The sequence below is a fragment of the Peromyscus eremicus genome, chromosome 3 (genome assembly GCF_949786415.1).
Source record: "Peromyscus eremicus chromosome 3, PerEre_H2_v1, whole genome shotgun sequence".
Classification (NCBI taxonomy): domain Eukaryota; kingdom Metazoa; phylum Chordata; class Mammalia; order Rodentia; family Cricetidae; genus Peromyscus; species Peromyscus eremicus.
The window spans coordinates 63968528-64112706 of NC_081418.1; the positions used below are offsets into that span (position 1 = coordinate 63968528).

Sequence of the window (144179 nt, forward strand, 5' to 3'; positions counted from 1 at the left end):
TGAGTTCCAGGACAGCCTGGTCTACAGAGTGAGTTCCAGGACAGCCAGGACTACATTAAAACAAAAACAAAAACAAAACAACTGTTTCAAAGCAAAAACAAAAAACAAAACAAACAAAAAGAGTTGAATATTATCTTAATTCACTCATCTACTGATGGACATTTAATTTTTCCCCATAGCTTGTAAAATGCTGTGATGAACATGGGAGTGCAGGTATTTCTTTTTCTTTTCAAAAAGATTTGAGCAAAAAGATTGAGCAGAAGTAGGGTGAAGCTATATATACTTTCAAAGCCCACCTCTAGTGATATGCTTCCTCCGCCGAAGCCCCCACCTCCTAGAACTCCTCAGACAGTGCTACCAACTGGGTGACAGCTGGTGTTAGTCAGCCAGTTTAACACAGACACACATACAGGCAAAACATTCAAGTGTTCAAATTTCTGGTCGTTCAAATCACCCAGTCTCATAGACTTCCATACATCATAAAATCTGAGGCTTTAGTGTAGCACAAATCCTAATTAGTCTTAATAATAAAAACCCATGCTGGTTGGTGGTGGCGCATGCCTTTAATCCCAGCACTTGGGAGGCAGAGGCAGGCAGGCAGATCTCTGTGAGTTTGAAGCCAGCCTGGTCTACAAAGTGAGTTCCAGGACAGCAAGGACTGAACAAAGAAACCCTGTCTTGAAAAAAACAAAACAAACAAACAAACAAAAAACCAGCCTGGAGCCAGATATTGAGGTAAATGCTGAAAGATCAGAGAAGCAGAGTAGCAAGCCACTAGAGAGTTCTTACCTCTACAACTCCCTAGACTGAAAAAGAATGAGCTCCTGTCCACTCCCACTTTATAGTCCTCTCTCTACCCAGCCATATCACTTCCTGTCTCTGCCTCCCTAGTGCTGGGATTAAAGGCCTGAGATCCCAAGTGCTGGGATCAAAGGTGTGTGCTGTTACGCCCAGATCTCAGGGACCCCCAAAAGACTACCACAGAGACTGAATCCAGCATGTAAAAGCAAAGAACCTTTATTTTCAAGCTCTGAGCTTGGTGCCTCTGTCTGGTGCAGTGATGAGAGCAGACAGCTCTCTGAATCCAGGGGGGTAGAGTTTTTATCACAGCAGTGGTTGGGGTGAGGGGATTTCCAGGGTTCAGGACCTCAATTGGCTGACAATTGTCTAGGGGTATCTGTAAAACAGAAATAGATGTGTGTAAGACTCAAGGACATCTTGCTATCTTATCTAACCTTATCTAATGGTTGGAATGTTTGGGATGTCGTGTACTTTCCCTTGGATGTAGGCCCTCCCTGGGTGGGATCAGTTTCTGGCTTTTCCTGGGTCTGGGTGTTGCCTGTCAGTACAGTAAGCCTGTCACAGAAGTTGTGCCTGGGCCTCTAAGCCTGTCATGGCAGCTGTGTGGTCAAGCTGTTTGGGGGGCTCCCCTACATGTGCCACCACTGCCTGGCTCTGTTTCAATTTTAGATTGAATCAATCTTGTATAGCCCAGGGTGGCCTTGAACTCACAGAGATTAGTCTGCCTCTTCCTCCCGAGCGCTGGGATTAAAGGTGTGTGCCACTGCCTGGCCTCTCTGGCTAACTAGTGGCTTAGCTCTGCACTCTGATCTTCAGGCAAGCTTTATTTGTTAGATCACAAACAAAACATCACCACACTTTAGCTCTGTGATAGGCCCCTTTTTTATTTTATTTTGTTTTGAAACAAGGTCTCTCTGTAACCCCGGCTGTCTTAGAATTCGCTATGTAGACTGTAGACGAATTTCTAAACAGTCTTATTAAATAAGAAACACAGAGCCAAATACAGGGGTAATAACCAAAGAGATCAGAGAAATAGCAAATAGCCACGACTAGCCTTAGCTTATTACTACTTAGTAGCTTCCGCAGAGAGAGCTTCTTCCTGTCTAACCTGCACTTTTATTGTCTTTCTGTTCTGCCTTCTTATTGGCTCTAAGCCCAGCCACATCTCTTCCTCATCACTACCTGTCTATACAGACCTCCAGGTCTCTGTGGTTGGTACTGGGATTAAAGGCATGTGTCACCATGCTTGGCTGTGTCCTTGATTACACAGAGACTCTGCCTGCCATGTGATCGGCATAAGGGTATGGGCTACCACTGCCTGACATCTGTTTATGGCTCGCTATGTGACCTTTGGTCTCCAGGCAAACTTTATTTATTAACATACAAATAAAATACCACATTTCAGCACAAATAAAATATCGTCACAGTAGACCAGACTGGCCTCAAACTTACTGAGTGCTGGGATTAAAGGTGTGCACCACTATACCCGGTTTGTGATAGGTCCCTTATCTAGCATGTATCAGGCCCTAAATTCAATTCTCAGAACTGAAAAACAAAAAGTCTACAATAGTTTAAAATGTGTTGTTTAAAGTGGGCTGAGAGAAACGCACTAGAGTCTGTATTGGCAGATAAGGAACCTACACCAGCCACAGGAAAGAAGGTGTTGCTTTAGAAATCAGCCTACAGGAGGATCAGGGGTGAGAGTGAAGGGAGAGTCAGCTGCAGAGATCCGGAGCAGGAACAGTGGGTTCAGGTCCTCATGAGGAAGCAGCTGGGCCTGCTGTGAGGCTACACCGACCAAGGGGGACTGAGCCAAGCTGAAACCCCAGGGATAATTGTTAGTTCTCTGCCTGTTGGTCTTTGACCCACACACCAGGAGTCAGATCAGCAGAACTGTGCCATCACAGCTGGGTGTCCGCCACGTTATAGGGCCCAGGTAAGGGGGTTTATACTCCTTCTGTAGTCTGGCATGCTGGGTAAGTTCTTAGGCCTGGTTTCTCTGATATGACTTTAAATCACCCATGTGCTCCTACAGTCTCAATGCACCCCTATAAATTTTCTACTCCCAGGAATAATTCATTTATTAGTCTGTGATCCATGGGAGGTGTCAGGCAGATGGTGGTGTTTGTACATTCACCCAGACCACGCTCATCCTCCACCCTCAATCTAGAGTCCAAAGCTGTTTGTAAAAAGGCAAGGCACATCTGAAAAACAAAACAAAAAACACTTTTACACAATATGGAGTAACTTAGAGGAGGGCACAACCTGATCTCAGGAAAGTGATTATGTGATGGATACTGGTAAAGGTCATCCCTGACATCTGAAATCCAGAGACCCGGCGGAACAGGTGGTGTGATTCAGCCTGGGCCAGAGGCTGGGGCTGATACAGCCCCCATACCCATGAATCTGGAGCTCCAAGATGTGGATGACAGGATGACAGGAAATGGCTTCCTGGCTTGAGAACTAACAGGATCTGCCCTCCCTCACCCCTTTGTCAGACCTGCAGTAACTAGAGGATGCCGGACCACAGAAATGAGCAGATCTTTAATCAGTCCTGTTCAAATGCTAATCTCTCCTGGAAACGCCCTCACAGACACAATTGAAAATAATGTTTTACCAGCCATCTGGACATCCCTTAGCTTCCGGACGCATAAAAAGAACCATCCCCGTAGTCTACACACACACCACCTGCCATGCAGGATAGTTGTTATTATTTTAGGCTGCATTTAAAATCTGCTATTTTGAGTCAATTATACACATCCGCAGCAAATTGCAAGAATACTGCTTGCTGCATAACCAGAGAAGCTGAGTAGGATGAGTTTGTAATCTCAATTCTGGGAAGGAAGAGTGAGGAGGCAGTCAGTCTAGTTCTAGCTAGTGGGAGATCCCCGTCTCAAAAGACAAGGTCCAGGTGCCTGAGGAACAACAGTCAAGCTTGTCCTAGATGCATGCACACACACACACACACACACACACACACACACACACACACACACCCCACATTCACACCTGTGCACATATGTGTAACACGAAAATGTTACAGATGTGTTGGGAATCCTGCATCTAGTTTCTAACTGTGATTATGTTTTAAATCAGCATGGCCCAATATCCAAGTCAGGGTGACATTGTGTTTATATATATAGTTATTGGCTGTTTTCTGTACAGTTGGTGTATAAACTTCTCATGCTGTGGTTCCTGAATCCTCAGTGGAACTCTGAAAGCATGGATAGTACTGAACCTTATACATAGTGTTTTCCTCACACATACTTGATAGGCTTGCACCTTTTCCCTTGAAGGAGGCACTTGACAACCTCACAAGTGTTAGAATTCCTAGCCACTCCCCCAGTTACATGACCAAGCGGGTGCTGGCAAGATGCTTAGTCATGCCAGGGCCTTACGTTCTACGTCCGCTGTGTGGCCACTTAATTTGCATGCAGTGTAATCATGTAATCTATGTGCATGCGTGGCATAGATACATAAGCCCATATTCGCATGTGTGTGTGGGGGCCTATAAAAGAGGGTTCCACCTATTTCTTCTCTCTCTCTTCCTGCATTGTCATTCCATAGGCCTATGTACACCCCCTCTCTATTCCCTCAACAAACTCTTATATGGGCTTTGTTGTACCTCTTGGCTGTTCTTGAATGGTAAACAGCACCACTTAATGAATAACATTGCACTGCTTAATAAATAACAACATGTCAGTGGAGACCCTGACAGCAAAAGTAGCTATCACAGTTAGTTAATCTTTCATTCTATTGAGCATGATAAATTTAATTCAATAGTTATATACATTTTGATTGGCTTTGAAAATTATAAATTTATAAACTCAAGTTCCATTTGCTTTTGGGATACCATCTTACAAGGACTCCAATAAGGCTCATTAAGGAAGGGAATGGCTCAGTTGCCTTTAGCCTACTGGCTATGGGTGGGTTAGGACTTCTGTTGGTCTTTTATGTGTCGAACACACAGATTGCAAGCCCAGAGCCACTTTGAGATCTTTGGCAGCAGTTAACTCTGCAGCTCACACACCATCGAGCCTGTAAAATAATGAGTATTCAGAGATGGATAATGCCTGGGGGGCACTCACCAACCTAAGACAGAGCACCTTTGTGGCCTGGGCAGGCGTCTCCATGACAGGTAAGGTGGCCTGCTGACGTCCCACGCAACCTAAGTCAGAAGCTCATTTTTTAGTAAAAGGGGGACCTGTAGGGCCCTGGCCCCCATTTTGGGTAACTGTTGCCTTGCTTGCTGACTTTGACCTTGATATCCTACCTATGCTAATTCCCTGCCGGGTTCCACCCTCCTGAATGTTTAAGAAAATTTTCTTGTCTGTGTATCCTGCATAATGGGCGTTAACAGCTTAGATGCAAGATTGTAAAACATCATTAGTGAACTTCTGGAACTTCTGCCCTCTGGGGTTCTCCCATTGTGCTGTAAGCCTGTATTTAAGACCTCCTCCCTCCTTCAATAATCGGCATTCGGCATTAAAAAGAAAAAGAAAAAAGAAAAGAAAGAAAACAGGCTGAGCAAGCCAGTAAACAGCACCCCTCTGTGACCTCTGCAGCAGTCTCCAGGTTCCTGCCCTGTTTGAGTTCCTGTCCTGACTTCCTTCAATGATGGACTATGATACAGAAGTGCATTAAATTTCCTCATATTATGTGAAAAAAAAATAAGAAGAAGAGAAAAATAAATAAATAACAAGAAGCACTAAGATACTATGAAAACCGATAATGAAGGTGATTACTAAGTGTCTAATGGGAGGATAGCAAACACAATGTGTATATCAGATGAGGGCATCATTCAGGTTATAAGAGGAACAGCAGGATTTCACCCCATTACTTAGATGAGTGCACAATTTTAAAACTTGTGAGTTGTTTGTATCTGGAATTTTCCATTTAATATTTTCGAATCATAACTGACTGTAGGTAGCTGATATGACAGACAAGGCGAGCTGTCTGTGTTTAGTGTATCCCACTTATTATTTTGAACATAACCCCCATGATATCACCACCACAACTAAGATAACAACACATGCAATGCCTCCCCCTAATAGTTGTGTGTCACCCAAGTAGACTTGGGTCACCTTGTCACATATGCATTTTTGTGCAACCACTATCACATCCAAAGACTTTCCTGCCACCAGAGACCATTGAGTTCTCTTCTGCCCTGTTCCCAACTCTCACACTGTGGCTCTGTTCTAAGTGGAATCTCACAGTACCGGTGTGACCTTTGGGGACTGGTGTTTTTTGGTCAGTGTGACATCCTGTCCTCAAGGGCCATCCAAGGTGTTATCCAATAGTTACTTTTTTTTTTTTTCTTGGCGTTTTGGTTGTTTCCAGATTCGGGCAATTACAAAGCTGCTGTGAGTGTCATTTTCCTGTGTGGTTTAAGTCGTAGCCCTCCTTATTCTTGAACAAATGTGTAAGAGAGCAGTCGCTGAGTCATATGGTGAGAGTGCGTGTTTAAATTGTTATTAGAGAAATTGCCAAAGCATTTTTGCAGGCAGTTCTGCATTCATTCTGCATTCTCAAGAGAATGAGAGGCCTGTTTCCATGGCCTCCTCACGGCATGTGGTGGTGTGACTCTTCATCTGGTTAATAGCAGCATGTATCTATAGGATTTTGACCTACCTCTTCCTGTGGGCTTTTAGTCATTACATATTTATTCAAACAATATTTGGGGCCCTGCTACTTAGCGCTGTTGCCAGTACAGCAACTAAGCTTGAGGCTGGCAAGATGGTTTAGTGAGAAACGTGCTTGTCATCATGCCTGATGACTGAACTCAGTCAACCTCTTAAATCCTCACGGTAGAAGTAGAGAGCAGACTCTTGCAAGTTGTCCAGTTGTCCTTTGACTTTCACATATGTACACACACACACACACACACACACACACACACACACACACACACACGGAGTGAGTGGGTAAAGAAAATGGAGCTGGTGAAATGATTCAGCAGGTGTAACAGTTAACTTAAAAGTTAACTTTTAAGATTCATGCTACAAGCAGGTGAAAGGTAAAGGCTACTTGCTACCAAGAGTGACGACCTGAGTTTGATCCCTGGTATCCATATGGTGGAAGGGGAGAATCCACATGGACAAGTTGTGCTCTGACCTCCACAGGCACATCATGGCACGTGCCTGCCTCTGCCCCCCACGGACACTAAATTCATAAAAGTATAATACTTTATTTTTTAATTAAAAAAGGGGGCTTGCCTGTCATGCTGTGCACATCTTTAATCCTAGCACTCGGGAAGCAGTGGAAGGAGAATCTCTGTGAGTTCTAGGCTAGCCAGGGCTGTACAGTGAGGCCTTATTTCAAAAACAAAAACAAAAAATAAAAATAAACTAGACTAGAGGCTCATCAGATAAGAGCACTTGTTGCAGAGAACCTGGCTTCAGTTCCCAGCACCCACATGGTAACCCAGCTTCAGGAGATCCAATGCCCTCTTCTGGTACTAGGCACACATGTGGTGCAGACACACATACAGGCAAAATACTCATAACATAACTAAGTCTTTTGAAGAAAAAAACAAAAACCAAAAAGATAATGTTCTCAATCATGTGCGCATGGTATATACATTATATGATATATATATGTATGTGTATATTCTATATATTTATGTCATGTATACACAATACACATACATTTGTATGCACACAGAACATATGCTATATGATATACATACTATGCATGTACAAGACATGTATGTGGATATGATATATATCTCATCTATGCTGTGGCATGTATTTATATACTTGTTTATCAAACTTATGTATATGCATATTGTTTTATGCTAATGCATGTATATATACATATGCACATATATATGCATGTGTACATGATATATATTTATGGTGCTTTGTATGATGTATGTGTATATTTTATATTGTATATGGTGTAGATTCATCTGTATTGCTTTGTGTATAGTTATGTTTGTGTATAGTCTATGGTGTTTTTATACATGTGCATGCATATATTATACACTCATGTATGTAAGTGTATGGATATATGTGAGGGTATATTTGTGTGTTATGTAAGTATCTATGATGGCTTATATGCATTTATGTATATTAGATATTCATATATATAGCATGGTATATATATATTGTGATGGTGAATATTTGTGTTATCTGTATGAGACTATGATATCTTAAACATGTGTACGTGTATATTAGCTATAAATTCATGCATATGTGGTGTGGTATAACTTATGTGTGTTGGTGTACATTTATGTGTATCTGGATGTGCCTGGTGTACATTTATGTGTCTGGTGTATGTTCACAAATACTTTTGTTCTTATGTCATATATTATTCGTCTCTGTCTGGGTCATGGTGCAGATTCTCTGCATTAGTATCCTGCTCCCGCACACCTAGCTTAAGAGCGGGTGCGGCCTCCTCCGCGGGGCTCTCAGTCTCCAGGAACGTGCGCGACCCCGTCGTTGTCGCTTGAGGGGCTCGGCCGGCGACGTGACGCACGTACGGAAGGGTGGTGCGCCCCCGCGGAGCCGCGCACGCAAGCAAGCCCAGAGGCTGCTGGGAAGAGCGCCGCGCTACCGATGGCCAGCGCCGGCGCTCGCGCTCGCGGGGGCTGCCGGGAAGAGCGCCGCACTGTCGATGACCGGGCCGCGCACGTTCACAAGGCCGCGCGCGCAGTGCGGGCGGTCACCATCTTGGTTCCGACGGCAGCGCGGTGCAGGCGCGAGTCGGGGCGCCCCTCGCTCGGCGGCGGCGCGCCGTGGATGAAGCAGCGCGGACAGGCCAGCCTCCAGCGTCGCCGCGCTCGCGCCCGCGGGCAGGGCGGAGAGCGCAGAGTCGCAGGCGGGGCGGCGCGGGACAGCGAGGCCGCGACCCTGCCGGGCCCCGCCCAGCCCGCCGGGCCCGCCCCCGGCCGCTCCGCCGCCTGCCGGGCCGCGCAGATGGGATAGGCGGCGAAGATGTTCAGCTTCGAAGGCGACTTCAAGACGAGGCCCAAGGTGTCTCTCGGTGGCGCGAGCAAGAAGGTGAGGCGGGGCGGCCCGAGGTGTTAACCGAACCCGGGCCTGAGGCGAACGCCGGCCTGTCAGCACCCGGGTGGTGTGTGCTCGGCAGGCCGCTGCGGAGCGAGCTCGGGCTGGGCGGTGCTGGGGCGCAGTCCTGACCGGGCTGTGAGGAGGCTCCTGAGAGCGCTGTCGAGCCGCGGAGAGAGCGACAGGGTCATTCATCGTGACCTCGCCGCGCCCGTCCAGGGGCCGCAGTTTTGACCTGGAAATACACGTGCACCGGCAGTCTCCGGTCGGGGCGTTACACGGTTAGCTCTCCAGCTGTGCGAGACAGGTCCCCCCCACCTCCGTCCTTTCAGTAAGAACTCTTACTTGACATACTCGCTCATCACAAGCTTAGAGGGTCCTGTCCCCCAGAACAGCCTCGGCAAGAGTCCCTCGTGCCTGTGCAGTGGACGGGGGCAGGTAGGACAAGGTCTTCGTAGCCAGCGCCTCGCTTTAGCCTGTCCCACTCAGGGCATTACAGAGTTGGGCCTGCCTCAGACCTGGGGCCCGGCCGCATCTGGACGTTCCCCCGGTGAAGGTGGAATGACACTTCTGGCATTCTGGGCAGTCTGAAGGAGGAGGGCAGCCAGCCCTGATGCTCTAGGTCGAGTCCAGAATCCAGAATCCAGACAGGACCCCTAGAGTTCAGTTAAGAGGACTTTTTTTTTTTTAAGCAAGTTTTTAAAGTTTTATTTAAAAAACACTTTTATGGCCGGGCGGTGGTAGTGCACGCCTTTAATCCCAGTGCCCGGGAGGCAGAGATAAATGGATCTCTGTGAGTTTGAGGCCAGCCTGGTCTACAGAACGAGTTCCAGGACAGGCTCCAAAGCTACAGAGAAACCCAGCCTCCCCCCCCCCCAAAAAAAAACCCTCATTTTTTATGTTTGCTGGCATGTATGTATGTGCACCACATGCTTGTTTAGTTCCAGCAGAGGTCAGAAGAGGGTTTCGGATCCTCTGGAACTGGAGTTAAGGACAATTGTGAGCTGCCATGTGGGTACTAGAACTGAATTCAGGTCCTCTGTGAGAGCAGTAAGTGATTTTAACTGCTCAGTCATCTCCTCAGCCCCTTAATGTAAATTCTTTTCAATATTTATTATTATTATTATTGTGTATGAGTAGTGTGCTGGACCATTGCTGCAGCTCAAAGGATTTTTATGTGGATACACCCATATGTAAATGATCACCCCCTATTTCTCATAAAGAATATTCCTGGCATTCCTATCCATAGTTGTTCTTACCGAAGGTGACTGCTTTTCTGACTTCTGTTAACCACAGGTCAGTTTTAACTGTTGAATTTGGTGCAGGTGAGGTCAAATGAAGTGGTGCAGCTTGATCAGCCTTGCTTCTTCAGCTATGTATTGTTTTTGATAGATCCTCTCATCCCACTGTGTCCCCCCCCATTGGTCCAGGACAACACAGTTAACCCATGCTGGTTTTCATGGGTGCTTGTTGCATGTGTCTTGGTGAATGTTGCTAGTGAGCTGGGTCATACCTTACACGTGTTTTCTGCTGGTGTTCATTGCCTGTTTGTTTCCCTAGCTGCTGTGCCCACTACCCTGCAGCCAGCAGAGTCATAGGGCACCAGTGGCTCACATTCTTGCCAACATACGGTATGAGAGTCTTTGGAATTTTCACCATTCTGGTGGGTGTACTTTTTTCATGTTAAAATTTTATTTGAAATCTTCCCCTTCTTGAGCTTAGTGGAAAATTGGAATTTTTTTAATTGAATAGGTCTTTTCCTTTTTTAAAAATTAAATGAATATTTTTATGCTTATTATCTGTAAAGGGTTTTATGTTGGAAAAGTCCAAGACTTGATGAGTTTATAATAGTTTTGTTGGGAAGATAAGACTTATACCTTGAAAAGTTAAAGAATGGTATACTAATGACTGGTTTTTTATTTCCCTCAGGCTGATACAGAAATGCAGAATTGGTTGGCTTGGTCTAGAAAGGTGGGAAGAAGTAGGAGGGGTTTGAAGGAGGTGTGTGCTGGATTCCACTGCTTCAATTCTGCCATCTACTTATATTTTGTTACATTTGAGACAGGGCGTCACACTGTAACCCTGGCTGGCCCGGGACTCACTGTGTAGTCCAGCCTCAAGCTTATGTACAATCCTCCTGCCTCTGCCTTCCAAGTGCTGAAATCACAGACAGGAATGTAGCAACACTCTCAGCTACAAGTCAGTGTTTCTGAAATCAGGATACATCCTGATGGCACAGTTGATTTGGCAGGTGTGTGTGTGTGTGTGTGTGTAAGACTATCTTAGCAGTCATTTGATTGCAAGTACACTGAAACTAAGTGCAGAAAAGCAAGCAAACAAAACAACCCATGCGAGGCATGATGATATTTCATAGAATGTACAAGTCAAAAACTGGCCAGTTCCCATGCTGCCAGTACCACGGTAGTTTAGCTCAGCCATTCTCCTTGAGCTGCATTCTTGACTCTGTATATAGGTTCTGTTCATTTATTTCATTCTATCCAGCCAGTGGCCATGTATGACTTCCTGGTTGAGTGTCTTGATCTCCATTCCTGAATCTCTGGAGAGGAAATCTGCTTGGCTGGGTCATGGTTTCCATTTGTGAGCTGAGTCCCAACTTCTGAGGAATGAGGAGATGGAGTCTTTCAGCACAGATTATTCTAGGTGTGTGCTCAAGCTAGGAGAAGACTACAGAACAGGGCTTGAGAAATGAATGCTGAAGTTCCTGTGGGGTTCAGGCATGTGTGCCCAGAGGAATCTGGGTAGACATGCATGTATGGGGGATGTCTGAACTGGTGGTTTAGTTGCTGACTCAAATTTGAGACAGGAAGGAATACAGATGCACCTTGGGGAATCTAGGGAGACTGATGTCTGGGGTGTGGGTTTATAAGAGGGAGGAGTGGGCCAGAGGTGCTGAATGCTGAATGGGTGCTTCCAGATAACATAATCTAGATTTAGAACTGGAAAACTTTGGTGACTGGAGAGTGTGCCCTTAGGGTAACAGGAGCTGAAGTCCAGACTTGCAGTTTGGTGAGAGATGGAGGGAAGGGTGCATTGCCTCTCTATAAAAGACCACAAGATTGGATGACAGGAAAAAAGAATTTGAAGTCTAAGGAAGGTTTGGGTGATAGGGCAATTTGACCAAGTTTTACAGAATGAGACAAAGCAAGGAGAGGAGAGAGAGGGCATAAAAATACAGGGAAAAGCCTGGATAAACCAGATGTATCTAGTTGGGAACTACTTTCCGTTTGAAAATGAGGATAAGCCGGGCAGTGGTGGCGCATGCCTTTAATCCCAGCACTCGGGAGGCAGAGCCAGGTGGATCTCTGTAAGTACGAGGCCAGCCTGGTTTACAGAGTGAGTTCCAGAAAATGCACAAAGCTACACAGAGAAAGCATATCTCGAAAAACCAAAAAAGAGAAAAAAAGAAAATGAGGATAGATGTGGATTTAGAAAAGTAGATGGGAGGAATGACTTTAACATTATCTTTGCAAGTTTCCATAGCTACTTAATCTAATAGTGGTAGTAAAATTATAATCACTTCAATGTTTGTTTGTTGCTTTATCCTTCAGAGCAGCTTTAGGCTACAGTGGAGCAGTCGTAGTGTACCTATGTGTTGATGAATTCTTTTCCTGTGTAGTATTGTCAACTGAAGTCCATAGTGCTCTGCACTGTGCATCTTGATTCTGACAATGACTACTATGATAACCTAACGCTAACCCTGTATCATACAGAATAGTTCCCATTGCCTTCGAACCCCATTGTTCTCTGTATAGCCACTGCCCTCCCCCTCCGTACTCCTAGCAACTGCTGATCTTTTCCTGTCTATAGTGTTGCCTTTTCCAGAATGTCAGTGTTGGAATCGTATTAAAAAAAACCACAGCCTTTCAGAATGACTTCTTTCACTTTTATATGCGTTTTAGGGTTCCTCCATATCTTTTCATGCCTTGCCTGCTATTTTATTTTAATTTTTAAATTATATTTATTTTATCTGTATGCGCATTTGTGTGGGCTTATGAGCACCATAGAACTCCTATGGAGGTCAGAGGGCATCTTGTTGAAATCAGTCCTTTCCTTCCACATGTAGGTCCCAGAGATCAAACTCAGGGTGTTAGGTTCAGCAGCAAGTACCTTTACCCATGAGCCGTCCCACCAGCCTGCATTTTATTTTGTATTAATTAATAGTTTTATACACATATATAAAGTATATATATTTTAAGAGTGGTTTAAGTTTTATAGAAAAATGAGTGGGAACATAAAGTTCTCAAATATCCCTTCTCACTTTTTACTATTTACTACGGTTTTTTGTTTCTGTCATTGGTATTAAACATTTTCTATGGTTTGACTTTTGCATATTGTCTGGGTTTTTTTGTTTGTTTTGTTTTTGTTTTTGTTGGTTGGTTGGTTTTTGTTTTCTTTTGCCCCTGAGACAAGGTTTCTCTGTGTCATTTTGGTTCCTGTCCTGGATCTTGCTCTGTAGACCGTGCTGGCCTCGAACTCACAGAGATCCGCTTGGCTCTGCCTCCCGAGTGCTGGGTTTAAAGGCATGTGCCACCACTGCCTGGCTTGTTTGTTTTGTTTTTAAGACGAGTTCTCCTTATGTAGCCCAGGCTCGCCTAAAACTTGCAGCAGTTCTTTTAAGCTTCTCATGTAAGCCACCACACCTGGCCCTGCAAATCGACTTCTTGCCCTTAGCAATCTGCTTGTCTTTTGTAGCTTGATAACTCTTCTCCTATTTAATATTTCATGATATATACCAGTTTGTCTTACTCAGCTGTATTGAACAACTCATGATTGCTTCCAAATTCTGGGCAATTATGAATAAAGCCACTATAAACATTTGTGTATATATAAGTTTTGAATTGGGGCAAATACCAATGAGTACCCTTTTTATTCTTACTGTTTTTCTGCAGTGTTGGGAACTAAACCCAGAGCCTTGTGCATGGTAGACTGTTCGACTGAACCGTATCTCCAGCCCCTGGTGTTTTGAAACAGCTTCTCGATATATAGCTCAGGCTGGCCTGGAACTCCTGATTACTCTGTGCTGGAATTATAAGCAAGTGCTAGGATTGTAAGTGCACTAAGTGTGCATCACCACACCTGGATGCCTGTATGGTTTTTGTTGTTGTTGTTGTTGTTGTCATTGTCCGGAGGCAGAGGCAGGCGGATCTCTGTGAGTTCTAGGCCAGTCTGGTCTGCAGAGTAAGTTCCAGGACAGCCAGGGCTGTTATACAGAGAAACCCTGTCTCGAAAAACAAAACAAACAAATGAACAAAAAAAAACCCTAAAATTGTATTTTGGTTTTGGTTTGTTTTGTTGTTTGTTTGTTCAAGTGTATATATTCTGAACTTTAAGTCTTTGTCAGATATTTCTTCCTGTTCTGTAAGGTATTGCCTCTTTTTGTTGATGGTTTCTTTTGCTGTACAGCATTGTTTTTATTTTATTTTAAAAATTTGTTTATTTATTTTGGGTGTATGTGTGGGGTTGTGCAGCAATATCCTAAATAAAATATTTCTGTTCTAGAGGGAGGGTCAGTAAGACATGAAAAATAAACAACTCACAACTCTCTGAACCTTGTTAAGATTCACAAGATCCCTTCCTGTTTATATAAACAGTAAGAAGACTTTCTAACTTGTTGAGTGGTCAACATGTCCTGCAGAAAGCTCCAGGGATGCTACTTTTGTGAGGGTCTATAATGGGATGAGGTTTTTAGTGATACAGCTGTCTTTGAGCTGTCCATATTCTACAAAGAATCAAGTAAACTAATTGGTTCATCAAGTTAGACTTTGGTGGAATTGTTTCTTTGGTCTGTTGTTGGTGCCCAGTCTGCAGTGAATAGACGTTTGTTCAGTCTCTCTAGGAAAAGTCACACAACAGAGTGTGTATTTAGGGGAATTGTTGTGTATACCATGGTGGATATGTGGAAATCAGAAGAGATCTACCTTAGTTTGAGGCAGGGTCTCTCTTGTTTCTGCTACTGGGCTGTGTATTCCAGCCCCCTTGTTTAGTTTTACATAATCTTGTTTGTCCACTCTTTTTGGTTTTTCGAGACAGGGTTTCTCTGTGTAGCTTTGTGCCTTTCCTGGAACTCGCTTTGTTGACCAGGCTGGCCTCGAACTCACAGAGATCTGCCTGCCTCTGCCTCCTGAGTGCTGGGATTAAAGGCGTGCTCCACCACCGCCCGGCATTGTCCACTATTTTTTTTTTTTAAAGACCTTTAAAAATTGTATGTGTTTAAGTGTTTTCCTGCATGTATGTTGTATGTGCGTTATGTGTGTGCTTCGTGCCTATGGAGGTTAGAAGACTTCAGATCCGATAGCACTGGAGTTATGCATGGCTGGGAAACAAGAAGGTGCTGAGAATGAGAACCAAACCTGGGTCCTCTTTGAGAACTTCCGAGTGCTTCCCCCCCCTTTCTTTTTTAATTTTTTCAAGACAAGGTTTCTCTGTAGTCCTGGCTGTCCTGGAACCCACTCTGTAGACCAGGCTGGCCTTAAACTTAGAGGGATCACCTGTCAAGAACAAGTGCTCTTAAGCACTGAGTATCTTTCCAGCCCCAGTATCCTTTCTTGTAAGGACTATTGTCTTTTTATATTTTTTATTTTTATTAATTTTATTACGTTTATGTTGTGCCTGCATGCATGTTTGTGCATACGTGCATGCTTAGTACCTGCAGAGCCAGAAGAGGGCATTGGATCTCCTAGTATTGGGGGAGCTTCAGGGCATTTTCTTTGGAGGTTGCTTGCTTCTGTTTCCTTGTATATTGCACTAGACAACTGTTGCCCTCAGTTGTCCCTTCTGCTGGATGCTCTCTTTCATTGACTCTTCTGTGAAGCAGAGCTGTTAGTATCCTATAGAGGAAGCAATTAAGAGTAATTAAGCAGAACCTGCTATAAACTGGTCTGCTCTCAGTCCACTCTGGGACAGTACTGTGCAGCTTCCTTGCTGTGAGCACTGCTGTGCCTGTGGTTGGATGTTCAGGACATGAGAAAGGAACGTTTGGCTCTAAATCTGTCTGAATATGATTTCCTTAAGTCTGGAAAATAACTTGGTGCCTGTGTCATTTATGTGTTGTGGAACTATTTATTACAAAGGATGAAACTGTCAAAAGTACCCTGGGAACTGGTCTGTGGCTTAGTTGTGTGCTTTTTTTGTTTGTTTGAGACAGTCTTACTATGTAACCCTGGCTGATCTGGAACTTCTTACTTACCAGGCCTGCCTCTGTCTCCCTCTCAAGTGCTGGATCTGAAGACCTAAATTGCCATGCCTGGCATGACAATATAAATTTTACATTTGACTTTATTTTATGTGACTGCATGATTCACTTGTATATGTCTGTTTACCACATGTGTGCATGGGGCCAAGAAAAGAATGTCAGATCTCCTGAAACTGGAGTTACAGATTATTGTGAGATGTGTGGGTGCTGAGAATTGAACCAGGGTCCTCTGGAAGAGTAACCAGTATTCTTAACCACTGAGCCTTTTCTCTAGTCCCTGAAACTGTAATTCTTGATAATGAGGAAGTGAGCTTTCCTTGTTTTAATTAAACATTTCCAGGGCTAAGGAGATAGCTCAGGTAGTGGTAGGTAAAGTACCTGCTGTACAAGTTTGAAAACCTGAGTTTGGATCCTCAGAACCAATGTTAAAATGGCATGTGGTGGTATATGTGCGGAGAACATGGACCTATGACTGTAAGGCGCTTAGCAATTGGGATATCCACATGAGATTTGTCTTTTGAATATTCTCAGTCTATTCATACAAACATTTCTTGTAATATCATGCTAATATAAAAGTTAAACAGACATCAAGTGGGGACAGTTGTTTGGGTAGAAATGCTGCTGCAGGGTCCCACTGGGGAATCTTTTCTGGTGAGAGGGCTTCAGAAACTTGCAGACTGGATGCATGTCCTCTGAAAATCCTCCAGCTGTAGCAAGCTGGGAGGGTGGCACTGGTAGAAGTCGTGTGTGGGCCCGGCCTCAGTGCCAGAAGCTCAGTGGTCACTGAGGCTAGGGCCACTCACAGAGTCTCAAGTCCTCTTGCTGATAGGTATCAGTACAGAGGCTAGAAAAGGCCAGAGACCATTACCAAGCCACACAAAGTGACTTTAAAGTTAGGTTCCTTACAGCATGCCTATAACTAACCCTAATAATGGGGGGAGAAGGGACAGATGAATCCACAGGACTTGCTGGCTAGCCAGTCTATCAAAGCAGGAAGCTCTGTGTTCAGTGAGAGGCCCTGCCTCAAACAAACAAACAAAAACAAAAAACAAAAAAAAGATAGTGGTAGAGGAAGGTACCCAAAGTTGATCTGGCCTCTACATGTGCATGCACAGGAGGGTACATTTGCATGCATGTTCACAAATACAATATATACACATTTCCAATTTCTAGTCAGTAGTCTTCAAAGTGTGTGCATATTGTGGTATTTTTCAGGAATTCAGAGGACATCTTTTGGAAAGTGGTTCTGTTGGAAAGATAATAACAATTGAAGAGAGTAGTGAAGGCTAGGTATGGTGGTGCATGACAGCACTTGGTAGGTAGAGGCAAGACTATTTCTGTGAGTTAAAATAATAAATAGAGGTGGATCTCTGTGAGCTTAAGGCTAGCTTGCTCTACAGAGTGAGTTCCAGGACAGCCAGAGTTACACAGAGAAACTTTGTCTCGGTTTAAAAAAAAAAAAACAAACAATAAATAAGTTCAATTAAAAAATTAAAAAGTAAGAAAATAACTAGTTTACATGGGCAATAATTCAAACAGTGGGAAATAAAATAGTCTGCTTATCTTTTTATTCTATCCTCCCCTCCTCTCCCAGCTATTTATTTTAGATTTGACTTCTAGACTTTCCACAGCCTCCCAGTGTTGTACTCTGTGTGTTTAATCATGTAGGTATCCACATCCCTTTTTTACAACAGTCTGAAGCTCCTTGAGCCGCTCTGCTGTCTCTTCCACCTAATCCAACTGGGAAAGGCAAGGCAGGCAGGTCCACTGCATTCTTCTGAGTGGCTCTGGGACTCGCTGCAGTGAATGTTCCCACTGCTGATGGTTTAAATGGCCGTTAAAGTTGCTTTCAAGATTAATTAGTTTAGGTTCGTTCGTGTGTGTGTGTGTGTGTGTGTGTGTGTGTGTGTGTGTGTTTTAATTATTGACTCGTCAAACTTGCTGTGTATAAACCCAGATTGTCTGAAATTTGTAGTCACCCTCCTGTCACTGCTTTTTAAATGCTGACATTATAGGCATGTACTACCATACCTGGCAGAATTTTTCATCTTCTCTCTAATTCAAATTGTTATTTGAGGGATATTCTTGTGATTGTCATTACTGTCTGTAGACTAAAATCCTTGAAGTGAAACTTCTAAGTACAAGGCTTTGGATTGAATAGGTGTTTCTAAGTTATCTCTGAAGAAGTTATGTCAGTGTATAAAAGAACCTGTTCTTCCTATCTGCCCTGCACATTGCATTAGTTAACTTTATATGATCCCAAACACATGTTAGAAATAAGTTCAGGATCGAAAAGAAAGAGACCGCTAGGCTGGACAGATGGCTCAGAGGTTAAGAGGTCCTGAGTTCAATTCATTACAACCATCCATAATGAGATCTGGTGCCCTCTTCTGGTGTGCAGATATACATACACATAACACTGTATACGTGATAAATAAATAAATCTTAAAAAAAGAGACAGACTTTACTCCTGCTCTCTGGGAGAGCAAACATACACCAAGACAGGGAGTACATTTGGTTTTTATAGTAAAGAAGGTGGTGACTGTGCCTTTTCCCAGTTGGCTAAAGTCCGACCTCACTATCTTGTTCAGTTGGCTAGTCTGAAAAGAACTGGTGCATAGGAAATGGAGGAAGGGGGAAAGGAGTCATTTCTCCTAGGAGAAAAGGATCACTGCTCCAGGCCATCAGATTCCTAGAATGGAGCAGTGGGCCTTTGAATAAACAGGTTTTACTGGATGGGGAGGATTTTACTGGATGGGGAAGCAGTGGAGACAAAAAGATCGTAATTCCTTGTTCTACACACAAGTTTTATAGTATTAGAAAAGACCCATATTTGATATTTCTTACACATATAAGTTAAAAATCCTTATTTCTTTATAATTTTTCACTTTTTTTCTTAAAATAAGTGAAGTTGAAGTTCTTATGCTTAAGATTTTCGATGGGTCATGGTGGCACACACCTTATTAATCCCAGCACTCGGGAGGCAGAGGCAGGTGCATCTCTGAGATTGGTGCCAGCCTGGTCTACAGAGCGAGTTCCAGGACAGCCAGGGCTGTTACATAGAGAAGCACTGTCCCAAAAAACAACAACAACAAAAGATTTACTTTCTGTTTGGTGTATATACTTTTTGCTGATTTCTCTCTTTGGTTATTGCTTTTCATGTTATTTCTCAGCGAGTCATGTTTGTGCTGTTACAAATACTTGTTCCTATTTTGTCACTTGTCTTGAATTTTGGTTATGGTTTGCTTTGTGAAAAATCTGAATTCTGTGATCAGATTTACCATTCAAAGCTAAGCTTTGCAGCTGTTTCAGAGAATGTTATCCTCCATATTGAGATTTTTAACATTCAGTAGCAGTGGTTTGGTGATGCAGCCACAGGATGGAGCTGCATAGCCCATGTTACTTTTTGGATTCTGATTGGAATTTCTGTCTGCCATGTTTCAGGCTGGTTCATTTTCAGCAACATGGTGAAATTGCACTTTTACTAGTATGAGTCATATTAGAAATTAGGGTCATGCCTGTGCTTTTCATTCCCATAGACTGCTGAAACTGATACTAGTTAGATATTACAGGAAAATAGATCTTTTTAAAGTTTGAAGGTGAAGATAGTTATGTAAACACTAGGATGGTTGTGTATCTCTATCACATTTCTGACTGGAGGCATCTTTTAGTCTTTGTTGTAAACTTTCCATCTACAAGAAAAAACACAAGTCAACAAGTAGATTGAGCTTTTTGAGTGTTTTGGGTTTTTGTGTGTGTGTGTGTGTGTGTGGTGAATGATAGAATGAACTTGTCCTATTATGTACCCCAATTCCAGGGGAGGCCACCTTCATAGGTTTTATTCTGCAGCCATTTTAAAACCTCTATTGGATCCTGCTGAGCTGTAAAGGTTATGGCTGCAAAATTGCTAAGTGGGTAGCCTGCTGCCTAAGTTAGGATTGGAAGTGATGACTAGTGACAAAGCAAATAAGATTGCCGGTGAGATTCCTCTGATGACACAGTTGCCGTCTATGTGATAGACAAGACCAGACTGTGGAGCCACTGTTCTTCAATGCAGACAGTTGATCTGTTCTCTGGGAAGGAGCAGCCTGTGATAAGCTGGATCAGTGGCTCCTTTACTGAATAACCACAGCTGTGAAGACTTTTCTAATCCCTAAACTAGAGGAAGTCCTTTTCAGTCTATTGATGACGCATGACCAGAGCATTCTGTGTGTTGGCTAAACTAGAGGGCATGGTCTGGTTTGCTCCAGTACTAGAAGCTATCCAAAACCAAATTGGCTTCCTTCTATAGGCAGCATTCCTGATCTTGATGTGCAGGAACATTTTAAATTATAACAATGTTAGTGCATGCATGGAGTGTCCACTCTGGTTAAATGCAGTTGACAGCTCCAGACTTGTGAGGACAGGCACCTGCTTCTCTCTCACACTGGAAGCTGTCAGAGCGCTTCTTTGTCCAGGAAGATGCCAGATTTCTGGAGTGTAGGGTTTGTCTGATTTGTTTTTTGTTTGTTTGGGGGTTTGTTTTAGTTTTATTCCTAATCCTTCGTCTGTCTCCAAAGTGCTAGTATTACAGTTCTTTATTTAAAAAAAAAAAAAAATCATTTCAGAGCTGGAGTGGGAAGAAACAGCTTAGTTGGTAAAGTGCTTCTCATGTAAGAATGAGGGTCTGAATGTAATCCTCAGTCATGGTAGCAATGAATGAACTTGCATTCCTAGTGCTGGGGAGGTAGACCTGCTGGCCAGACAGTTTAACCAAATCAAGGGGCTCCAGGTCCTAGTGGGAGACCTTTAACCTACAGAGGCAGATAGAATACTGTGAATTCAAGGCTACCCTGGTCTATATAGTGAGACCCTGTCTCAAAACAAAACAAGGAAACAAAAAAAAAAAAAAAAAAAAAAAAACCCAAGGTGGACAGCTCGTGTAGAATGACACTTTATACAACCCTTAAAAGTTAAATTTAAAAATTGCCCGGCTGTGATGGTGCATGCCTTTTATGCCAGCACTTGGGAGGCAGAGGCAGGTCAGTCTTAGAGTTCAAAGCCAGGCTTGTCTATAGAGTGAGTTCCAGGGCAGCCAGGGATACACAGAGAAGCCTTGTCTTGAAACCCTCCTCCCCCAATAATAATAATTTTAAAATTATTTTGCAAAATGTGGTGATGTGTACCTTTGATCCCAGCACTCAGGAGGCAGAAGCAGGTGAATCTCTGTGAGTTGGAGGTCAGCCAGGGCTACATAGAGGGAACCCCTGCTTCAAAAAGCCAATAAAAATAAATAGATAAATAAATAAATATCTAAGTTGCTTTTGGTAGTACTAGAGTTTGAACTGGAGGCTTCATACAGACTAGGAAGGCACTAAGATATATCTCTCCAGCTGCCCTCATCAAACCTTTTTTTTTTTTTTTTTTTTTTAAAGATCTCACTAAGTTACCCAGGCTGCTCTTGAACTCACCCTCCTAAATAGCTGGGATTATGGGCCTTTGGTTTAAAATGTAATTTTAAAGGTAATGTATTTTGTTCATGTGTTTATTACAAGTGTTGTACGTTTTCCACCATAGAGATGTAAGATCTTTTCTTCAAATAAATGCATATGCTTGGTTTTTGGTAAGAATATAAGAATAGTCACATTGTGTCCTCTGTTCTAAGCTGGAGTTGATGGCCTCTGAGGTTTTATTTCTGTAATGTTTCTCTGACTCCTGGGTTGGTATTTACAAGGTTTCTTTGTGGGAGGCCTGCTCCCACTTTTTACAGGGTTCCTATGAAGAGGAGAGAGGAATAAGGAATTTGTAGATAGAAAGATAGCGGAGATGAGACAGACAGAAACACAGGATAGTTTTGGGAGGACCTGGATCAAAATCCACCGGCCCCTTCTGTTCTTTCAAAAGGGGTTTTTATAACAATGCCAAGGGGCAGGGCAAAAAACCTCCCCCTTGCTAGATCAAAGCATACCTCACAGCCCAAGTGCAGACCCTTACACACATGGTACCCATGCACATGATCAATCCATCTCCTTATGCAGCCCTACTGGGTAAAGCAAGCTCAGATCTAACTAGGAAATCTCTGTAGGCCCCCACATTTCTTCATTGTGATTTGCCATCTTTCCCTTGGTAATTATGAATATCATGAGATTGAGGCCAGGGAAACCCTTGTTCTTAAGCTTTGGGTCACTGGTATTAGCATGCTTTAGTGGGTCTTAGCTCTAGCAGTTACTGCCTGGTGCTTAAGACTGTTTATTGATTAGTTGTAGTGAGGATGAGATTGGTTTGTTTGGTTTGTTTTTGTTTTTGTTTTTGTTTTGAGACATGGTTTATCTGTGTAACCCTGGATGTCCTAGAACTTGCTCTGTAGACCAGGCTGGCTTCAAACTCACAGAGATCCATCTGCCTCTGCCTCCCTGAGTGTTGGGATTAAAGGTGTGTGCCATCACTGCCTGGCAAGGATGAGATTTTTTTTTTCCCCTGTATTTATTCAGTTATTTGTGTAAGTATGGAGTCATGGAGATAGACCTGGTCCTATGAATTAAAACATAATAACTATCATTATTGTGTAATGTCACTTGAATCATGAGAGAATGTTGGAAACCAAAGCAGGTAGACAGGGTCAAGACATAAATTCAAGACAGGAACTGTTATGAATGAGTGTTGGGGGGGGGCAATTAAGTGCTTGTGGGATGCTGAGTGGGCTTTGGGAGCAGGTAAAGTCCATTAGTAGAAAGCTTATATAGTTAATGTTGTACCTGTGTTAGTTTCCTGTTGATAGTCTGGTTGTGTAGGGAAGTGGAGAAGGAATATACAGACAAGGGAAGCTCAATTTGAAAAAGGACAATTTTTGATAGCTTTTGTAGCTTTTCTTTGTCTAAGGAATTGAAAAAGCCAATTTCGAGAACAACTTTTAGTGACAATGGGGAATCCTTTAATAAGTTTAAAGCAAATTGTGTGTCCTTTGGACATAATGTTAGATAAAGGCTTTTATTTGAAGTTATCCATGACGACACTGTAGGTTTTCTTTAGCTTTGCATATTGGTGGAGAAGCTCAGTTCTATATGTGTTTCATGTCACTGTATATGCTGATTTCACAGTACTCATTTGTATATGTGATTCTTCATGTGTCAGAAAAAGCTGGGAGTGTTAACTTTAAGTAGATCTTTGAGAATCCCTTTTGGGCCAAAAGATTCTGTAATCTTTGTATGATAATGTTTTCAGGCCTGAAATTATAATCCTAATCTTGTCTCTTTGGATTTAGGAAGAAAAGGCTTCTCTTTTACATCGGACTCAGGAAGAAAGACGGAAGAGAGAGGTAATGGTTTTGACTTGTCTATAGATTACTCTTTACAAATTTTTTTCTGCAGCCTTTTTTTTTTTTTTAAAGCTTTGCTTTACAAGTGCATGTATGTATGTTATGTGTGTTTAACAGTTTTGGATTGTGTTAAATTTTATAGTAAGCTTTTCATTCTGGAACCACTGTAGGAAAAGATAAGATAGACTTAAAGGTTGAGTTATAGCTGGAGAGGAATGTGGGGTTTTAGTTGCCTTTTTTGCTTATATGTACAGTGTTTGTATTTCTCCATATAAGAAGAAAACTCAACTTTAAGGTATTTGTCTTAGCTGCTTATGAAAAAGATAAAAGAAGCTAATGCCATCTTGTTCCTTTTTTTTTTTTTTTTTTTTTTGGTTTTCGAGACAGGGTTTCTCTGTGTAGCTTTGCGCCTTTCCTGGAACTAACTCACTTGGTAGCCCAGGCTGGCCTCGAACTCACAGAGATCCGCCTGGCTCTGCCTCCTGAGTGCTGGGATTAAAGGCGTGCGCCACCACCGCCTGGCCCCCCCTTTTTTTTTTTTTTTTTTTTTTTTTTTTTTTTTTTTAAGATTTATTTATTTATTATGTATACAGTGTTCTGTCTGCACATATCCCTGCAGGCCAGAAGAGGGCACCAGATCTCATTACAGATGGTTGTGAGCCACCATGTGGTTGCTGGGAATTGAACTCAGGACCTTTGGAAGAGCAGTCAGTGCTCTTAACCTCTGAGCCATCTCTCCAGCCCTCCTTTTTTTTTTTTTTTTAAATGCCTGTTTCCTGCCAGCCTAGCTATGCCAGACTGGTTTCAAACTCCATTTTCCTGCCTCCTGGATCGCTAGAATTGCAGTTGTGTGCTATTATATCTGGCTTTGATGTTACACCTTTTGGGGATAGTTACTTAAAACAATTTTGGTGGTTTTATCGTAACATGAGGCCCGCTTTTCTAGATAAGAATTTTGGGTCTTGTTATTTTACTTGTTTGTTTGCTTATTATTTATTTATTTATTTATTTATTTATTTATTTATTTGAGACAGGGTTTCTCTGTGTAGTTTTGATGCCTGTACTGGATCTCACTCTGTAGACCAGGTTGGCCTCAAACTCACAGAGATCTGCCTGACTCTGCCTCCCGAGTGCTGGGATCAAAGGCGTGCGCCACCACTACCCATTTGTTTGTTTATTATTTGTTTTTTTGAAACAGGGTCTCTCTATGTAGTCCTAGCATGGGTCTTGTTATTTCTGTGTAGCCCTGGCTGTCCTGGAACTTGCTGTGTATACCAGGCTGGCCTCAAATTCCTAGGTCCACCTGTCTACACCACTGCCCTGGGTCTTTGTAGAGGCCCACAAAGGTTTCCTAGTGAGATCTGAGCTTGCTTCACCCATCAGGGCTGCATTAGAGGATTGCTTGATCATGTGTATGGTTACTAGGTGATTGGAAGGGTTTGCACTTGACTGTGCTAGGGGGAGGTCTTTGCTCCACTCCTTGACATTCCTATAAAAAAGCCCTTTAGCAGAGACAGAAGGGGCTGGTGGATAATGATCCAGGCCCTCCTGAGGCTATCCTGTGTTTCTGTCTGTCTCTCTCCCCTCTATATTTCTATCTAAATCTCTTATCCCTCAATCCTCAAGAGTACCTTGGGGAAAAATGCGGGAGCTGGTCTCCCGCAGATCTTGTTATTTCAACAACTCATTGCTGTATTTAATAGATGTCTGGGAGCTTGTGGTTTTGTCAGGTACTGTTGTGCTGGCTGGAGATACAGATGGTAAACAAGACAGATAAGGACCCTGCTCTATGGTGGTTACTCATGGGTAACAGCCAAGGACTAAGATGGTATTGAGAGCTGTTAAGACAGGAGAATCATGGCTACTCACTGAGGAGGCTGAGATAGATGGGCACTGGAGGTAGGTTCCTAAGAAAAAGGCAGAGTGGGTGATACTGAAGGTCTAGAGGAGGCTGCTGTTCAGGATCTCCTGCCTGGGGAATGGTGCCACCACATGGAATGGGTCTTTTTACATCTACACAACATACCCACAGACCAACCTGATCTACATAATTCATCATTAAGATTCTTCCCGGGTGATTCTAGTTGTGTCAAGTTGACAGTTAAAATTAACTAACACATGAACTAACATCATTTTTGGTTAACTAAATTACTAGAACTGATTCAGCTTACAATTTTAGGGAAATTCCTAGCATTTTTAAAAGATAAAGCCTTTCTGTATGCATTCCTAGTAAGGGGACATAACAATAGCAGAAACTAATTTCCAGCCTCATCCCTGTTGACATTTCTGGCTAGGACATTCAGTTATGAGGACTGCCATCACAGCAGCATTTCTTCCCTCCAGTTAGGACAGATCACAGGTTACACAGGTAAAGTAGCCCTCAGTTGAGATTCAAATGCTCTGTAAGGAAAGGTGTTTACTTGTTGGTGTTCTCCACTGTCTGAGGAAGTTCTGTAGTGTGTCTTTTTCTCTGTGTTTATTCTTTCATATATCTATGATGGGATTATAAAATGGTTGTAACCATTTTAGAAAACCTGGTTACAAAAATGTCAATTTACTCCTAGGTTTATAGTCAAGGAATGCAAGCTCCTTCAAAAAAGGTGGACATAAATTTTTATAGCAGGATTATTCATAATAGCCCACAGTGGAAACAGGGCTACTGTTTCCTACAGAGGACCCAATTGCTGACCAGCTGATGTACAGATAAACAGAATATGAGATACATATATGGTGAAATTTTATTTGGCCATAAAAGGGAATGATGGACTAACACGTGCTACAGTGTGTATGAACCTTGAAAACACCATGCCAAGTGAAAAAGGCCAGAGAGAAGACTATAGATTGAGTGATTCCATTGTATTAGCTGCTCAGGCTAGGAAAATACATTGAGAAAAGTGTATGAGTAATGGCTTGGAGGTCCGGGCAAGGAATGAGGGGTGCCCCTTAAAATAGGTAAGGGGTTTCTTTTTGGGAATGATAAAATACTCTCAAATAAGATGATGGCACATGTCTTTAATCCCAGCACTCAGAAGGCAGAGGCTGGAAGATCTCTTGAGTTCAAGGCCAGCCTGGTCTACAGAGTTTCAGAACAGCCAGGGCTACACAGAGAAACCTGTCTCAAAAAAACCAACCCCCCCCCAAAAAAAAATAGTGATAATGGCTACATAACCCTCAGCACATTAGAAATATGTTCAGTGATGGGATTGGAATGATGGCTCAGCATCCAAGAACACATAGTACTCTTGCAGAGGACCCAAGTTCAATTCCAGTAGCCATGTTGGGCAACTTACAACCACTTGTAACCACAACTCCAAGGGATCCAATGCTTCTGGCCTCCAGGGGGCACCTGCACTCACATGCATATACCCACACACAGGCACAGACAGTAACTTAAAGTAGTAAAAATGCTGGGAGTGGTGACACACATCTTTAATCCTAGCACTTGGGAAGCAAAGGCAGGGTGATCTCTATGAGTTTGAGGACATAAAGAGACCCTGTCTCAAAAAACAAAAACAACAAAAGTAATAATAAAATGAATTATTATAAACAAAAATAGTAATAAAAATGAATCATTAAAATATATGTTCAAGCCGGGCGGGGGTGGCGCACGCCTTTAATCCCAGCACTCGGGAGGCAGAGCCAGGCGGATCTCTGTGAGTTCGAGGCCAGCCTGGGCTACCAAGTGAGTTAGTTCCAGGAAAGGCGCAAAGCTACACAGAGAAACCCTGTCTCGAAAAACCAAAAAAAAAAAAAAAAAAAAAAAAATGTTCAGAGAGTAGTACATTTAAAAGAATGAATTATATGGTTTTTGGATCATATAGCTAATTACAAAAAAAAAAAAAACTTTACTAAATGTCATTTTCACCAGTTCTAACCAATTGTTACTTCTTTCCTTCCTCCATTCAGGAAGAAAGGCGAAGATTGAAAAACGCAATAATAATCCAGTCATTTATTCGAGGCTATAGAGACAGAAAACAACAAGTAAGTTTGTTCTTAAAACTGAGAGGTGGGCACCTGTGGCCCAGCCTGACAACCTGAATTCATTCTCCACAACTCACGTGGTAGGAAACAACCAGCTGCTTCAACCTCCACATAACATGTCATCACAAGCATAACCACACGTATACATAAAATCAATAAATATAATATAAAAATTAAGACAAATGAACCAGGGCTGGAGAGATGGCCCAGAGGTTAAGAGCACTGGCTGCTCTTCCAGAGGTCCTGAGTTCAGTTTCAGCAACCACATAGTGGCTCACATCCATCTATAATGAGATCTAGTGTCCTCTTCTGGCATGCAGGGATACATGCAGGCAGAACACTGCATACTTAATAAACAAATACTTTTTTTTTTTCTTCGAGACAGGGTTTCTCTGTGTAGCTTTTGGAGCTTGTCCTGGAACTCATTTTGTAGAACAGGCTGGCCTCGAACTCACAGAGATTCACCTGCTTCTGCCCTCCGAGTGCTGGGATTAAAGGTGTGTGCCACCACTGCCCCGGCAAATTTTTAAAAGAAGTAAAACATACAAATGTATGCAACCATACCCTTAAGAAAAAAAAAAAGAAAAGAAAAATGAACCAGGTGTGGTGCACACCTCTAGTCTAAGCATTGAAGAGGCAAAGGCAGGCAGATCTCTGTGAGTTCAAGGCTATCCTGGCATACACAGTGAGTTCCAGGACAGCCAGGGCTATGTAGAGACCCTGTCTCAAAACAACAACAGATGAACAAACAAAAAAAGAAGAAAAAACAGGATTTATTTGAAGAATAAGAAAAAACTGAGAAGGAAATAGAAGGCTGTATGAGAAGTTAATTTAGATATAGTATTGTTTGTATAAGTAGCATCTGTCCAGTCGGATCTCTGTGAGTTTGAGGCCAGCCTGGTCTACAGAGCAAGTTCCAGAACTTAGGCAGAGAAACCCTGTCTCGAAAAACAACAACAGAAAAAACTAACCAAACAAACAAAAATGTAGCATCTGTCTTGTATGAATTTTGCATGCCAACTTTATAAAATGTAGTGTTAATAAATAGTATTTTTCCTAATAAATAATTGTATTTATTTTACTTGAAGATTTATGAATAGGTGATTTTTTGGGAAATTTTAAGTAAGACAACTGGTAATTACAGAGAAGAAAGGAGTGGGTGGTCCTGTTAGTAGACATTTTAGATTTCCTCTGCATCCCAAGTTAGGAAATTTTGTTTCTGGATTATTTTTTATTTTATTTTATTTTTTTTTATTTTAGAATATCACTGTCTTCAATTTCATACACACATATAATGTATGGTGATTACATTCCACTTTTTTTTTTTTTTTTTGGAGTTGAGGACCGAACCCAGGGCTTTGCGCTTGCTAGGCAAGTGCTGTACCACTGAGCTAAATCCCTAACCCTCCACCTTATTTTTTTAAATGAACATAATATTTACAATTGTAACCATTTTTAAGTTCACAATTCAGTGGCATGAATTACATTTAAGATATTAATTACGCCCCCACCCCGCTGAGGGAATTCCCCTTGACCCCCACCCCCGGGGCTTGTATATAGATTATAAATATATAAGGGGGAAGGGGTGGATGGGGAGGGGTTGTGGGTCTGGAGCCTCACTTCCCCTCTTCTCTTCCCCTGGTCCCCTATCCCTGGGGCTGTTTGTTAAAAAAGAATAAAAGAATTTAAAAAAAAAAAAAAAGATATTAATTACACTCATGATATTCATTAATTACACTCATGATATTAATTACATTTGTGATATTCATTGATTACATTCACAGTATTCATTCAATAACTATATTTATGATATTCATTAATTACATTGATTTATTACATTCATGATATTATGTCCTGATACTACTGTCTATTTGTGGGGCTTTTCTATCACACAAAACAGAAATTCTGTACTTACGAAATCATTGGTCTATATTCCTTTCTTCTCCATCTTGAGATAACTTGAGTCTAATCTTTCTGTCTCTATGAATTTGTATATTCTGTATATTTCATGTAATGCAATTCTATAGTATTTGTCCTTTTTTTTAATGTAAAGACATTTTATGTACAACTGCAGGAGAAATAATATACAGATAGCTTGAACATAAAAATAGATTATAATTAAAAAGTCCAGGGTTATTTGAAACTGGAAAATATTTTCTCTGTAGAAAATAGTAAAAATGATAACATTTCCCAATAAGCCCTTTTAAGCCAAATAATAGCTGAATTATACATATAAATATTGATTAAATTCTGGGATACAGAAGAAACCTATCTTCATCTGTTCAGAGAGCTATGTTTTACTTAAGTTGTGTAAGTGAGATTCCTATTCATCTTCCCCTTCACTGTTTGATTTATGGCAGACATTTTTCTATAGGCTAATCCATAATCTAAAAAGATTTTAGCCTCCCCTCCTGGAAGTACAGCCAGCATATCCTTTCATCAGCTTGATATGGTACAAATGCTTATCCTAATAGTGGGATTTTTTTTTTTTTTAAATCTTTAACTGATTGTCCAGTAACTATTTCTTAGTTGTTGATCACCATACCTATAAAACACTCAGTGCTTATTTCCATCATGAAAACTATGGGGCAGTATGTTGATACATGGCTTCCTGTACTTACAGTATTCCATCCAAAGAAGTGCATTTGACCGATATGCCGACTCAGCTCAGCCTGGTGGCACCTTCTGCCTTGCTGATGGTCCCAACCTTACCCTCTTGGTAAGGCAGCTTCTATTCTTTTACAAACAGAGTGAAGACTCCAAACGTTTGGTGAGTATAGACACATTTTCACTTAGCTTTGTTTACCTATTTTTCTATCTCCTTTTTTGGGGGGATGTGTGTGAAAGTGGTATGTGTCTGATCAGGAAGCCAGATAACCCCTCCTCCCCTTTTATTTTAAAGTCCAGGTGACCTCTGTGTTAATGTATTTTACTTTTAAAAGTCAATGTACAAGCCGGGCAGTGGTGGTGCATGTCTTTAATCCCAGCACTCGGGAGGCAGAGCCAGGCAGATCTCTGTGAGTTCTAGGCCAGCCTGGTCTATAGAGCGAGACCCAGGACACACCAAAACTACACAGAGAAACTCTGTCTCAAAAAACCAAAAAAAAGAAAGTCAGTGTACATTTTTAATTGATATTTATTCTTTTCTTTAGTTTTTTGAGACAGGGTTTCTCTGTGTAACCATCATGGCTGTCCTGGAACTCACTTTGTAGACAGACAAGGCTGGCCTTGGCCTTGAATTCACAGAAATCTGCCTACCTTTGCCTCCACAGCCCAGAGCTGGGATTAAAGGCGTATATACACATAAAATAAATAAATAAAATGGGTTGGGGGGGCACAATAGTACACCGTTCTGGACTTTGCTTCTGGGCAGCTGTTTGGAATCCTGTCTGAAGTCCAGAAGAGAAATAAAAGGCACAGTAGCAGGCATCTAACTTTTCCTCTCAACAGACTGGACTTGACTTAGGGCTCCCTATTCCTGGATATGGAAAAATTACCAAGGAGCAGAAAACATGTAGGTGTTGTGAGTGTGTCTCCAGAGCTCCTTGGTGTATGAGAGCTCATTTGTGATCTGGTTCTAAAGAGGCATGCACAGATGTGCTTCAGAAGCTGGACCTTGGGGTGAAGTGGAGGCTTTGACCCCAGCCCCAGGCACATGCAAAGCAAATAGTTCATGTGCAGATTGTGAAATCCTAAGTAGAGCAAAATGTCAGCAAACACAGTTCATACAAGAAAAGAGTTTAGGGACTGGAGAGATAGCTCAGTGATTAAGAACACTGGCTGCTCTTCCAGAGAACCTAGGTTCAATTCCCAGCACCCACATGGCGGCTCACAATGGTCTGTAACTCCAGTTCCAGGGGACCTGACACACATGGCAAAACACCAATGCACATAAAATAAAAATATAAACTTTTTTAAAAAACCTGCAATTTAAAAAAAAAAAGTGAGTTTAAACCAGATGTGATGGTGAATGCCTATGATCCCAACACTAGGGATTGTGACAAGTTCTGACTAACTGAGCTACAACTGAGACTCCTTATCAAAAATAAATAAATAAGGAAGTTCAGAAGAGATCGTGAATATTTTTAATTTGGTAACAAAAGTGCAAGAAGTTTTCCTGTGGTAAAAGTCAACTAATTAGTTCCTCAATTCCCACTTAGAAACAAGCAAGATGCCACCTTGTATAATTTTTTAGTGGTACTAAATTCAGAGTTAATGTTTACATCTACCCTTACCCCTTTATCTATCTATCCCTCTCCCTCTCCCTCTCCCTCTCCCTCTCCCTCTCCCTCTCCCTCTCCCTCTCCCTCTCCCTCTCCCTGTCTCTCGGCATGCTCCCAAGATAGGGTTTGTAGCTCTGGCTGTCCTGGAACTTGGTCTGTGGACTAGACTAGGCTGGCCTATGTCTGAGATCCACCTGCCTCTGCCTCCCAAGCACTGAGATTAAAGGTATACACCACAACTGCAGCACAACTATATTTCTTACTATGACTTTAATATGGTCCTCTGTCAAGACAATAATATGCTATGACTGCATTTTTTTCCTGTATGTAGCTTACTTTTAACTTTTCTTAAGTTAATACTTGCCTCACTTTTTAATTGATTTTCTTTGAATCTCTTAATCTCTTCCGTCTGGCAACAGTTGTATGCTCCATTCTTAGTACAACTTTTCATAAGACTTGGGCTATTCCTGTCTTCATGCTATTCTTCCTAGCACTTTCTAGGCCTGCTGTTATCCTGGGAAAGCCTTTGTTTTGCTTTTCCTGATTTCTCTGTCTTTCTACTCTTCTTGGGGTTTTTTTGTTTGTTTGTTTTGCTTTGTTTTGGTTTTTATGTTACTGATATTCATTCACCCCTGGTTGACTCTTAAGATATGTAAGGACAATATGGGGCTCTGAATTGGTAGAGTACTTACCTAGAATGTGTGAGACCATCCTGTCTTAGGATTTCTGTTGTTCTGATGAAACATCTTGGGAGGAAAGAATTTATTTCAATTATACTTCCATATCACAGTTTATCATTAAATGAAGTCAAGTCAGGCATTCAAACAAGGCAGGAACCTGGAGGCAGGAAATGATGCAGAGGCCATGAAGAGGTGCTGCTAATTGGCTTGCTCTTTATGATTTGCTCACCCTGCTTTCTTATAGAACCCAGGACTACCAGCCCAGGGATGACCCTACCCACAATGGTCTGGGCCATCCCACATCAATCACTAATTAAGGAAATGCCCTATAGGCTTACCTGCAGGATCTTTTGGGGGCATTTTCTCAATTGAGGTTCCGTCTCAGATTACTAGCATAAAAACTAGCCAGTACTACAGAAACAAACACAAACAAAAAAGCAAAATAATATTAAATACTCATGTGCCTTTAGTAAATAAATATTAAGCAAAACAGATGTTTAATTAGTGCAGTTTTTTAGATAGTAATGGTGTATCTGTCACTTGTCAAAATCAGGGTATGGCAAAATGGCTTAGCAGGTTAAAGGTACTTGTGCCCAAGCCTGATGACCTGAGTTGGATTCTTAGGACCAACATCTAGTAGAGGGAAAGAACTGACTCCTGCGGGTCATTCTAAACTGTATTGTATACACATGCCATGGTATATACTCACATACATACAACACATAAATAAAAATTAAAGGAAAGAATTTTAGAAAAGATTGCCAAATGAAGAACAGAAACTAGTTCAGAAAGTGTTGAAGATAGTATAGTAGTCTTACTTTAAGATTTTTAAATTCACTTCAAATACTTGGTTAATAAAGTAAAACTTTATTCTTGGAGTTCCTACAACTGTCCTCTAACTTTTTATCATGTATAGTTTTTGTATGTCTTATTTTTGTTAATAGGAGCCACAAAATTTAAGATAAGCCCTGTGTCAGGTAGTATAAAAAATTTATATCATGTTCCCATGAAAATGGACAGTGTGGCCCCAGATCAGAGCAATCTTCTACTTTCAGACAGTTTTAAATAGGCCTTATGATCTGAAAGCAGAATATGAGTCTATTTCATAAAAATATAGTGGAGAAAATAGAAGAGAGTTCTTGTTAGGTATTGAAGAGTCAATTCAGAATCAGCCACATACATACTGTTTACAGCCAAGCCTTGTGAACACAAAGGACGGACTCTGACATTCCACTTTACTAAACTCACAGGCCAATCATCATTGTGTCCAAAAGAGTGGACTCTGACCAGCCCAGTTATGTGATTGTCCTTGGCCTGGGAGCCACGTGATTGCCTTCCTGTGGGGAGTGTGTGAGAGAAATTTCTCTTTAGTAAATCTCTGTGTGTAACATAAAAACAAAAACAACAACAGAAAACCCTTAAATGGTGCATGGAGTTAGGGAAAAGAAACAGAAAGAAAGGATGCTGAAGGAGACTGCACACCTGAACACAAGAAGGGCAAAGAGTTGTTCATGCAACTTGAGGGTGGTGCTCTATTTTCCTGTGTGGTATTCTGGTATATTGCTTCCTTTTGCTTATGAATTATTGTTTCAAGTAGAATGAGCTTTATGTATTCTTTGTTTAGAGACTAATGTAGTAATGTAAATTAACATTGATGTTATTAAGATGGAGAATACAAGTCTTGTTAAGAAAATCCTGACTTAAAATCCTTACTCTTTATCAAGTTTTGATTAAAGTGTGGAAACCATGTAAAGACATTTTTAGTATTACCTAAATAAGCGAGCAAATTTTATGGATTAAACATTGTATTTTTATGTTTCACTCTTAACAGATATGGCTGTATCAGAACTTAATTAAACACAGCTCTCTGTTTGTCAAGCAGTTGGATGGATCAGAGAGACTGACATGTTTATTTCAAATAAAGAGGTTGATGAGCCTCTGTTGCAGGTAAGTTTTTGTCATAGTTGAAAACTTAGAAAATGTGTGAGATATCTTTAGGTGCTAAGTGATTTGGGAAGCAGCTTTGTTTTGTTTTATTGGTTTACTGATTTTTTTTTTTTTAAATGTGTATGGATGTTTTGTGTAGTTGCCTGTTTTTGCTCTTTTGGGGGACCTGCCACCCAGCAAATAAATCACACGGAGGCTTATTACTACTTATAAATGCCTGGCCTTAGCTTGGCATGTTTCTTGCCAACTTGCCTTAAATTATCCCATCTACCTTTTGCCTCTGAGCTTTTACCTTTCTTTTACTTCTGTATACCTTACTTTTACTCTTCCTCCACGGCTGGCTGTGTACTAGGTGGCTGGCCCCTAGCATCCTCATCTCCTTGTTCTCTTGCTTTTGTTTTCTTTCTCCCAGATTTCTCCTTCTGTTTATTCTCTCTGCCTGCCAGCCTCATCTATCTTTTCTCCTGCCCTCTTTTGGCCATTCAGTGCTTTATTAGACCATCAGGTGTTTTAGACAGGCAAAGTAACACAGCTTCAGAGAGTTAAACAAATGCATCATAAACAAAAGTAACACATCTTAAAATAATATTCTGCAGTTTTGCTATGTATATGTCTATGTACCATATAGAGACTAGAAAAGGGTGTGAGATCCCCTGGACCTGGATTTACAGAGGTGAACCACTTTATGGTACTTGGAACTGAACCCCAGTACTCTGGAAGAGCATCCAGCACTCTTAACCACTGAGCCATCTCTCCAGCCCTATGGTTTTCTGGGGGTTTTGGTGTTTTGGGGTTTTTTTTTGTTTTGTTTTTGTTTGTTTGTTTGTTTTTAAGATAGGATCTTGTTTTTCAGCCCATACTGGCCTTGAATCAAAAGCAGTCTTCCCTGCTTTGGCCTCTCAAGAGCTGTAGTAAAATATAGATACCTTTATAGGAAGACATAGATGTTAGTAAGTACTGGGGGGATTAAAAAGGAAAAGAGAGGATATGAGGTACCTAGTGGGGAGGTCTTTGTGATGAGATCAGTTAGAGGTGGGGATGGTTCTTGATGTGCTAGGTCAGAATCAGCCTGTAGGGGAGAGCCAATGCATCTTGGCTTTGTATGAGCAAGTAGGGAGCCAAAGGAAAGTTTTGTTCAGGGTCACACAGCCTGAATTTTCTCCTAAAAATTTCAACCTAAAAGAATAAAAAAATGATGCCCCAAGTGCTCATTGCCTACCATCTTGAGTCAGCAGTTCCTTTTTGTTTGCCTGTTTGTTTGTTTGTTTGTTTGTGACTATGTAGACCAGGCTGTCCTTGGGATTAACTAAGGTGTACACCACCACACCCAGCATGGAGTCTGTACTTACTGAATGTTTTGCTGAGCCATTGTAATTTCTTTCTCATAGTGGCACTCTACTTCCCAGATACTTCCACATCCAGTTCTAGAAAGAAGAGTCCTTCTACAAACCCCAATATCATGATCAGTCTGAAAATAATTTGAGATTGATGTTGCCTGAACGCAGGGAGGCCAGGCACCTGGGTTGACAGGCCCATTTGTAACAGCTGCTTTCACTCAGCAATAGGCATTGGGTGAAATGCTCAGTCCCTTCTCAGGTTCCTGAGTTATCATCACAGACGGAATCTGTGATTACATAATACCATTGATAACTGTATCCAGACCTGCACCCTCCAACACGTTCCTCCAGGTTATGCTTCAGAAATATGTTGGAAATGACTGGAGAGTAGTGATAGCTGAATCTGATGGGTATGGGCTACAGGATATAGCCAGAACAGGCAGTAGTGAAGCCTGGGGCTCTGATGAAGGTGAGTTCAAGATACATGTGAATTTTCAGTGGAGCTGTTTGAAGTGAAGGGTTTTAGAGACTATGGGAACATCAAACTGGATAGGACTCGATGGATTGGATTGTGTGAAAGGTAAAAGACTGGTCTTTTGGGGACTGCTGAAAAGAGCAGAAGGAGCCAGCTGATTGAAACTGAAGTGGAGAGGAGGGATAGGTCAAAATGAGTACTTTCATCTGAGCCTCAATGAGGTTAAAGCCCAATTCTCAGATGAGTATGAGTCAGGTCTTCATGTTTTAATGTAAGGCTGGTTGATGCTATAGTCAACTCAAATATGCTTTCTGTTCCTGAATGAAACCTTTGCTTTGTGCAGCCTATTTAGTTCTTGGTGGGAGCCATGGCTCTGTTCTCAGGCATCTGCCAAGTAAAGAAGCAGCCTGTATGAGCTGGGCAAGATGCTCAGGAGCCTGTTTGGAGCTATTTCAGTTGTTCATTTTTCCTTCAGCAGTACCCTTGGCCTGATGCAGCAGTGCAATGTGGAGTGGCAGAAGTAGCCACAGAGAGAAATGATGAGTAACAGATTAAGGGTAGTAGTTGGGAAAAAAAATCATACTTGGTCTTTTGAGGAGTTAGCCTTGATGGTACAGAAGGAAGAATTGGCGAATTAAGAAAAAGGAATATTACCATGCATGACATATATCCTTGGAAAGGTGAAAAGGCAGTTTATCCATACTGTCAAGAGGCAAACAGTGAGAAATAGGCAACAGTTGTGAGCCCAACTTTGAAAACAAAACCTCTCTCTGAGTTGGATCAGCACACACTTGAAAGTACTATCAGTATTAGTTAGAGAAATAGAAATCCATGTTGTGATACATACTCATAGACTCAGAGTTGCTGAATTCTAATGCTTCCTACCCAGTGCTAGGATGTGGTGCGGTGGGGACTCCCTCTCACAGTGTCTGTGGGAACCTGGTGGCTTCACGTGCAATTTAGACCCATTTGAGATCCAGTAGTTCTGTACGTAGAAAATACCCTGGGGTTGGGGATTTAGCTCAGTGGTAGAGCGCTTGCTAAGGCCCTGGGTTTGGTCCTCAGCTCTGAAAAAGAAAAAAGAAAAGAAAATACCCAAAAGAGATGAGGCATAGTATATACACTGGAGCTTATCCTTAAACACCAGTGCCAGCCTCCCTCTGAGACACAATTTCCCAACCCCAGATAGAACATTTTCACATGGGAGACAATAGTAGCAGGAGGGGAGGCTTCAGTCAAGATAGTGCAGAACCAAAGAGAACATGCTGTAGTCAGTACTGTTGGGAACCTGCAGATCTGAACAGACCCGATGTCACTGGTTGCAGAGACACTTTTTCTAGAAAGCCTTACCCAGATGAAAAAATGCAGCCTCTCTTGCAACAATCCATGAGTTATGATTTTCTGTCACTGTTTGCAATCTTTGGTCCTCCGCTGTCTCTCCCTCTGAGATTGTATATTTTTCATGTCTACCTGATAAAAGGATACTGTTAACACATAATAAAAGACTCAGGAAGTCTGAACATTGTTGCTTGAGCCCTGCCTGTTTTCAGAGACCCTGGCAGTGATGCAGTGGCTCACGTGCTCATCACAGGAACTGGAGAAGTCAGGGAAACTGGCAGCCCTGGCTTTTTAATAAGTGTGTGAATTTGTTTTTCCAGGTTGCTGCAAAACTGTAGTGATGACAGTTTGAATGTTGCACTTCCAATGCGAATGCTTGAGGTGTTTTCATCTGAGAATACGTACTTGCCTGTTTTACAAGATTCCAGCTATGTGGTGTCAGTGATTGAACAAGTTTTGCACTACATGGTTCATAATGGTAAGTGGCCGGGACAGACCTGTGGAGGTGGGCATTGTTGTAGAGGCATGCATTGGCTTGTGTGCTATTGAGGGGGATGGTACTGCTCTGAACAACACACTGTGATCTTCAGAATAGAAGCTGTGTGTGCCTTCTGGGAGAGTGATAGCAGCCACTGAGTCTAGTGTTGTTACTAGCCTCTGGAAATGCAGAAGCCTTTTCACTGTCTGTACTTATTATTCTTTGTTTTATAAAAAACAAGTTCCTCTGGTTAATCATAAAAGGAGCTGGTTTGAGGCCAGGCGTGGTGGCGCATTCCTTTAATCCCAGCACTTGGGAGGCAGAGGCAGCTGGATTTCTGTGAGTTTAAGGCCAGCCTGGTCTACAAAGAGTTCCAAGACAACCAGAGTTATTAGAGAAACCCTGTCTCGGGGGGGAAAAAGAAAAAAGAAAAAAAAAAAAAAAACGAAAAACAAGAAAAGGAGCTGGTTGTTGGTTGTTCTTGAAAGTCATAAGTTAAAGAGCTTGCTTGTTTTATTGAAGTATTAACCTATATAAATTAACTCTAGCTGATATAGGTTAAAGCCACAAAAATTAATGTCTCATGCATTTTCACTGTTTGTAGAGCTTATTAAGTGTAAAAAACTTAAAACTTCATTTGTTAAAAATCTCAGAAAAGTACTGACTTAGTTAAAATCACAGTGAAATTTACAGAGTTTGATCTTCTAAGAAATAGATTCATGATGGCAGTGAACTTGAGTGAACTGGTGTACTGTATATACCCAATTCAGGCTAAGCATTTGATAAATATTTTATTTTTCTCGTTTTCTAAAACTGTTAGGAAGATAATCATGAGCTGTGCCTTCTTTGAACTGTTTCTAAAAATAAAAAATGATTGAAAATCTTCCATCAAAATTGCTGCTTCTGTTGTCTGCAGTGGCACAGCTGTTTTTCACTTGTTTTAATGAATTATTTCGTGGCATTACTGTTGTATGTATAACCTGTCTTCAAGTCACTGAGTCCAGGTTGTAGTCTTTAAGTATGTTGTTTTCTCTAAAAGAAAATCGGAAGCCCCTACAGACAAGCAAGTCATGGTTAGGCTAGCAAAGTGAGACAGGAGACATTCCCTCCATCAGAGCAAACTGCCACCAGCAGCCACTGGGTAGCATGAAGGTCTTGAGGATAACAACTACTGTCGACTGAAGCATATGAATGTGTCTGGACCCATGAATTCATTGTAACACTAAGGGAGCCCACAACATTAATTCCATACTGAGGTATTTGGGAGAGGGATCAGAAGGTCACATTTTGGACCTTACTGGGATTATGGGACTAGGAGTTAAGCATGTTGATTAAATAAAATTAATAATACCAGACAGTTGGCAACTTGATTACTTAGTAGCTATTTGTGATATTAAGAAGTATTAATTCACTTTTAGCTATGATAATGGTCCTCTTAAAATATTTAATCTTGCCAGTATGTGGTGGAGCACGCCTGTAATCCCAGCACTCAGAGGCAGAGGCAGGCAGAACTCTTGAGTTCAAGGCTAACCTGGTCTACAAATCGAGTTCCAGGCCAGTCAGAGCTGTTACACAAAGAAACCCTGTCTTGAAAAAAAAAAATTAATCTTTATCTTTTCATGATATACTGAAGTAATTATGTCTTAGGTTTGCTTCTGAATGAGTGGGTAGCAGTGGGTCAAGACTGGCATAGTAGGCATTGTTGATGCTAGCTAAGCACTGGATGTGTGAGTCTATGTGCTCTTCAGGTCTTAGCCAAATGAATGTAGCCGGATGTCATGGCTCACCTGCTACCATAGCTCTTGGGAGACTGAGGAAGAAAGATTGCTGTGAGTTTGGTGCCAGACTGAACTATAGAGTGAGACTCTCTTCTTCCCCTTTCCACCCATATAGCTTTATAAAGACGTTTAAAAATCGATGATGGCAGGTGAGATAGCTCAGTGACTAAGGGCACTTTCTGCCGAAACTTGATGATCTGAGTTCAATTCCTGGGTTCATCAAGGTAGAAGAAGAGAACAGATTCCTCCAAGTTGTCCTCTGAAAGTTCCCAAAATAAATGTATTTTTAAAAATTTTAAAGTATTTCTCCATTGTAGTAAAAAAGGGCACTAAATATAAATGTATTTCCCCCCTTTTTTTAGGGTACTATAGATCTCTCTACTTGTTGATTAATAGCAAGCTTCCATCAAGTATTGAATATTCCGATTTATCGCGAGTTCCTATAGCAAAAATTTTGCTGGAGAATGTCCTAAAACCATTGCACTTTACGTACAGCTCCTGTCCTGAAGGTGCAAGGTGGGTGAGTGGAGACTGGGCAGTCACATGTTTTCTGTATTAGTATGTCATGGTTCACAGGGAAGTGTGCAGTGTACTTTTCTCTGTCTTGCCTGTGCCTAACATAAATCTGTAATTCTGATGATCTGGCTATTTATTTCCTGCTCTTTAGTACCCATCTTGAAAAAAATTATCTTAATAGAAAAGATAAAAATCAAATTCTAGTCTCTACTTTAGAATATAAATTATTTACTTAAGAGGACATTTGGGGAAGTGATTTTAATCTGTGATTTGATGGGTAGGATGTTTTGATTCTCTTTAAATTCCTTTTCCTTTCCAGACATCAAGTTTTCTCAGCCTTCACAGAGGAGTTTCTGGCAGCACCTTTTACTGATCAAATTTTTCATTTCGTCATTCCGGCGTTAGCAGATGCACAAACCGTGTTTCCTTATGAGCCCTTTCTGAATGCATTATTGTTACTAGAGAGTCGAAGTTCAAAACGGAGTAGCGGAGTGCCATGGCTCTTCTATTTTGTTTTAACTGTTGGCGAGAACTATTTGGGTATGAAATGCAAGATGTATTTTTCCTAACTCCTGTATAGGTAGCTGGGCAGATGAGTCAGGAGAAGATTGCAGTGACATTTTAGCATGAATTTCACAAATTGTTAGAAATCTGGAAATCCAGCTGTTTTCCTAGTCTACATGCTACATCTTGGACCTTGATGCAAGATCTGGGCTTCCCCCAACCCTCAGCACTTTAGTTCTCATACTGGCTGCTTGAAGAGAAGGTCAGACCCCACAAGTCAGGCTTAGTCCCATGAACCTGCCTGCACTTCGGACCCCGTTGCACAAAATGTAGTGTTGCCTTTGCTTCTGACCAAGTAATAAAAATTGGGGTTACTGCAACCCCTTCCTTGAACCTCATAGTTTACTAGAGTCTGAGAATCATGTTGACTATTGGATTATAATGGTTACAACTGAGCAACCAATAAACTGGTCAAGGTCTGTGGGGAGGGTATGGGGCTTAAACATTTATCTGGTATGTTCAGGGGCTCAGAACCTTGTTTCAGTTTCAGTAGCCCTTCTCCTGATTGCTTCTTCTTAGAAGCTGGGATTGGGCTTAAAATTAAAACTCTAGCCTGCTTATCACTTTACCTGTCTAGGTATTAGCATACCTTTAGGCTGTTTAAGCCTTCAGTAACCTCTAGCAAGAACTCAGTGGGTGTGGCCAGAAGGGGCTTACAGGAGTGACTGACCTTGCTGGTGCTCTGGTCTTAGGTTCCCTGAGACAAAAACCAAATACATTGCATAATGTGTGGCAGTTTGAATTTAATTAAAACAGTAAGGCCCGTTCAGAAGTACCTCTCTGGAAGAAGAAAGTGATGCCCAAGTGTCTGAAGAAACTCTTAGTAACTCATGTGCTGATTGTCTCTCAAAGGAGCACTCTCTGAGGATGGCCTGCTGATTTATCTACGAGTGCTCCAAACCTTCCTCTCTCAGCTACCTGCTTCACCCACCGGTACAGGCCGTCCTGATTCCACCAGTGACTCTGAGGATGATAATGAGGAGACTGACCAGCCTACCAGTCCTGTAAGCCACTATACTAGAAGTATTCTTCTAGCTTCTCACCTTCAGTTCTACAGCCAGGGGAGCAGGCAGCTCTGTTAAGATAAACTGGTCAGTCTTGTCTGTATGCCCTTATTTAAAGTAATCCCAACCCCAGAATCAACTTGATGTCTCAAGTTGCCAATAGAAATGAAAGAAGTAAATGCTGCGCCTATGGCTCAAGCAGCTTTCTCAGCATTGCGTGAGCACTATCAGCTTCCTCTGAGAGAGGCTGGGGAAGTAAGTTGTGTACAGTCTGTTTCCTAGCTATGCTAAAATGTGGTATAGGCTTTGTTATAGAAAGCTCTTCCTTCCTGAGAGCAGAGCTGATTTAGGAACAGAGGCATGTATTAGCCCCCTGCCTGACGATGTTTGGTTACTGCTTCCATCTATAGAAAATATTGCTCCACTTGCAGTCATCCCCCTCCCATTGTTCATAATTGTTTTAGGGGATCTCTTACACAGTTTTGTGTTTTAATCCTCTTTTCTTTCTTCTACCTTGGAGATGATTCTTTGGGGTGAGAACTAATTATCCAGTTAAAAATAAGCCAAGAACTACACATTTCTGGGCCAGATCTTTTGTTCTGACTCCCCCCACCCCATCCCCTACATGTGCATGGGTTGTTTTGCCTGCATGTCTATCTGTATACCACATGCATGCAGCTCCTTCAGAGGTCAGAAGAGGTTGTACATCCCCTCGGGACTAGAGCTATTTGTGAGCCACCATGTGGGTATTGGTGATTGAACCCAGGTCCTCTGAAAGAGCAACTTGTGCTCTTAACAACTGAGCCATCTCTCCTCCAGTCCCCCTTTTCAGATTTTTTAAAGACAGGATCTTATGTGGCTCTAGCTGACCTAGAACACTATTTAGCCCAAGTTGACCTTGCACTTACAGTCATTCTCGTGCCTCTGCCTGCTAAGTGCTAGGATGACAGGTGGGGACCACCACACATAACTCTTTTTGGTGGGGGGCGGGGGGCGGGGCGAGACAAGGTTTCACTGTATAACCCTGGTTGGCTCCAGACTCATAGAGATCTCTGATTCTGCCTTCTGAGTGCTGGGAACTCTGTGAATTCGAGGCCACCCTGGTTTGTAGAGCGAGATTCAGGACAGGCACCAAAACTACACAGAGAAACTCTGTCTCGACAAACCAAAAGAAAAAAGAAAAAAACCCAAAAAAATAGAACCAGTTCTAGGACAGCCAGAGTTACACAGAAAAACTCTGTCTCAAGAAAAAAAAAAAAAAAAAGACATGATGGCAGTGGAACTGAGGATGTAGTTTAGTGGTAGACTACTCTCTTGTCTAGCATGCTTCAGGCCCTGGGTTTCATTCCTAGTGTCCCCTCTTTGGGGGGGGGGGAGGGGACCCACCCTGGAGTAGGGATATATATGATATCTTTTTACTGAGGGGATAACTTGTCACTAATCGTGTTTATATTACTACCTTTTCTCTTCCTCTGATAATTAAGTAGAACTTAATTTGACTGTAGGAGACCTTTCTAAGGTCAAAGTTGATCTATAAGCCAGGTGTCATGGCTCACTACTAAAATAATGGGAAACTGAGGCAGGAGGATCTTAAACTTGAGCTCAAGACCACCTTGAGCTACCTATTGAGTTTGAGAGCAGCATGAACTATATAGGAAGACTATGTCACAAACCCTCCCCACCAAAAACATTCACCCTCAACTCTTTTTGACTTTTAGATTGCAAAATTATGTGTATCAAAAACAGCAGGATTAGCAAAATGTTCTCAAGGTTTAAGTTTAATGGCTGGAATTTAAGGCTTTTACTCTAAGAGAGTGTTAGATTTGGTAAATTACTATAAATTGAATATTCAGGTTTTCAGATAGTTGGCAGTACTGTCACAGATACTCATTTACACACACACACACATTTTCATGTACATACATCAGAAAAAAGCATATATCTTCACTTAATACTCTAAATTAGTAAACCACATGGCATAGGTTTTATTCAGTAAATTAAACCTAGAGAAAACACCAAATTTATTATGTATTTTACATATCCTTTGAATTTTTTTTGTTGTCTCATAATCTAAAGTAGAAGTGTCATGAGATAATAGTCTCATTGGGTTTGGTGTCTTAGTACAACTAAGAACAATGATACATGGAATGAATTTTTCTTAAGATATAAATGCTAAAATAAATGCTGTAGGTAAAACCTGAGCATTCATAGTTGCTGTGTTACTGTGGAGAACAAAGTGGAATGCCTGATGGTGACTGTGTTACTCTAAGAGTTAGATTACTTCAATGGGTATGTTAGAAACGCTATTGGGAGGTAATGAGACGTGGTTCGTTGTTAGGGAAGGCTTGTGTTTCCTCTTCAGAAAGATGTAAAGTGATTGCACTCCACTCACTCAAACTCATTTCTCTGTTGTATTTAGGAAGATGGCAGGGTCTCAGCCCCATACATAACCGAAGAATGTCTGAGAAAGCTGGATACGAAGCAGCAGACCAACACCCTGTTGAACCTGGTGTGGAGGGACTCAGCCAGTGAGGAGGTCTTCACGAGGATGGCTTCCATCTGCCACACACTGATGGTGCAGCACCGTATGATGGTGCCCAAAGTCAGGCAGGTCTCTTGGGGTCGGTGTGCACAAGGTGGGGGAGTGTGCCATCTCCCTGTGAATCATGGAGTGTGAACTGTGACCTGTTTGTCTGTTTTCTGATAAAAGAGGATAAGGGATACTGGATTCACCAAACCATTTCTAAAAATGAGAGTCTGTTTTCCTTTTTGAAACCATTTATTATTATGTATCCTTCCTGGCCCTGAGTGTGGTATAATAACAGATTCGTTCAGCTAGCTTTGCTTATGAGTGTCTTGCATATGAGTGTCTTGCATATGAATGTTTAGGCCTCAACATCCATTTTTAAAATTTTGACTCATAGCTAGTGCCAGTAAGCTGAATTTCTTTTTAGGTTTTCTTCATGGTGCCTTTTGTTTTGTTTTGTTTTGTTTGTTTGTTTGTTTTTGGGTTTTTTTTGGGGGGGGGGGTTTTGAGACAGGGTTTCTCTGTGTAGCTCTTGGTGCCTGTACTGGATCTCACTCTGTAGACCAGGCCAGCCTTGAACTCACAGAGATTCTCCTGGCTCTGCCTCCCGAGTGCTGGGATTAAAGGTGTGTACCACCGCCGCCCGGCTCATGGTGCCTTTTAGTTATGTTACCTGTAGTCAGTAAAAAGGAAGGAAGGAAGGAAGAAAGAGAAATGTAAGCCATGAAAGAAAGCCACCTTTTAACCGGGTGGTGGTGCACACCTTTATTCCCAGCACTTGGGAGGCAGAGGCAGATGGATCTGTAATTGTAGTCAGCACAAAGGAATGAATGAATGAATGAATGAATGAATGAGAGAGAGAGAGAGAGAGAACAAATAAACAAACAGATAGATAGATAAATGAAAATGTAAGCTATGAAAAAACTTTCAACGGGGCGATGGTGGTGCACACCTTTAATCCCAGCACTTGGGAGGCAGATATCTTAAGTTTGAGGCCAGCCTGGCCAAGTTCCAGTACAGCCAAGGCTACAGAGAGGAACCCTGTCTCAAAAACAGGAAGGAAGGAATGAAGGAATGGAGGAAACAAACTAACTTTTGGGACAAAACAAAATGTGCAAGTTTTTAAATGCAACCTGTCACCTGGGCTCTCTGCTCTAGTGAGCCATTCACTCCTTGTAGTCAGTTGCAGTAGAGCAGGTGTGAGACCTGAAGGCTCTTCACCTTGATGGGACACATGATCTATAATAGGATTCCCTTGCTTTGGATGATAAGTTTTGGACATATGAGCATTGCTGCCTTGCTTGTGCTGATTCCAAAGGTGTTTAAAGAATAAAGCAACTTTCTGTGTTGGCTTAATTTTATGAGTACAGCCCTGTTCCCTCTCAGAGCAACTTATCCAGGATTTTTATTTATGTTCTAAATATAGTAGGTTTTAAAATTTAGGCTGGGTTTTTTTTTTTGTTTTTTTTGTTTTCAGCTCATGAAACAGCAAATGGACTTAAGGCTTTAACTGCTTTCAGTCTGTTTTTGGAGTATTTTCTATTTTCAGAGCTGAGATTGGTGGGTTTAGTTTCTCTTTAGCGTTGGCTGTCAGAATTATAAAGGGTGTGGTAGTAATTTTTATACGATAGAGATTTCTGAGAAAAGCATGGGTGTGCAGAAAAGAGACAGAGAACTCTGTATGCAAGGATACAGTTCTGCATAAAATTGGAGAAAAGGATGATAGTGTATTATTCTGTGGTTGTATAAAGAAAAATTGGTTGCATCTACAAAAACTCAAAAAAGTATTAGCTAGCTGGATGTTCCAGAGATGGTGAGAACTCCTTTAACTGCTGTTTTATGTTGAGTTTGCCATCAAGTCACCTAATATCATCTGATTAAATTATAAACGTGGCAGAAGTACCGTTGTGTCCAGAGATCTGAAGTTGGGAGGGAGTATCAGCAGAAACATGAGGTGCTCCAGCCTTCCATTTCTAGCAGCACTGAGTGGATCTGTGCAAGTTTGCAGATATGCTGCACTGTTGGCCTTTGACTATCACTGCCTACCCAGTCTGCATAGCTGCTTCTCTTGATATATCCAGATGGCCAACCAGGGCCCCCATTAGCTCACTCCCAGGTTCGCCTGCCTTACTCAACAAACTGTACCATTTTTGATGGGCCTTGTTAGTGTATATGTCTTGAGGAGATATATAGGAAGTATCTGTCTGCTGCTGAATCAGGCTAGTGCTCATAAACTAGAAAACTACTCTAACCAGGCTAACTTGATGAGTAAATGAGCTGATTAGGGAAGGCCTACACAGCTGTGGACAGCATTCAGGCAGCTATGTTCACTAGTTACAAGCCCAACCCATGCTCGTTTATAGAGCCCGGCCTTTAAGTAGCACCTACCAGAGGGCAGAAACAAACCAGATTTAGAAGAGCTACATGCTGTTATGAGGTTATCCTTATTCTTAGTAAGTTCATTAAAGGTCTCAGTGTCTAGCATTGGGAGGTTTGTTTTTATTCTGCTGCAGTCTGGCTCATAGTCTCAGTGTGTGAAACAACTGAACAGTGGCCTCCTGCAAAGCAGCATTGCTTTTACTGGAACTCACAAGACTGTTCCCCCTATGTTGTCCTGACCTCTTTTATGGGCTCTCTTTCATAGAGAACTATATTTTCGTTCTTTTTGGTGGTGGCTGGTGGTAGTTTGTTTTTTTAAATACTTGTGGGTTTCTCTTGCTTAGTTTCCCTCATGGGTTCTTTTTTTCTGTCTCTGTTTTTACTAAACTTCACTTCTTTTTCATTTTCTTTCTTTCTTTCTTTTTTTTTTTTTTTTTTTTTTTTTGGTTTTTTGAGACAGGGTTTCTCTGTGTAGCTTTGCGCCTTTCCTGACTCACTCTGTAGCCCAGGCTGGCCTCGAACTCACAAAGATCCGCCTGCCTCTGCCTCCCGAGTGCTGGGATTAAAGGCATGTGCCACCTCTGCCCAGAAGTACTCTGGCTCTTAAATTTTGACGTTCATTTAATAACTTCCTGGAGTTCCAGAATCTTGTTGAACTGCTAGAGCCATGTCATGTGGGACTTAACCATGCTGTCCACCAGGAATCCTCAATCTCTCAGAAACTTACTTCCTTCTTCATCCCAGTAAAAATGGGCTCATCTTTTACTTCTCTGTGCCCCAACATTGAACTACTATTCCCTACACAGTATAAGTATTATAAATATACTCAAATCCTCAGTCACATTAGTCAGTGTGATTGAGGATCACTACATAGACAGCAGATTAGAAAAGCCCTTCCTCATAGGAAGCCCATTGGACACACTGTCCTAGTTTAAGCTGGATCTATCTTCCTCAATGAGCCCCATGCATGTTGAGTCAACATACTTTGTCAGAGCTTCATTCTTCAGGCCATGTTTTGACAGATAGATGGCTTATCAAAACCAGAAATCGTTTCATAATCTGAAGGCTCATCTGTGGATCCCCTTTGCTTTCAGAACAATTTCACATTCTTTGCATTGTTCCCTTACAGGGTCTTCTCTTCAAGCATTATCAGTTACCATCCTAACTTTACTTGGCTACAGAATGCTTTTACCTAACACCCTTAATCACTTGCTTTCTTTTTTTGATCCTGGTACTCTGATCTCTGAATGCCTCTTCCTTCTTCTTTTCTACCTTAAATGGGGCTAGCATGCTCTTCATGCTCTTGGAGACTTGGCTTTTTGCTCTCTTGACTGAGCTCAAAAGCGGGGAGTAAAGTTTTAGATGTGTGTAGTAGTCAGTAAGGTTGCCTGTAGTTTTAACATTTAAAATGTCTGTGAGGCATCCAAGTTAGTTCTGTCTCAACATAAACTTAATTTTTCTCTAAAAACTAATGGACTGAGCCAACTTAATTGTGGGAATTCACTCTACCAATGAACTTGGGGTATCTGGCCCAATAGAGGCATGGTTTTTCTGGGTACATGACTGCTTAAAACTGAGGAGGGGGCGTGTTCTCTCTCTCTCTCTCTCTCTCTCTCTCTCTCTCTCTCTCTCTCTCTCTCTCTCCCCCCCCCCTCTCTCCCTCCCCCTCCCCCCTCTCTGTCTCTCTGTCTGTCTCTCTCTCGACCTGGATGGCTGGTTCCAATCACCCCCTGGGCAGAACAGAAGATGACAACGGCTGTTTATTTTGTTTTGTATCCATGAGTGTATTTCTCTCCATTTTATATCTTTTTTTTTTTTTTTTTTTTTGGTTTTTCGAGACAGGGTTTCTCTGTGTAGCTTTGCGCCTTTCCTGGGACTCACTTGGTAGCCCAGGCTGGCCTCGAACTCACAGAGATCCTCCTGGCTCTGCCTCCCGAGTGCTGGGATTAAAGACGTGCGCCACCACCGCCCGGCTCCATTTTATATCTTAATACCCTTTGACAGACTCTCGTGGATTCGCTTAGCACTTAATTGTATCTTTTGTTTATTAATCATTGTAACTCAGACAACTGTGTACCATGCCATGTGTCTTCCCAGCACTGTCAACATGCAATGGTAATGACTACTCTTTAGCTCTTGGGCTGCAGGTTCATGTCTTGTCCTTTCATAATTTAGAGTAGATGGTTATACTGGTTATACTGGTGTACAGTTTGTGTTAGGTTGTGTATTAACTATTATATAATGTGTATGTGGTTTATAAGTATTTCTGTAATGCTTTAACAGTAAGGAGACAAATTTTATTTCTTTGCCTATGATTTTGTGTCTTCTAAATTACGTTGTCAGACTATATCCATAGATTTAGTAAACTCTTTACTCTTTAAAATTTGAGTCCTACTTCATGAGTGAAGATCATATAAAACTAATAAACGTAAACATTTCAGTATTTCTGTTTTGGATTCTTATCAATTTTAAGTTAATTTCATGTAGTTTATTGTTAGACACAATAGAAATAGGACTGTTTTGTCAAGGTTAGCATCGTAGTAATGTATTATAAGTTTTGAAAACTACTAAGTAGTCTTTAAATATTTGTGAGTGAATTCTCAAGACATAATTTACTCCTGATGTGGTAGCATATGCATATAGTGCTAGCACTGGAGAGGTAGAGGGAGGAGGATCAAGAATTCAAGACCATCTTTGGCTATATGAGACCCTGCTTTTAATATAAAAAGAAGAGGGAAAGACATATGTAAATTTGGAAGAAATGTACACCAGAGTCATTTTAGAATCCCATCCCTTTTAAAGTTTTCATTTAGTAGTGTTAAAGAATAGTAAAGAGTGGCAGCATCAGACAGCATCCTGAGTGGTGAACACTACCTCTCAACTAAAACAGGTTTATGTGCTGGGTCTGAATGTGTGTTTTGGTATGTTGTTTGAGACAGTGTCTTTTTATGCCCCCGCCCCCATTTATTTTATTTTAATTATGGGATGGGGGATACCCATGGAGGCCAGAAAAGAATCAGATCCCCTGGAGTTAGAAGTGGTTATAGGCCACCAGTGTAGCTGCTAGGATCTGAACTTAGGTTCTCTGCAAGTGCTTTTAACCTCTGAGCCATCTTTCTAGCCCTTAGGTTTTGCTCTCAACACAGGCTTGCAGATTCCCATGTAGCCCAGGTTGGCCTGGAACTCCCAATAATACTCTTTTCTCAGCTTCCCAAGTTCTCCAATGTGAGATGCCACATTTAGTGTGTTTTTAGAATCTACTCTCATAAAAAGCCAATTAGTTCCGAAGGCAAACTGTTCAAACTGGTTGTAGTTTTGGTACTGAGTTGTCAATTTAACCCAGCTATGTATTTAAAGATTTTCTTCACAGGGCAGTGGTGGTGCTCGCCCTTAATCCCAGCACTCTGGAGGCAGAGGCAGATGGATCTCTGCGAGTTCAATTCGAGGCCAGCCAGGACTGTTTCACAGAGAAACCCTGTCTCGAAAAGGAGATTTTCGTCTATACTTCTAGTTTATCTGTGAAGGTTTTTCAGTAACTTACTCAAGATGAACTATATTTTAAAATTTTTGTTACCTCTTAGGACATTTGGGATTTATTTTTAATCTTGCATATCTCAGAAGTGAATTGTTACATATCTTATTTTAATACTTCTTTGCCAAGAAGTGATACCTTCAGCAGCAAAATGCAAAGTGTGGCATTTCTACCCACATGCTAGAAGGATTGTAGATGTCTAGCTACGTTTCTAAAACCTGTAAGGCTACCCACAGAGGGTCTCAAGAAGCCAGGGATGTCTTGGGTATGAGCCATGTCTCCACTGTGTTCACCTCCGTGGCTTCATATGCCCTAGAAGCACTGGCCTGAGTTTATATAGTCATTCCTTCCCTAATTAACTTAGAGGGTTGTTACTGTGAATAAAGTATGAGTGCTTTTAATCTATCTCAGTATAGGGAAGGACAAGTCACTTCTTTACCTCTTGGAAATAGAGCCCCAAACTAAATTACCTTTAGTAATTTAATTAAAAGGTCTAATAATTTGTTTTATTATTGCCCATTGAATAAATACAAGTATTTCAAAATTAGCCTTAAATATAACTTGAACTATGTAGCCATTAAAATGATGTTTCAGAGCTGGGTGTGGTGGTGTACACCTTTAAGGCAGATCTCTCTGAGTTTGAGTTTGATGCCAGCCTGGTCTACAAACAGAGTTCCAGGACAGCCAGGGCTACACAGAGAAACCCTGTTTTGAAAAACAACAACAACAACAACAACAAAAGACGTTTCAGAAAAATGTTAATCTTAGTAGAATTGCCATAAGATGTTTTTTGAGAGAACATCTAGTATGAAGTATACACAAGGGTATGTATTAGAGAGGATTATTAGCTATGATTATTTCTGAATGGATGAAGTGAAATACTGCTTTATCCTTGTTCTGTTTTGACTTTGCAGTTTCAGATAAAAGCTCAAAAGAAACATGCATTTTGAAAACATAAAATTACTATACATTTTTTAAATTTAATTTCTTTTTTGGTTTTTCGAGACAGGGTTTCTCTTTGTAGCTTTGTGCCTTTCCTGGGACTCACTTGGTAGCCCAGGCTGGCCTCGAACTCACAGAGATCCGCCTGGCTCTGCCTCCCGAGTGCTGGGATTAAAGGCGTGCGCCACCACTGCCCGGCTAAATTTAATTTCTTGATTGATGAGAAATAAAACAAGCAGATATGGACTATTAGGATGTTTTCATGTAGAAAGTTTGTGGGTTTTTTTTTCAAATGGGAAGTGGCATTTGTGTACCATGGAGTGCTTGTGGAAGTCAGAAGACAGAAAACCTTTGTCAGAGAATCAGATCTCTCCTCCCACCATGTGGGTCCTGGGGTTTAAACTCAGTTTGTCAGGCTTGGTTGGCAAGTTCTTTTATCTTCTGAGCCATCTCATTACCCATTTAAGGAATAACACTCTTGTGTACATATACACAGATAAATATATTGAGTGTATGAAAACTATTTTAAACATCTCAGAAAATTAGATAGCTCTAATTTTCAACAGAATGACCCTCCCCCCCCTTTTTGTGAAGCCCAGACTGGTATCAAACTTGATGACAAGCCTTCTGCCCCAGTGTTAGGATTATAGACGTGAGCCACCAAACCCAACCCTTTTTTAAAATTGTCTTTTTCTGCTTAGTATAGTCTTTCTGAAGTAGCTTTTCATGGATAATCATGCCAGGAGCCCGTGTACTTAAAGGCTTAATTGGTCTCACGGGTTTTTTCAAATTTTTATTTTGTTTTGAGACAGGTTCTCACTATGTAGCCCTAGCTAGCCTAAAACTGTGTAGACCAGGCTGGCCTCAAACTTACAGAGACCCACTTGCTTCTGCCATTCAAGTTCTGGGATTAAAAGAATGCACTGCCATGCCTGGCAACATACACATTTTTAGTATTTTTCCTTGCTTCCCTCGGAGTCTTTAAAGGTTCCCAGTATAATTTTGAGTCTCATCCAGTTGTGTTTCAATGTTGATACCACTTCATCATGAACCTTTGACATTTTTATGTTTATAATACTTTTGAGATGGGTAAGAGTTCCCTTTCTGATACAAGCAGATTGTGAAGGGCAGTTGTGCAAAATAATCTCTTTTTAAAGATTTATTTATTTATGTACTTTATATTTATATGGGTGTTTTGTCTGCATATACATTTGCATACCAGAAGAGGACATCGAATCCCATGAGACTATAGTTACAGATGATTGTGAGCCACCATGTGGGTGTTGGGGATTGAATCCAGGTCCTCTGGAAGAGCAGCCAGTGCTTTTAACCACTGAGTTGTCTCTCCAGCCTACAAAATAACCTTAATAGAGTCTTGCCAGTTCAAGATTTTATGATTGCTCTTTGTGGGTGCACAGACTTGAGATCCTGATTCTTAGGCAGCTGAGGTGGGAGGTCATGAGTTCTGGTTTTTTTGGGTTTTTTTTTTCCAAATAATTTATTTGTATTTTGTGTACATTGATGTTTGCCTACGTATATGTCTGTGTGAGGTTGTCGAATCCCCTGGAAAATAAATTACAGACAGTTGTGAGCTGCCGTGTGGGTGCTGGGAATTGAACCCAGGTCCTCTGGAAGGGCAGCCAGTGCTCTTAACCTCTGAGCCATCTCTCCAGCCCAGACAGATTTTTTGGTTTTTCGAGACAGGGTTTCTCTGTGTAGCTTTGTGCCTTTTCTGGAACTCCCTCTGTAGTCCAGGCTGGCCTCGAACTCACAGAGATCTGCCTGTCTCTGGTGCTGGGATGAAAGGCCTTCGCCACCACCGCCCGGCCAATCATGAGTTCTTAATCCTAGGCTAGGCTACATTGTCAAACCCTATATCAAAACAAACAGAAAATGATTTCATGTTTCTGTGTAAATGTAACACTTTTCTCTGGTTTCACTTTTTTCTTTTCTTTCTTTCTTTCTTTCTTTCTTTTTTTTTTTTTTTTTTTTTTTTTGAGGTGGGTTGGCCACAAACTTTCCCTGTAGACCAGGCTGGCCTCAAACTGAGAGATCCACCTGCCTCTGTATCCCAGGTTGCTGGGATTAAAAAGTGTGTGACACACACACACCCAAAGAAAGAAAAGTGTGTGACACTACCCTACCTGGTTTCACTATTGGTTTTTCTTAATGAAATTTTTTTTTGATTGTATGTGTGTGCATTGTGTGTACAGTAGAGTACATGTGCCACAGTAGAGTGTGGATGCCAGAGGACAGTTCTGTGGAGAAACTTTGTTTCTCCTTCTACCTTTATAATAAGTTACAGGCATTGGACTCGGGTTACCAGCCTTGTACAGCAAGCACATTTAACCACTGAGCCTTCTAACCAGCTCTGGTTTCAGGTGTTGTTTTTGAGCTAGGTTCTTAGTAGCCTAAGCTGACCTAAAACTTACTATGTAGACCAGGTTAGCCTTGAACTCATAGAGAACTGCCTGCCTTTGCCTCCCAAATGGTGGGATTAAATGCTTGTGCTACCACACCTGACCCCAGTTTTATTGTTTTTTTTCTTTTCTTTTGTTTTATTTTTGTATTATGTGTTTTTACATCCTGACTGCCGTTTCCCCTCCTTCCTCTCCTCCAAGGCCTCCCTCCCCCCAATCCACTCCTCCTTCTCTGTTTCTTGAGAAAGGGGCAGGCCTCCCATGGATATCAACCAGCCACGGTATATCAAATTGCAATGAGACTAGGTACCTCCTCTCCTATTAGGGCTGGCCGAGGCAACCCAGTAGGAGGAAAGGGTCCTAAAAGCAGGCAACGGTGGCAGCCTCTGCTCCTGTTGTTGGGAGTCCCACAAGAAGACCAAGCTACACAACTGTAACATATATGCAGAGGCCCTAGGTCAGTTCCATGCAGACTCTCTGGTTGTCAGTTCAGACTCTGAGACCCCCTGTAAGCCCAGGTTAGTTGATTCTGCCCTCCCTTTTTCTTAATGATTGTTCTCTTAAATCTCATTTTTTTTCTCTCTCTCTCCCTTTCTTTCTTTCGTTCTTCCTTCCTTTCTTTCGATTTACTTATTTTATGTATGAGTGCCTTTATTAATGTATGTGTACCACATATGTGCCTTGTGCCTGAGGACAGAAGAAGGTATTAGATTCCCTGGAACTGGAGTTACAGGTGATTGTGAACTGCTATGTAGGTGCTAGGAATTGAACATCAGTCCTCTGCAAAAACAGCCAAATGTTCTTAATTGCTGAATAGCTCTCCAGCCCCTCTTAGGGCCATTCCTTATTTTAAAAAATAAAATAAAATTTTAAAAATAGTATTCATAGTTCTGATTGTGTACTCAGAAAGTGCTAATACCAAGTAGTATGTATGAAATACTGGATTAAATGCGGGAAATTAGCTGATCTACTTGGGATTTTTATGTTGAGATGCCTTGTATATCCAAGCCTTACTATTTATTTCCTCCTATGGGCTTTTAAATTAACACTCTTCTTGCAAAATGTAGTCAATTAAAACATCTTTCAATATTGTAAGTTGTGGTACTCACTACCTAGTGTTTTTACTCACCCTCACTGCTGTTTCCATGGGAGAAACAAGAGGCATCTGAAAAGTGTGTGGGCCAGTGGTTTGGTTCTGAGACATTCCAGGCAGAATTAACTCTGGGCTTGCTCTTCCACAAGCTGATGTGTATGCTCGTTATTTGGATTCTGTGCCCCTTGCTTTGTATGTTAGGCTCAGTGAATGACAGGAACAGAGGTATCATAAAAAGGATATGTGATTACTGGATATTTAAGATCGTCTTCCCTTGTGCTGACACTGCTTTTAGATTTTTATCTCATGATCATTCCTAATGTATCCCTATTCCATTGTGAAATTGTTGTTTAGTTGCATTTACTTAACCAATTGGTGTTTTCCTACTTTGTTTTAAAGTGTCTAGTAAATCACATTCCTGTTTTTTCCATCATCATTAGTCTGTGTTTTTGTTGGTTTCATCTCACATACAGGGGGTTGATTTTTTTTTTCCAGGTTTAAATTCTTGGTTTTTTGTTTTGTTTTGTTTTGTTTTTGTTTCTGAGACAAGATCTCATATAGCCCAGGCTGGTCTTGAACATATGTTATATAGCCAAGGCTGGCCTTAAACATTTGGTCTTCCTTTATCTGTTTCCTAACTGCTGGGATAAAAGTATATGCCACTGCATTAAGCAAACTTAAATTAATATTATTATATTTTAGTAAGCCTTATTGTGGGGAGGGCAGCCTAAGCTTAAGTGAAAGCAGCCATGAATCCTTGGGGCTGATGGTTCTAGGACTCAGTCTCAGGGCAGTAACAGTAGATGAGAGCCAGACCTTCCTGCAGCTGGGGCACATGGTTTTTTTCAGTTTCTTTACCAAGGGTCCTGTGTCAGATGTGAGCTTAATATGAGTGTTCTAAATTGTATACTGTCTTTAGTTTTCAGAGCTTTATTAGGAGGGAAAGGGAGGGAGGGGAAAGAGGAGAGCCAGGCCTGGAGAGAGAGAAAGATGGTGGGGGGCGGGGAGCAGAGCAGAGAGAGAGCAGAGTGAGTTTGTGTACTGTCTTTACTGCATAGTTGTATAGCTTTGTTTTTTTAAGTTATGATTTGAGTGAATAATTTCTTTTTCTGTTTCTCTGCAGGCTTCTCTACAGTTTAGCCTTTAATGCCAGATTTTTGAGGCACCTTTGGTTTCTCATCTCTTCAATGACAACACAGATGATTACAGGGTATGTGCTACACAGGTTTACAGATTGAGCCTAAAGGCATGGAAAGTGGCAGCTTAAAGAAAGTGTTGTAAGAGTGTTTTAAAGTACTGCGTGCACTTGTTCTGTCATGTTAGAAAATTGTATTCTGAATGGCCTCAGTTACACACACACACACACACACACACACACACACACACACACACACCCCAGAGAGAGAGAGAGAGAGAGAGAGAGAGAGAGAGAGAGAGAGAGAGAGAGAGAAATTAGTGCCTAATTTTACAATTACCTTATTTCAATTACCTTATTTGTAAACTTTATTAGAATGTGGCTTTATCCGAAGGGAAATTTGTTTTTAAGATCTCAGACATTGGGGTTTTTCTCTGAAAATTTTACTTCATTTTATGTGTAGGGATGTTTTACCTGCATGTATATCTGTATAATACATGTGTGGTTGGTGCCTGTGGAGGTCAGAAGAGGGTGTTGAATCCCCTGAGACTGGACTAGTGGTTGTGAGCTGCCATATGGGTGCTGGGAATTGAACCCCAGTTCTCTGGAAGAGCAGCCAGTGCTCTTAACTGCTGAGCCATCTCTTCAATTCCTGCTCTGCTCCTGTTTTTGGTTTTTTGTTTTGTTTTATTTTATTTTGTTTTAATAAAGCAAAAAACTAACCAAGTCTCACTGTGCAGCTAGCCTGGCTTGGAATTTACCAGTCCTGCCTCAGCTTCTGGAGTACATCCAGAAAACCTCTTCTTAGTGGTAGGGAAACTTCCTTTCATGTGTAGCATTACACTCTGAACTACTTGGATGTTTTTCATTGAATCTTAATGATTGTTACATGAATAGAGTTTTTCTCAGCCCACTGTGATTGGTGACTGTCATGAAGGCCGAGTGATTTATCTGGAATCAACAGATGAGAGACACCTAGATTAGATTCATACTTAGAAAATTGAATATAAAAGGTTTGGATGCATTTTAATACCCTGATGTGACCTTGACTTTCAAGAACAACAGTTTACTTAGGGCAAGAGGAGATTGGAGATCATTAGGACAGGAAATTACCATTGACCTGTAAGTACCCCAGCTTAGCAACACAGATAATGCTATGGTCTGCCTGATAAATTGCCTGTTTGTTTATGACATTTGTCTTTTGGTGAGGAAATGGAGTCATGATGTGTGAAAGAAAAATGATAATGTTAATTATATTAAATTACTAATACTATTTTATAATAGATAAAGCTATATGGTTTTTTTTTTTAAGCAATTGTAAAGGTAGTTGAGATTTTGGAGTTTCTTGTTACTTGTTTACTTTATTAAATTCCAGGAACATAAACAATGTATTAATATAATCCTACTTAACATCTCATCATACTACTTTTGGGAATAAAATTAAAAATGAAACACCTAATTTTTCTGAAAATAACAGCGAATTTAGTTGGAAAATAGTCTCACAGCAAGACTAGGTCAGCAGGGAGACCTGGGTCAGACCTGGGAGCCTGTCTCATTGTCTCATCAGGTAGCCAAGAGGTTCCAGGCCCAACTGAGATGCAGCCTGTACCTCACCCCAGGCCAACAAGTCTAGGAGTAGGGGTGGGTAGATATTTTGCAAGGCTTAGGTGTTTTGTTTTTTATTTTTTCAAGACAGGGTTTCTCTGTGTAGCCTTGGCTGTCCTGGAACTCACTTTAGACCAGGCTGGCCTTGAACTCAGAGATCCACCTGCCTCTGCCTCCCAAGTGCTGGGATTAAAGGTGTGCACCACCACTTGTCTCAAGACTTGTTTTTATTCAAGTGTGTTCTTTCCAATATTTCCCATCGAAATGAGACAGTTTAGTTTCTGACTTACTGAAGCTAAAGCAACTGACAGCCAGCAAATAGCAACTCTACCAATGGCTACTCTTCTTGTGGTCACTGCACTGTCCACAGAGGCCCCCTGGGGCATCCTTAGACAGGAGCCCATTCAGCAGGAAAAATGGGGAGAGGGAGTAGTCTCCACAGAGAGGTGCAAATCCTTCTTCTGAGGGTGGATACAGATGGCAGGGATTCATCTGAAGTCTGTAATCCAACCAGCTTTTGATGTCCTACCCGTTACATTAAATTATAGACTTTTTATATTTGCTTCCATGTCTCTTGAGATTGACCTAATTTCAGAAGGATAATTGAGTCTGTGTTTATAACAGTAAGAATGGCCTGTTTTTCATTTGTCCCTGGCCCGAGAGTCCACTGGTGCACTGGTGACTCTTACTTCCAAGTTCCATTTTCCATCATTCAGGTGAGAGTGATTAACTTCTTTTGCTCACCTCATGGAATTAAGGAGAAAACAAATAAGTTAATATTGGTTAGCAGCCTTAGTCGTCTGCCTGAGTGATCCTGCAGTTGCTTATGGTAATGTAAGGACCAGGATTCACAATAGGAGTGATTCTTCAGTGCTGGCTCAGCACTGCTTAAATGTAGGAAACATTGGCTACTCGGCAACTGTTAACACTTGCTGGGCCTTGTTCCCTTAAATAGTATATGCTCCTTGGTTTGATGTGATTTTTATGGCTCTGCATTGATGGGCTAGTGAGCTAAAGGGTACTGACCATTATCTTTACTAGTATCAACAAAATAAATGGCAGTGAATTAATTACTTTGGTGTGTGTCAGGAAAATTTTTTTGTGGGTGGCCTTGTGGCACAATAAGGACTCTCTCAGAAAGTGGAGGCAAAGACCTGTTCTCATGGGACTGGGCAGGGGAAGAAACCACTATTGTGCATGTTTAAGTCAGCCCCCAGCTTTCTTGACTTGTAGTGAAGTAGGACAGTATATCTGTCTGCATGGGTGCAATGCCCATGGAGGCTGGAAGAGGGCATCAGATCCCCTGTGACTAGAGTTAACGAGATTGTTGTGACCTGCATAGAGTTCCTGTTCTCATTCTAGATCCCGTGAAGGCAGTACCATGCAGATTCAGAGTCCCATCTTCATCTGCCTCACCCCCCAAGATACATAGCTCCAACCCCACCCCCTGTAAGAACTCTAGAAGGCTTCTACTCTTCCATTATGCATGTGTGGTGTCAGTTTCTTGGTCTTCACTCCTGTTCCTGTCTCTAAAATGTAACTTTTAGGAGCTGGGCATGGTGGGGCACACCTTTGATCCCAGCACTCAGGAGCCAGAGGCAGGTGGATATCAGTGAGTTTGAGGCCATCCTAGTCTACAAAGTGAGTTCCAGTACTATCAGGGGTGTCACACAGAGAAACTCTGTCTTGAAAAACAAACAAAAAGAGCTTTTGTGGAAAACATCCCCAGAGAAGCAAGAAGGTGTAATGTATACCCATGAGATGACTCGAAGGTCTCCATTATAGAAGGGACATGATGCTTCCTTGTTTCGAAAGAACTAGCCCTGTTTTCCATATGACAGACTTCTATTAGAAAGAAAGGAATAGATCACAGCTTGTGATAGGTAGTGGAGACAAAAAGTTTTCTACAGACCCATCCTGTGACAGGCAAGGAAGCCACTTATAAACATGGACAGGAGGAACAAGGCACCAAGAGGAACGGAAGCTGTGATTCCTGAAGGTTCTAATTCGGCTTTAATGTAGAACTGTTATAACCCTTTCTGAAAGCAGGGGACGAGGTAAAATGTTCTGTGCTGCCACAGACATTGGCCTTTGTTAAATGGAAGTTTGGGAAGAGAGGGTGGTTCTCCATGCAGGAACCAAATCTTCAACCAAAACTCTCCAGGACTTTGGCTTGGGACTGTGTCTGCTCTCAGTAGCTGCCTAGTCCTGTGGGTGGCAGAAACAGGGACCCATCAAACATGTTCATCTGGTGGACTCTCTTGTCATTTTTGGTGCCAGTTACTAACTTGTGTTGTCTCAGGGAGGGACCTTTCTTTCCTTTAAGTAGTTTGATTGTTGATGTAAATTTATTTTCACTGAATATATTTATCTGCTATCTTAATCCCTAAGCTAAAACTTACCTTGAAGTACCATTTTGTTTCTGCTTCCCCTGCTTTAGGTCTATGGTGCCATTGCTTCAGGTGATATCAAGGGGTTCACCCATGTCTTTTGAAGACTCTAGTCGGATCATCCCACTCTTCTATCTCTTCAGCTCCTTGTTCAGTCATTCACTGATTTCCATACATGACAATGAATTTTTTGGTGATCCCATAGAAGGTGAGAGGTTTTTTTTGTTTTTTGTTTTAAGATTTATTTATTATTTATTATGTATACAGCATGTATGACTGCATGCCAGAAGAGGGCACCAGATCTCATTACAGGTGGTTGTGAGCCACCATGTGATTGCTGGGAATTGAACTCGGGACCTCTGGAAGAGCAGCCAGTGCTCTTAACCTCTGAGCCATCTCTCCAGCCCTGGTGAGAGTTTTGAAAAATGGGTTTGCTGTTGGTGTCAGTGCCTGTCAGTTTGAAAGAGGCTTTTTTTTTTTTTCTCCCTTGCTGTGTATATTGATTTTTAAAAAAACAAAAAACCTGGTGGAAAATTGGGTTGTTTCAGTTGTAGGTCAGAGACAATCATCCATGATGCCTTTCACTCTGGAGGAGCTAATCCTGCTGTCTCGCTGCCTTCGGGATGCCTGCTTGGGGATCATCAAGCTAGCATATCCAGAAACAAAGCCAGAAGTTCGGGAAGAATATGTCACCGCATTTCAGAGTATTGGGGTCACTACTAATTCTGAGATGCAACAGTGTATACAAATGGAGCAGAAGCGATGGGTTCAGTTGTTCAAGGTACGTGGCGTGTGGAGAGTGAGTCTAGCACAGACTTGTTTCTGCTTAGTTCCTTTCAGAAGAGTAGAAATGTGCAGGTTGATTTCAGGCATAATTTTAACTTACAAAACTTTTAAAGAAAAGCTGTGTCTTTATTATATATCTGTTTAAGACTTTGCTTTTGGGCTGGTGAAGTGGCTCAGTAGGTAAAGGCTTTCTGCCAAGCCTTGAGACCTGAGCTGAGTCCTGAATCACACACAGTAAAAAGAGGGAGCTGACTCCCAAACATTGTCTTCTACCTTATACATAAGTGCTACAGCAGAAGATGAAAAACGGGGAGGAGGAAGGGGAAACTGCAGTTGGTATGTAAAAATAAATGAAAAATTGTTATTTAAATAAAATTTTAAAGAGGAAAATGGAAAAAAGGATAAGTAAAAACCTTGCTTTCACGTTAATACATGTGTAAAATGTCTTAAGACTTTCTTTGACAGGCTGAAGTAGTAATAAAAAATTTTAAATATTTCCATTTTTATTTTTCACTAAAAGATCTTTTTTTGGTAGTAAAAATTATTTTTGAATCTTCTGTAAAATGGAATCATAAAGGTGGAATTCGTCTTAGTTCTTGATGTATACTATGTATAAATTACTCTAGAATGTGTTCATTTCTCACCACAGAGAAAAAGAAGTTCTGGGGTACCATGGATGGCATGCTGGCAGGAGACCACTACTGACTTGGAGTGGGAAAAAAGAACAGGAAAAGGGTGCTTGACTCTGACCCCCATGCAATTTCTGCTGCAAACACATCTAGTCAGCTAAAATGGCTCGTTAAAGGAGTGAGAGCAGAAGAAATGCATCTTCCAAATTGAATGCTAGATTTACAGGCCCTTTAGTACCAGCGACCTCTCGCACACTAATGTTCCATGAGAGTCATCAGCTGTCCCTTCAGGTCTTTTATCACTGCTTTTGTCAAGCTATCTATTTAATTGAAAGAAGTTAATTGAATGAAAATGATCAACTAAGCTTGTATTAATATTGCTAATGGAACTTTCTTCTTGGCCATGTTTGGAGAAAGATGTCAAGCTAGACTTTAGGAAAGACCCATTAATGCTTGCACTTAACCTGATGGGCTAATTAAGGACTGCTTATTCATCCTACAAGTCCATGAGAGTCTCTCTGTAGCCCATTCTGCCTGATTTTACAACACATTTCACTTAGAAGCATAAGCATTAGCAGCAGTGAAAGTAACTGATAATGTTTTGATTGCGTGAATACAGGGCTAATGCATCATTGAATTCATAATTTGTGCAGATTGATGTAATACATGTTTGCACAATTTATTTTAATCACCTCTCTGTGCATTTGTAAGTAAACTTTAAAAGTTGCCTGCTGTGCCCTTCCTTGAAGGTGGGATATTTTGTACCTTTTCTAGGTTATAAATAAACTATCTCACCTACTTCAAACTTGGAATGGTTGTATGAGCGTTCATGGATTTAGGCCATATGGTAGCATATATGTTTTCTTGTCTATGTAATTAATTAAGCTCTGGGATCTTTGCTAGTAACCCTTCTGTGGGACACTGGGTTTTGTGTACACTGGAAGATAACTTCACTGTTTCACAGTTTCTATTGGGTGTTTTATAATTTCATATGATAGTCTTATCTTTGGGGCTTAGGAATATCTGAATTTAATAATGCTCCATGAGATATTTTTCACTCTGACCCTATTTTGTTTTGCTTAAACATTAAATAAAAATTTTGTGGAGCCAAGTGTAGTGATGCATGCTAGTAATCCCAGATCTCAAGTTGCTGAGGCAGAATGATTACAAGCAGGGGCCAGCCTGGGTTATATTGAGTCCAAGGTGAATTAAGCAAGACCCTGTCTCAAACACACTCCTCTCAAATTTAGGTCGGTGTTCACTCTGTGTACTTGAACCTAACCCCATGAAGAGAAACAAAATAGTGCTTGATATGTCTTTGTATCTGGCTACCACATTTAATGGGCCTTATCAAAGGCAGTGTGTCAGGGAGGCAGGCACATCTGTATGCATTGCCGCAAAGAGAGCAGAGAGTGCTGTGGTAGATGATTTTGCTTTCTTGATGTATGTGTAAGTGAAAGAGAGATTGAACCCAGGGCTTTGTACATGCTAGGTAAGCATTCTACCACTAAGCTACATACAAAATCTTAATAGTTTGCTTTTCTTTTTGATATGGAATTGGTTTAGGTTTGAAATTGTGTTTTAACAAAGACCTTTGGCCTTAAATAGAATTAAATAGGGAGTTGTCATGGTAATGATTCTGTGTGGGAGATGTTAAATGTTGTCCCTTTACATAGCCAGCCATGTTCTCCTGAAAGTACCAAAATAAAATGTCAGCACCATTTATGTATATTACTATATCAAATTAGAGTAGAAATATTCATAATAAAACCAACCAAAGGAGGTGAAAGCATTTGCCATTGATTTCTGGCTCTCTGTTGACTGACAAGAGTTACAAGCACCGAGACTGGGTTTTGTCCTTCAGTGCAGCCATTTTCATTCTTCAGTCAGAAATGATCCTCTTGAATTAATTTGAGTGAGAGGCTCTGTTGGCTGGTCACAGAACATAGAATTTAAGTGCTTAGAGTCATCTTTACTTGTCACTGTAGGAATTGAGATTGGTTCCCAAATTCTGCATCAACATTGTTAAAACAGATCATGCATTTATCAACTTTATGTAAACTTCTTTTTGAAGTGTTATTTATAGTTAGAATCACTTTGACCCTGTGAAGAGGTAGTAAATCCTGCTTGATATGTCTTTGTATCTGGCTACCACATTTAATGGGCCTTATCAAAGGCAGTGTGTCAGGGAGGCAGGCACATCTGTATGCATTGCCGCAAAGAGAGCAGAGAGTGCTGTGATAGATGATTCTCTCTTGATTGTCAGTTTGTATTTTCCACTTGAAAGAAAAAACTACACTGGGTGTGGTGGTAAACCTGGTACATCCCAGTACCGGGAGAGCAGGCTGGCTTGCTCACAGGACATAGAAAAACAAAGCTGAAACTTGGCTATTAGCTTCCTTTCTGCTGACTAGTCTTCATACTGTAGACCTAGTCAAAAGCCCATGTCTAAGGAAATCTTATGCCATAGTGGAGAAGCTACTGTTGTTCTTTGCTAACTGAACATGATGTACCTATCATGATACCTTCTAAATATATGCCTATAGAATAGTGCTGCTGTCAGCTTTGGTCAGAAAAGCTTCTCTTTGCAGTGATGAGCGATTACTGCAGAGACTCACAACTGGCCAAACTACTGAGAATAAATGACCCATAAATGGGACATTCATATCTGTCTTAGGGTTTCTATTGCTGTGAAGAGATACTATGACCACAGCATCTCTTATAAAGGAAACCATTTAATTGGGGGCTGGCTTATAGTTCAGAGGTTTAATCAGTCCATTATCATCACGGTGGGAAGCATGGCAGCATGCAAGCAGACATGGTGCTGGAGAAGTAACTGAGAGTTCTATGTCCAGATCTGAATGCGGTGGGAAAAGAGGTTGACACTGGGCCTGGCTTGAGCATCTGAAGCCTCAAAGCCTGCCCATAGTGACACACTCCCTCCAATAAGGCTACACCTCCTAATAGTGCCACTCCCTATGGGCCTATTTTCATTCAAATCACTACAAGGCTATGGAACATAATGGAAGAAAGGTCAGAAAGAATACAAGAATTAGAGGAAGGAATAGGTGTGGAATACTGACTTCCGGCGTGACATGGCTGCTGCACTCTTGAACTCACAGCAGCTAACCTTACAGTGTTAGATCCTTCAGTAGCCTATCATTGAAATTCGAGGAGCTCCTGAGATAAGATTTAAGATGTGCAGTTAATGAGAGCGTAGGAGAAATTTTCTTCAATAATACAGCCACTGGGAAGGTGCTCAGGATTCTGTAATCAAACTCACCTTGCTCCTGATAACAACTATAACAGATCTTATTGGTGTTATGCTCAGATCTCGGGGGCCCCCAAAAGACCACCAGGGAGACCCCCAAAAGACCAAATCCTGTATGTAAATGCAAAGAGCCTTTATTTTCAAGCTCGGAGCTTGGACACTCTGTCCAACACAGCAGTGAGCAGAGAGCCCAGAGCCCAGGCAAGGTGGGCTTTTTATCATAGCAGAGGTTGGATGAAGGGATTTCCAGGGTTCAGGACCCTCCCTGATTGGCTGTCATTTGTCTAGGTTATAGGGAATGTTTGGAATGTCAGGTATTTCCTCTTAGAGGCAGGCCCCACTGGGTGGGGTCAGCTTATGGCTTTTCCTGGGTCCAGGTGGTACCTGCCAGAAGCTGTGTTTGGGCCTCTAAGCTTGTCATGGCAGCTATGTGGTCAAGCTGTTTGCACCCCGCCCCCCCCCACACACACACACACGTGCACAACTAGGATGCTCACATGAGAAGATGTGAAAGGAGTAGGTATAAGGAAAAGGAATTGGGGTAGGGGGGGACTAAGGAGGAGATGAATGTGCTTGAAGTATTATGTGTATTATGAAATGTCATAAATAAAACTCAGTTTTAGCAAGGCGGTGGTGGCACACGCCTTTAATCCCAGCATTCTGGAGGCAGAGCCAGGCGGATCTCTGTGAGTTTGAGGCCAGCCTGGTCTACAGCACGAGATCCAGGACAGGCACCAAAACTACACAGAGAAACCCTGCCTCAAAAAAAAAAACCAAAAACCCAGTTTTGCTGGGCATGGTGGTGCAAGCCTTTAATCCAGCACTAGAGATGCAGAGGCAGGTGGATCTCCGTGAGTTCAAGGCCAGCCTGGTCTACAAAGAGAGTTCCAGGACAGGCTCCAAAGCTACACAGAGAAACCTTGTCTCAAAAACAAAAAAAAAAAAACAAAAAAACCCAACAACCCAGCTTTATTTGAATTAATGCATACTAATTTCAAAAACATGAAGATGTGGCTTAGTAAGTAGATTGTTGGTCTAGCATGGACAAGCTTTGGTTCTGTCTCCATTACCAAAGAAAAAAGACAGAGAAAACAAAAACCCAAATTTTTAACAAAGTAAATGGATGCAACACAGTGTCCTAGCTGCAATCCTGATGTGCATTTTTCACTAGGAGTCCCAGAGTGGTAGACCTGTGTTCTGTTCTTTCAAAGCTAGGCCTGTTCTTATTATTGAGGGTTGGCTTGGTGGCTAATTGAAATGAATACTTAAGGAAACAATTTTGTGGTATTTCAGACATATAACAAAGCTGTGACTCTCAAAATACACCATCTTTAACAAGTGATAGCTGAGGGCTATGTAAAACAGGTTCATTTGTAGGGCAGCTCACACCTAGCATTCCAAGCCTTCACCATTGATTCCTTCAGAAACACCATGCTGACTGCCCTGTGCCAGAGAATAAAAGATGAACTCAGGCTGGGCCCTGTGAGTATCATTGTGTAGTGATGGCTTTCAGTAAACTTGTGATGTGTTCTTCTCATTCCCTGTAGGAGAACCTCTTCTATCTGGTGATGCTCCTGTAGAAGTTTTTTGTTGCTGGACTACTAAGGGAGTTAAGATCCTCCTAGGCAACTTACTGAGACCCTGTTTCAAAAAGTACAAAGAGAACTGGGAATGTAGTTCAATGATACAGCCCTTATCTAGAAAGCATGAGGCTCTAGATTAAATTCCATCACCAAAAAATGAATTAGCTGTGCTGTTTGGTTTTAATTAATATTTATAGTTTCATCTTGCAGTTGCTTTTCAAAATAGGCTACACACACACCCTCTTATTTATTTTTTAGTTTTTCAAGACAGGGTTTCTCAATGTAACAGTCCTGGCTGTCCAGGAACTCACTCTGTAGACCAGACTGTCCTCAAACTCACAGAGGTCTGTCTGCCTCTGCCTCTCTGAGTGCTGGAATTAAAGGTGTACACTACTACACCAAGCTCCTGATGATTGTTTTTAAGAGTATCCCAACAACAGCAACAACAAAAATCCAAACAAAAAGTGGGGTATTTCAGCATCTTCTGTACTTCCCCGTCAGTCCCACTAGCAATTCAGTGCTAATATGAAGGGTGTCTCCCAGAATAAATATTCCTAAGCACACATCACACCAGTTGTCTCCACACCTTTCTATGGATTGGCAGCATTGGTGTCTGTGTGTAACAGTGATAGGATTAAGGGTGTGTGCTGCCACTGTCTGTTCTCCTATGTCTAGTCTAGCGGCTGGCTCTGTCCTCTGATCCTCATGTAAGTTTATTAGGGTGCGCAGTCTATCACCACAAAGCATCTTTAGTCACTGAGCAGTTTTGCCAGCTCTACAAAGTATATTTCTATGTAGCATAGGGAGTAGATCTTTTTTAGATAGTATTGCTAGATTTCTTTAATCCTATCAAATTACTTTTGATCCCAGATTAGTAACTGAAAACTACTAGGTGCCTAGATAATTTGTTGGGCTCTCTTCTCAAGGAGCTCATAGCATAGCCAAAACAGAGCTATTGTTCCAAGAACATGCAAAGGACACATATAGATGTGATGTTGTAATTGGGCAGTATGACCAGCTTGGAAATTATACCAAGATAAAAGACTAGAAAATTGATCAGAGGCACAGGCAAGGTGTGTGGGGAAAATAAAGATTTAGGATACTATTTCACCAACATCCCTCATGTGATATTTCTCAGAAACACTAAAAAAAAAAAAAAAAAAACTGCATAGTGGTGGAAATGAGCTTCATTACAGCCCAGGTAGCTATTGCACTACCAGAGTTGTGTCTTAAAAGCTCTAACCAAGAGGTAGTGCACGCCTTTAATCCCAGCACTCAGGAGGCAGAGGCAGGTGAATCTCTGTGAACTTTAGGCCAGCCTGGTCTACAGAGTGAGTTCCAGGACAGTCAGGGCTATACTGTCTCAAAAAACAAAAACAAAATTCTAGCCAAGGGGATGAAGAGATGACTCAGTAGTTATGAGCACTTGTTCCTCTTGCAAAGGTCCCAGGTTCAGTTTCTAGGACCCACATGGTAGTTCACAAACACCTACAACTCTGGTTTCAGGAGATGCGGTGCTCTCTTTTGACTTCCGAGGGCACTAGGTACACACATGGTGCACATACATACATGCAGGCAGAGCACTTGTACACATAAAGTAAATCTAAAGGGAGTGCTGCTAAAGAAAAGAATTCCAAACAAAGTGTGGTGATACAATGCCTGTAATCACTGGCACTTGGGAATTAGAAGCAGGAGGATTTGGAATTCAAGAGGATGTAGACCGAGCTGTATGAGACCTTTTTTGCAAAAAGAAAAAAAAAGCAATTTTACCCACTTCATGGGGGGGGGGGCGCGGCATTTAAAGTGTGTGTGTGTGTGTGTGTGTGTGTGTGTGTGTGTGTGTGTGTGTGTGTGTAGAAGGTCTAGATCCCCTGGAGCTAGAATTACAAGTGTTTGTGAGCCACCTGATATGAGTGCTGTGAACTGAACTTGGATCCTTTACAAGAGAGGGAAGCCATTCTTAATAATGGAACCATCTCATCTCTTCAATCCCCTGGCCTCTTTTTTTGTTTGTTTGTTTTTGTTTTTCAAGACAGGGTTTCTCTGTGTAGCTTTGTGCCTTTCCTGGAACTCGCTTTGTAGACCAGGTTGGCCTCAAACTCACAGAAATCCGCCTGGCTCTGCCTCCCGAGTGCTGGGATTAAAGGTGCGCACCACCACCGTCCAGCTCCCCGGCCTCATTTTTAAAGAGCACTTTGTGTGTGCACTTGTGTTGTTTTTCTGTTTGGCAGACAACTGGTTTACTCCTCTAGCATGCTCTTATGGTCCCTGAAGGAGGCTTTTTTTGTAAGCTTGGGAAGTCCACATCCATTTTATCAAGTAGAAAAGCACCTGTGCCAGTGTCTTCTGGCATCTGGTTGGTGGTGCTGCCTGCTCTGTTACTGAGTTGTTTGTATGACAATGCCCTGTTCTTTCTCTTCAGGTTATCACCAACCTAGTGAAAATGCTGAAGTCTAGAGACACGAGGAGAAATTTCTGTCCTCCAAACCACTGGCTGTCAGAACAAGAGGATATCAAAGCAGATAAAGTTAGTGGAAAATCTCCCTAATAGTTTTCATTAAAGGTGGTTTCTCAGCTTTTGTATTTCTGGGGAGAGTAAGTCTTTTAAAAATGTTTAATTCTTCACTTTTGAATAGATATCAGTGTTGTCTGTAATGCTAACTCTTGGTCAGAGGGAAAGATATGTAGCAACAGCATTGGCCTAGACCGCATGCTGATTATCTTTATCTGATTGGTTTTTTGGTTTTGTTTTTTTTGCTTCTGGTTGGATTGAAGCCCAATAATTGTCTGTTAGTTTAAAACAATTTCACTTTTAGTAACACTACTAAATGAGTAATTTTTAGTAATGAAAAAGTATTTTCATTAGTTAAAAGAGATGGGCTTTATCCTAGGTTTTCTAAGGGGGCAGACACAATAGAACATTGCTAAGATTGTAACCTAAAGCAGACCAAATCTTCCAGACCATCAGGAAGAGAGTATATAGTAGAGGGCATCAGGTGCTCCCAGAGGAAGTCACCACTCAAGCATTTTAGAGTCTTTGAGAGTGGAGAGCTAGAGGGGAAATAGGGATACGAGTGCAGCAAGAAACCAACACAGGAATGTGGCAGGACAGTGGAGCTATGGCTGGAAAAGCTATCTTCAAGTTGAGCCTGAGGCCTCCAGCTCTGCCCATTGGCAGGGTCTGCAGATGGGCAGATCTTGCAAAGTGAACAGCTCCAGGGCCCAGGTAGGTGACTCTAAGGAACTTTTCCCACCAACACAAAAGGTTTTAGCCCAGTAGTAGTTCTAGATTTGAGGTGTGGTGACCTGTCACAGTAGAGGCTGCTAGGGTGTGAGGAAAAGTCAGAGACTCCTGAGAGCCCCTCCTCCCAGACATGGAAACTGTCCTGGGAACTGTGAGCAACACTGAAAATAGCTGCATGGACTGGTCTCATATAGTAACTCCACAAATTCACAGTGGCACTAAAGAGGAAAAGACCTCCATCCATCAGTTTTATAGAGTGTCAAGGAACCATCTCATTATTTTGTAGACTGTTCTGGAAAGAAAGAAGTAGTAAACATTTGACCTGCCTCTCTAAGACTATCTCGATAGCATTGATGCCTTCCTGTGGTATATCTTCCAGATAATGGGTATCCTGTCTTGTAGGTTCAGGGAGGGGTGTAACATGCCACCACACATACTGGGCCTGCTGCTCTGAGCTTCTTCGGGTACCTCTGTAAGTAGAGAGTATGATCCACACTAAAAGCAGAAGCTTGTACCTTCATTTAACCAAAAAAAAAAAAAATTTTTTTTTTACAAAGACTAAAACTACAGGATGAGAAAAACTTATAGATTAAAGCAAAACTTAAGAGAAAATAGCATGTGATATGCTTTGTTTTCTAATTATATGATTGTGTTAATTTACTCTGCCCAGATACTTATCAATTTACTTTTAAAGTACTCAAGGCTAGGGGCTGGAGAGATAGCTCAGAGGTTAAGAGCACTGACTGCTCTTTCAGAGGTCCTAAGTTCAATTCCCAGCAACCACAAGGTGGCTCACAACCATCTGTAATAAGATCTGGTGCCCTCTTCTGGCGTGCAAACATACATGCCGACAGAACACTGTACACATAATAAATAAATCTTTTTAAAAAAAAAAAAAGTGTTCAAGGCTAGAATATGAGGACATGAGAGGCACCCTGCATTGGATAGGGATAGACAGCCCGCTCCTGAAGGAACTGTAGGTCATGCTTCTGTTCAAATGCCATCAGACAGTACTGGGGCAGAGGCAAATTCTGACAGCAGTTGGTTCCCACAGGTCACCCAGCTCTATGTACCTGCATCTAGACATGTGTGGCGCTTCCGGAGGATGGGCAGGATTGGCCCACTGCAGTCCACCCTGGAGGGTAAGTTCTCCTCAGTTGGAACTTCTTTTCACAAGGGTGAATATGCTGCAACATTCACTCCTACTGTTAGCTCTGTGATTTTTGCTGAACACCACACAGTATTTTCATCATCTCAATAAAAATTAGCTGATATACCCTGAAAGGTGGAACTGCAGGGCAAGCAGCAAGAAACAGTAGGGTTAAGTGGATCATAGCTGTTTCTTTTGATCACTCCACAGAATTTCATTGAGTAGTTATGCCATAAAGAAGATATTTTGTTATTTTGCCAGTTTGGTGGTTATGAATGTAGCTACTATTATTATCACTGTGCAAGTATTTGTGTGAACATAAATACTGGAAGAATCCTAAGTCACTGCAAGCATGTGCTTAACTTTATAAGAAACTGCAGAACTGTTTTCTGAAGTAACTATATGACCTAACATTCAGACCAGAGACGTATGATTTATGCACAGGTACTCTGTCATCCCAGTCAGTACTTGGGATTGTCATGTTTTGTTTTGGTTGGTTGGTTTTTGCTTCTTTGACACAGAGTCTCACTATGTAGCCTTAGCTGGTCTAGAGATCTCCCAAATACTGGGATTAAAGATGTACTCCACCATGTCCTCCTGGGATTGTCATTTTAAAAAGACCATTATCTTATGGGTATGGCTGGCCATTTCAGTAATGAATAGTAGCTGTGCTTGCCTGGCCCTTCAGCATACTGGCATTGATGAGAGAGGAACTCATGGGGCTTCACAACTTCCTGAGGAGCTGTTAGCACTTAATGTTTGGTAAGAGAGTGGGAGTCATTTTCTTTAGTAACATAGCCCGTGATAAATTGCCCATGCTCCAGAAAAGATGAGAATTGGGAGACTAGTTGTGAGGAAAGTGGTCAGCAGGAGTGGGAGGAGGATAGGAGAGGATAATGGGCTATGAATATAATCACCATATATTGTGTACATGTGTGAAATTGTCAACTTCTTTTAAAGAAATTAAAATTAGCCATTTAAAAGTACGTGTTAGACTAGAGATGTAGCACAATGGTAGAACACTTGCTTAACCTGGATCAAACCCTGCATTTCATTCTTAGCTCTACCAAAGAGTAAGTGAGTAATACAGTGGTATCTTATTGTGATTTTAATCTTCATTTCCCAACTGGCTAATGGTATTGAGTGTATTTTCAGGTGTTTGGTGGTTTTTTTGTTGTTGTTGTTGCTTTGGGTTTTGGTTTTTTGTTGCATTTGTAGGCTTTAAAATATGTTATAGATAGAAGTCTTTTTTTTTTTTTTTTTTTTTGGAAACAAGGTCTCTCTTTGTAGTCTTGGCTGTCCTGGAACTCACTATGTAGACTAGACTTACCTCCAACTCAGAGACGCCTCTGCCTCCCAAGTTAAAAGTTATCCACATTTTTATTCTCATTCAAGTGAGTTTGAAAGATTTTCATTGTGCTAGGCTGTTTTCTCACTGTTGGGAAAGAGCAGGCAGGTTCTAAGTTTTCTAGTGAAGTACCAGTACAGGCCCACTGATGCACAACCTTCTTCTAGGTACAGGGACCTCCCACTTTAGCACTGGCATCCCGAGCCTCACTCCATGAGTGCTGCTGTGTTTGTAGGGTGAGCAGACAGATGGAGATGGTGCCTGTGTCACTCACCTGGCTGGAAGAACCTCAGAGATTTCAGATTGGGCCTGCAGGGTGTGTTCGTGGAACTAGAAAGAGATGGAATCACTAGGTTGTTTTAGAGTCTTAAAATGATTTTATAAATCCTGATTTTAGTAGCTGGCAGTGAATGGAAAGGAAAACACAAGGGGACTAATGAGTTTAACATGTATTGCAGTGGGTCTGGAGTCCCCACCCCTGTCTGTGTCTGAGGAACGACAGCTTGCCATTCTGACAGAACTGCCTTTTGTGGTTCCATTTGAGGAGCGAGTAAAGGTATGCCATTCCGACCCTATGATGCTAACTTACCACAGTTAAAAAGTTAACACCGCAAGTAAAAATCTCCAAGTTCATACTTAAAATTCAGCCAGATACTTCTTGTAGTTAGCTGAGCAGCTTGTTAGACTAGAGATTTCTGATAGTTGGGCTACAGAAGGCTGTTTAAATTGTCAAAAGTGGGCTGGAGAGATGGCTCAGTGGTTAAGAGCACTACCTGCTCTTCCTGAGGTCCTGAGTTCAATTCCCAGCAACCACATGGTGGCTCACAACCATCTGTAATGAGATCTGGTGCCCTCTTCTGGCCTGCAGACAGAACACTGTATACATAATAAATAAATATTTAAAAAAAAAAATTGTCAAAAGTTTGCATTGTTACTAAAAATGCCAATATTTTTGTGTACCTTTGTTTAAAAGTTACTATGACTATCACCACTTTGAAAAAATTAGCTCCTTGCCAGATGATTTTGACAAATGTATAAAAGATTGCATATATGTTTCCAATTTAATTTGGACTGTTTGTTTGTTTGTTTTCGAGACAGTTTCTGTTTCCCTCTGTAGACCAGGCTGGCCTCAAACTCACAGAGATCCACCTGACTCTGCCTCCCGAGTGCTGGGATTAAAGGCATGCGCCACCACCTCCCGGCTTAGACTTTTTTTATATTAGAAATTTTCTAGAAATTGCTAGGTCCTCAATATTTCTCAGGCCTACATTTTTTTGTCCAGGATAAGCAAAAAAAAAAAAAAAAAAAAAAAAAAATGGACTGACCAACCTAGAGGCTCGGTCAGTGACCCTTTAATACAGGTCCTCATGTTGTGGTGACCCTCAACCATAAAATTATTTTTGTTGCTACTTCATAACTATAATTTTGCTACTGTTATGAATCTTAATGTAAATGTTTTTTGGTGGTATAGGTTTGCCAAACATGCCATGACTCCACAGGTTGAGAACTGCTGCTCCAAGTGTTCATAAAAATGCCAACATACCATAGCATCCAACTCCTGAGCTCCCTCTACTAGTGTTTCGGCATCATAGACATTTGAATTTTATTCTTGGGGAAAATATTCTAAGATTAGCTTTAAGAGCTACTGCTTTAAGAGCTTCACTTTCCTCCTAAATAATATTTCAACAGTGAGTGTATGTGCGTGTGCATTGTACAGAGTCCATGTGGAGGCTGGGAAACAACTTTTAGGAGTCTGTTATCTCTTTCTATCATTCAGGTCCCAGATCAAACTCAGGTCATAACTCTTTTTGGTTTTTTGAGACAGAGTTTCTCTGTGTAGATTTTGGAGCCTATCCTGGAACTCGCTCTGTAGACCAGACTGGCCTCGAACTCACAGAGATCCACCTGGCTCTGCCTCCCAAGTGCTGGGATTAAAGGTGTGCGCCACCACCACCCAGCAGGTCATAACTCATAACAGAAAGTGTATTACCCACTGGGTCATCTTAATAACCCTGTCTGTCTGAATTTTAAGAAGTACTCAATAAATGAATACATACCGTGGCATGGGTCTTTCAAAAGACTGTAAATGAAGGGGAAACAGTTTTAGAGATATTCATTTCTTGAAAAAGTTAATATTTGCTACCTTGTATATATAAAAACTGATGCCAGAATTTATAGAGATACAAAGTTAAAACGTGTAACAGTTTTGTTTAGATTGTTTGTGCTTATAACAGCAAATGTGTTGTTTCTAATAACCTTAACAACTTTACCTTTTTGTTAGATCTTTCAAAGGTTGATTTATGCAGATAAACAGGAAGTTCAAGGAGATGGACCATTTCTGGATGGGATCAATGTCACAATAAGAAGAAATTATATTTATGAAGATGCTTATGACAAACTTTCTCCAGAAAATGGTATGTGTGTGTGTGTGTGTGTGTGTGTGTGTGTGTGTGTGTGTGTGTACACTGTATATATAGTGTTCTCTGTGTGCCTGCATTTATCAGGGGGAAGTGGGGAATTACTGTAGAAAAAATTGTTGCTGGGCATAGTGATGCACACCCTTAACCTTGGTACTAGTACTGGAGAGGAGAGGCAGGTGGACCTCTGTGAGTTTGAGGTCACTCTGGTCTACATATTGAGTTCCAGGACAGCCAGGAGTATATAGTGAGACCCTCTCTCAAAAAAAACAGATAAAGAAAATAGTGAAAAACAATTCTGTTGAGCTGGTGCAGGGTGTGATGGTACATGCCTTTAACCCTAGCACTAGGAACCAGGGCTGCATAGGGATGGAGATGTAGATATAGATAGATAGATAGATAGATAGATAGATAGATAGATAGATAGATAGATAGATAATCAGTAGTAGACTACTTGACTAACAGACTAGCATGAGTGAGAGCCTAGTTTCAGTTCCCTGGGAGGAAGGTTTTTTTTTTTTTTTTTTTTCCTGTTCATAATTTGTTTTATTATGACGTTGTTTATTTGTTTGTTTGTTCATTTTGTAATAAGGAAGGAACCCAGGTAAGTGTTTTACCACTGGGCTGGACTCCCACCCCTCTGTATGTCTTTTTAAAACTGAAATGTAGATAAAATTTAGTAAATGTGAACTACCAAATAATATTACTAAAATTGATAGGTACCCCACAAGCATTTTAGATTACCAATTTTTGTTAAAGACAGTCCCTTGCCCTCATTACCATGTTATGTATTGTATCTTGTTCATATTGCTGCCTATAATTCCAAACTGCAGGTGGCACTCATTTCATGATGTTTGTTTTCTTGTTCTTGAGACAGGATCCCCCTATGTAGTCAGGTTTGTCTTGGGATTCATAATCCTCCTGCTTCAGCTTCCTGAGTGCTGCAATAATTGCTTTACATTCTGTAATTTTTATATAAATGTGTGACCAATTGTAAGTCTCACTATATTAAATAAATGCTGAATCTGTATTTATTTTTTCAAGAAGTGCTTCAGTAACAATACTGTAAAGAAAATTGCACTTCAGCAATCTGAAGGCCAGTGATACATGTTTTATCTTGTTTTAATACTTGACAGTCAGTGTTAAATGCTGTAATAGGAACAATTTAAACTCTAGTATATCATGCCTGTGTTTCTGCATACAATCAGTGTTCGATCAGTACAATGTACTCAGAATAAAAGCTCTGTCACCTTCGGTCCATGGTAGAGAGTTTGATGAGAAATCATACTTGCTTCTCTTTGAGGGAGCTATTTAATTTTTCTAAGGAAAACTAAGCCTTCAGCTTGTAATAATTTTCACTGCCCAGTTGAAGAGTAAATGTTGTCAATATGGTGATAGTAGAAGAAAACTGGTGCCAGCTGGAGATGTGGTTTTGCATAACTTATATTTGTCATTTGAGCAATGCAGTGCTCTCTCAAGCCTTGTGTGTTGAACTGTTTCAGTTCAGGTCTGAGGTCAGACTGTGAAATCCTCACCAGGAAAGGTTTCTCTTGCCTCAGGATTTGTTTCCACATATTGTGTATTAGGGAGATTTAGGTACCTAGAGTCTAGAGAAGCATACTCTCCAAAACCTAAGTGTCTCTTCTTTGGAATCCTATAGCAGCTCATAAGTCAGCCCTCATTCGTACTTTATTATCTAATTCCATGCTTGTCTCTCCCATTTACCAGATGTACCCTTTGCTAAATGCACTCAGCAGATGTTCAAGCAGTGCCTGTTGAAGTTGTAGCTGAACCCTGGAAAAAAATATGATTAGATAGGACAACATGAGAAGTGTGAATGATTATCTTGGCAGGAAGGCTGGAGGACTTTCTGAAGAGGTGGAACTGAAACCAGAATGTTTGGGAAAAGTTGACACATGGGGTATGGGGCTATATCTAACCTCTGCCTCCTGAGTGCTGGAATTAAAGGCATGTATCACCATGCCCAGCTTGTTTTTCAGACATTTTGATCTGAGGAAATGAGGTTTCCTGAAACTTAACAAATAATTTTTTGTTTGTTTGTTTTGTGTTTTTGAGATATGGTCTCTTTATATAGCCCTGGCTGTCTAGGAACTCTATGTAGACCAGGCTAGCCTTGAACTCATTGAGATCATCCTACCTCTGCCTCCTGAGTTCTGGGATTAAAGACATATGTCACCACACCCAGCAACAAATACTTTTTTTTTTTTTTAAATTAAAAACTTTCAACACAGAAGTAGTGACATGAAATTTAGTTCTTTTGAAAAGAGACACTTGTCATCTCAGAGTATGATCCTCTTGTATGACATCCTTAACATCCTTAACACAACTTACAGTCTCCTGTGTCACAAACCAGTTCACTCCTTAGAGAATCTCTCAAGGCAACTGTTGCCTGCAAACTTCATGAAGTGCATGTTTCAGCTGTCAGAGCCATAAACAAAACACACTTGGGTTTCACAGAGCTGGCTAGTGTGCACTGTGTCCTTGTAGGGACTAAATCCCAGCAAAGGTGGGCAGACTGAAAGCATGGAAGTAAAAGTTTTCTCATTTTGCACGTACATGTTTAGAAGTCAGGATATTGGTGTAGAAAATAAACAGCTGTGTATGTATTTCCACCACAGACGAAACAGGGTGGAACAAAAGATATCAGTAGCTTGCTTCCTTCTTCAGATACTTTTCTAGCTTGCTGTGAGTCTTCATTCATAGTAAATATTGAACTCTAGAAAACTGGCTTGGGTCCTTTCAGATAAGTAAGACAGTATCTTAAAGCCAGGCAGTGGTGGCACATGCCTTTAATTCCAGCACTTGGAAGGCAGAGGCAGGCAGATCTCTGTTAGTGGGCCAGCCTGGTCTACAGAGCGAGTTCCAGGACAGACTCCAGAGCTACACAGAGTAAAAAGGACAGTAGCTTGTATTCAGGCTTGTCTTTGATTGGAACTGCTTTGTGAATCATTTCAGTGATGGAGCTCTATGACAGGGTTGTTAGGACTATTCACTATTACCTATTAGTCTTGTCACCACAAACCTATATCTCTTTAGAAAAAAATCTTTTCCCCCCTGCCCACCATGGGCATCTAGTTCAGTTGCCTAACTTTCCTCTTCAAAGATAGTAGGTTGTTCTGACTTAGAATCTTTCTCCCACTGGCCCACTAACCAACCATCTCCTGTGTGATATATCTACAGAAAAAGGCTTTCCTTGTAGGCTCTGGGAAAATTCCCATCAGTTTTATTGGTTGCTAATATTTTTAATGGGACTTTCTTCATAAAAATTGGTATTTCTAGGTTATGTGTATTTTGTTGATTTGCATTTTAAGTAACTTTGATGTCATTGTTTCTTTAGTATTGCTGCTTTGTTGAACCATAAATGTTAAATGCCCCTGATTGATAATCTCGGTGCCTTTACATAATGCTTCCTATAATACCGTTTATTTTATTGCCATGTTTTGTTTTTTTTTTTTTTGACAGAACCTGATTTGAAAAAACGGATTCGTGTGCATTTGCTCAATGCCCATGGCCTGGATGAAGCTGGCATCGATGGTGGTGGTATTTTCAGAGAGTTTTTAAATGAACTACTGAAATCCGGATTTAACCCCAACCAGGGGTTCTTTAAAACTACTAATGAAGGGCTTCTCTACCCCAACCCAGCTGCTCAGATGCTTGTGGGAGATTCTTTTGCAAGGCATTACTACTTCCTTGGCAGAATGCTTGGAAAGGTAAACTTTATATAAAAATAAGGCTCAAAACAAAAGATGTCATTTCACTGTTTTTATAGAATTGTGGTCTAAATTTCATTGATTATTATTATTCAAAATTGTTAAAAGTCATTTTAGTGATACCTAGCTAGTACTTATTTATATAGCAACTACAGTTCATTATATATTGCATGGGCAGTAGTTAGACTAAAAAAGTAATTGATATAGTACAAAAACAAAGTACTATTTAAAAAAAGTACTATAAAAGAGGTTTTCTAGTAGCTACCTATATTTATTTTTGTTTGATTTCTGTGTGTACATGGCCATAGTTTGACATTGGGTATCTTCCTCATGTGCTGCCTATCTTCCTTATTCTTTGAGATAGGGTCTCTAGCTGAACCTAGAGCTAGTTGGTTCTGTTAACTGACCACCAAGCCTCAGCTTCCCCGCCTCCCCAGCACTGGAGATAGATGCATGCTGCCATGCCTGGCTGTTTGTGATTCAGTTTTGTTAATGTGTATGCTAGGAAAGGAACTCCTTCTGTTTGCATGGCGTGCACTCCACCTACTTAGCTGTCACTCCAGCCCCAAAAGTAACGATTTTCAATTTGTTCAATGTGGTCTACACATGTTACATGAAAGGGGAATATGGAACTGAATGCAGACTTAAAGTTTAGTGGTGAAATGTGCAAAGTGTTCCCTCTCATTCAAGCCATAAACAAGACAAGGGTAGTGGGCCCTGGGGGATCTGCATTGTAATTGCTTCCCATAAGTAACCAACAAAATGTAGTTGTAATATTTACTGGGTACTAATTTTTTTTATTATTATTTATTTATTTTTTTCAGAGCTGAGGACCAAACCCAGGGCCTTGCGCTTGAAGCGCTCTACCACTGAGCTAAATCCCTAATCCCTTACTAATGTTTTTAAATGTGGAGCTTTTACATACAAGCATATATTTCTAGATTATGTTTATTTTGTTTGCTTATTTGCATTTTAAGTAAAAATGTTGGTTAAAGAATGTGTCTAGCAGGCTGTTCCAAGTAAAATTAGGAGCTGAAATTCATGCCTATTGTGTCCTAAATGAGTGTATATTTGAGCTTTAATTTGATCCCAAGGGACATATGCAGTTTTGTAGTGGAAGGCCTGGTGCATCTGAGGTATGTACAATGGATCTCTGCTACCAGGCTCAATATTTTTTTCAAGATTTATTTTTATTTTTAATTATGTGTCTCTGTATGGATATATGTATGTGAGTGCAGGTGCCCTTGGAGGCCAGAGGCATTGGATCCCTTGGAAGCTGGAGTTACAGACAGTTGTGAGCTGACTGACATGGGGACTGTAAACTGAACTCAGGTCCTCTGTAAAAACAGCATGCTTCTCTTTATCACTGAGCCATCTCTCTAGCCCTGCCTTCAGGCTCTTAACTACTCAGTTCTAATTAGTATGATATAGGAAAGAGTTTACACCAACCTCTTACACAGAAACCTGTTTCGAGTCCTTGTAGCTTGAGGAATGAAGATACATATAGAGTACCCAACCAGTTGTAGAAGGGCAGCTGAGGACTCAACATAGCTGAGGGAAGAGGTGGTTCATCTGCCCTCCCTTCTTCTTCTGGCCCACTTTCAGTTTAAGTTATGCCCCCAGGCCTTTTCCTTTTTTTGGAGACAGGGTCCCTCTACCTAGCCTTGGTGTCTTGGAGCTCACTATGTAGACCATAGACTTGGCCTCAAACTCACAGAGATCTGCCTGCTTCTACCTCCTAAGTGCTGGGATCAAAGACATGAGCCATCATACCCAGCCTGAGTTATGGGTTTTAAAATATAGAAGAAAGATGTAGCATATTTGGTAATATAAAGTAACATTATAGTGTACACACAACATACCCACTAATGACACTTATCACCAAGCCTGATGACCTGAGTTTGATCTTTGTAATCAACATGGTAAAAGAAGAAAACCAACTCCAATAAATTGTCCCCTAACTTCCATATGCACACCATGGTGTGTGCCTCCTCCCTAAATAAATAAATGTAATAAAAGGTGAATGTGTAAAACTCTAGTACTTTGTCTGTCAGACAAATGCAAATTTTTTAAAAAATACCATCTCCCCCAGTTAGAATAGCTACTATTAAAAGACATAGGCAGACATGGTGGCTCATGCCTATAATCCCAGTATTTGGAATGCAGGACAATTATTTTAAGTTCCCACTAGCCTGGGCTGTGGGTGGGTAAAATGCTTATGAGAGAAGGAGAAAAAGAATTTTGATGCCTAGTTAGTGAGGATGTGTAAATGGGCTCTAGCATAGTTTCTCAAAGAATAAGTAGAGCCCTTAGATCTGGAAGCTCAGTGTTATAAAGCCTAATATATTTCCAGAAAAAAATGAAGTCAGCATGTCAAGTCCTTGTTGCCCATATTCATAGCTACACTAATCATAATAGCTAAGATGTGAAATTTACCTAGGTGCTCAACAGAGGAACAGATAAAGAAATTGTAGTATATGTACATGATGGAATAATATTCAGCTGTAAAGAATGAAGTCTTGCCATTTTCAGCAAAATAAATGGAACTCCTTTAATCCCAGCATTTGGGAGGCAGAGGCATTTGGATCTCTGTGAGTTCAAGGTGAGTGAAGTAGTTGAGACACAGAAAGACAAATACCACATGTGCACTCTGGTATGTGAAAGCTAAAATTGAGTTGTCCCAAATGTAGAATCATGATGAATAGAGGTTGGGAAGAAAAGAGGGTATGTGTAAAAATGTTCACACTCTGAACCCCATTCATTTTAGAGTGTGATAGCACATGCTTTAATTTCAGCACCTAGGAGGCTAAGGCAAGAAGATTGTGAGTTCAAGGCCAACCTGAACAAGATCTTGTCTCAAAAAGCAAGGACTGGGCACATAGCTCAGTGATAGAGTGCTTGTACACATTGTTTAACCCCCAAGACTGCAGAATAAAAATAGAAGTGAATTAATTAAATTATTTTTAAAGCTACTTCCTTGAGAATAGTGGTTGATTTAGTTCCACAGAGTTTTCTGCATGGGAATTCCTAAGGGGTTTCTGAATTATCTGTTTACCATCTGATTGTAAATGGTTAACTTTGCATCAGCATGTCTGCATCCAGATGAATGTACCCATACAGCACTAATAGTGTGCACCTGAACATTAAATCTGCAAGAGAAGAAAACTATCTATTGATTGATTATGGTATTTATTGGGTCATAATATATTTAAATTTTCTTAATGCATATGTTAGTGATTGTTTACTGTGATAAAGTGCACAAAGGTCTTCAGAGCAGCTTTGCACAGGAAGAATTACCTCCCGTCACTGGTCACTTCTCAGTTAAAAGTTCCATTAGCAGATGGTTCCTGCCTGGGCTGTGGGTCATGGCTGCACTTTGTTGCCTGTAAATCAGGCTCTAGACAGGGATAAGTAAACAGGCTGGGATGTGGTCATGTCATGTTGGACTTTTTTACAGACAGAAGCACCTTAGTCCATTTAAGCCAATTAAGTTCAGAATATTTATTGGAACAAATCCTTTATCGTATTTGAATCCTACTTGAAATTTTTCCCCTTGATTCAGAATATTGATTTAATTGGAACAGAATGCCTATAAATCAGATTATTTGGTAATACCATGGTCATATATTTGAAAATTTTAATTAGCAGATTGTATAACTTCAGCATGCTTTATAATTGTGTATTTCAGTAGAGTAAGTATGCAGTTAATGTATCATAAAGTGTGATGTTGACAGTTAGCAGTTGATCTTGACCTTTCTGGAAGCTGAAAGAATTTATTCTTATATGTCATTAGTGTCCCTTTTGAAAATGCTCTCTGGGTTCCGAGGTTTAAATCTGTAAAGCTTGAGATAAACATTAGGACCCTTACTTGCCTCATCCTTCACATGACACAGCTCCTCTCCTCTGCAGTCATCTTTGAGCCCTAAGCTTACACTTAGTACATGGTGTTCCCTGCCTCACCCATTGCCATCAGACCAAGGCTCTTATCTTCCTTAGACTTGTGGTCTTGACACTAGTAGCACATGCTTCCTAAAACTGAGACAGAGCCTTTTACACAAATACTCATTTTAAATTGAGTGACTGCCAGACATGATTGTGCATACCTTTAACCCCAAAACTGGGGAGGCAGATGCAGGAGGATCTCTGAGTTGAAGGCTAGTCTGGTCTACATAAGCAAGTTCCAGAACAGCCAGGACTAAATAGTGAGACCCTGTTTGAAAAACAACAACAACAATTTAATGACCATGACTAGATGCATATGTGTTTTGTTCTTAAACAAGATCAGCTTCGAAGGCAGTGATAAGTAGGTGAGGCCAATCTCTGGAGTTAATTAGACCAGGTAAGGAACTCCTAATCTTGATTGCATGACCTGAAATGTCTTTAGCTTTGATGTTATAAATAGGTAGAGCAAGCACTCAGATAGGAAGTCTCGGTAGAGATTGGTAACAGTGGATTTCAGCCCTGGTAATGTAGAGCTGAAAAGGAGTTTGTGCAAGGACGTTATTGATGAATCTGGGCTAAAAGGAAGAGGAGAACAGAAGGGTGGAAGTGATATTGGCTAAGCTAGGGAAGGTTAGATCAGGATAACCAGTTACTCAGTTTAGATACCTGAGACATGCCTAGGTACTTTAGGCAGGCACTGTATTCAAGAACAAGGTCTGGACTGAGGTGCAGGCTAGAGGGGATTCACACAGAGGTTGGAGCTTGGGAGCCAAGGTCCATGGAGCAGCAGAATTCCACAAAGGAAAGAAAAAACAAGGAGAGTTCAGTGTCTCAGAAGCCTGATAAAGACTGTCTCGGGAAAAAAGGATAATTACTATGTAATGTTACTGATGAGGTGGCCTTATTACTTCTCATTGTGGACATCATTTTGGAATAGAAGCAAAGCCTTAGCAGATGGTCAAGGACAGTAGCATCAGTGCAGCTAAGGCACATTCTGTGCTCTGCACCTGTGACTGTCATCTGGGAACTGTCACGGCCATTCAAACTAACAAGCAGTAAAATGAAGGGCATTTTCATAAGCCATAGACAAGTAAACTACTGCTCTTATTCTCTGCCTGAAGCACAGACCTGATGCTTTGAGGAAAGTGTTCTCTGCAGGATCCCATTGAGGTGTATTTAGTTCAGGTAGAACTAAGTGGTATTTGGGAGCATGACTGGAGGTCTGTGGCTGGAAGAAACAGAAGGACAGCCAGGGTGCTAGTGATTCTCAATGCTTCTTCAGAGTGTGTTCACATGTACAAGCAGAAAAACCTCAGTGAAGTCATGGGATGTATGCTTCAGAGGGTACTAAGATGAGTGAATAGAGCCTGTATGGGAAAGAGGCTGGTATTCTTCAAGGATGACCCAGGAATAGCAGCTTTACCTGGGACTTGATAGAAATCTATGTGTCCTTTGGGCTAGCTAGCTAGCCAGCCTGTCAGCTGCATTCTGCCAGTCCTCACAACATTTTCTGGACTGACCATGAGAGTAACTCCCCAGAGAAACATGGGTTGTCAGTTAACTGAGGTCTGAGTTAGAGTGAACCAAAGTGGCCACTGACTAGAGGGAGGCAAGAAAGGGTGAGCTGGGCCAGATGTGGCATCACCTATAACTCAAGCACTTGAGAGGTAGAGGCAGAAGAATTGGGAGTTCAAGGCAGTCTGGGCTATATGAGACTCTGTGTCAAGAAACTAAAGAAGTCAGGCGGTGGTGGCACACGCCTTTAATCCCAGCACTCAAGAGGCAGGCGGATCTCTGTGAGTTCGAGGCCAGCCTGGGCTACAGAGTGAGTTCCAGTCAGGCTCCAAAGCTACACAGAGAAACCCTGTCTCAAAAAAAAAAAAAAAAAAACTAGCCAGCACAAGATTCTTGGGGTTGGGGACTTAGCTCAGTGGTAGAGCACTTGCCTACCAAGCACAAGGCCCTGGGTTTGGTCCTCAGCGCCAACATTTAAAAATAAACAAACAAACAAACAAACAAATAAATAAATAAATAAATAAATAAATAAATAAATAAACTGGGTGCAAACAAATTAAAAGCACAGATAGTAATTACAAGATCCCATTCTAAAGTCTGGACTGTTTAGAAAGGAAATCAGGAGGCTAGAGAGATGATTCAGCAGTTAAGAGCACATACTGCTCTTGCAGAGGACCTAGGTTTGGTTCCCAGCACCCACCTGGTGGTTCACAACTATCCGTAACTCCAGTTCTAGGAGATCTGACTCCTCCTTCTGACACCTAAGAGCACCAGGCATGCATGTGGTACACACATTCAGGCAAAACACTTAGACATGTTAAAAAATAAGACATGAAGGAAGGAAGGAAATCAGTCTGTGAGTGGAGACCAGAAGGGAAGAACAGGTGAAAAGGAGAAAAAGGGCCAGCGTTAGGGTAAGATAGGGAGTCGGACAGGGATTAATTAGCCTGGGCTGTCAATCCCAGAGGGTGAAGCGGCTCTGGGTGAGAGTCAGTACACGGTAGAATAGACTTAAAGACCAGGTGGTCATGGTAAACTAGTGAAGGTGGCAAGAACTGAGTAGCTAGAATGTTAGATCACGGCCATCTGGGTCACTGAAGTCACCACAGGTTGTCACAAAACTGTTGGAGTAAAAAGTTTTTTTGCTTTTTCATTTCATTTTATCATCCTTGTTATTTTTGTTATGTATAGTGTGAAGGTGGGCATGTGCCACAATGCACTTTTGGAGGTCAGAGGCCAACTGTGAAAGTCAGTTCTTTCCATTACAGGTTTTGGAAGTGGGTGTTGGGTTCTCAGGCTTGCATAGAATTCATTTTTACGTGCTGAGCCCAGGAATGAAAATCTTGAATTAAAGAGGGCCTGACAGTGCTGGCAAGGTGCCATGGGGCTGGCCCAGTGCAGACATTACAAGGAGAATGTGCTCTGCAAGCAGCAGTGCCAAAGGGACTGCCTCAGATCTGACCTCAGGGCTTGAGATGTGAAAAAGACATCAGGCACCAGGTATCTTTTTGGCAGGCACAGAGCAGTGCAGCCCAAGCTGTCTACTGCTAAGAAGACCAGCACTTAGCCGGGCAGTGGTGGTGCACGCCTTTAATCCCAGCACTTGGGAGGCAAAGGCAGGCAGATCTGTGAGTTCAAAGCCAGCCTGGTCTACAGAGTGAGATCCAGGAAAGGCGCAAAGCTACACAGAGAAACCCTGTCTTGGGGGGAAAAAAAAAAAAAAGAAGACGACCAGCACTGGATGTGCATCAGAGTCCCCAGTGATCCTTGAACCTTAGATGTGAAACCAGAACAGTCTACAAAAGAAAAAATCAGGCCTGGAGAAACAATGTAGTGGTTAAGAGTGTACAGTGGTTTAAGAGTGCTTACTGTTTTTGCAGTTACCAGCACCCCTATCAGGTAGCTGACAAACACCTGTAACTACATTGGGGCGGGAGGTTTGTGCCCTCTTTGGGCCTCCAAGAGTACTGAACTCACATGCACAAACCCATACTCTTTAGATACATGCATCTACACAAGAGCTGAGTAAATTAATTTTTTTAATCAATTGATTTAATCAAAACTTGAAGCAGTTGTACCTCTAAGAATATCAGTAAAGATCTCAAACTGTTTTGTTTGAGTAACAGAACAGCCAGGCTGTGTTCAGTTGCTTCTCTAGTTACACATCCGCTGGGTCACTACTGAGCAATTGCACTCATTGAAGCTAACATTCCATACAGGCAATAAAGCAGGACTCTGGTGGATTAGACATGGCTGGGGACCCAGTCCCAGCTCTAATTTAGTGTCAGGTAACTGTGTGGGCCTAAATGCTACAGGAGTTGGCTATGACTGAAAACCAAAGTTTGTTTTTTTTGTTGTTGTTGTTCGTTTTTGTTTTGTTTTTTGTTTTTTGTTTTTTGTTTTTTTCAGAGCTGAGGACTGAACCCAGGGCCTTAGGCAAGCGCTCTACCACTGAGTTAAATCCCCAACCCTGAAAACCAAAGATTTTAAATGAATCTTTTCATTGTTGTTTTATTTTGTTTTTTGTTTTTCGAGACAGGGTTTCTTTGTGTAGACTTGGCTGTCCTGGAACTCTCTCTGTAGACCAGACTGGCCTGGAACTCAACAGAGATCCGCCTGCCTCTGCCTCCCAAGTGCTGGGATCAATGGCGTGTGCCACCACCGCCGCCTTAAATGAGTCTTGATGGCATGCACAATTGTAGGTAACCTGAAAGGGTCAAAAAAGGACAAGTGGTTTTACAACCAAGCTCATAGAAGTAGCCCTGGCTGTAAAATATTGTCTGACATAGTTGGCAACTAGTGATGTTGCTATTGGTTCGACTTGGGCCCCTATGTCAGAGACAAGGTGTATGTCCTGCAGAGTAGGAGCTTATGGCTCCAGATCCTCATGGGCTGGCCAGTCCAGTTCCTACTTCCAAAGCTCAGTTCTAGGGTGTGTTACTCTGTGCATACATACTTAACTCAGAGCTCTGTTTTGTTTTTCAAGCTATATGGTTAGCATGATTGGAAATAATTAAAATTATTATCTGCTTGCTCATTTAGGATGACTTTAAAGCAAGACATCATCTCCTATAGTTTTTAGATTAAGTTATAAATGTTCACTTTAGAACTACCTGAAGATTGATAGAGATGCATTTGAAAAGCATTATTTTTTTATTGATTCTTAATGTAGTAAATTACCAAAGTTATTTGGCAGCAAACAGAAGTGGCCTGTGCTATGGCTCACATTTTTTCTCCTGATAGAGCCACAATTTGCATTAATTACATTGAGACTGCACTCACTTATATTAAAAGGCTTCTACTATAATTAATCCTTTTCATTTCAAACCGTTTTGGCACAATTTCTGGCTATAAACACTCATAAAGAACAGATAGCTGGAAAACACAGCACAGGGTTTTCTGTATACCTATCTTTTTTTTTTTCCTGTGACAGGTAGTTATTGATACATTTCTAGGAACAAGTGTGGTGCAATGGGCTGGAAAATGCTAAGTGGATTATTTTGCATAAAAAATAGACAGTTTTAGAGTAGTATAACTAACCTGTATTTAGAAAATACCTTGATTTATGCTTACATTTGTATCTCAGTTGCATACATTATGGAAATTTAATTTATAATCCATTTAGCTGATGCAGTCATAGTTTTCAGTGCTATCATTTATTAGTGCTTGTATATTAAATGCTCTAAAGGTTTAAACCTGCCTTATGTAAAAAATTATACCTATGCATTTACATTTTATGAGTCACAGTGGGATTTCTGCTTAAAATTCAGGTAGCCCTGATATATTTAACGAATTTCTCTGGTTTATTGTTACTAATGCAGAAATGCCAAACAATGACCTTCCATATTGAACATCCAATGATTTACATTCCAGCTTACTTTCAAAGTCCACTGTGTAAATGAGGGCTTTTTCTCAACACCTGGGATCAATCATGAAGCTTTATGCAGAATGCTCTCCTTGGCTTTGAACTCATCTTTCATTTAGAAGTAATGGTGCTTATAAGTACTCCAGGTTAATTGTATTAACCATTTTTTTGTTGGTTGGTTGGTTGGGTTTTTTGTTTGTTTTTGTTGTTGGGGGTGTTTGTTTGTTTGAGACAGGGTCTCACTATGTGGCTCTGTCTGTCCTGGAACTCACTATGTAGGCCAGATTGGCCTTGAACTCAAAAAGATTCTGTTGAGTTGTTTGTTGTTGTTTTTGTTTTTCTTTTTTCTTTTCTTTGACAGGGTTTCTCTGTGTAGCCCTGGCTGTCCTGGCACTCGCTCTGTAGACCAGGCTGGCCTCAAACTCAGAGATCCACCTGTCTCTGTTTCCAAGTGCTAAGATTAAAGGTGTGTCCCACCACTGCCCATGTATTAACCGTTCTTGAGTGAGCTGTGACTTTTTGGAACAACTTTATATTATCAGTAAATACTATGTGGGTAGTTGGAGTTTTATTATTCATTCTCTCATGTTGTGTGTTGTCAACTTTTTAAAAATTTGATTGGGAAATGATTCATCTTCAGATTGGCTATGTATCACAAGGGCATGCACCTTGTTTTCCGTAGCTAAGGTTGACAAGGTCTTCCTAGGGAAGACCTCACCTCTGGAGAGGTGCATTTTAGACTGTCTGGTAGTAGCCTTCTGAAGCAAAACACTGGTGGCATTCAAACTGTTTACTTTGGGAGAGATGTTTCCAACCATTTTCTAGTGTCTTTCAATCCTCTGAGCTAGTGAGTTTTCAAATTGTGATCCTCTCCCAATATCTGAGCACACTCTGTATCTAGACTTCACAATGTATGTTTGAGAGCTAATGACATCATAGAGCACAGTATGAAACAGGTGTATGAGGGCTGTAGCTATATGGGGAACTGAGAGTGAGTGAAGGATGACTTACCTCTTAATGTCTTACCATTGGGTCTCATATGAAGTGTGATGTGGCTGGTGATGGCCCCTTGGCTAGGAGAGCTGGGTAAGGGATTGCTGTAGAGCATAATTGCCCATGGAGGAAATTGTTCTTTGTTTTTGTCATGCCCCCCCCCCCCCCAGCTGAGGACTGAACCCAGGGCCTTGCACTTGTTAGGCAAGCGCTCTACCACTGAGCTAAATCCCCAACCCCTGGAAATTGCTTTTTATTTCGGCATTGCCTGGACATGCAGCTGCCCTGGGAGGTGGGGAAAGAGCACAGACTCACCATGAACACTGATCTGTGGGTTAGACATATCCCAATAGAAAAAGCACTTGTGAAGGAACTCAGATTTCTGTGGCTCCATAGGAGTCACTTTCTTTTTCTTTGTTTTTGGTTTTTTGTTTTTGGGTTTTTTTTTGTTTTAGTTTTTGTTTTTTCGAAACAGGATTTCTCTGTGTAGCTTTGGCATCTTTCCTGGAACTCACTCTCTATCCCAGGCTTGCCTCGAATTCACAGAGATCCACCTGCCTCTGCCTTCCAAGTGCTGGGATTAAAGGCTTGTGCCACCACCGCTTGACAGGAGTCAGCTTCTTAGCACATTAGGTCTTGAGGAAATGAGTCGGTCATGGCCTGCTCAATGTGATGCTTGAGTTTTTACAAGTGTTGAAGAGTAGGCTGGGAGATGGTGTGGCACACGCCTTTAATCCCAGCACTCGGGAGGCAGAGCCAGGCAGATCTCTGAGTTCGAGGCCAGCCTGGTCTACAGAGTGAGATCCAGGACAGGTACCAAGAAACTACACAGAGAAACTCTATCTCGGTGGGGGGAAAAATAGTGTTTAAGAGCAGCAGCCAAGTTGTTTACTAGAAGACTTGACAAAGATTACAGTTTCCAAGTTTGCCTGTCAGAATAAGACACTAAGAATATGGGGGAGGGGGGGTTGTTTTATATTTTTGTTTGTTTGTTTTTTTGTTTTAATTTTATTTTTGTGCTTTTGTGTGTGCTCATCTGCTATGTGGAGGTAGAGCTAAAGTTCTCTCATTCTACCATGTGGTCCCAAAGATCAGGCTTGGCAGCAAGAGCTTTCACCCTCTGAGCTACCTTGCCACCAACTTGAAAAATGTTCCTTTAAACCTCACCACACATTTCTGAGTCTTTATTGCATTTTACAACTGTGGGCCATTGGAATATTTACCGTATGGCATGAGTCTCTGACCTGATATTGGAAACCTTTACATAATTTTACTTTCCATCTCTGCTAGGGAATCTCTGGAGATCTACATAGTAACTAACACTAATCCAATAGTTTTCAGCTTCCAGCCACAGTGAAATGCTCCATTGCCTCAACCACCAGGGCCAAGATTAGAAAGCTGACAGTACTGACAGGTGGAAGCATGAGGGCCAGCAGGAGTCCTCACACATCACTGGTAGAGGAAAAGTGCTAGCATTTTAGAACTTTTGGGGCAATGTCTTCTTGTGCTAGCCACCTCTATGCTGTTTTCTGCTCCTAAGTGTGGTGATTGATATATTGTGTACGCCTGAGGATCAGAAGACAGAGCGAGCCACTAGATTAGACATAGAGGTCAGGCAGTGGTGGCACACACCTTTAATCCTGGGAAGTAATATGGCAGAGAAAGGTATATAAAGCGTGAAGAAACAGGAACTCACTCTCTTTAGGCTGAGGATGTTGTAGAGGTAAGAACTAGTGGTTGGCTGATCTTTCAGCTTACACCCTGGTACCTGGCTCTAGGTTTTTTATTAAAAGACTATCTAAGATTCGAGCAACACCTAAGTATATGTTCATGAAAGTTCAGAAATGAAAACACCACATATGTCCCTCACCAAGTAAATAGGTGAACCTATCACACCTCAGTAAATGAAAGAATCTCCAAAACCTGATATGTGCTATCTTATAAGAAGTCTTAGATTTGGTGAAACTCACTGTAGGAGAGAGCAGACTAAGGGTAGATCTGTGGAGAGGGTTCCCTGAAGTTACTTAGGTATAACCAAGTAAGAAATTTATCAAATAGTCATGCAAGGTTTGTCTATCAATTATACCCCAGTGGAAAGCAGCGAAGACATATTTCTTATTTCTCTTTTTTCTTTTTTAGGGGTGTGTATGTATATGTGTGTATCTGTGTGAACATATGCCATATGTATTCAAAAGCTCACAGAGACCAGAAGAGTGTATTAGATCTTCTGGAGCCAGAGTTACAGGTAGTTGTGAGCCATCTGATGTGGGTGTTGGGAATTGAACTCAGGTCCTCTGGAAGAACAGCAGTCTTCTGAACTATAGAAATAGAGTGAGCCGCTATGGCTGATGTGACCAGGTCTGTAACCTCCAGAGAGCTGTATTCAAGCTTTAGTACACCTTGTCTGTGAATGTGCCCTTATTTGGAAATACATAGTCAAGTTAAAATTTGAAGTCATGCTGAATTAGAAGAGGTCCCAAAATCCAATGACCAGTATCTTTCAAAGATAAAGATGTAACACAAAGAAGACACACAGTGAAGACAGCAGGTGCAGAGGCAGGAAGTAGAGAGATGCTGCTGAAGCCATGGGTGGTAAGGGTGTCCAGAGCTGCCAGGAGCTTGAAGGATCCATCTGTAGAGTTGTGAGACAGTATTCTGCTGTGTTTGAGTTTCCTGTTTGTGGTCATTTGGTGCCTCACATACTACAAATCCTAGAGCGCTCATGTCTGACTCTTTATGGAAAATATTTACTGACCTATTTATTGTGGCATAAAGGACTTGGCTCTTAGAAGTCCCATTTGGTATTAGCACTCAGGTTTCAGCGCTGGCCTGGCACATGGTAAATGCATTGGCCTCACTTATGATTGTCTCATTATCATGGAGACAGAATCTACTTCTCAGGACCTCTGTCACTGTTGAATCAGCCTAAGTTCTGGTTATAGGAAGCATGAGAATAATGTTGAATGTTAATCCCTGTCTGCCCTCTGGTCTGTCTGAAGGCTCTGTATGAAAACATGCTGGTGGAGCTACCCTTTGCTGGCTTTTTCCTGTCTAAGCTACTGGGAACCAGTGCAGATGTGGATATCCACCATCTGGCCTCATTAGATCCTGAAGTCTACAAGAACCTGCTTTTCCTCAAGAGCTACGAAGAAGATGTGGAGGAGCTGGGACTGAACTTTACCGTTGTGAACAATGACCTGGGGGAAGCACAGGTGAGTTAGGGCTCATTTCATCCCGTCAGTGGGACGGTGTTCCTCCTACCGCCGTCACCATGGCAGTGTCCTCAGTTGGAAAAGACTTTTGGTGGGGGCTTGGCAGCCACAGCAGCTCAAGCGTTCTGGCTCACTCCTGTTCTCAACATCTTTGCAGGGACAGCATGCCCTGCCTGGCAGTCCTTCCCTCTCTAAATTGTACCTTTTAGCTGTGCTGAGGCTGGAACTTCTCATTTCCATACTGAGGAGTGACTGGCAAACCTTCCTTCCCTCACATCTGCCGGGTTGCTCCTGCTGCTTTCATCCTATTGGGGGGGGGGGGGGAGGCCTATATTAGTGTCAGCCTAGGTTTTGATGTTTTTGGTTTGTTAGGCTTTTGTTGTTTGGTGTGTGCATATGTATTTTTTATGAGACAGAGTTTCGCTATATAGATGAAGCTGCCTGGTCTCAAACACACAGATCTGCCTTCTTCTGTCTCCTAAGTGCTGGGATTAAAGATGTGCCACCTCATGCCTGGCCCAAACTCACTTTTTCTTTTCTTTCCTTTTTTGGGAGGGTAGTGGTGAGACAGGGTCTCACTGCATAGCTGTACGTGTCCTGGAAATCATTATGTAAACCAGGGTGGCCTCTACCTTGGATCCACCAGCTTCTGTCTGTCTAGTGCTAGACTTGAAGTCATAAACCATCACATCTAGCTCCAGACCAGTTTTTTGTTTTGTTTTGTAGTTTTTTGAGACAAGGTTTATCTGTGTAGCCCTAGCCCTGGCTGTCCTAGAACTCACTCTGTAGACCAGACAGGAACTCACAATATAGCTCTGGAAATCATTATGTAAACCAGGCTCGCCTTAAACTCAGATCTACCTGCCTCTGCCTCCCAAATACTGGGATTAAAGGCAGGAGCCACAGTCACCACCTGGCATCCAAACTAGTTTTCTTGATACCAGCTCTATCATTATAGAAGTCACATTTCATGAAATTCACTCCCTTGGAGTAAGTAGATTCAGAGTTGGTAGGCATCACTGTAGCCAATTGCAGGATATTATGTTTTCCTAGGAAGAAACAGAGTTGTTTTCTGCCCAATCTTGGCATAACAGCATACTATCCTGTCTTTTGTGGTATGTGTTAAAGTGTTTCCAAAACTTAGAAAACTCCTTAAAATGCTTGCAAAGCTGAACATTACTGATGAGTGCAGTAATCCCAGCATCTGAGACACTAAGGCAGCAGAATAACAAGTTCTAAGACAGGTTGGGCTATATCCAGAATTTGTCTCAACAAAAAGCAGAAAAACATATGTCATCTTCATGAGTGGATCATTACTAGCCCCCAAACCAATTGTGAGCTAAAGAAGCACAGATTATAAAGTATGAAATATTAACAAGCATGACTTATAAGTTGTAGGTGGAAAAGTTAGAACTGGAACCCAGGCATGTGCTAGGCAGACACTGTGCCTCCAAACAGCATTGTTAGCCCTTGGTGTACAGCAGAAATCTTTTTCTGATTTCAGTAGTTGGGTTAGTAGCTACTTTAAATTTTGTTTTTCTTTTTTTTTTGTTTTGTTTTGTTTTGTTTTGTTTTTTCAAGACAGGGTCTCACTATGTAGCTCTTGCTGTCCTAGAACTCACTATGTAGACAGGCCGGCCTCAAACTCAGGGATCCACCTGCCTCTGTCTCCTAAGTGCTGGGATCAAAGGCATACATACACCACTACACATAGCAATTTTTTTTTTAAATTTACATTGTTACCTGTTTCTAATGTAGATTTTCAAAGGTCATCAGTGCATGAAATACAAGTAAAGTTCTGGAGTGTATTCACATAGTAAGGTGACTGTAGAGAATTAGTCACTATGTATTTTAAACATCTAGAAGAAAGGAATTCAGTTGCTTTTATCATTGAAAAAAATGATAAATGTTAGTGGATATGTGTTTAACTTGATTTAAACATCATGACATCACATCACATAGGAACCCATAAATGCATACAGTTGTTGTTGTTATGTATCAGATGAAAAATAAATTTAGAGGGTTGGGGAGAAATTTCAGTTCATAAAATGTTTGCTGCTCAATAATGAGGACCCCATTGCCCACTTAGAAAGCCAAGTGTTGTGACCTGGAAACATCCTGAGTGTGTTCTGTGCCAGGGTTCCAGAATTCACCAACCAATCACACCTAGGGAGTAAGCTGTAATCCTAGCACAAAGAGGACAAGGGGCAGGGTTGGCTGGAAATTGAGGTTTGTACCATCATAAAGATGTTTTGGGGCTGGAAAGATGGCTTAGAGGTTAAGAGCACTGGCTGCTCTACTGGAGGTCCTGAGTTCAGTTTCCAGTAACCACATGGTGGCTCACAACCAACTCTAATGAAATCCAGTATCCTCTTCTGGACTGCAGGCAGAACACTGTATACATAATAAATAAATAAATCTAAATATATATATTTTAAAAGGGGGTTGGGGACTTAGCTCAGTGGTAGAGTGCGTGCTAAGGCCCTAGGTTCAGTCCTCAGCTCAAAAAAAAAAAAGATGTTTTCACTGTACAGCCAGTGTGTATGCTACTGCTGCCCTGTATCTTGGTAGCATGATCTCTTAGTTAAGGTTTCTGTTGCTGTGATAAAACACTGACCAAAAGCAACTTAGGAAGGAAAGGATTTATTCATCTTATATCTTATAGTCTACCATCTAAGGAACTCAGGTAAAGAACCTGGAGGCAGTAGAGGAGTGCTGCTTACTGGGTTGCTTCTTGTGGCTTACTCAGTCTGCTTTCTTTTTTTTTTTTTTTTTTTTTTTTTGGTTTTTTCGAGACAGGGTTTCTCTGTGTAGCTTTGCGCCTTTCCTGGAACTCACTTGGTAGCCCAGGCTGGCCTCGAACTCACAGAGATCCGCCTGCCTCTGCCTCCCGAGTGCTGGGATTAAAGGTGTGCGCCACCACCGCCCGGCGTTCAAAGGGTGTCTTAATGTGCCTGTTAAACCTAGAATTGTGGCACATTTGGGTGACTTTTAAATAAGCATTGATATTTAGATTTTGTCTAAGTAAGAGGGGATTTTAAATTAAAGGTAGTATCACCATTTTATTAAGTTACTAGAAATTCCACTGTTGTCTTATTAGGCAAGATAATTGGTGGTCTTGGAAGTACCTTTAACTGAAAACTTGATTGTTTCTTTGTCTTCACATCATACAATCACATCATCTATTACCTCCCTTAATCCATTTAAAGGAAGCAGTGTTTTTATATATGGAAATATAATAGCCAGCCTCAGGAGGCCTGGTTAACAGATGAACTGTCAGCTGAGTACAAGCAGAGGAATTAAGGTAATGAGCAGTCCTCACTCAGCCCAGAGACAATGGCTTGAAAGCCCATTGTGAGATTTGATGGGTCCCAAACTGAGAAAGCAAATTAGTAAGAAAGATTGAATGTCTAAAATGTGAAATATTGCAGGAAGTAATCAGCCAAGTTTAGCACTCAAGTTTAAAGCTGCATAACTTTCATAAAATGGGAATTAGCAGAGTACCCTGCCTGCCCTCCAGTAAGTACCAGATACAGGTCGATTTAAGTAAAAGTTTTTCACCTTACACTGAAATACCCTTTATGTAAAGTGGTAGACTCGGGGATATAAAAGCCACTACTCAGCTCATAGTATGTTCTTGTTATGCTGGAGATTTAAAGGAGCCATGAAAAAAAGTAGAGCTGGGGTGGTGGTGGTGCTAATAGGTCTGTGATCTACATTATAAGCACCCTATAGTCAAAGCTTGCTGCCTACTTTCCCAGACACTGGGCCCATTTTAAACCATCACTCTTAGTTCACTAGCAGAAGTGCCCTTGCTAATGTGGATACACAAAAATGCTTTTGCTCTTTTGTTGTGTGCCTACACCCCTGCACTGCCAGTATGTGGCCCAGGATGGCCTTGAATTAGCCTTTGACTTTCCAAGTGCTGGGATTGTGTGTGCAGCCCTGCACTTGACTATTGTATGTGCTTTATCCATGGCATAAGTAACTTCCACTAACCCCGAAATGCATTTCTTTTATATTGTTATAAACAAGGCATTTCAGAGCATGCTCTTGTAGCTGATGGTACTGCATCTCTGGTGACCTGTGGTGGTCTTTTCTGTATGTGAAAGTTCACACGGTCTCAGCACCTACTGCTGAGGACTCAATTGAAGGTGAGAGCTGCATTTTCTCTGCACTACTTTCATAATGGCCCTGCCATGACAATTACAGAGCTGTTCCTCAGATTCATTCTAAACTTAGAGACATGGTGTAGCTGGGGGTGGCGGGGGGTGCATTTTGTTTTGTCTTTTTCTTTATTTTTTTGGTTTGTTTTAAATTTTGTTTTTAACAGAGCTTTCACTGTGTAACTCAGGATAGACCAGAAATCTTCCTGCCTCAGCTTTCCAAGTGATGGGATTATAGACATGTCGATATATCTTATTCCCTTCCCCCTCAAAAATTATTTACCACTGTCCTTAAATCAAACATTTTTCAGTAGAGACAACATTCTAAAGATGTGAGGGGAAGTATGATGAGTATTTATTATTCAGAAGGAGTACCTTGTTCTCTCTGGGACTAAAATGATCCTCTGATTCGTAAGTTTGCCCTTAATGACTCTACTTTTTTTAGATGAAGTTGTTGTAATTCCATTACTACATGATTCCTTAGTGCTGGGAGAGGACAGGATGCTTAATGAGGAAAAAGACAGAAGTGCTGCCTGTTGCCGGGGCTGCCCTGTGAGCTGGTGCTGCTGTTGTATGTTGGATTCCTGTGTCTGGAACTTTTGTTTACCCATTGTCACACCTCTAGAACCTTGTGCTTTCTGTTCACAGGTGGTTGAACTAAAGTTTGGTGGGAAAGATATCCCAGTAACTGGGGCCAACCGCATTGCCTACATCCACTTGGTGGCTGACTACCGGCTGAACAAGCAGATCCGACCGCACTGCCTAGCTTTCCGTCAGGGCCTGGCCAACGTTGTTAGCCTAGAGTGGCTCCGAATGTTTGACCAGCAGGAAATTCAGGTGCCATGGCTACTATTTTCAAAGACCATTGTCTCAGGAAGTAAAACACTTTCTGAGAACTCTCTCTTTGAGTTTACAATTTAACCTTTTCTCCCCGCAGGTATTAATTTCTGGTGCACAAGTTCCCGTAAGTCTGGAGGACCTAAAATCCTTTACAAACTATTCAGGTATGTGACACCACATTCGAGTGTACCTTCTCCATAGGTCAGCTGTCACTGTAACCTCTTATATGGGTAGTGTGCTGAGAGACACAGGACACTGCTCCATCCCTACCTGTCCACCTTACTGTTAAGAATTCTTCTCAGGGCCGGGCGGTGGTAGTAAAGGTGCATGCCTTTAATCCCAGCACTTGGGAGGCAGAGGCAGGCGGATCTCTGTGAGTTCAAGGCCAACTTGGTCTACAGAGCGAGTTCCAGGACAGGCTCCAAAGTTACACAAAGAAACCCTGTCTCAGAAAAAAACGAAAACAAAAAAAAAAACCCAAAAAGCTCTTCTCAGTCATCTGCAGAGCTACCAGCAAGTACAAGTGTGAGCCTGTTCTAATTTTTATACTGTTCTGTACCTTGTGTATTTTCTTCTTTATGACCTACCTTTTTTTATTTCTACTCATAGACATTTGTTTGCTTCCAGTCTTGCTTTTAAAGGGGATGATGTGCTGGGAATGGTGGTGCATGCCTTTAATCTCAGCACTTAAGAGGCATAAGCAGGGGGACCTCTGTGAGCACTAGGCCAGCCTGGTCTATATAGTTAGTGAATTCCCGGACTGCCAGGGCTATTACCCAAGAAAACCTGTCTCGAGGGGAAAAAGGGAATTGATCATTCCACTGACAGCATCAAAATATAGAGACCACAAATGAACCCAGTAATGTAAGTAAGCACAGGGCATAGATAAAGAAAACTGCAAAAAGAGTTGTGAGAAACTAAGGGAGATCTAGCAGGGCACACCTTCAAAACCAGCACTCAGAAGGCAGAGGTAGGTGGATCTCTAAACTGAGTTCACGGCCAGCCTGGTCTACTGAGTTCTAGGATAGCCGGGGCTACACAAACTCTAAAACAAAACAAAAAGCGGGGGGGGGGGGGGGGGGGGGGGGGGGGGGGGACTAAAGGAATAATATCTAAATAAATGGAGAAAGTATTTTCTTTGACTGGAAAACTTACATTGTTAAAATGGTAATTATCTCCAAATTGACCTATAAATTCAATCTAATTGTATTATTTTATGTGTCTGTTGTGCTTGCAATTTATGTCTGTGCATCATGTGCATCCCTGGTGCTCACATAAGCCAAAAGCATTAGGTTCCCTGGAGCGAGAGTTATCAACTGTTAGGCTGGAGAGATGGCTTGGTGGTTAAGAACACTGGCTGCTCTTCCAGAAGACATGGGTTCATTTCCCAGCACCCACATGGCAGCTCACAACTGTAACTCCAGTTCCAGGATTCCCCCTTCTGGTATCCATGGGCACTGTATGCACATAGTATGGTGACATACTTATAAGCAAAGCGTTCACATACATCAAATAGAGTTACCAGCTGTTGTGAGCCACAATGTGGGCGCTGGGAACCAAATCTGGGTCCTCTGCAAGAGCAGCCAGTGCTCTCACTGTTCAGCTATCTCTTCAGCCCCCAAAACAGGTTTTTTTTTTTTTTTTTTTTTTTTTTTGAGACAAGGTTTCTCTGTGTAGCTTTATGTCTTTCCTGGAACTCACTTTGGAGACCAGGCTGGCCTCGAACTCACAGAGATCCATCTGCCTCTGCCTCCTGGGTGCTGGGATTAAAGGCATGCGCCGCCGCCGCCGCCGCCACCACCGCCGCCGCCACCACCACCACCCGGCACTTTTTTTTTTTTTTTAAACTTATTTTATTTATTTTTTTCTGTTTTTGTTCTCTTTCCGGAGTTGAGGACTGAACCTAGGATCTTGCGTTTGCACTCTACCACTGAGCTAAATCCCCAGCCCCAAAACAGTTTTAAAGAAGAAAGTAGTTTGCCTGATTTAAAAATTAGGAAATGCCACAGTGGCAGTGAGGCAGTTGGCATGGAGGCATACACTCACTAACCAGAGTTCACAACACATCCTGGTGTTCAAGGTTGTCTACTTTCCCAACAAGCACCAAGACAGTTCAGATGGCTTGGGGGCCATCTTGTCATGAGGGTAAATGAGCTGACTTTACACCATTTCCCAGTAGTAACACAGAATGGAATGCCCTATGGGCATGAGTAAAATCTGTGAAACTTAAAATGAGCAAGAAGGACAAAGTCTTCATGTATTTGGGCTAGTCAAAGTTTCAGTTAGAACACAAGAAACTGGATAGATTGGACTAACTCAAAGTTGCAATCTTTGGTGAAGATACTGTTAAGAAAATGAAGTAACCAGGCAGTGATGGCACATGCCTTTAATCCCAGCAATTAGGTGCCAGGGGCAGGTAGATCAAACTCTGTGAGTTTTAGGTCAGCCACGGCTACACAGAAACCCTGTCTCAAAAAGTTTTATGTGCACCACTTAGTATCATATCCCCTGGAACAGGAGTTATAGGCAGTTTTAAACAGCCATGAAGGATGCTAAGAATCCAACCAGAGTCCTCTGGAGGAGTAGCTAGTGCTCTTAATTGCTATACAATCTCTCCAGCCCCCTCTTAAAATTTTTTATGGTGTGTGTGTGTGTGTGTGTGTGTGTGTGTGTGCGCTCTCATTCACACATGCATGCACAGAAGTGCAACAGCATTTTTGTGGTGGTCAGAGAACAACTTGTGGAAGTCAGTTCTGTTCTAATATGTGGGACCCAGGAATCAAACTCAGATCATCAGGTTTGCTGGTAAGTGCCTAGACCCACTGAGCTAACGTACAGGCCCCAACAGGAATGAATCTTGAGCTCATAGTGCTACGTGAAAGAGACCAGACCAGAAGGACAGATACTGGATGATTCCACTTTTGTTTTGTTTTGTTTTTTTGAGACAAGGTTTCTCTGTGTAGTTTTAGAGCCTGTCCTGGATCTCGCTCTGTAAACCAGGATGGCCTCAAACTCATAGAGATCCACCTGGCTTTGCCTCCTGAGTGCTGGGATTAAAGGCGTGCACCACCACCACCCAGCAATGATTCCACTTTATAAGACACCTAAAAAAGGAGTAAAAAACAAAACAAAACAAAAAAACCTTACAGACACATAAAGGAGACTGAACTTGAGATAACTAATGAGAAGGAGGTAGGGTAGGGGTCCTGTAAGAGATGAAAGTGATAGCTGCATGGAAAGGTGAATGTAATCAATACCCTTGAACTGTCACATAAAAATGGTTTAAATGGTGAATTTTATGTTGTATGTTTTATCACAAAAACAAAAATTAAATTAAATTTTAAAATCTAGGGCTGGAAAGATAACTCAGTGGGTGAACGGTTCTTGCTGCCAGGCCTGAGAACCTGATTTTGGTCCCAGGGACCCACATGGTAGAAGCAGAACCACAGACAACATACTAATAAATATACAGGGGAGCTGGAGGAATGGCTCAGTGGTTAAGAGCATTGGTTGTACTTCCATTGGACCTGAGTTCAATTCCCAGCAACCACATGGTGGCTCACAACCATCTGTAATGAGATCTGGTGCCCTCTTCTGGCCTGCAAGCATACATGCTGTATACATAATAAATAAATAAATCTTTTCAAAAATATGTAAATAAAACATTTAAATTAAAAAATCCAAACTAGGTGTAGTCCTTAGGAGGCTGAGGCAAGATGATTTCTGTATTTAAGGCAAATCTGGGCTACAAAGTGAGACTCTTTCTCAAAAACAGAAATTGGCAGGTAGAAAGGGAAGAGAAAGGAAAGGAAAAGAAAAACCGAACTTGGGTTCCTTTGTTCTGTTAAATGGCATTTTGTATATACCATCTGTGGAGTTAGAGGTCAGAGATGGCTGTAGGATCTGTGTGAGAAAATGGAAATGTTCTAAATCTAGATGTGTTGGTGATTCTAAAGTTACTAAAAATCATTTAAATTTGCATATATATTTATTTATGTGCATTTTTCTTCTGTAGTTGCTGTTGCTTTAAACCTGAACTTTAATCTCACATAAAAGTAAATAATGCCAAAAGTCAGTGTCTGCACTCTCAAGTCATATGTTTAAGAAAATGCCATTGTTCTGACTTTTCTTTGCCAAGAACTTGGCCTAGGTTGTTTGACCTTCCTTGACTTGCACTGAGAGCTTATACCTTTAAGGATCTCAGCTATTCCAGTAAATAGATTTAAAATATTACCATAGTCATTTTGGTGCCAATTAATGCACTTAAGATATCTTATTGATGTTATTTCTGTAGTGGATTAACAATGAGGGAACAATATATAGCAATTATTTTAGTTTTAGGAAGCACTTAATTAGATTAAAAGCTGTAAGTAGCAGATAGTACATTTTAGAATTGTGTCTAATCACAGGCAGGGCTGGTTGTCAGCCGTAGGCAGAACCTTATTATCAGAAGAAGAGGCAATAAAATTATCAAGACAAGGAGATGACATTGGCCAAATGCCTAGCTCTCTGAGACATAAGATGTGTCTACCATTTTAGATATGTAGCCAAATGTCAGTTCCTACTCAAGAAGTATCTACTCTACCTGTTGTTGGTTCTAGCATTTGCTAGGCATCATTTCATGCCCTCATGCCTATTCTGACTCAGAGTTGCTCCATTATAGATGGTCACATCTGCCTTCCACCAAGGACCAGAAACAGGTGTCTTAGTTTGGGTTTCTATTGCTGTAAAGAGATACCATGACCATAGCAACTCTTATAAAGGAAACATTTAATTGGAGTGGCTTGCTTACAGTTTCAGAGGTTCAGTCCTTTATCATCATGGCCCGGAGCATGGATGACAGCATGCTCTTCTGACTGCATCTTGGCCTACAGGGAACAGGAAGTGGACTGATACACTGGGCATTACTCCAAGCATAGGAAACCTCAAAGCCCGCCCCCACAGTCACACACATCCTCCAACAAGGCCATACCCACTCCCAACAAAGCCACACCTCCTAGTAGTGCCACTCCCTGTGATTATGGGAGCCAATTACATTCAAACTACCACAGCAAGTATCTTCCAGTTTGGATCTTAGAAAACCCACTCCCTTCTCTGACAAGCCCTTAAAACTTGGGTGTCGGGAGCTGGAGAGATGGCTCAGAGGTTAAGAGCACTGACTGCTCTTCCAGAGGTCCTGAGTTCAATTCCCAGCAACCACATGGTGGCTCACAACTATCCATGATGAGATCTGGTGCCCTCTTCTGGCCTACAGTCATACATGCTGTATACATAATAAATAAATAAATAAATCTTTAAAAAAAAAAAATGGGTGTCGTACTCCCAAGTTTGTTGCTCCTGCTTCTGCATTTGGTTTTATTTTTAATGCATAATGTGTTCATTTTGTTATAGGGGGCTATTCTGCCGATCATCCTGTCATTAAAATCTTTTGGAGAGTTGTAGAAGGTTTCACTGATGAAGAAAAGCGCAAGTTACTCAAGTTTGTAACAAGTTGCTCTCGCCCCCCTCTCCTGGGGTTCAAGGTATGCATCTTTCATGCCATTTATTTTTAAACCATACAGACCTGGCCACTACATGTTTGTTTTCTTTTTGTCCCATTCTGAGTTCTAAGTGCTGTGATAATTGTATTTCGGCTTGTGGTGTCTAAAGAGCCTGTGTCCAGATAGGCTGCCTGGAGTTGAAATCAGCCTCAGTCCATGGCGATCCTTTTCCACTCAAAATTGAGGAATACACAGCCTAAAAATGTTGGTGCAGTGGAGATGAGCAGCAGTAGATTTTTGGTAATGGTTGTTATTACCACTTGTTTAAAATTATCCTAGCCTTGTTTGATTACTTCTGAAAATTAGTATTAAACTCATATAACTTGGCCTACCTGTCATTTTTAGTAATTAAAGTTATTAGGGGTTTGGGGAAATAGTTCAGATAACTAGTAAATACTTGCCATGCAAGCAGGAGGAGCTAATTTCATTATTAGTATCTACCAGGCAAGGTGTTGCATGCCTTCAATCCCAGCACTCAGATGGACAGGACTCTGATATCTGTGGGTTGGAGGCCAGTCTGGTCTACATATTGAATTCCAAGCCATTCAAAGCCAGTGAGACCCTGCTGTCTCCAAAACAAAACAAAATAAACAGATACCCGGTACTCAGTTGAAAAACGCTGGGCCTGTAATCCCAGCACTAGAAAAGTGGAGATGGGAGAATGTTTGGAGCCTGCTGGCCAGCCAGTCAAGCTAAATTAGCAAGCTTCAATTGAAGTTGATTGGAAGACCTGCCTCAAAACATGAGTGAAGGGCCAGCAAGATGGCTTAGCAGGTGAAGTCACCTTCCCTGCCAGTTTGACTACCTGAGTCTAATCCTGGTTCAATACCGTGCATCAGGAATGCCAACACTCCCATAGTACGTTGGGAATTGGAGACTGGAAGCTCCCAGGTAGCTAGCCTGGATTATGCAGTGCAACAGAAATGAGGCATTCTGCTTTGAAAGAAAGGAGAGAATATACTCCTTAAAGTTGTCCTGCGACCTCATTATACACTATACTACACACACACACACACACACACACACACACACCATATATATTTTTTTAAATCAGGTGGAAGACAATTGAGGAAATCACCCAACCTCTTGCTTCCATATACACACTCATACCCACCCACACAAACATACCACACACACAAAAAAAAAATGCTTGAGAGACATTTAATGATATTTCCTATATTCATTATAAAATAAGATGAAGCAGCATTCATACTTAAAGAGTATACATAGTGGAGCCAGCAAGATGTCCCAGCAGGGACTGATGCCAAAACTGACACCCTGTGTTCCATCCCCAAAACCCATGTGATGGAAGGAAAAGAACAAACTCCTGGAAGTTATCCCCTGATCTCCACACCCTTGCTCACACACATATATCATGCAAACACACAATCAATAGGTGTAATGAAAATTTTAGATAGACGTGGTGGTGTGCACCTTTGATCACAGTATTTGAGGAGGCAGAGGCAGGTCAGTTTCCAGGCCAGCCCGAGTTATATGGTGAGATCCTGTCTCAAAAACAAAGGTGGCTCTGTGTGTGTGTGTGTGTGTGTGTGTGTGTGTGTGTGTGTGTGTGTGTACACGTACGTACGTATGTACGTACGTACATACATATGTGGAACCAGCAGAATTACTCAGTGATTAAACTACTGCTAAGTCTGGCAGACTGAGTTCAATCCCTAGGACCCACATGGAGAAAGGAGAAACTTTGTTGTCCTCAGACTTCCACATGCATGCTCATTGAATGAGTTGGAGGGGGGAGGTGAGTGAGTGAGGTAATTTTAAAAAGTAGTATACTTAATGAACAAAAGAGAGACCCTGATTTCAAACAAGGTAGAAGGCTAGAGCTAATGCCCGAGGCTGTCCTCTGTCCCCACACATGTGCTGGGGCAAAACTGGAAGGCTTTCTTTGCCCACTTTAACCACTGACCTAGCCATGTTTACTCCATAGTTCTGAGTCATTTCAAAGCAGGTTAGGGCATTTCTTTTTCCCTCTTGTTGGATATTGTAATTCATATTTCCCTAAAATAGAGATATTCCTGTAAGTCACCACAATTCAGTGATCAACAATAGAGGCATTTGCCCATGGTGTACTGACACCATGGTTAGAGTCTGACTGTTTGAGCTACAGCTCTAGCAACATTAGAGAGCTTGTTAGAAACAGACATTTGTAGGCCCTTGGGACCAGCCGCCTCATACTGCTGTGTGGAGCTAGGCAGCCATGTTTTTAACCTGTTCCAGGTATCTGAGGCTTAGTGAAGTGATGTCACTTGTCCCTTAATGTCGCCTGTAGAATTTGTCTTCTAGGGAAGGATCCAGTGTGCTTCCATACAGGGTATGCATGGGCATGATTTTTGCTTTTTGTTTTATTTTCAGACAGTGCTTCTCTGTGGCTCTCTAGTTCCAGCTTCCCTTGAATTCACTATTTAGCCTAGGCTGGCTTCAAACTCTTTAGTCCTGCTTTGGTCTCTTGAGTGCTGGGATTTGGGGCCTGTGTTACCTTACTAGGTTAGGTATGTTCTTTAGTTTCTTTCCATCTATGTGTCCTGGACAGTTTGGATAGGTATAATCAGATTCTTTTTTTTTTTTTTTTTTTTTTTTTTTTTTTTTTTTTTTTTTTTGGGGGGGGGGTTTTTTTTTTGGGTTTTTTGAGACAGGGTTTCTGTGTAGCTTTGCGCCTTTCCTGGGACTCACTTGGTAGCCCAGGCTGGCCTCAAACTCACAGAAATCCGCCTGCCTCTGCCTCCCGAGTGCTGGGATTAAAGGCGTGCGCCACCACCACCTGGCCCAGATTCTTTTGAGAGTGTTCTGGGGTATCATCTCAAGAGGAGTCCTCAGGACAGATGACAGCATTGGTTATGATGGCCCAACCTGGAAGAAGGCCGAGGGTCATCTGGTAATGGACACCATGAACTGCAGATACTCAGAAATTTAAAAGAAGCAAATTACTGTAGTATGAAACAAAGTGTAAGAATTGACATCTTGCTGTGACTTCTACCACATGAAATACCCTTAAAGGCACAGCTCTAAAAGTAGGTGTAGGGCTGAAAGCAGAAGGAGGGTAGTGGGGATAGTGGCACAAATCTAGCTATTGCTGGATTACTGAATCACAAATGTAATGGCTAACTCCTAAAATAGGCCAATTAGAGTTTACTTAAGCTGGTGGGGGTGTTTGTTTGTTTGTTTGAGACAGGGTTTCTCTGTGTAGCTTTGGAGCCTGTCCTGGAACTCACTCTGTAGCCCAGGCTGGCCTCGAACTCACAGAGATCTGCCTGCTCTGCCTCCAGAGTGCTGGGATTAAAGGCGTGCACCACCACCGCCCGGCCATTTAAGCTGTTTTTTTAAAAAATGGACAGTGGTAGGTTAATAAAGCCTCTCAGTTAGTACTTGGGTAAAGATTAGAGGAGGATCTGCACAACTGCCAGGAGCTCGTTTTTCACAGGAAGCAGCTGTCCACTGCTGGGTTTGGGGATAGTGAGTAATAAGAAAGATCTGTGCAGCTGGGCAGTGGTGGTGCACACCTTTAATCCCAGCACTCAAGAGCCAGAGCCAGGTGGATCTCTGAGTTCGAGGACAGCCTGGTCTACATAATGAGTTTCAGAACAGCCAGGGCTACACAGAGAAACTCTTGAAACAAAAGAAAAGGAAAGAAAGGTGTGTTCATGAAACAAGTAGACCAGTAATCATGGGAATCTTCCTAGTTACTGAGCAAGGTAAACTACCAGTTATATTGGCAGGAATAGAGAGTAAAGATAATGTCAAGTGAGCTGGAGAGGTGGCTCAGCAGTTAAGAGCACTAGCCACTCTTGGGACAGCTTACAACCATCTGTGTAACTCTAGTTCCAAAGGATCTTCTCGTCTCTGCAGGCACCAGGCAATGTGGTGCACAAACATAATGTAGATAAGACACCTACACACCTCAAATTAAAATGAATCTTTTTTTATTCTGTCTGCATGTTTTGCCTGCAGGCCGGAAGAGGGTGCCAGATCTGATTACAGGTGGTTGTGAGCCACCATGTGGTTGCTGGGAATTGAACTCAGGACCTCTGGACAAGCAGCCAGATGCTCTTAGCCACTAAGCCATCTCTCCAGTCCCAAATCTTTTTTTTTTTTTTTTTTAAATGTCAAGATTGGAGGTTAGCATGGTCTTCGGAGTGAGTTCCAGGATAGCCTGGGTTACACACAGAAACCTTATGTCAAAAAACAACTACAAAAATGTTGTCAAGAATCACAAAGTAGGGGCTGGAGAGGTGGCTCAGTGGTTAAGAGCACTGGCTGTTCTTCCAGAGGTCCTGAGTTCAATTCCCAGCAACCACATGGTGGCTCACAACCATCCGTAATGAGATCTGGTGCCCTCTTCTGGCCTGCAAGCATGCATGTAGGCAGAACACTGTGTACATAATAAATAAATAAATCTTTAAAAAAAAAAAAAAAGAATCACAAAGTAAGCCAGGCAGTGGTGGCGCACGCCTTTAATTCCAGCACTCGGGAGGCAGAGGCAGGCGGATCTCTGTGAGTTCGAGGCCAGCCTGGTCTGCAGAGCGAGATCCAGGACAGGCACCAAAACTACACAGAGAAACTCTGTCTCAAAAAAAACAAAAACAAAACAACAACAACAACAAAAAGAATCATGCGGTAGAAAATCTTAAAAACAAGAAAAACATGAACTGTTTAGTAAAGAATGTATCAAGGCTGAACTGAACTCAACTATGAAAGGAAAAGCCACATGGTAACACATGCCTATAATTCAGCACTTTGTAAAGCTGAGGCAGAACTAGTAGTTCCATGCCATTCCATAATACATAGCAAGACCCTATCTTCCAAAAAAAGAAAAGAGTTCTATATTAGTTTTTACAGTTGTCATGTCAGACATCAGAGTTAAAAAAGCACGTTGACCTTGTGGCTTCCCAGAGGTGCCTGTGAGTGAGTGCTCCAGAGCACAGAGAGGGAGGAAGAGCATAGATCTAATGTGCTACAGATAGCAAAAAACTCACAGAACACCTCTGTGCCCAGTTATTGGAGAAGAATAGCATCTGCTAAAGCTAATTAGAACTTGGTATGTTTAATAAATGGGATTGTTGCAGACCAAAAAAAAAAAAAAAAAAAAAAAAAATCATTAAATGCTGTAGAAAAATTGTTAAGTTACCATTAGGCCACACAGTAAATTGATTTTTTTTCTCTCTGAATTAATGCAAATTTCCATTGTATTGTATTTAATTATGTATAAAGTGGTGCCCTTGACTCAGATTTCAATAAAGAACTTCATTTTTTCACTTTTAAGACTCTTAAGTAGGAAACTCAATTAGCATTGTGAAAGAAATAATAAAATATGGAATTTGCTTGGCAGTGGTGCGCACCTTTAATCCCAGCACTAAGGAGGCAGAGGCAATCAGATCTCTGGGTGTGAGGCCAGCCTGGCTACTTAGTGAATTTCAGGACAGCCAGGGCTACACAGAAAAACCCTGTCTCCAGAAACCAAAAAAGAAAGAAAGAAAACAAAAACACAGTGTTTACGGTGTTTCACTGTGGAGTGTATGTAGAGCTTCCATTTACAAAGGAACTGCTGACCCTGCCATCACATCTTTCTATCTTGTTTGTGGTAGATTTGTTTTGTTGTTGTTGCTTTGGTTTGGTTTGTGGGTTTGTTTGTTTGTTTGTTTGTTTGTTTTGTCGAGACAGGGTTTCTCTGTGTTAACAGTCTTAACTGTCCTGGAACTCATTGAGATCCTCCTGCTTCTGCCTCTGCCTCCCTAGTCCTGGGATTAAAGGCGTGTGCCAGCACCAACCAGCAAGCTTTTGGTGCTTTTATTTTTGTTTCTTAGTGTGCATGAGAAGCTGGCTGCCCCTGTGTACTCAGAACTGCATATGGAATGTAATGCTGCTTGGTTCTCCTTTGTTTCCTACTCCTCATGAGAGATTCAGAGTGGCACAATATGCTATAATTAGGGATAAAAAGAGAGTGCTTTGTTCTTGTTTGTGGTTTGTTTTTGAGACAGGGTATTGCTACTGTATGTCAGCCAGCTTCTGTTTCACCAAAACAGAACTTCAAGTTGTCCAGGCTGGCCTGGGATTCACATCAGACCTCCTGCCTCAGCCTTCCGAGTGCTGGAATTTGCAGGTGTGCAGCCGCACACTCACACCCCAATAAGGGTTTAGCACATTATATGCCAAACATAGTTCATCTAGGTCTTGTTTTGTTTTGTTTTTTTCCTAGAGCTGAGGACCGAACTCAGGGCCTTGCACTTGCTAGGCAAGCGCGCTACCACTGAGCTAAATCTCCAACCCCTAGGTCTTGTTTGTTTGAGACAGGATCTCTATTATGTACCTCAGCCTCTCAAGTGCTTGGACTAAAGACATGTACCACCACACCTGGCCCTTTCCAGGTTGTGTTCTTTCAGTGAAGAAAACGTAAGACACATTGAGTTCAAGAGGAACATGCGCCGGGCGGTGGTGGCGCACGCCTTTAATCCCAGCACTCGGGAGGCAGAGCCAGGCGGATTTCTGTGAGTTCGAGGCCAGCCTGGTCTCCAAAGCGAGTTCCAGGAAAGGCGCAAAGCTACACAGAGAAACCCTGTCTTGAAAAACCAAAAAAAAAAAAGGAACATGCAGCAGTTTGCTGAAGTGGCAGTTCCAGACAACTGAGGGTCTTGTGCCTTGGGCCTGGTTCCTGCAGTGGCCACTGTTAAAATGGGGATCTTGTTTAAATTTTATTCTCTGTTCTGCTGTAATGGCTGTAAGATAACTACTATTCCTTACATTGTTGGATTTGTTTTTCCTTCTGACAAAATCTGTGTTTTCAACATAGCAAATGGGAAGCAGTGGTTAGGTAGAAGAAAAAAAAAATCTGTTCTTTCCCATTTGGGCCACTGTTACGTTTTGTTCATTCACTGTCATAGCTGCTGCTTTTATTCAGCATTATCTTGGGCTGGAGATACAGTTTATGTGTAAGGCACTTACTTAGCATGTCCAAGACCTGACTTAGATCCCAAGTACCACCTCAAAATAAAAAAAATTTAAAAAAAATCCTGATTTTTTTTCAGGACCTTTTTTTTTTTTTTTTTTTGGTTTTTAAAGACAAGGTTTCTCTGTGTAGCTTTGGAGCCTGTCCTGGAACTCACTCTGTAGCCCAAGCTGGCGTCAAACTCACAGAGATCCACCTGCCTCTGCCTCCCGAGTGCTGGGTTTAAAGGCGTGCGCCACCACCACCCAGCAGGACCATTTTTTTTCATGTGTTAAGGAAGAGGGAAGATGTCTTAGTCAGGATTACTATTACTATGATAAAACACCATGACCAAAAACAAACTGGAGAGGAGAGAATTTCTCTGGCTTACATTTCCACATCAGTATTCATTGAAGAAGTCAGGACTGGAACTCAAGCTGGGCAGGAACCTGAAAGCAGGAACTGATGCAGAGGCTATGGTAGAGTGCTGATTGCTCAGCCTGCTCTCTTACAGAACCAAGAAACACCAGCCCAGGAGTGACACCACCCACAATGGGTTGGGCCCTCCATCAATCACAAATTAAGAAAATGCTCTGAAGCCAGGAGGTGGTGGCACACACTTTTTTTTTTTTTTTTTTTTTTGGTTTTTCGAGACAGGGTTTCTCTGTGTAGCTTTGCGCCTCTCCTGGAACTCACTTGGTAGCCCAGGCTGGCCTCGAACTCACAGAGATCCGCCTGGCTCTGCCTCCCAAGTGCTGGGATTAAAGGCGTGCGCCACCACCGCCCGGCGGCACACACTTTTAATCTGAGCACTCTAGAGAGAGAGACAGGTGGATCTCTGTGAGTTCTTTGCCAGCCTGGTCTACAGAGTGAGTTCCCAAACAGTCAGGGCTACATACAGAGATCTCTGCCTTTAAAAGAAAAAAGAAAATGCTCTACAACAGTGGTTCTCAACCTTCCTAATGCTGCAACCCTTTACCACACTTCCTCCTCTTGTGGGGACCCCCAACCATAAAGTTATTTTCGTTGCTACTTCACAACTGTAATTTTGCTTCTGTGTTTCACGAATCCTAAATGGTCTTACAATAAAAACCCAGAGCCAAATATTGTGGTAAATGCTGAAAGATCAGAGGAAATAAGCCACTGCCACTTCTCACCTCACCAACTCCTCAACAATCCTATCTCCACAAATCCTTAGACTAAATGCTTCTGAGTCCTCAGCTGAAAAAGCTCTAGTTCCTGTCTCCACCCAGCCATTTCACTTCTATCTCAGCCTTCCTACTGCTAAGATTAATGGCGTGTGTGCTTCCCAAATACTGGGGTTAAGGATGTGTGCCATCACTGCCTGGCTCTGTTTCTTTCCTAGACTGGTCAATCTCATGTAGCCCAGTGTGGTCTTGAACTCACAGAGATTCAGATGGATCTCTGCCTCCTGAGTACTAGGATTAAGGGTGTGTACCACCACTGCCTGACCTCGTAACTTTGTGGCGGCTCTGATCTTCAGGCAACCTTTATTTCTTAGATTATAAATACCACCACATGTCCCCTTTTTTGTCTAAAATATAAAAGGTTATAACTAATATAAGAAAAACTATATACAATAAGTACAATAACTATATACAGTCAAGAATTACATTAACAATGTCCAGTCCATTAACATTTGACAAATTCAGAGAAAATACTCCATTATTTATCATATTTTGTTGAGTCCAAAGTGTTGTACCTAATTCATTTTCTTTTTGTTTTTTTTGGGGGGGGAGGAGGGGTGAGACAGACTTATTCACTTTATACCCCTTTAGTGAGTTTCTTTTCTGAACTTGTTAACAAGGAAAACTATAACTATGACTAACTAGTCTTCCACTCCCTCAGAGACCTTAGAAGGAAATAATATTACCTAAGTAAACAGGAAGTGCAGGCAAGAGACTTCTAAAAAATGTGAAAAATGACAGAAACAGCTGGCTGCCTGGACAGCCACCCGAGGTTCCTCTGCAGCGTTGGGGCATCCATCTTCTGCCTACAGGCCTGGCATATCTAACATACTTATCTGTGAAGCAGGATATTATGAAGGTCCTTCCTACCTTGTCTTGACAAAATTCGGCAGTCCTTTCTTTTGTGTCCTGCTTATCCGTTTTGGACAGCATACTGTCAGCAGTCGAGGCAAGGGCATTTTTTTGCCCAGTGGCTAACTTGCCACAAAGTAAACTCTATATGGAGTTTCTTCGATGCCTATCTTCTCTGAAGTATATTGGAGCAGACACGTCTCATTGTCATTAAAAAAAAGAACCTATGTTATTAAAAACATCTTAAATGCCATATTCTGTAGATCTCTGAAGTGTTTGAAGACAACTTGTCTATTTTAAATATATCTCTTTGACCTTGAAAACATGCCTAACCTGCCATGTTCCATTGTAATAGGTGACTATCAACTAACCTGCATTTCCTTTTTTTTTTTTTTTTTTTTTTTTAAATTATGTCTACAGTGTTCTATCTGCATGTATGCCTGCAGACCAGAAGAGGGCACCAGATCTCACTACAGATGTTTGTGAGCCATCATGTGGTTGCTCTTAACCTCTGAGCCATCTCCCCAGTCCAAACATTATGGATTCTGGGAATCTGAACTGTTGTTTTTTTGTTTGTTTGTTTGTTTTTGGCTTTGTTTTTGTTTTTTTTTTCCGGAGCTGAGGACCAAACCCAGGGCTAGGCAAGCTCTCTACCACTGAGCAAAATCCCCCAACCCTGCATTTCTTTATATCCTAATTAGTTTGTAATAATAACTTTCAAGGACTAGCAAATTGCATTACGTTGTTAAATGAGCTGTGTAGGTGCAATACCTTGAACAAGAGTAGAAATATATGTACAGTATGTTCCGACAAAAATAATATCAACTTTGTATCAGTATACACAATTTGTATACGATATACAAAAATGCAATCCAATGTAAAATATTCAAAGCTAGTAGTTGCTTTTTAAAAGTAGATTCAATAAGCTGGGCGGTGGTGGCGCACGCCTTTAATCCCAGCACTTGGAAGGCAGAGGCAGGCGGATCTCTGTGAGTTCAAGGCCAGCCTGGTCTATAGAGCGAGATCCAGGAAAGGCGCAAAGCTACACAGAGAAACCCTGTCTCGAAAAAAAAACAAAAAAAAAAGCACATTCAATAATCTACCTTTTTTATCTTATATTCATACTCTCCTTTTTTTCTTTTTTCTTTTTCCTTTTTTTTTTGGTTTTTCGAGACAGGGTTTCTCTGTGTAATCCCGAGTGCTGGGATTAAAGGCGTGCACCACCACTGCCCAGCCCCTTCTTTCTTTTCAGAGTAGATTCAGTAATTTATCCTTTTATGTATCATTCTATATCTCTTTTTTTTTCCAGAGTAGGTTCAATAATCTACTGTTTAGCTTATCATATCTATATCCTCTTTTTTTCTTTTTCTTTTTTTTTTTTTTTTTTTTTCCAAACAAGAACCCTGAATCTAAGCCGGGCAGTGGTGGTATATGTCTTTAATCCCAGCACTCAGGAGGCAGAGCCAAACAGATCTCTGTGAGTTTGAGACCAGCCTGATCTACAGAGCAAGTTCCATGACAGGCTCCAAAACTACACAGAGAAACCCTGTCTCAAAAAAAAAAAAAAAAAAAGAGCCCTGAATCTAATTTCCTTTGTTTAGCTTTTTTCCTGACCATTACCAATAACAGCTTGTAATCAACCACCAAAACAATGACAAATATCCATAACTCATTGAATGGCCAAAAACCACCCACCCCATCTCTTGGGAATATGGGCGATGTGTTCTTAAAATTACTTTCTGCTGTCTGGGGGGTAAAGGCACCTTTAGGGGATCCTGAAAAGAAAAATTTTGGGTTAATTGTTAAGTCCTGGGAGACGTAGCTGTATTATTTGATGTCCAGTCTCTGCATAATGGGAAAATGCAGGGTTTGTCTCAATTCCTGGATAGAGTAGTCTGTGAGGCTGGATTATCTCAGGTAGCCATCTCGAAATTGTCCTGAGTAGTTTGTAGTCCAAAGCTGATCTCTGGGTGATGTTTGTTAGCTTAATGGCATTATCATCCTGATAGAATCGTCATTGTTGGGCCCCATCATCCTTTTGGAGACTTCAAAGGTCGCTGTTAGGCATGGTCATGATTCACTGCAGAAAATCTTTTTCATGCGACGTTTTTTTCTGGATGATTTGTCCTTTTTCTTCAGATGTCTCATTTGTCCAGTGTTCTTCAGATTCCTTAGCCTTCATTGTCCTGAAAGACAAAAACAAAACCCTTCCCCACCCCTAACTTTGGGGAGGTTCCCTTTTGGCAAGTTATATCTGATCAAATGAAAAGCATTTGTTAGTCATATAAGTTAGTTTAAATTGAATGGTCACACTGGTTGATGAACTTTCACCTCTTCTAATTAAGAGATCTCTCCTGTTCAAATCGAACCTTTATCAAATTTGATAGTATCCATAGCTTTTCTTCTCCTGTAGAAACAAAAGCAAAACCTCGTCCCCAAAGTAACACATATCCTGGTTTCCATTCTGAGGTCAGCACATCCTTAAAGTAGATAGGCTGATTTAATTCTGTAGTTTTTTCTGTTATCAAATGTCTCTCCACAGCTGTTGTTCCTTTCTCATTAGCACTGAAAAAAATTCAAAGTTAGTAAAGCATTATGTAATCTATTTCTAAGGGTTTTTCTAACTCCTTACTGTTTATCATATCCTTTAGAGTTTGATTTGATCTTTGGCCTGTAGGATTGTGTGGTATACCTGTAATGTGCTTTATATTGTAATAAACAAAAAAACTTTCATTTTACCAGAGACATATGCTTGGAGCATTGTCAGTCTTAATTTGTACAGGTATACCCATAATGGCCATAACTTCTAGCAGATGCGTGATTACAGAATCAGCCTTTTCGGAACTCAGAGCATTTGCCCATTGAAATCCTGAATGGGTATCAATGGTATGGTGTCATATTTTAATTTTCCAAATTCTACAAAATGAAACACATCCATCTGTCAGATTTCATTCCTTTGAGTACTCTTTGGGTTACTTCCTGCAGGTAGTGGAGTTTGATTGTATAAAGAGCAAGTAGGCTGTGCAGTGGTGGTGTACACCTTTAATTCCCGCACTCGGAGAAGAAGCTAGGCGGATCTCTGAGTTCGAGGCCAGCCTGGTCTACAGAGCAAGATTCAGGACAGGGACCAAAACTACACAGAGAAATCCTGTCTGGGGGGGGGGGGGGGATAAAATAAAAAAGAAAAGAGCAAGTAGGACATTTACTTAGAATTTCCTTGACTTGTTGCCAGGTTATGGAATAATTCTTTTTCAAACCCTTACTATTGACATGATGTTTTTTATGAAATTCTGAAGCCTCCAACACATCTCCTATCAATAGTTGATCAATCTCGTCATTACCTTGCGCTAGAGAGCTTGGCAGACCCGTATGGGATCAGACGTGTGTTATATATAAGGAATGATTCCTATTCCTGATTATTTCTTGTAACTGAATAAATAGTTAATTCTGACTTATCAGGGATAAATTCAGCAGTTTCAGTGTGTAAAACAACTCTTTCTGCATACTAAGAGTCAGTAACTTATGTTAAGAGTTTCCGTAATATCCATTAATACCATCAGAATGGCATATAATTCTGACTTTTGGACAGAATTATCTAAGAAATAAAGCTTGCCTGAAGATCAGAGCCACAGAGTTAAACATAGAGGTCAGGCAATGGTGGCACACACCTTTAATCCTAGCACTCGGGAGGCAGAGATTCCATCTGAATCTCTGTGAGTTCAAAGCCACGCTGGGCTACATGAGATTGATCCAGTGTAGGAGAGAAACAGAGCCAGAAAGTAGTGGCACACACCTTTAACCCTGGAATTTGAAAAGCACACATGCCATTAATCCCAGCACTAAGAAGGTTGAGATAGGAAGTGAAATGGCTAGACGGAGAAAGGCATCTGAGGCCTCAGAAGACGGGAACTCAAGACAGCCTTTTGGCTATAAGACCATTTAGGATTCATGCAACACTACTGTTATGAACCATAATGTAAATATCTGTTTCCAGTGTTCTTAGGTGACCCCTGTGAATGGGTCGTAACCCACAGATTAAGAACAATCTGGCCAGGCGGTGGTGGCGCACGCCTTTACTCCCAGCACTCGGGAGGCAGAGCCAGGCGGATCTCTGTGAGTTCGAGGCCAGCCTGGGCTACCAAGTGAGTCTCAGGAAAGGTGCAAAGCTACACAGAGAAACCCTGTCTCGAAAAACCCAAAAAAAAAAAAAAAAAGAACAATCTGATCTTATGGAGACTTTTTCCTCAACTGAGGCTCCCTCCTCTCTTCTGACTCTAGCTTTGTGTCAGTTGACATAAAACTTAGCACAGAAGGCTAAGGTTTTTCAAGTGCTAGGATGACAGACACAGTTTGAAATACTTTCAGTGAACATCATAGTGTCCCATCATGTGGCCTTAAATAATTTGCCTTCATTCCAGACACAGCACCTGAAGAGTAGACCTCCAAAACTCAGTCACCAGACAGATGTACAGGTACCATTTTGCTCCCCAGGGCCTCATCTTGTTGACATTTGCAATGACGGGTGAACTAGTTAGGCATCTGAAATCTGTACCAGTCAGTTGAGAGAGTAAGCCAGTTCAGGGTAGTCTCTGTTTTGTTCTGTGTTGGAGAAGAGCAGTCACATCTCAGGAATGAGATGGTACCTGATGGTGCTCATGGGTAAAAATGAGGTGTCGCTGTTAGTTACTTGTACCATCTTTCCTTTCTTTTTTTAGATCTCATGTACTGGTCTGCAGTTACCATCAGCATGTAACAGATACATATTTAGCCTACAGACAAGTATAATTGTGAACTTAATCACACAATTCTTGCTAAATGTAGAGATACACCTGACATCCATCCTAGCTCCTGGGTGGTAGAGGCAGGAGAATCAGGAGTTAAGTCATCCTTTACTAAGTAGTTCAAGGTCAGCCCAGAATATACAAATAAGTCTCAAGCAAACAAGTGGTTTTCACGGTCTTGTTATTTATGCAGTGTTGAAACTGCATGTGTGCCTCTCAGCAGTTTGTGTGCTCCTATGCAGTGGGAACACTGTGCTACTCAGTTGTAAGACATGGTAACCAAAAAAAAAAAAGGCACAGAGTGGTGGCTATGACGTGCTGATACAGAATGAGAGAGGAAAACATACTTTCTTCTATGTATTAAATGTCTGTGGACACACCTAAAGAGTCTGGGTACCTGCACATACAAATGAGGAGTTCTGTGTTGTACATTAAAAATAACCACCTGGCAATGGTGGCACACACCTTTAATCCCAGCACTCAGGAGGCAGAGGCAGGCAGATCTCTATGAGCTAGAGGCCAACCTGATATACAGAGTGAGTTCCAGAACAGCCAGGACTACACAGAGAAACCCTGTCTAGAAAAACCAAAGTAATAATAATAGTAAAATAACCGCCGGGCGCTGGTGGTGCACGCCTTTAATCCCAGCCCTTGGGAGACAGAGCCAGGCGGATCTCTGGGAGTTTGAGGCCAGCCTGGTCTACAGAGCGAGTTCCAGGAAAGGCGCAAAGCTACACAGAGAAACCCTGTCTCAAAAAATCAATCAATCAATAAATAACCAACCAACCAACATGGAGCTGGAAAGATGACTCATTGGACGACTAAAGGACCTGGTTTCTGTTCCCAACACTCATGCAATAGCTCACAACCATCTTTTAATTCCAGTTCCGGAGGACCCAACTCCCTTTGGCCCTTGAGGGTACCACATATGCATTTGATGCACATACATATACATGCAGGCAGGCAAACATTCATGCATTTAAGATAAAAATAAATGAATCTTTAAAATAATAATAACCAGCATGCACAGTCACATCTTTAAATAGCATTCATTGGCACCATCCTGTCCATATACCCATTAGCATGTAACTCAGTACTGCTATAAACAAGTTGCATGCTCTTGGCTCATCTTTATGTTCCTGTCTGTAACATGATAAAATGGGAGACACATTAGAAACAACAGATTTCCTCAGTTTTTAGGTTTGAATTTTCCCTTTTCGGCAGCAGCACGGCACAGATGTAACCATTTCCTCAGATCTGTTTGTAGGCAAGGTGGGAGACTAACACTTAAGTCACCTCTAACTGATGCTAGTAGCTACCTGTGACTATGACCATGTTCAAAGTATATATCATGGGCTGGAGAGATGGCTCAGTGGTTAAGAGCACTCACTGGCTGCTCTTCCAGAGGTCCTGAGTTCAATTCCCAGCAACCACATGGTGCCTCACAACCATTTGTAATGAGATCTAGCGCCCTCTTCTGGCATGCAGGCAGAACATTGTATGCGTAATAAATCTTTAAAAAAAAAAGTCTATGTCATTTTATCACCAACTGAAAGTTTCTAGAAAGAACTTTTCTGGTCAGCTGTTAGGTTACGTCAAGAAATGATTTGTACGAAAAAAGCTCAAGCTGTCCCTTTCATTGAGTACCATCTCTGAAGAGACTATGTATTGCTCATTAATACCTGGAAGCCATCCACTCTTGTCCTTCATCACACACGTGCAGATTGGTCTTGCCAGTTCAAAGCAAAATAAAAACATTTGTGGGGCTGGTGAGATGGCTCAGCAGATACCTGCCACCAAGCCTGATGACCCGAGTTTGATTCCTGGGTCCCACATAGTTGAAAGCAGGAACTAATTCCAGCAAGTTATCTTCTGACCTTCATATGCATGTCATGGTGTGTTTGCATGTGTGCACACATTAATTCAGTGTAATTTTTTTGTTTGTTTGTTTTTCGAGACAGTGTTTCTCTTTGTAGCAGCCTTGGCTGTCCTGGAACTCACTGTGTATAGACCAGGCTGGCCTTGAGTTCACAGAGATCCTCCTGGCTCTGCCTCCCAAGTGCTGGGATTAAAAGTGTGTGCTACCACTCTGCTCAGCTCAATTTCAGGGTTTTTTTTTTTTTTTTTTTTTTTTTTTTTTTTTTTTTTTGGTTTTTCGAGACAGGGTTTTTCTGTGTAGCTTTGCGCCTTTCCTGGAACTCACTTGGTAGTCCAGGCCTTCCTCAAACTCACAGAGATCTGCCTGCCTCTGCCTCCCGCCCGAGTGCTGGGATTAAAGGCATGCGCCACCACCGCCCAGCTTTTTTGGTTTTTCGCAATTTCAGTTTTTTTTAATGACTTGAAATCATACTGGCTATGTGGCTCACCTCCAGTGAATAGGTACTTGCTTTCTGTGTAGACATTGCACTTTGCTCCCATTTCTATCATGTTTCCTGTTGATGTGTGTTGTTGACACATCTACATGGCTTCTAAATTCAGTGTGTATACCGCAGCTCATTTGAAGTGTCCACCTGACCCCTGCCCTCTCCTGTAAGTTTTCTCCCTCTTCAGTGTGTGTGTTCTCTGCCCCCCCCCCTTTCCCTTCCTCTCTGTAGCATGGCCTGACATCAGCTCATAATCCAGTCCTAGTCCTGCCTTAGTTTCCTCCGTACTTGATAGGAGATATGGACCAGGGCCTGAAGAAATGACTCACTGGTTAAGATCAGTGAGTGTTTGTTTGTTTATTTATTCCGAGACAGGGTTTCTACATGTGGTTTTGGTGCCTGTCCTGGATCTCACTCTGTAGACCAGGCTGGCCTCAAACTCACAAAGATCCGCCTGGCTCTGCCTCCCAGTGCTGAGATTAAAGGCACGTGCTGCCGCCACCACCCGACCTGTTGTTGTTGTTGTTGTTGTTGTTGTTGTTGTTGTTGTTGTTAGCAATGAGTGTTCTTAAAGAATACCCACATGGTACCTTACAACTGTCTATAACTATAGTTCTGGTGATCTGATGCCCCCTTCTGACCTCTTTAGGCATCAGGTACACGTACGGTTCATATACATACATGCAGGCAAAATGCTCATACACATAAAACAAAAATAAATGGATTTTTTTGGGGGGGGGATCTTTTTTAAGGGGGGCGGGTATCAGGCTGGTGCCACATGCCTTTAATCCCAGCACTCAGGTGGCAGGAGCAGGCAGATCTCTGAGTTTGAGGTCAGCCTGGTGTACAGAGCAAGTTCCAGGACAGTCAGGACTGTTTCACAGAGAAACCCTGTCTTGAAAAACAAAAACAAAAAGTATCATAAAGAAAGGCAAGGGTGGGGTTGGGGATTTAGCTCAGTGGTAGAGCGCTTGCCTAGCAAGTGCAAGGCCCTGGGTTCGGTCCCCAGCTCTGAAAAAAAAAAAAAAAGGCAAGGGTTTAGAGAAGTAGCCTAGTGGTTAAGAGCCCATGCTGCTCTTGTAGAGGACCCAAGTTAAGTTCTCAACACCCATGGCAAGCAGCTTCCAACCACCCGTAACCTGAGCTTTAAGAGTATTGCCAACACCTCTGGCTTCTGGATGCCTGCACTTAACATGCACAGACACAAGTACATGTACATACATAATTTAAAATAAAACCTTTTTAAAAAGAAAATACTACTTTTGAGAAAGGCTGTGCCTGAGCCCTCTAACCATGTCCTGTGCCCTGTCTTCCAGGAGCTGTACCCTGCGTTTTGCATTCACAATGGAGGCTCGGACCTTGAGCGGCTGCCTACAGCCAGCACCTGCATGAATCTGCTGAAGCTCCCAGAATTTTATGATGAAGCCCTGCTGCGAAGCAAACTGCTTTATGCCATCGAGTGTGCTGCTGGCTTTGAGCTGAGCTGAGTTGTGCCCAGGGAACTTGATCTGACCCAAAGGCAGCCAGCACCTGCCAGACCCCCCGAGAGCACTCAGGCGGGACCCGCGGCTCTCCTCAGGCCTTCTTTCTGGCATTCCTCCCTTTCTGATTTTTTTTAAGATAATTTTATTGTGACACAGTCACTTACATAGATGGACATTGCTTTTCACATAACTTAACCACTGTTATGTGCCATGTGGCTGGTTTAGGAATTTTTGCCAAGAAGAGCACAGGTTTTAGACTAGTGGCAACTCAGTGAAATTAACCAAAGATGAAGCTTTGGCCTTGCTGACCTAGTTCATATCCCCTCTGGGTCAGGCACCATATCTGCAGACGGAATCTGGGGCTGATACGCAGAGCCCTGAGCCACTGCTTCTCATGTGGTTGATTGTTTACAAGCCTAATTGTAAAAACTGAAGGCATTTTTCCTGCTGCCTTTTCCCAAAGTGATTAGGTTTGGAAAATGGATAACGCTAGTATTATTTTATTTGTGCTTTGTAAGCCATGTCCCCCAGGTGGGACTCGCATGCTTGTCTTCAGACTCCTACTGACCTGCATCATGAGGTTTGGACATGGCTGTGTGGGTGTGAGCTGGCTGCTGCCTTCATTGCTCTTTTCCTGTCTCTGCTCTGTACCTGGAGAGCTTTCCGGGGAGGCGGAGGAGGAGGGTCCCTGCACTTCCTGAGGTACTGTGTCACCTACAGTGAGTTGGCGACTGGGGGATGTGAGCACTGCAGCTTTTATTAAAGTCATTTGAACCAAAGTGGCGGGCTGCGTCTCTCCGTGATCCACGCGCCCTCCTGGCCAGGCAATACTGCCCATCATCTTAGTCATCTTTGGGGGGACTTGCCAGGCCTTAGCACCTCTGCTTCCTGATGGTGCTTTGATAAGAAGACAGCGTCCCTGGAGTGTGTCAGGGAAGAACATCAGGCCAGGTGATTCTCACTTAGGCACTTTTTTCAGGGTCCAACTTGTTGCCAGGTGACCACAGCCTCTGCAAACAGGAAGCAGGGAAGCATCTAGGAGGCCAGCATGCAAGGACCAACATGGAGCTGGTTGAGGACTCCAGACCCCGCGTCTCTGCCAAGTCCAGCATCTTTGCGCCTGGAGGCTCTTTGTGCTGTTGGGTTAGATGACCAGAATTAGCAATATACTTTTAAATGTGGGAAAACTGAATGACACTTTTAAGACAATGACCATTATCAGACAAAATGTATAATTTCTTAATTTGAATAATAAAGTGTTTAAATGCTATTTGTAGTCTTGATACATAGGAAGAAATAGCATTTATCCTTGATTTTATTTTTTGTTTGGGGATGTTTATGTTGAATGTCCTGTTACCTTTTAATTAGTTAATTTGTGTATTAGTATTTTAGAAGTGAAGTATCTGAGACTGGAGATAAATTAGCAGTTAACATATTTGTGTTTTTTTTTTTTCTGTCGGCTCTTCTGAGCCTATTTATTTATTTGTACATCCTAATGGATAAATACATTAAATCTTTTCCCCCAAGATCGTGTTGGAGTGCTACCCCAGGTCACTGGTCAGTTGTGTTCTGCTGTAGTAGATAGGTCACATATGTGTGCAATATAGAAAGCCATGCAGCCTGTGACCCCTTGCATTCAGCCATTGGGGGCCAGCATCAGCCCTGGAATATCCATTAGGAGTACCAGGTACCCGTTCTCAATAGGTCTTATATTAAATTGCTGAGAAAAAAATCTTCCTAAAGGAAGATTCTCATGTCCTCATTGTTGTAGGTGCCCTTGTCCCCCGTCGCCTCCCCCAGCTGGACTTGCGCTTGCTAGGCAAGCGCTCTACCACTGAGCTAAATCCCCAACCTGTAGGTGCCTTTGTGTTTGGTCCTATTTTGCTTACTTGGGGTGACTTTTCTGAGACTTAAACATTGGGCTGGTAGTTGGTTATTATAGGTGTTTCTCACAGGCTCTTATATGCTCAGAGAACTTTACTTTGGTGTCTGTGGGTGGGCTCACCACGTAAGTGTTCTTCCATCAAATCATAAGCGCCAGGTGTGTGCTGTCACTAAGTGGGCACAAGTATGTGGAATCACCTAGCGTGAGCTGTAGTGCACTGAGATGCTGGTGTTTGTGTGCATGCTCAAGAGTGCTTGTTGTAGAGTTAATCCTTGCAAAAGTTCCCTGAAAACAGCATAAGCTTAAAACTTGATAATTACTCAAATGGAAATTAAGAAAGCCAGGTGGCAGTGGTGCACACCTTTAATCCCAGCACTCAGGAGGCAGAGACAGGTGGATCTCTGTTAGTTCTAGGCCAACTTGGTGTACAAAGCCGAGTTTTAAAACAACCAGAGCTGTTACACAAAGAAACCTTGTCTGGGGTGGGGGGCAAAGCCTACTGCTCTTTCATTCACATCTATCCAGATGCGCTACAGGAAACAAACTGTCTATTGTACACTAGTGTCAGTACCTCCAGGGCATACTTATCACCCACCCACCCCAAGGGCCGCAGGTGGTACCCCAAACATCACTGCAATTGAGCAGGCCTGGCTGGCCTCAAGTTTTGGTGTTGGATAGTGACCTAAACAGACTGGGGGCCCAGAAGTCCAGTGCAAAAGATCACTGAACACATGGAAGCCTCTGTTCCAGAAAGTTGAGGGTTGGGTGACTCTGGGTTCCAGCCTGCTTCTACTGAGGGCACTTCACAGGTGCCACATTTCCTGCAGGCTATACATAGCAAGTCCATGAATGTGGGCTCTTGATGTCTGTGTTGCAGGTTTAATAGCTGTAACATTTCAAACTTACTGTACCATTGTTACTCTGTAATGATTGTGATCAACAGTTATTACTCCTGTAAGAAACTGTTTTGCTTTGGGCCAGTGGTGATGCGTTACTTTAATCCCAGCATTCAGGAGGCAGAGGTAGGTGCATCTCTTTGAGTTTGAGGTCAGCCTGGTCTACAGCACCCTGGACAGCCACGACTTCACAGAGAAACCCTGTTGGGGGGAGGGGGAGGGAGAAGAAGAAGAAAAGGAAGAAGGAAGAAGAAGAAAAGAGCCAAGCAGTGGTGGTGAACACTGTTAATCCCAGCACTCTGGAGGCATAAGTAGTTGGATCTCTGTGAGTTCAAGGCCATCCTGGTCTGCAGAACGAGTTCCAGGACAACCAGAGCTACACAGATCCTGTCTTGGAAAAAGGGAAAAAAAAAGAAAATTGTAACATCACAGGCTGAACCCAGATAAGATAGTAAACTTTATGTATAAATATCATTCTGGCTACTAACAGTGATTTCCACATCCCTCTCATTAAGTGTTGCTGTTCCCACAAATACAACCATGTCGATGTCAGTCCAGTTCGTAAGTCTACAGTAACCTCTGCGTATGAAGTAAAAGGAAGAGCTGCATGCTTCTTTCACCCGAGAGACAGGGATATGCCACAGTGGAAGAGCACTGTCTCACATGAGTGAGAACCTGTATTTGTACCTCAGCAGCTTAAAAACAGCAAACACAAGAAATGTGAAGATTTAGTGAAGATATGTTAAACATTACAGTGAGGGTCAACTGTGGTTTCACACACCTATCATCTCAGTACTGGGGTACTGAGAGCAAAATGCTACAAGTCCAAGGCTAGTCTAGATGGTGTAGTATCAGGCTAGCTAGGACTACCTACCCAAACCATGTCTCAAAGAAAAAAGAAAGCTCAGGCTGAAAGCAAGGCCCCCTGTGTATTAGCCAAGCTGTAACTGGAGGAAAGCTCCTGAAGGAACTGAAGGGCTGATCTGGATGCTCTGACATGTGCAAAGAGAAGGCAGCAGAGCCTTTGCTGAAGAGAAAGTCTGAGCAGGGTAGACCACACCAGCCACATCCTGGCCAGAGGAATGTCTAAGGCCTTAGGAATGAGATTGTTCGTTCGGGGTTGGGGTTTAGCTCAGTGGTAGAGCACTTGCCTAGCAAGCACAAGGCTCTGGGTTCAGTCCTCAGCTCTGAAAAAAAAAAAAAAAAAAAAAAAAAGATTGTTGGTGCAAAAACAAACAAACAGATCTTATCCTAAAGGAAATACGGAGATGCTTTATTCTGGAGCCATTTTGAGTGACCATAGCCTGGGAACACGGATTTAGGTTGCCCCAAATTCTACCATTGAGCTATCTATACCTCCAGCCCTTTCTAATTTGAAAGTTTCACTATGTAGCCCAGGATGGCCCCAGACTCACAGTCCTCCTACCTTAGCATCTCACAAGTTTGTTTATACATGTAACTACCATGCCTGAGTATTTTTGTCGTTCTGATCATTTATTTTTCTGTGTAAGTGTATGAGCACATGTGCCACAACCATGTGTGGAGATCAGAAGTCAGTCCTCTACCATGGAGGTCCCAGAGATTGAATTTAGGCTTGGCAGCAAATGTATTTACCCACTAAGCCATCTTGCCTGTTTTTGTTCTTCTGTTCTGTTTTGGTTTTGTTTGTTTGTTTGTTTGTTTGTTTGAGACAGGATTATTCTGTGTAACAGCAGTCCTGGCTTTCCTGGAACTCATGCTGTAGACCAGGCTGACCTTGAAATTTCCAGGTGCTGGGATTAAAGGCATGCACCACCACCTCCCAGCACCTGTTTTTGTTTTTTTATTTGTTTGGTTTTTTTTTTTTTTTTTTTTTGGTTTTTTTTTTGGTTTTTTTGAGACAGGGTTTCTCTGTGTAGTTTTGTGCCTTTCCTGAAACTCGCTCTGTAGACCAGGCTGTCCTCATGCCTTTCCTGAAACTCGCTCTGTAGACCAGGCTGTCCTCAAATTCACAAAGATCCGCCTGCCTCTGCCTCCCGAGTGCTGGGATTAAAGGCGTGCGCCGCCGCCGCCTGGCTCATATTTCTTTTTTTCTTTTTTTTATTTATTTATTATGTATACAGTATTCTGCCTGCATGAGTCCCTGCAGGCCAGAAGAAGGCACCAGATCTCATTACAAGTGGTTGTGAGCCACCATGTGGTTGCTGGGAATTGAACTCAGGACCTCTGGAAGAGCAGACGGTGCTCTTAACCACTGAGCCATCTCTCCAGCCCCTCATATTTCTTTTTTTAAGGTTTAATTATTTAGGGTGGTCTGCCTGCAGGCCAGAAGAGGGCATCAGATGTCATTATAGATGGTTGTGAGCCACCATGTGGTTGCTGGGAATTGAACTCAGGACCTTTAGAAGATCAGCCAGTGCTCTTTAACCACTGAGCCATCCTTCCAGCCCCATTTATTTATTTATTTATTCGTTTATTCTTAAAAGGGTAATATACATTGTGGTTGAGAAATGACTCCCCAGGTCTGGACACACATCACCTGCCTCCTTCCAGATGTCATGGGTGGCAGGGCCTATAGAATTGATCATCCTCAGCTGATCAGTGACTGACAAATGTCCATCATCCAGGAAGTTTAAATCTAATAATGGTGTGAGCCTCCTCAGATAAGAGCTCCTGCCCCACCTGCCTGATCCATACCAACCCGCAAGGCTGGGCAAACAGAAGACCATAGTATAATGCAGCAAGTAGACCTGGTGCTAGAGGCCAACATACAGAAGTCACTAGGCCATCCTCAGCCACAGAGTGAGTTCAGAGTTAGCCTAAGCTATATGAGAGTCTGTCTCAAAAGAAAGAAAGCAAGAAAACTATTCTCTCATGCTTTTAGAGACAAATGTGAGGCTTAGGTGTCTATGGGCTACACTCCCTCTGTGACTATGGGAAGAGTCCACATTTTGTTAGCTTCTGGTAGGTACTGTATCCCTTGACATGAGGCCACATCACCCCAATACCTGCCTCCACGGCCTCTGTGTGTGTGTGTCAGTGTGTGTGTGTGTGTGTGTGACCTCCTCCACCTGCTTTTTCTTCCCATAAACTAGCTTGATAGACATGCACCTCCATGCCTGGCCTCTCTTAAGAAAATAGGCATCCACTAGAATTAGCCCTCCCACCCAAATTATAATCCAGAATTATCTCATCTCAAGGTCTTCAATTACATATGCAAAGATCCTTCTACCAAATAAAGCCTCCTTTATTGGGCTTAAGATGTGGGGTCCCATAGGTGGCCACCATTCAGTCCACCACATAATTCCTGCTATGGTACGAGGTGGCCTTAAACTTCATCTGAAAATCAAAGCAAGTGGCACCTGGGATCTGAAAGCTTGGTCCCAAGCTTGGAATTGTCCATTTGGCCTGGAGCAAGGCAAAGGAGCCAAAAAGAAAAGGTGAGTCCAAGGGAGAGTTTCCCAGCTCATAGTTACCAGTGTCCTCGATAACCCTACCCAGGTAATTTCTGGAAAACATATTTCTTTCTAAGCTGGGTGTGATGGTATATACCTATTATCCCAGCTCCTGGGGAGACTGAAGCAGAATTATTTGTGTCTAGAAGTTTGAACCCAACCTGGGCGACCTGGCAAGACTACATCTCAAAAAGAAAAAAAAAAAAAAATCACTGCTACAACCTTCTAAGGTAGAGCTGCAAAGTGTCCCAAACTGAGGGACTAGAATAGGTTGTTGTCAGTCACCTCCCAGGTCCAATACCCTCCAGAGTCCTGGAGGTTAGCAGGATGCATGCTCTCACGTCGTGGCCTGAGCTGCACCCTGATAGCAAACACGGATGTCTGCCCAGCCCTCCTGGTTTTCTAGGCAGCTGCTCATCCTTGGGCCATCCTTGCCTTCCATCTAAGTTCCCTTTCTCATTGCTGTGACCAAATCCCTGCCAGAATCAAAGGGAAGAAGGATTTGGTTTGGCTCCTATTTTTTTTTTTTTTTTTTTTTTTTTTTGGTTTTTCGAGACAGGGTTTCTCCGTGTAGCTTTGCGCCTTTCCTGGAACTCACTTGGTAGCCCAGGCTGGCCTCGAACTCACAGAGATCCGCCTGGCTCTGCCTCCCGAGTGCTGGGATTAAAGGCGTGCGCCACCACCGCCCGGCGGCTCCTATTTTTAAAGAGTTCAGTCTATGATCACTTGCCCCATGCATGTGGGCAGACCATCCATCATTGTAGAATATACAGCCATGAAGAACTCATCTCAGGAGAGGCAGCAAGGGGCCAGGACAGGATTGCCCCCAAGGACATGCTCCCAATGACTGCTTCCTTGAACTGGACCCCACCTCATTTTCCCCATTCTCAATAATGTTAGGAGTCCATCCAAGCATTAATCCATTCACGGGTCAGAGCGCTGCATCTAACTGGCTCCTGAAACATCCTCACAAACAAAGTTGTACTCCACTAATCCAGAGTCACACTCCAGTCTTCACCATCACATTCTTCAGTTCCAGATCATTATGTTATTATCCTTTAACCACCTTGAGGGCCCTGTTCCCTGCCATCTCCTGTCTGCACCCTGATCTGGGACTGCAAGAGGCAAAGGGTTCTGTGCCCTGCCTTTGCCCCCACCTACCCTGGGAAGTCCTCTCCCCATGAGATAGGATTTCTCTGTGTAGCTTTGGCTGTCCTGGAACTTGCTCTGTAGACCAGGCTATTCACCTGCCTTTGCTTCCCAAGTGCTGGGACTAAAGGTGAGTGCCATCACCACTCGGCTTGGGAAGTCCTCTTGATGTCTTCTGTCTCATCCAGAACTGAGGTGTACAAATAGCACCAGGAGTGACCTTTTGTTTGTCTGAGACAAGGTCTCAATACAGTCCTAGCTATTCTAGAACTCACTACATAAACTGGGCCCACAAATGTTAAGTTTCATTACTGTATCTGTTTAATATATTGCCGAGTTCTCAGCACCTGGAGTAATACCTAGTGCATTGTAGGTGCTCAGAAATATTTGGTGAGTGATGATGGATCTGCTCAAAGAAGAAAGGCTTTGCTGGGCCCTCTAAATGGCTCAGATGCTGTCTGTGTGCAGACCTTCCCACCTGAGTTGGATTCCTGGATCCCACAAGGTGGCAGAAGAGAATCAACTTCTGCAAATGTTCTCTGGCCTCCGTGTGCTAATCATGGCACATGAACACCTGCACACACACAACTACACACTAAGTTTAAGGAAAGGCTTTGCTGAGCTCATTCCAAGTAAAGACCTACATGTGTTCTTATTCTCACTGATGGTACTGTTTTCCACCCAGCCCCAAGAGTGTGCCTCTGGTGCTGGCCTGCACTGATGAATGCAGGCAGTGGTTGCATGCCACAGGGGTCCTTCCTAAACCAACTGCCACTTGCAAGGGCGGTCTAAACAGGGAGATTGTACCAAGTGGCCAAGGTCATTCAGGCTCAGCCTCAACAAGGAGCGTGCACCACCTAGTGGCCAATGAAAGTCTGCAGCCAGAAAGGCACAATACCCACTCTCCAAAAGAGGTCCCTGCTGCTGGGCGGTGGTGGCTCACACCTTTAATCCCAGCACTTGGGAGGCAGATGGATCTCTGTGAGTTTGAGGCCAGTCTGGTCTATAAAGCAAGTTCCAGAACTGTTACACAGAGAAACCCTGTCTTGGAACAAAACAAAACAAAACAAAACAAAACAAAACAAAACAAAAAAAGAGGTCCCTGCAGCCCCCTACCAGCTACTGCTGGCAGCAACTGACAAGTCACGGCATTTTAATCTAGTTACAGGCTGAGCAGACTTGTCCCCCTTGTATCTCTCCATCACGAGGTGACCACCAGATGGTAGGAATGCAAGCCCTCCTTTTCTGGTGCCTGAAAGTACTGCCAGAGCAGCTTTCCTGGCCAGCAGTTCCACTTAGGCAAGATGTGGGAACCTGTGTCCGCACATGATAGCACACGGGTGTCCTCAGCCTTCGTCACATTAGCCAAGGGTTGCACCCAGGTGAGCCATGAGGATAGCACCGAGTAGAAAGCAATAGTGTCAGCCAAGAAATCCTGGCTGATTCCCTTCAGTGAGATGTGCGGGGTGGCAGACACATGGAGATGATGAAGGTAGGTGGCTAGATGTGGCTAGGTGGTTTCAGGGCTGGGGGAGAGTGACAACATGTCAGGAAGTGACTGGAATTGGGTACTGTGATGCTGTTTGTACAATTGTGTAAACATACCAAACACAAAAAATTATTTACTTTTTATTTTGAATTGATTTCTGTTGACTTGTGGGGACAAGGGAAGGTGTTGTATGTGTGGAGGTCAGAGGACAACTTATGGAGTCAGTTCTCTCCTTCCACCGTGTGGGCTCCAGGGATCCAACTCCGGGCGTCAGTCTCTGTGGCCAGCACCTTCAGCAGTGAGCCATCTCACCATCTCATCCTTAAATTTTGTTTTGTTTTAAGACAGGGTCTTAGGGCTGGAGAAATGGCTCAGAGGTTAAGAGCACTGACTGCTCTTCCAGAGGTCCTGAGTTCAATTCCCAGCACCCACGTGGTGGCTCAGAACCATCTGTAATGAGATCTGGTGCCCTCTTCTGTGTACATAATAAATAAACAAATCTTAAAAAAAAAAAAAAAAAAAAGACAGGGTCTTAGGACTGGAGAGATGGCTCAGTAGTTAAGAGTATTCATGGCACTTTGGAAGGTCCTGAATTCAGTTCCCAACACCCACATGGCAGCTCACAACTGTTGGGTGCCATCTTCTGGTATACGGACGTACATGCAAACAAAGTATCCATATACATACTTGGCAGCCCTTTAATTTTTTTTTTTTTTTATTAGCCAGGCGGTTGTGGTGCACGCCTTTAATACCAGTACTCTGGAGGCAGAGGCAAGCAGATCTCTGTGAACTTCAGGACAGCCAGGGCTACACGGAGAAATCTTGTCTCAAAAAAACAAAAACAAACAAATAAGGCATGCACCACCATGTTTATGTCTTTTTTTTTTTTTTTTTTAGATTTATTTATTTACTATATATTCAGTGTTCTGTCTGAATGTATCCCTGAAGGCCAGAAGAGGGCACCAGATCTCATTACAGATGGTTGTGAGCTACCATGTGGTTGCTGGGAATTGAACTCTGGACCTATGGAAGGGCAGCCAGGGCTCTTAACCTCTGAGCCATCTCTCCAGTCCATGTCTATGGTTTTTAAAAGATGCTTCAGATGTCATCATGGTGGTGCACACCCATCCGTGCTCGGAAAACAGAGGAAGGGAGGATCAGCAGAGCTCAAGGTCATCCTGAGCTATAGTGAGTTTCAGGCCAGCCCAGGCTTCATGAGACCCTGACATATGATAAAACAGATACAAAGGTACTTGGGGTAAAGACAGAACTAGATCTTGTCAGGGGTGAGGGCAGGGGTGTCCACATCATACACATCTAACCAGAGCAGTAGGAACCAAGCTTTTAGGAACTTCGACTCAGGCCCAAGCAGCAATGATGGCAAATCCCTCTACACCAGCTGGTCGGCGGTGCCAAGCTAAGTTTTGTTAGAGGTATTTTAATGTAGTCTCAAACATGAGGGCTAACTAACACAAACAGGTACACAGGGGAGAGTAAGATGCCCCATGGTAGCATCATGTGCTTTCCAAGAGAGTTTTGAGGGATAAGTGTACCCAAGTTTGTCCTGGGCTCCTGAACACAGCAAGCTGCTAATTGTCTTATGCATTAGTCACACGCCCACCCTTCTGATGGTGACTCTCAGGTTACATCTCAGGAGGTTGCTAAGGAATTTCTCTCCTCCTCCTACTCTTCCTCCTTTTGACCCCCCTTCCTCTCCTTTTCCCTTCCCCAACATGCCTCAGATGGAATTATAACCTGTTAACAGAAGCCACTAGGTTTCTGGCCACAGCCCTAGAAACTTGCAGGTTTGCAGCTAGAAGAAAGAAGGGCCTAGGACAGTCATTAATTGTGCTGGAATTCTTGCTCAGCTTCTGGTGAAGGGCTTCTCTTCTTTCTAATGTCGCCAAGGTTTTCCCTACCCTTCTGTCCAGTCTCAGGACTCACGGGCACTTCCCTAAGGCCACAGACTAGGTAGATGGTCAGAGAAGGTAGTCCTTATCATTGAGGCTGAGAGGGATGATGAGTGGCCAGCCAGACCTCACTTGTTCACGTCCCCTGAGCGGCAGGAATAAGATTCCAAGAACCCAGCTCTGCCTTCTCAGCAGACTCAGGAGAGGACATCAGCATTTCCCTCACCCCCTCAGTGGGCTTGGGTTCTCTGAGGCTTAGGCTCAGAGCTAGGCAAGAGTAGAGGGTTGCCATATAGGGTTGTGAAGGCTGTCATACCGGAAATGGGGAGACCACTCACTCCAGCCATATAATTACTTAAATATACAATGTGTGTATGCACATTGTGTTGGGATTCTGCAGAGCTCCAGCTGCATGACTGCACATGCACAGTTCAGGAGCTAGACAAGGGATCTTTCGTCTTACATCACATACACGCAGCATGGTCACACAATCTGCGCATGCGTGGCATAGCTCCATAAGCCTACCTGCGCCTTAAAGAGGCAGACACAGACCCCACCTTCTCTCTCTGCTCTGTTCTCTCTTGCCCCCACCATCTTCCTCTCTCCCTCTGCACATGCTCCTTCCCCAAGCCTGGTTCTCTTGTTCCCCACCACCCCTCTTCCTCCTAATAAAGCTCTGATACTGATACTGGGTTTTGTCGTGACCATGACCTTTCCTCCGCACGGTAACCAGCGCCGCTTACCGTTCTTACACATTGTACATGTATGGAGGTTAGAGGACAACTTTCAGAGTCAGTTCTTTCCTTCTACCACGTGGGTTCTGTCAGATCCAAAGGCAACTCCAATTCCTCAAACCCCAAGGCAGTCCAAATACCCAGAAATGAGCTCAGCCTGGAGTATAGGAGGATTTCTGGCGGTTAGATAAAAGCCAGCATTCAGGATGTTGGGAAACTAGTTTCCCTCTGCCAAAAGTAGTCATTTCCCTTACCTCTGGCAGAAGGAACATACGACCTGTGGCACCTATCAACACATCACAGTACGTTCTAGTATTACAAGTGCCTGTTATACATTTCAAAGTCTACGAAGAGGGCTGGAGAGATGGCTCAGAGGTTAAGAGCACTGCTTGTTCTTCTAGAGGTCCTGAGTTCAATTCCCAACAACCACATGGTGGCTCACACCATCTGTAATGAGATTGGCTCACAAACATCTGTAATGAGATCTGTTGCCCTCTTCTGGTCTGCAGGTGTACATGCACACAGAACACTGTATATATAATAAATAAATAAATCTTTAAAAAAAAAAAAAGTCCAAGAGCTAGCTAGCATCCTGGTTCTTCTCACCTCCTCCCCTACCTTAAACTCCCTCCAGCTCACAGGTCTCCCTCCCCCAATTACTCATTCTCCTTATAGCCCTGCTATTCTGGCTGTGTTCTCTCTGCTCTGCTCCTGCTTCTCTGCTTTCTCTATTCTCTGCTATTCTCCCCTCTCACAGACCCTGGCCAGATTGTCTGCTGGCCATGTTTAGTCTACTTCTTTCTCTCTGTGCTCTGGACTCTTCCAGATGCCTCTGACTGTTCTCTCTCTCATATCTACAATAAAACCTTTCCCCTTGGGGCTGAAGGCATAGCAAGCTGTTGAGAGCACTAGCTGATCTTACAGAGGACCCAGGTTCAGTTCCCAGCACCCATATAGTAACTCACAACCATCTGTTTCTCCACCAGTTCCAGGTATGTGATGCCCTCTTCTGACCTCCATGGGCTCTTGCATGCACATAGCACAAAGACATACACAATGCACACACACACACACACACACACACACACACACACACTCAAAAAAAAAAAAAAAAAAACCAACAACTTCCCCTTAACCACACCATGGAGTGGTAATTTTATTGGTTTATACAGGTTCCAAAGATCAAACTCAGGACATCAGTCTTGGCAACAGGTGTCTTTTCTCCCTCAGTCACCTTGTCTGCCCACAATACTCTTCATAAATTTAAGAACAACTGAAATTTTTTTTTTTTTTTTGGTTTTTCGAGACAGGGTTTCTCTGTGTAGCTTTGCGCCTTTCCTGAGACTCACTTGGTAGTTCAGGCTGGCCTCGAACTCACAGAGATCCGCCTGGCTCTGGGATTAAAGGCGTGCGCCACCACCGCCCGGCAACAACTGAAATTTTAAAAGATGAAAGATGAGTGATGGTGGACTCAGGATTGACGCCATGGTCCATGCTGGGTGGGGCCTCAGCAAAGCCAGGGTCTGGAAACAACTAAACAGGCCTCTCAAGAACCAGAGATAAGTGGGGGCGGTGGTGGCGCACACCTTTAATCCCAGCACTCGGGAGGCAGAGCCAGGCGGATCCCTGTGAGTTCGAGGCCAGCCTGGTCTACTGAGTGAGATCAGGAAAGGCACAAAAAAGCTACACAGAGGAACCCTGTCTCGAAAAACCAAAAAAGAAAAGAAAAAAAAGAACCAGAGATAAAGCCAAAATCTGGTGGTGGTGGTGGTGGTGGTGGTGGTGGTGGTGGTGGTGGTGCACATCTTTATTCCTTGAAGGCAGACACAGGTAGATCTAATGTGAGTTTAATGCCAGCCTGGTCTACAGAGTGAGTTCTAGGACAGTCAAAGCTACACAGAGAAACCCTGTCTAGAAAAACAAAAACAAACATACAAACAAACAAAAGAATTAAGAGATAAGACAGCCATGATGACACACACCTTTTTAATCCCAGTGCTGCTGAGGTAGAGGCAGGCAGATCTCTCTAGGGAGTTAGCGGGCAGCTAAGGCTACACAGAGAGACTCTGTCTCAAAAGAGAGAGAAGAATTAGCCATACTTGTCCCAGAGGTAAGAGGAAATAGAGAGAGGCCAGAAGGAGAGGGGAAGGCCAGCAGCAACCCCACCTTGCATTTCTTCACCTGGTTCCAGGCAAGGAGAACAAGGAAGCTGTGTCCTGGCAGAGCTTCTGGCAAAGTTCCTGGCAGTCTTGGTATCCAGGGCCCTGCCACACGGCAAGGTTCCGAGGAAAAGGAACTAGGTTGCTTGGAAGTCATTCAATAGTGCCGAGCTACCCCTGACTCCAGACCTGTTCATCTTGTTTTGCTTTGTGCTTCTTCATACCGAGTCTCCTCAGAAAATGTGGGGCTGGCGTTTTTGGCCTCCCTTGTGTCTCCGTACTGGAGCCCTCACACTTCCCTTCTGAGGCTCCTTACCTCTCCTCTCTGCTAGAGGTGATGAGACAAGAGGGAGCAAGACTCCACAATCCCAGCCCATGGTCCTCACAGCTTATTATCACAGTTACCTGCTCCCACAGGTAACACTGGGAATTTGGGCTCCTGCCCAGGCTGAAACTTCAGACAGACAGGGAGGATTCCGAAGAATAAAACACACCCCATGTGGCTTTGAACAGACTACCTGTTCCTTGATCCCTTGAATGTGGGGTGTCCCTGTCAGCCTCCCCAGCTGCCACTTCTCCCAGTATGTCTGCTTTCCCTTTAAGACTAAGCTTCCTCATTAGCTCCCAGTTCCCATCAGGCGTGGGACTTGCTCTGAAACTCACAAGGCTATTGCTTGGCTTCCAGATCCTGACAGGGTCAATGACTACAGACCCTACAGACATATAGATGGTATATGCTATGCACCAGCTGTTTACACTGGCCATCTGTGTATGAGCCTTGACCTGCATGATGGGTTGATGTTATTTCCACATTTGTGTGTCATCCAGCAAATATTTACTAAGCCTGAGTCCTATAAGAGGACATATTCTGCCAGGTGGCGGTGGCACACACCTTTAATCCCAGCACTCGGGAGGCAGAGGCAGGCGGATCTCTGTGAGTTCAAGGCCAGCCTGGTCTCCAAAGTGAGTTCCAGGAAAGGCGCAAAGCTACACAGAGAAACTCTGTCTCGAAAAACCAAGAGGACATATTCTAATGAGCCTCTTCACAAGCTCAGGATTCCATCAGGGAAGTCAAGTGCAGCTCTACCTCAGTGAGTGAGCACCCAAAGGGAAAAGATTGGCAAGCATAAGATTAGCCACGTGAAAGAAGAGGAAAGTGCAGGTAAAGGTGGCTGACTTAGGGTTTTATTGCTGTGAAGAGACACCATGACCACCGCAACTCTTTTTTGTCTTTTTTTTTTTGGTTTTTCTCTGTTCCATCTCTTGCATTCAGTTGGTTATGCTTGCATCTGTAGTTCCTGTTCATTTAGTCAGAGTTTCTATTTCCAGCATTCCCTCAATTTGTGTCTTCTTTCTTGTCTTGATTTCAATTTTCAAATCTTGAAATGTTTCCTTCATCTGCTTAATTACTTTTTCTTGGCTTTCTTTGATTTCTTCCAATTTTTTGTTTGTTTTTTCTCCCATTTCTTTAAGGGAATTTTTTTATTTCCTCTTTAAGGGAGTTTTTCATTTCCTCTTTAAGGGAGTTTTTCATTTCCTCTTTAAGGGAGTTTTTCATTTCCTCTTTAAGGGAGTTTTTCATTTCCTCTTTAAGGGAGTTTTTCATTTCCTCTTTAAGGGAGTTTTTCTACACTTGATCTTAGCCAAAAGGCCGAGAAGCGATAAGGGAGTTTTTCATTTCCCCTTTAAGGGAGTTTTTCATTTCCTCTTTAATGGAGTTTTTCATTTCCTCTTTAAGGGAGTTTTTCATTTCCTCTTTAATGGAGTTTTTCATTTCCTCTTTAAGGGAGTTTTTCATTTCCTCTTTAATGGAGTTTTTCATTTCCTCTTTAAGGGCCTCTATCATCTTCTTTTTTTTTTTTTTTCTGGTTTTCCGAGACAGGGTTTCTCTGTGTAGCTTTGCGTCTTTTCCTGGAACTCACTTGGTAGTCCAGGCTGGCCTAGAACTCACAGAGATCCGCCTGGCTCTGCCTCCCGAGTGCTGGAATTAAAGGCGTGCGCCACCACCGCCCGGCTCTATCATCTTCTTAAACTCATTTTTAGGATTGAATTCTTCTGCTTCTTCTGTCTTGGTATGTTCAGGTCTTGCAGGGGTAGAATCGCTAGGTTCTGATGTTGTCATATAGGTCTTTATGTTGTTGACTGTATTTTTCTTTTTTCTTTTTTTTTTTTTTTTTTGGTTTTTCGAGACAGGGTTTCTCTGTGTAGCTTTGCGCCTTTCCTGGGACTCACTTGGTAGTCCAGGCTGGCCTCGAACTCACAGAGATCCGCCTGGCTCTGCCTCCCGAGTGCTGGGATTAAAGGCGTGCGCCACCACCGCCCGGCTGACTGTATTTTTGCACTTGTGTCTACTCATCTCTTCCTCTGCTCGGTATAGGTGGTGTCTGTGTCTGAAGGTGCCTCTCTTGTTTCAATTGATAGTCTTGGTCCACTAGGAGCAGGGGAAGGTAGCTGCCTGGTCTCTGGGGCTCCGATGGCTGGGGCCTAGAGGCTAGAGACCCGGACTGCCAGTCCGGAGATGGGGCCTTACCTGTTCCCAGTCGGTGTACGGTAGGCTTTATGATTCTGGTGATCTGGTTCAGTGGCTGGATGGCTCCTTCTTTTGTGTTCTCAGGTCCCATTTTGCTCGCCAACTCCTCAGCTGATCTTGTTTCCTCAGACTGCAGGCTGTAGGCTTCTGAAACCTCTCCCGAATGGGTCTCAGCTAACAGGTTGTTCAGTAGGGCAATCTCACCAAGGCCTCCAAGTTGTTGGGCTTCGCAGGATCGGCAGCTGGGCCCCAGGGTGGCCTCGGGCAGAATGTTCGGTCCGTTCTGGTCACGTCCCACAGAGACCACTCCTTCCCCGAGTGCTGGCATTAAAGGTGTCTCTGCTCCAAGCTCTTAATCTCCACGTTTTCACCAATTCCTCAGCGCAACGCTTCTCTTTGCCTCAGTTGCCCCAACTGGAACTGCAATGATGTAGATATAACGGTCTTATTAAATAAGAAACACAGAGCCAAAATGCTGAGTTAAAAGCCCAAGAGGTCAGAGCAGTAGCTAAGAGCTGATACTAAAACCGCCTTCTTACCACCCGATGCTGCTGCCGTCCTTCCCCTGAGAAAGAGACCTACTTACTGTGTATCTCTCTTTTTATTGACTTTCTGTTCTGCCGTCTCATTGGTTGTAAACCCAACCACATGACCTCCTCATCACTGCCTGTCTATACAGACCTCCAGGTCTTCTGTGGTTGGTATTGAGATTAAAGGCGTGTGTCTCCATGCTGGCTGTATCCTTGAACACACAGAGATCTGCCTGTCATGTGATCAGATTAAGGGCGTGTGCTACCACTGCCAGACTTCTGCTATGACTTGCTATTAGCTCTGACCCCCAGGCAACTTTATTTATTAACATACAAATAAAATCACATTTCAGCACAAATAAAATATCACCATAGGATAAGGAGGCGTGGCTTGTGGGGTTTGGTGAAGTGTCCCCAGCTCCAGGTTTCTTGCAGACCTAGCTCTTTTCTTGGGACTCAGTCAAAGCAGATAGGAGGACTTCCTCACCACACCAATTCCTCAGCTGATCTTGTTTCCTCAAACCAGAAGCCTCTGTGTCCTCATTTGAATGGATCTCAGTTGAACTGCTGCTTAGAAGCCTAAAAGCTGTGGTCCTAGCTGATACAGGAAGATCCCAAGTTCAAGGTCAGCATGTATATGTCAAGACCTAGTCTCTCCTCAGTACCATATGTCTGACTTCCTCTGTATCTGGCTGGTGAATCCTGTTTGTTTTTTGTTTCTTTGGTTTTTGGTTTTTTTTTTGTTTTGTTTTGTTTTTGGGGGGTCTGGTTTTTCAAGAAAGAGTTTCTCAGCTCTGGCTGTCTGGGAACTTACTCTGTAGACCAGGTTAGCCTGGAACCCAGAGATTCTGCCACCTCTGCTTCCCAAGTGCTGGGATTAAAAGCATGCACATGCCTTTAATCCCAGCACTTGGGAGGCAGAGGTAGGTGGATCTCTGTGAGTTCAAGGCCAGCCTGGTCTCCAAAGCGAGTTCCAGGAAAAGGCGCAAAGCTACACAGAGAAACCTGGTCTCGAAAAAAAAGCATGCACCACCACCTGGCTTTAAGGAAAACATTTAACTGGGGCTGGCTTATAGTTCAGAGGTTTAGTCCATCCATTATTGTCATGGCTGGAAGCATAGTGGCATGCAGGCAGATATGGTGCTAGAGAGGTAGTTGAGAGTTCTACATGTGGATCCGTAGACAGCAAGAAGTGGCAGTGCCACCAGGCCTGGCTTGGGCTTCTCAGGCCTCAAAGCCCACCCCCCTAGTGAAGCACTTCCTCCAACAAAGCCACATCTACTCCAACAAGACCACACCTCCTAATACTGCCACTGCCTATGGACCAACTGGGGCCATTTTTTCTCAAACTGCCACAGTAGTCTTGCAAAGACTTCTGGGAATTATTCAGGGAGGCCTGAGAGCTACTGAAGGGCTGGGAGAGAGGTAGAGCTTCCTCGATGAGGTGTGCATTTACAGTGCAGCCTGGAAGATGTGAGAGGTGCAGAGTGGCATCAGGAGGCACACACCCCAGGGCATGGAGGTCCTAGGCCAAGCTCTGGGTGTAACAGGAATGACTCAGGGAGCCCAGCCCCACGAGGCAGGAACTACATGGTTCAGTGTGGACAGATGAGCAGAGCTGAGTAGCTGGCCAGGCTACTCCTACCTTCAAGCAATTCAAAGCACCCAAGGATGGGAACTGTTTCCACAGCGCCACTCAGGGTTAGCTCAGCTGCCAGCCCCACCCAGGCCAAATGACATGGCGCAGCCCGTCAGTCAATGTTCTCATACAGGGAGGACCCGGGAGCTGTAAGCAGCAAAGGTCCTTCCCTCTGAGGTAGAGCTCCTAACCCAGGGGATGACTTTTTGTGTTTCCCTTCCTAGGCACTATAATCAACCCACTGCTCACTCTTCTCTCTCCAGGGGCTGCTGGCCGTGTCTGGAGACAGCTGGGTAAGGGTGTGCACTGGGGCGTCTGTTAAGCAGAAGTCAGATGGTTGACAGCAGCTCAAGACAAGGGTCTGTCAGCTTCAAGGCCCACAGCATGGCTGAAAGGATGTGCCCCAAGCACTTCTGCTACAGGACACAGGATGGGGAACAGAGACTGCAGTGTGGAGGATGAGGGATACAGGATCCACGATGGAGGATACAGGGCACAAGACACAGGATGGAAAAAGGGGGATGCAGGATACAAGAGGCAAGATGCAGAGTAGATGGAACAGGATGCAGGATACAGGACACGGGAAGCTTCAAGATGGAGGATGAAGAGCCCAGGATGAAGGACACAGGAGGTTGGATGGAAGATGAAGAACACAGAACACGAGATGCAAGACAGAGGATGCAGGAAGGAGGACCCAGCAAAGCGACAAATAACCCTACCTGCCCGCAAGCTGCCACCTAACAGCCTTGGAATAAGAAACAAAATGTTGCCGGGCGGTGGTGGCGCACGCCTTTAATCCCAGCACTCGGGAGGCAGAGCCAGGCGGATCTTTGTGAGTTCAAGGCCAGCCTGGTCTACAGAGTGACATCCAGGAAAGGCGCAAAGCTACACAGAGAAACCCTGTCTCAAAAAAACAAAACAAAACAAAACAAAAAACAAGAAACAAAATGTCCCTGCTGACTGGTCCAAACCCTGAAAAGAGCAGTTCCCAGGCAGGACTGAGTCAGTCTGGGGGTTTGGGCCTTCCTGTGGAAGGTTGTGTACCTGAGGACAGCAGCACCTCCAGGCATTGCCCTGGAAAACCTTAGGGCTCCTGTCTGGGTGCCCTGCCCAGACCTGCTTTCCTGGAAACACCCAGATCCTCTCTGAAGCATGATCTTACTTCTGCCCTGAAAGGGCCTCTGTCTGTGAGATGGCAGGGTCAGCTGGTCCTGGCTATCATGTAAATCGACTGAATGACTAGGCTGCCCAGAGCAGAGGAGGACCCAAGAAGCCCACTATCATCAGGAGCATCAGGAGGACTTTCTCAGGGTTATTTGGGGAATGTTTCTTAAGGGTGGCACAGGGCGGAGGCTGCTGCCCAGTCCCGGCTTGTCCCAGAGGAGTGGATGGGAGGAATTAGGGGCTCTCCAGCAATGTAAGTCTGTAGATGGAGGAGTGTGGGTGGGAATGAGTCATAGGTGGGTAGAGCAGACAGGTCTGCCTGGCTGTGCTGGGAGGCAGGCCCCAGGAACAGGTGGTTGAATGGCCTTGGAGGCCAAACCTTACTACCTGCTTGAAAGGGCTTCTGTCCTAGCTAGTTCCTCATCTGTCAGCCAGTGTCTGAAAATATCCACACAGCACACTGCATTCCGCATCAAAGGTCTTCCTTGGAGAAAGTGTCACATTCCAGGGGGGTGCACAGGCTATGTGGCTCATCTGCATAGAGGCCACCACCCGAAGCAGGAGGGTGGAGAAAGAGGACATGTCACCCGCTCTAGTAGGAGCAGAGCAAGGCCAACGGGAAGAGAGAGAATGTGACCATCATGGCCCCTGGGAGCCAACAGCAACCTTGACCTTGACCTACTACTCTGAGCCAAGGATGCTATGAAGTGAGTAGTAAGCATTTCACAATCCTCAGGACAGCCCTCTTGGTGGCGGGTACATGACTTCATCATAGGGTTGGTCAATTCCTTCCCCCTCACAGCCCAGAGGTGACATCCCAGAAAAATGACTGGGAAGAACAGAATGGAAACAGACCTCCCGGTCACCTAGCCTTGCTGAGGAAGAACATTCTGAGCAGGCTGTTTGCAGTGTGTCAAGTCCAAAGGAAACTCCAGTTCCCTAAATCCCCAAAGACAGTCCTAATATCCAGAAATGGGCTCACCTTGGACCGTAGGAAGATTTCTGGCAGTTGGATAAAAGCCAGAATTCCTCAGGAATTATGAAGACGGTTCCTCACTACCAAAAAAGAGTCATTTCCCTTACCTCTGGCTGAAGGGAGATATGCCTGTGGTGCCTATTAGATTTCAAAGCTCGTGCTAGCCTAAAGGCTCCTTCAGTATCACATGTACCTGTTACACATTTCAAAATCAATGCTAGCATCCCAGCCCTTCTCACCTCCACCCCTACCCTAAACTCCCTCCAGCTCACAGGCTTTCCTTCCCCCAGCTACTCACTCTCCCCATCACCCTGCTATTCTCACTATGCTCTCTCGCTCTCCCTCCCTCCCTCCCTCCCTCCCTCCCTCTCTCCGCTCCTTCTTTCACTATATTTTCTCCTCCATTATCTTCCCTATTCTCTATGCCCTGTTATGCTCCCCTTTCTCACAGATAGCCCCAGCCATGTTCAATGTACTTCTTTTCTCTCTCTGCTCTGGACTCTTCCAGATGCCTCTGGCTGTTCTCTCTCACATCTACAATACAAACCTTCCCCTTAACTACACCATGAGCCTTCATGTCGTCAGTTTACACACAGATAGGTCTGGAGAACCCTGCAGGACAACAGTGCAGTGACTCAGGCAGAGAGGACAGGTCCCAGAGGAGCTTGGGGAACAGTTAAGACCATAATTTTATTGCCAGTTATGGTATCTCATGCCTGTAATACCAGCCTCTCCCAGGTGACACTTACCCAGTAGAGAGAGAGGAGGGAGCAGCTGGGGCTTCTGGGAAAAGGGAGACAGTAAGTGTCTTTAGTAGAAAGATGTGCCCATGTGGGTGCCGAGAGGTACCCAGATGGGTGTAGCAGGCCAGAACAAAAAGATGCCAGACGACCACCCGGGCAGGTACCCTGAGGACTTCCAAGGCTCTAGGAGCTAAAGATACACTTAGTGGACGAGGAGAGGAGTGGTTAGAGCAGATGGAGTGGAGAAGTAGCTGAGGAGGCAGACCCTAGGATTTGGGGTCTAATTGGGGGGGTGGGGGGTGGCAAAAGCCACCAAAAAACAAATGATCCGTCCATACATTAGGAGAGTCAACTCAGCAGCTTGGGTTGGAGCAGCCAGTGTCTGGGAAGTGAACTCATTTATGCCACTCCGGTGGTTTCGGCACCAGATGAATGAAAAAATGAGGCCATGACCGCTCCAGGGTATGGTTGAGGAGAAAGGTTTATTGTAGATATGAGGGAAAGAACCGCCAGAGGCATCTGGAAGGGTCCACACTGAACATGGCCATGAAATTGGCTGGGATGTGGGGGGTGGGGGGTGGGGTGGGTGAGGACCACGGGACAGGACAGAGGGCAGGAGAGGGGACCAGGAGCCAAGAGGCCAGGAGACCAAGAGAGCAGTGTAGCCAAAATGGCTGGGTTATATAGGGAAGAGAAGCTGGGAAAAGGGGTCCAGCCCAGTCCTGGACTGGAGAGTGTAGGGTAAGGGATGGTGTATGCCAAGCAGGATGACTTTGTAACAGGTACTGAGAGATGCTGGGAGAACCTGGTGGCCAGAATCCACTTTGATGTGTTAAAGAGGTACCTCAGGCAGCCGTTTGTCTTAAGTATGAGACCTAGCCCTAGGAAGTTAAAGCAGGAAGAGTTTGAGGACAGCCTGGGCCACACAGGTGAATGAGACTGTAGGAAGAGACGTCACCACCTGAGTTAAAACCAAATGCACTTCCTGGCGCTGTCCTCTCCTAAGCACACCCTCTTTCCTCGCCCAGACCTCCAGCTGGAGTGGTGCTCTCTTTCTTTGGGGCCTGGACTTCTTTCTACCGGACACACTCAGACGCATATGTGCCTGTGTGCACATTCACAACACTCCTCTCGTGCTGAAGTCCTCCCTGAGCACCCACCGCACTCCACCAGAGGACAGAGAAGATGGCTGCTGGGGCTGGGCAGGAGGCAGAGGAGGGAAGATCTCTGTGAGTTCCAGGCCAGTCAGGGCTACACCCTGAGACTATCTTAAAAAGAAGTTTTCTGATTGGCCGGTAACAAGCCCACAGTACGAGCTCAACAAGATAAAACAAGCTGTCCTTCCCTAGGGCAGATGCTGCCCATGCCTCATCTACATCCTAAAACCTCAGGACACGTTTAGTTACAATTAAAAAAAAATTTTTTTAATAGAATCTTTTGCCTTTTTTTAAGATTTGTTTTTTATGTATACAGTGCTCTGTCTGCATGTATGTCTTCACACCAGAAGAGGGCGCCAGATCTCATTACAGATGGTTGTGAGCAACCACGTAGTTGCTGGGAATTGAACTCAGGACCTCTGGAAGAGCAGTCGGTGCTCTTAACCTCTGAGCCATCTCTCCAGTCCCTACAGTAAAAATTTAAAACATTTTATTTTGTGGGTTTATGCTCATGCCAGTGTGTATGTGTGCGTGCATGCGAGAGTGTGTGTGTGTGTGTGTGTGTGTGTGTGTGTGTGTGTGTGTGTGTGTGTGTGTAGGTCAGAGGACAACTTATAGGAGTAGTTCTTCCCTCCCATTTGGGTTCCAGGATCAAACTGGCTCAGGTTTGGTGTCAACTGTCTTCTCTATCCACTGAGCCACCTTGAAGGACATGCTTTTTGTTGTTGTTGTTTTCAACTTTAATTTTAATTTTTTTGTTTATCCTAGACAAGGTTTCTCTGTGTAGCTCTGGCTGTCCCGGCTTCCTTTGTAGACCAGGATGGCCTTGAACTCACAGAGATCCACCTGGCTAGTTTGAAAAGAATGTGTGCACAGGAAATGAAGGCGGAAGGGGAAGGGCGCACTACTCCAGGCCAACCAATTCCTGGGCTACATCCAGGGGCCTTTGGGTAAACAAAGGTTTTACTGGGGAGGGGGATGTAAAGTTTTGCACCGAAGTCTTATAAGATGGAGGAGATTTTAAGAAAGATTTGATTCCTTGTCTTAAACACAGGTTTTTTTTTTTTTGGTTTTTTTTTTTTAAAGATTTATTTACTTATTATGTATACAGTGTAATGTCTGCATATACACCTGCAGGTCAGAAGAGGGCGCCAGACTCATTACGGATGGTCGTGAGCCACCATGTGGTTGCTGGGAATTGAACTCAGGACCTCTGGAAGAACAGTCAGTGCTCTTAACCTCTGAGCCATCTCTCCAGCCCCTTAAACACAGGTTTTACAGTATTTGATAGAAAAGACTCATATTTGGGATTTCTTATATGTGAGCATGTCAGTGGGTGGGTGTGTATAAGCATGAGTGTGGAGACATAAGTATGTGTGTGTGTGTGTGTGTGTGTGTGTGTGTGTGTGTGTGTATGTGTGTGTGTATGCATGCGCGTGCAGGCATGACAGTGATATGAGTATGCACATGTATGTCCTGCTGTAGGTCCACAGGGCTCTCTACAGCACAGCTGACCAGTCCACACTTGGGAAAGCCTTCAGAGGGGCGTGAGGTTCACAAGTCCTGGTTTAGGTCAATCACCTGTTTTTCCAGGTGTCCTCAGAAAGGGCCTGTGCTCTGTGACAGCAGAGACATCAAGGTCATGAGGAAGTGCTTAAGGCATGGGATGGCTGATGGAGACAGAGCCTGTAACTCATTGGGGCTGTGAGAGTTCAGGAAATTGCCTTGTCTGGTGCAGAGCTGGTGCAGGCTGGAGGCTGTACAGGCTTCTGCTCTGACTCAGCCTTCACAGGCAGGCAGGGTGTGGCTGCCCATGGGGATTCCCAGCCCCAGCCCACAAAGCCATCCCAGGCTGACTGAGGTGCCTCGGGGTATTTGCCTAGACTGACATCAGCCAAGATGGCCATAAAGAGTGGCTCACTTCTTCCAGGAAGGCCAAGGGCCTTGAGGTTGGCTCTTCTCTCATGGGTCATAGGTCCTAGAGCCTGCTAGCTCTGATCAACCTTTTGTCTGCCCCCAACACGCACATGTGCGTGCGTGCACGCGCACACACACACACACACACCATATTCTGACTAAGTGCACTGCATCAAGGCCAAGTGGGTTGTGGGGGGTGGGGGAGGTGCTGCTGAGCAAAGGAAACCAAGTTCCCTTCTTGCCTAGCACTCTGTTTATAGCTCATGTTTCACAGCTGTGTGTGATACCTCTTCACATAAGCACGGGTCCTGACTGACCCTCAGTCCAGCTCAAAAATCTTCCAGGGAGA

At 42.7% G+C, this 144179-nt stretch overlaps 1 protein-coding gene across 1 annotated transcript; it reads left to right on the forward strand.

Annotated features, from left to right (window-relative positions):
- Window positions 1–8649: 8649 nt before the first annotated feature.
- Window positions 8650–120297, forward strand: Ube3c (ubiquitin protein ligase E3C). Its single transcript, XM_059257788.1, has 23 exons — window positions 8650–8804; window positions 23264–23317; window positions 27224–27298; window positions 29922–30068; window positions 34033–34148; window positions 37619–37776; window positions 39917–40070; window positions 40390–40610; window positions 41487–41638; window positions 44058–44245; window positions 55655–55741; window positions 59712–59869; window positions 60210–60442; window positions 68353–68457; window positions 70229–70316; window positions 72131–72228; window positions 73954–74086; window positions 77573–77820; window positions 91135–91347; window positions 96162–96350; window positions 96451–96517; window positions 101745–101875; window positions 119351–120297. The coding sequence occupies exons 1-23, from the start codon at window positions 8739–8741 to the stop codon at window positions 119519–119521; spliced, it is 3252 nt and encodes a 1083-aa protein (XP_059113771.1). The 5' UTR covers window positions 8650–8738; the 3' UTR covers window positions 119522–120297.
- The last annotated feature ends 23882 nt before the right edge of the window (window positions 120298–144179 follow it).

Coding starts and splice junctions, on each gene's coding strand:
- Ube3c (XM_059257788.1), top strand. CDS start 8,739: ATGTTCAGCTTCGAAGGCGACTTCAAGACGAGGCCCAAGGTGTCTCTC. Junction 8,805..23,263: donor TCGGTGGCGCGAGCAAGAAG/GTGAGGCGGGGC, acceptor CTTTGGATTTAG/GAAGAAAAGGCTTCTCTTTT. Junction 30,069..34,032: donor GTGAAGACTCCAAACGTTTG/GTGAGTATAGAC, acceptor CACTCTTAACAG/ATATGGCTGTATCAGAACTT.